Raw genomic sequence first — 121,896 nt, forward strand, 5'->3', positions numbered from 1 at the left:
AATACTCAACTGCTGGGCCAGCTCTCCGGCCCCTGCCTGCCCTGGAACTTGCTCTGTAGACCAGGCTGTCCTGGAACTCACCAAGATCCACCTGTCTGTGCCTCCCAAGTGCTGAGACTAGAAACATGTGCCAGCATAACTGGCCCAAGGATGTAATTATTTCTCACTGTGGCTTTAGGGGTCCACTTTTCAGCATTTTGTAATTTACTCTTCTGTTAAATGCGATCAGTCATTCATATGCTACACTGGAGCAATTAAAAATGTTAACTGGAAACCAGGTGGGGTGGCAAACACCAAAACAGCCAGGACAGCCAGGGCTACATAGAGAAACTTTGTCTCAGAAAAAAAAAGAAGTTGGACATGGTGGCATAGACCTGTAATCAGAGCACCTGGAAGCTGAGGCAGGATGACTCAGAATTCTGGGCGGGCCTGGACTACACAGAGACAGAGACCCTGTTTCTAAACAGAATGGTAGGTAGGTAGATAGGTAGGTAGGAAGGAAGGAAGGCAGGCAGGCAAAAGGAAAGAAGAGAGGAAGGGAGAAGCAGGGGCAGTATAGGACTGAAACAGCAGGAAAGGTTTTTAATTAACCAATAATAAGCAAGATGTGGCTAGCCAGTCTTAGCCACTAGGAAACACCTCCATCTAGTGCTCACAGGAAGGACCAGCTTTGACCCAAGTCCTAAAGACAAACCAGAGAACGGCTCCAACTTTCCTTGTTTTTAACCAGCTATTCCAAGTCAGTGAAGCACTAAAGCTAACAACTGGACAAGAGGCCTAGAGACTAGAAGGTGAAACTGTATTTGGGACCTTGAATACCCAGGTCTTCAGGGAGTCACAGCATCCTGACCTACCACGATCTGCTGTCTGTCCAAACAAGTTAAACATTCTGTCAATTGGGAACAATATCAGCAAAAGACTTACGAGCAAGGGAAAGTAGAAAAGATGGAAGAAAATTTCCAGTAAGTCTTGTTTTCAACTATTTATTTTCAAAGCTTCTAGTTTTAATTTATAACCAGGGATGAAGACATGGCCCTTTCTCAGCACAGAATAACAAACAAACAAACAAACAAACAAACAAACAAACAAACATCAGTGTTAAACACTTTAAAAGTGAGCTTGGTTGCCACTCCACTAATACGTATCACATACTGTTACCAATGAGAAAACAAACTGGTTATACACGTTCAGTTTAGCTTTGGGAAGCTATAGAAATAACTTAAAGATGGATTTGAGGGCTGGGGATCCTGCCCAGTGGGAGAATGTTTATTCAGCATTTACAAGGCCCTGGATCTAAACTCCAGCATAAAAAAGAGCTTGCATGTATTATAGAAAGTGACCTGCTGGTACAAAACCCACTAAAAATATACCCCAATTGCCTTGTAATATAAAAATGCCTTAAAATGATACACAGATGTCCACAAGATCACAAGAACACACCAAACAGCCTGAATCTAAATGCATATTTGTAGGAAGAGTAAACAACGGCACCAGAGAAAGCAAGTGAGCTCAGAGTCAATTTGGGAACTTGTGATGGAACAAATTTACTCTTGCTTTCCAATCACTGCTGCCTGTGAGCCTTGAAATCATGCACACACCAAAGTACTTATCATTTGGGGCTATTCCCATCAATCTTCCACTGTGGCCGTAACATCACAGTCCCACCTAAAGGATATCCATCCTGCTGTATAACCTGCTGCCTCCTGTTTCAGGGCACTCACAGGAAAAACTGCATTCCTAGTCCACTGGGATAAACTGAGAAGGCTTCTCCGGGTCAGCTAGTCAATCAGGACCCCAGGCGTCACAGGCCGGCCTCATTGCCTAAGGCCGGAAAGATCCAGGTCTCAGCCTAATCTGAGCTACCAGAACTACCTGACACACCCCAAAGCAGGGACTCAGACGCACAGCCTTTATTCTCCTTCATCCCTGAGTCTCTGAAACTTAAATAGAGCCTCCAATATTTGGCACTCTGTCCTCAAAACTTACAAACTGTGCCTGGGGAGTAGAGGCAAGAGGAGCAGGAGCTTGAAGCCAACAGGTATACAAAACAGTGCCAGGCTGATCTGGGCTACATAGTAAGATCTTGTCTCAAAACACAGAGCAAAAGCAAACCCCAAACCAAACAACCCCCTACTCCCATTCACAGTAGGAGCTGTAAAATTATAGACCAGGAGCTGGAGAGATGGCTTGGTTAGTTAAGTGTGCTAGCTACTGCTGCAGAGGACAGGAAGGAGTTCAGTTCCCAGCACCGGAGTTGGTCATCTTACAAGCAGCTATCACACTGGCTCCAGAGAATTCAATATCCTCTTCTGACCTCCACAGATACCCGTTGTGGACATGACCACACACAAATATTTTAAGTGATTAAAAAAATTTATACATCAGATAAAGAAGGCTCAATTTGCCTTTCACTGAAAAGAGGGAGAAAGATCCCTGACCAAAGTTTAAGAGGGCACAAGAGAGTAGCTATTGGTAGTTAGTACAATAAACTCAGTCCCATCTGAAATGAAACCTCCCCGGCCTAGAGCTTTCTGTTTAGGCTACAGTATTCCTTTAGACTTGTATCAGACACTCAGGACCCCAGTCTAAGATCTGACACTTCTGCTTAGGAACAAAATGAGACATCATAAGAACAGTCTGAGTTAACAGTAGGAGCCACGGTTTATGTAGCAGGTGATACCTTGGTCCGAGACACTTACCAATCTTTCTGAGATATATTCTTATTATAAATGTGCCCAGGATTCTCTTTATAGGGAGGGCAGATGCATTTACATCTCACATCTTCAAAATTCTGCAATAAAAGTGAAAACACTATAACTTCTTTATAGTTTATCGTCAATATTTTTTTTAAATCTACACATGTACATTTTGCTAAGTATCCCTGTCAGATATTCTAAAACCATTATAAAGATTTAGGTTTGAGAGATACAAGTTCCTAAAATCTGTAAGACACTATCTGTGCCTTATTAAACTCATTTATGAATTGCATGACAATCAATTGTGTTATTATCATCTACCTGCCACTAGAAAAGCATATCATGACAGGCAATAGGGCCTACAAAGAGATATTCGGATATGAAGGGATTGGGGAGAAGGGAATTAAAGATTATTTATAAGCAAGTCACAGGTGTAGGCTGGGGATGGGTTTAGCTCAGTGCTAACACATACGCTTAGCATGCATAAGGCCAATTCAATCTGTAACACAATAGGGTGAGGAGAGTCAGAATTCTTCTAATTTCTTCTTTTCTAACTTTTTCCTTTTGGGAGAAAGGCACTGGGCATGGATAAAAGGGGCTGAGTGAGCTATAAACAGGATGAAGATTGAGGGGCACTCAGCCAGTGCTAGAAGGGAAGTCAAAAGGGAAAGTAGTTTGAATCTTCCCATTGTCCCCCAGGAAACTTGTCTGGCAATCCATGGTTGACAAGAAAAGCAACTCCTAGCAATACGAGTTTCAGGAGGCAAAGCAAGCAGGCATTAAATGCTGCATAAATCCAAGAGATGCTTTCTCAGCAAAGGGTTGTTTATTCGAGAAGGCTGTGGCTCATTAGTCCCCACTGAGACATATCCACCACTCCTAGGTACAATGAAATGTCTGGCAGAGCTGTTGACAGGTCCTAAATGTATCAGTAACCACTGTGCCAGAGCCTGTGCTCAATGAGGAGGACTCAGAGAAGCAAAAGACACAGCTCCTGTTTCCTGGGACAAATCCTATCAAGGGGAGACGGATGTTTATATCATGATACACTACATAAAATGGTAATGTTTGACATCCATACAGAGAGTCCATACTAGAAGTATTTCAAAAGTTGGGAAACTTTTTGCTGTCCCTATTTCTGATGACACCAGAAAGACTGAAAAAAAAAAAAAAACCAAATTGCTCAAAAACACCTGCCTACCTGTGACCTATCTTTCCCAGCCCTTTATAACATTTAAAAATATTATAAAACTTTTTAAAAATGCAGTGTCACTATTTCCCACTACACCGTGGAGTCTTTCTATTTTGCCCCAAAATTAGTTAGCCCACTGGGAGGAAAGCACATGTTTTCTTGGGCCAGAACAGCTCTGGGTCACCAGAAAATATATGGGGACCAAAAGGTTTAGAAACACAGTGAGGAATAGGACACAACTTCCTGTCACCTCTCTCCTAGGCTAGTAAATTATCAGAAGAGGGGTGTGTGTGTGTGTGTGTGTGTGTGTGTGTGTTTTCCTGGAGGGGATCTTGGTGAGAGTATCAGGCTAGTGGGGTGGCCCTACAGGTCCTTCTGGGAACGGGTAGTTGCCATGAGATTCGAGCCCCCACCATGGCAAGGGAATCTGCTTATCAATGAGTTGAGAGGAGCTAGTCCCTAGTAGGGAAGACTTCGGGGAGATGAGGGTGAGGGGAGCTAGTCCCTACTAGAGAAGATTTCAGGGAGATGAGGGTTTCCCACCGTTTGGATTGGGGGCTGAGAGCTGCCCAAGTTTAAGGGTGGAAAGTTCAAAGCTCCCAGGGCTGGAAAGTTCCGGGTGTGTCCCGTCGGGGCTGGGAAGGGAAATGTCAAGAGGCAGAGGGTTATAGACCCCGCTCTGGCACTGTTTGGGGCTAAGGCTTAGGATGCTCTAGAGAGGGCCAGCCCGGGCTGTGAAGCGGGGTCGGGGGGATTTGGCTGTCGGATTGGGAGACCGGAGAGTGGGGAGCAAGTGGTCAGCCCCAGTTTCTGCCAGGCCAGAGGCAGGGGCGGAGCTCCTGTCAGGAGCCGGGCGGGGCGGGACTCACCTTGGCGGCGCCTGTCAGCTGCGCGAGCAGCAGCACCGACAGCGCCAGGCAGGACATGCTGAGCCCCGAGCCCAGCCGCAGCAGGTTTCCGCACCATAGGCTCGCCATCGCGGGAGCCAGCCGCTCCTGCGAGCCCCGAGCCCCGCGCCCGGCTCGGGATCCGGCTCGGGATCCTCCGCCCGCACTTCCGCCTGGGCCTGCGCGTCACCGTCCGCGCCGGGTCAGCTGCGAGAAAGCCTCCGCCCCGGAAACGGTTCCGGGTGCACAAGGCCCGCCACGGTCGCGGCCCCGGGGGTGCACTAAAGGCTGGGGGTCTTCCCCGGCCAGAGCTGGCGAATCCTGCACCCCAAGGGAGCAGGCCATGCGGATCTAGTCCCGCAGGCCGGGTGAACCCCATCCCCGGGAACTGCGAAGGCCGAGAGGGTGCTGTTCAGGAGACCTGACCAGAAGAGCCCGAGCGTCCTTAGATCGGAAGCCCACCCGGCGATGGAGGCTCGAGGCTCCGCACCGGGGCTTCAGTACGAACCTGCGGTCCGTGCGCCTCCAGGACACAGACTCCTGCCCGGCTCCCAACAGTAACTGTGAGCTGTCCACGCGGGTGTGGCTTCCACTAGGGGCTGACAGCCTTGGTCCAGTCTAGGACTGGGAAGTGGGCCACGGCGGCGAATCTGGGCTGGCTCAAGTCAGGCTTTGCAAGATGCGGACGCCCCTGGAGCATCCCCCGCCCAGGACTCCTGGAGGTGGAGAATCCAGGAGCCAAGCTCCTGTGAGGCAGTGCCTATTTAAAACAGTTGACCTCTCAGTCAGTTCTGGGAGCGCAGACCCTACTCCATGGGGTGTCTTTTTCTGTAGATACTTCAGGAGCACCCTGGAGAGAACATAGAGCTGCTCATTAAAATATTTTTTCCACTTAGTAGAGACTCTGGGGGTAGAGAAAGGGATGCAGCGTGCTCATCACAGCCCTTAGGGATTTGCTGAATGTCATAAGGGAAAATCACTTCCTTTCAATAAAAGGGGATTAAGTTTTATGATTTTCAATTTTTACTTATAAGACACCCCCACCCCGCCCCTTCAAGTGGTCCTTTCCTGGTTGGTGGAAATGTCTTTCTTAATTTACAGGTAGAAATTTCGCAGCGTTTTTCTGCTATGTGATTCTTGTCGATACTAGACTAGAATCTAACACAAAGTGCTATTGCATTAAATGTATTTAGCCCTTTTTTAGTCCTAAATGGCAACTAGCCCAAAGGACTAGATGCTTTCGCACCAGTTCTTGTGACAATCCTGTCACAGTGGGAATAATTGTCCTTCTAAGGGGTGTCCTACTAATCGCAGGGCTGTCAGGATAAAATTTGTTGGTGAGGTATTGTAGATCATCCTGTCACAGTGGGGATAATTGTCCTTCTAAGGGGTGTCCTACTAATCGCAGGGCTGTCAGGATAAAATTTGTTGGTGAGGTATTTAGATCTGATTGCTAAAAGCTGACTTAGTAGCCAGTTTGGATCAGTTTAGAGCTGTATGTCTGACATGTCCTTCAGATAAAGCATAGGAACCCTCCTTCAAAATTCTTTTCAGAGCCAATGCTCGTTGGATGCCTTTGATCCCAGAGGCAGGCAGATCTCTGAGACAAGGCCAGTCTGGTCTACAAAGTGAGTTCCAGGACAGGCTACATGGAGAGACCCTGTGTCACAAAAAGGAGGAGAAAGAGAAAGAGGAGGAGAAGGAAAATGAGGAAGGAGGAAGAGGAGGAGGAGGAGGAAGAAAGAAAACGAAGAAGGAGAAACAAAGAAAAAGAATTCTTTTCAGAGATTTGATGGGGGGGGGGTACAGAGATAAAGGACTGCAGCAATGCCTCAGGCTGGTGGGTTATTTTCAGTTATTTTCTTCTCTTTGTCCATGCTGTCTCAAACTAGTGGGCTCAAGAGATTCCCCTCCCTCAGGCTCCCTAATAACTGACTACAGGTATGGGCCACCAAGTCAGGCCCACCTCATCTGTTTAATGAAGAAGACCACATAACACTCAGTATGGGCAGAGCTTTAGAGCTACATGTGGCAATCAAATATTTGATTGCGAGGAATCTAAATCGAGTGTTGTATGCTGTATTTCGAGGTCAATACAAGGTAAACAAAATCTTTTTATTTTAAAATACTGATTAAAGTTGGGGCTGCAGAGCTGACTCAGCAGTTGTGAGCCCTTGCTGCTCTCGCAGAAGATTGAAGTTTGGTTTGCACCATCCACGTGGCAGCTTACAACCTTCTGTAACTCTGGTTCCAGGGGATTGGGTCCGCTCTTCTGTTTCCCAGTGGCACTGACACATATGGTACACATGTGTACATTTTTCGAAACACTCATACACGCAAAATTAAAAATTGAAATAGTGGTTAAAATTTAAATATTTTGAATGTATTGGATCATGTCTCCATGTGTGTCCTTTCTCTCAGCTTGTCTGCCTGGGACCCCCTGAGCACGAACCCTAGTCCTCCCACACAGCCCCATTTTCACTAACAAGATGAAACAATCATGAACCAGGAAAAACTTGCCAATCTGCAGGCACATGTTTGCATTGTTGGGAAAGGCACCTCCCACAGAAAGAAGGTGGTTCATAGGACAGCCACAGCCGATGATAAAAACTGCAGTTCTCCTTAAAGAAGTTAGCAACTGATAATGAAGAGGTGAACATGTTTAAAAACCAAGAAACTGATCCATTTTAGCAACTCTAAAGTTCAGGCGTCTCTGGTAGCAAACACCTTCACCATTCCAGGCCGCACTGAGATAAAACAGCTGACAGAAATGTTTCCCAGCATCCTAAACCAGCTTGGTGCAGGCAGTCTGACTAGTCTGACTAGAGACTGGCTGAAGCCGCCCAAACAGTCTAGATGGAGAAGCACCATTTGCTACTTACTAACGAGATGATAGTTCCAGATCCCTGGGGAATTTTGATGACGCCTCTAAGAACGTGGCAAGCTGAATCAAGGTGACTTCTGAAGAAGTTGACACTTGCAGAAGTTACAGGCGCTGCTATTTTATACATGGCTGCGTTTAGAAATTCTTTTGTTTATGGATCTGATAAAAATCTAGATCTCTAGCCAGGGGCGGTAACACACAGTTTTAATCCTAGCAATTGGGAATGAGAGGCAGGTGGATCTCTGTGAATTTGAGCCAGCCCAGTCTACAGGATAGCCAGGGAAACGCTGTCTCAAAACACAGACCAAAAAAAAAAAAAAAAAAATCTAGAAGTCTAATATTTTTTAAGGCCCAGCCCCCTGCACACCGCAGCTCTTTTCAGTTTTTGTTTGTTTGCTTGTTTGTTTTGTTTATATACAATTAATTCCTTGTGACAAAATAAGCTTAAGACGCCTGGGAATAAAATTTGAAATGTGCTAGTAAAATTCTTTGCAAAGTAAAAAAACAACCAAACAAACAAAAAACTTTCTCAATGTGGCTATTAGAAATTTTTTGTTCTAGAATGCACAGTGAGCAGCCATTACTGACGTGTAACTGACCATAGACTGGAGATTCAGGTTAAGATAAAAGAACAGTGATGGGGAGAAACTTCGTGTGGTGGTTTGAGTAGGGATGGCCTTCCATAGACTCTAAATGTTTGGTCCACAGGGAGTAGCACTATTAGGAGGTGTGGCCTTCTTGGAGTAGGTGTGGCCTTGGAGGAAGTGTGTCACTAGGAGAGGGCTTTGAGATCTCATATGCTCAAACTATGTACAGTGTGGCTTGTAGTCTCCTGCTGCCTTTTGGGTCAGTTCCTCCAGCACCATGTCTGCCTGCACACTGCCATGCTTCCTGCCATGATGATAATGGACTGAACTTCTGAGCCTGTAAGCCAGCCCCAGTTAAATGTTGTCCTCTTTAAGAGTTGCTGTGGTCATGGTGTCTCTTCACAGCAATAAAACCCTAACTAAGACACTGCGACAGGTAGAGAGCTAAGGGCTTGGGAGAAGTATATCTGCCAAAATGAATATAATTTCAGCTGACTTTAATAGAAGGCTTTACTTCTCTTGCTCTGCCCAGCTTATACATCTATGACTGTTTCCTGCTCCTGTAGACCCGGGATCTTTAATGCTGGAAAGCCTTCCTTTACAAGTCTACATGTCTGTGGCTTTGCAGATCTCTTTTCTAACTTACTTTATTATGGTAAAATTGTGTTTTCATATATACCTTTATGCTCCCATCCCCTTCCAAAAGCTTGTGGGTCCTATGAGCAGAGCAACCTTTATTTTAGTATCTTTGGACCTGGAGATGGAGATCCAAGCATTAATATGAGGACCAGGGAAAAAGAAAAGGGGAGGGAAAGAAATTCATTTAGTTGTCTGGGGAATAACAGGTACTTACTTTAGTCTTTGCTTGATTTCTTTCTAACCCTGAGCGATGAGGCTAAGAGGTCCAAAGTGCAAAGGGCAGACCTGGAGAACTGGGTTAGGTGAGGAGAGACTTCTGGCCAGGATCACTTTAAAGTTGTTTTGTTTCTACGCTGGCACTCACTTGAGCATCCGCCTTCCTCTCTGCCCTCCTGGCTTCCCTATGAGTAGGCTTTCCTTTTTTGTATTTCTTTTGCCATGCTAGGAATTGAGCCCAGAGCTTGCATATGCTAAGCAAGCTTTTTCCCTCTAAGTTACATCCTCAGCCCCTATTCCATTCCTCTTGATTAACAGGGCAAGGGTACTTTACCACCAGATCTGAGTTCTCATCTCTTGGTAAAACCTGAAAAATTCTCTCTGGACAACAGTTAGGAAGGCAAAGAGGAGCCATCTCCAAATTTAAAGAAGGCATAATTAGAACTTTATCATGTGCACCTATCAGTTTTCCTTTATTTAGTCCCCTTTGATATGAGGTTTTCTGTACTCTGTGAAACCACATAAGTGTGCCTTACCATACATACTCTTGCCCTTCATAGTACCCAGGAGTCGTGGCGCTAGAATATCATTTCTGATCTCAGAGCTGTTGGCGCCACTATGGCTGCTAAATTCTTGGGCTCCTAAAGTAACAAAACAGTTGAAACTGTTTGGTGCAAGGGCAACCAATGCTCTTCTGCCCCTCCCCAGCCATTGTCATCTTGAGATAAGCAACTGTGACCACCTGCTCCAGACCTTGTCAAGAGGATCTCACCTTAGAGTCTACCCAGACTCCTGTCCCCTCCTGCTGCCAGTACCACAAACCCTGTGCCAGACGATGTGGTTTGGGGGGCAGAGTGCTAGTAAATAGGTGGTTCGGAGAGTTTTTCAAGAAAAGTTGCACAATATTAATTTTTAATCATGAAGCACTATGAGATTTATAATGAAAAGTAGCAGGGCCCACTCTAGCCCACTACACTCAATTTCCAACCTCCAAATCTTTATATTTTTGCCATCTCGGGGAATTTAAATCCATATTTCTAAACAGCATGTTTTGGCTGTTGTTTTTTGTGCTGGGGGTTGCATTGTATCTACAGTTTTGCTCATATTAGTACAGGGCTCTATATAATAAGGCTAGTTCAACCCTTTCCCTTCCCAAGCCTCCCCCCCCCCCTCTCTTTTGAGACAGGGTTTCTCTGTATAGCCCTGGCTGTCCTGGAACTCACTTTGTAGACCAGGCTGGCCTCGAACTCAGAAATCTACCTGCCTCTGCCTCCTGAGTGCTGGGATTAAAGGCGTGCGCCACCATGCCCGGCTCCAAGCCTCTCTCATTTGTTATCCAAATAAACATTTACTTTTCTAAAAGTAATTCTCCACACAGTGCTGATTGTTCTTTACATGGAGGCCTGACTACCCAGCACTTCACATGGGTGTTCTCACTTGGCACTGTGAGTTCAATACCTTTTCTATTTGCTTCATAGACTACAAATCAATGAGATTCAAAGACTTTAAGAGGGAGCTGAAGCAGTACCAGCAGCTGAGAAGCTGAAAACCACAAAGGCTTGCATTTGGAGCCCTAAGCAGAAATGCTGATGCACTTAGGCTGTGTCCTGGCTCCTCAGCTTCAGAGACTCAGACAAGCACACAGAGAACAAGTCCACTTTATTGATATATCGGTGTCACAAATAAGCCCAGTACAGTCAGAAATACTGAGCAGATAAAGTGCTAATGCAGAAAGACCTGGCAACAGAAGGAGGGAGGAATCCAGTTCCTCTCCTCCAAGTCCCCAGCCTGAAAGGTATTTCTACTACACAAGAGTAAGGGCAGCTAGGTAATCCAGTCTATAGATGCTCTGAGCTAAGGAACAGAAAACCATACTAGAGGGGTATGTGCAGAGCAAGGAAAAAGGAAAGTCAGAAGACATCCCTTCCTCAAATTAAAATGGAAATCCCTGGATGTGCATCTTCAGCTTCCTGGATGCGGTGTGTGTTAAGGAGTGAGACAGGTCTGCTACTTCCCAGGGACTTAGAACTAGGATACAGCAGACACTTTATTACACCCTAAGAAATGCTACCATTTTCTAACTAGGAAAAACCCAGTGACCTACTTTGCTAGCCCCCAAAAGCAAAGCTAGTGTCCCTTTGTGAACACTGAAGAGACAGAAACTGTAAGAGTAGTTAACTTGGCAGCATTTAAAAAGCATCAATGACGAGTCACAGGCAGGCTGATTTCTATGAGTTTGAGGCTTGTCTCATCTACATATTGAGTTTCAGGCCAGCCTAGCCCACATAATAAGATCCTGTCTCATAAACAAAACAAAAAAGCATTACTAAACCCCAAGACTTCCTATAGTTATCTTGAAGCATTTTGGGTATCTCTATTATACCTAGGGACTCAAGTAATTTGGTTAGAAGATTCAGATGGTGAGAATGAACTGAGTGAGCTATGACATGGAGTCCAGTTCACCCATTGGTTCTATTCCCAGATTAGAAAATAACTGACTGCTTGTCAGAGTCAAGAAGGAACATTAAAGGCCATGTATTCATCCTGGTACCATATAGTACCCAACTGAAAAAGGCCAAAATCAATGCCTCTTTCAAGAACCTGAGAAGTCCTGGCCTTACTGGCCCCCAGGAAATCCAACCAGAGACACTAGAAGGAGCCTGCAGTCTGCTGCTGTGATGAACAAAAGTGCAGGGAGCCTCAGGAAGGTGCAGGTTCCTCCCACACAAGGGAGCTCTCAGGGCCAGGCTGGTGGCTGGGACACTAGACAAGATTCGAAGTTTGAGAACTGCTATGAGCCAAGGGTAGACTTAGGAATATCTTGAAGGATTACTTACAGTTAGCTTTTTTTTCTGAATTGTCAAATATTTCTATAACTGAAGGGAAGATTCCACTATAGGCACCTCTATGCCTGAGAAGATACAATAGCAAAATAAAAAATAAAAAAAAAATTTTAAAAAGCTTAAAAAGCAACCCTGTGATTCCCCAGTCCACTGAGATGGGTCAGATCAGGGAATACTGGACAGTTTTAAAGGTTATTCTGGTTTCTTTGTTTGTTTTTTTATTTTTATTTTTATTTTTTTGTCTTTTGAGACCGTCTCCCTGACTGGCCTGGAACTCACTATGTAGACCAGGCTGGTCTCATATCTGCCTGCCCCTGCCTCTGCCTTCTGGGTGCTGGTGTTAAAGGCATATGCTACATCCAGCTGTTAATGGTTCTTAATGCTGCCGGCTACCTTTCTCCCTTCCCTGTACCGAGGGCTTGCCAGCCTTTACTTCCCTGCCTGGAGGGTTCACTCCCCATTTCAGTCTCAGGAAAGTCTCCCAGGTAGACTTCCCCACTCAGCATACTCTGCCTCTTCCTTCTATTCTGGACTACTGTGGTTTTTATTTTTCCTTTCCCTATCTCTACTTCCAGCTACTTGAATCTTTGTGACATGTAACAAGACAGACAGACATTCTGACTGGTCCTTAGGGGTAATCAATATCCCACAGGGACAACTACATTGTCAGTGGTGTCTCAGGAACTAATAATATGCCTTCCTATCTGTGGTTTCTTTCTTCTCTTGTTCATTGAGAGACTGTTTCATCTTTGTAGCCTGTTTTTGCACCCTCTCATCTTCCCTGTGGTGTGTGTCCATGTGTGTCTGTGAGTGTGTGTAGGAATTTGTATGAGTGCATGGAGCTGTGCACCTGTGCACACTCACAGAGGCCAGAGGAACATGTGGGTGTCATGTCATCTATTCCTCTACCACACTTCACTTGGTTCCTTTAAGGCAAGGACTCTGGAGACACTCCCCCTCCATTCTCCCCCTCTTCCTGTCTATTCCTCTCTCTCTTTTGGTTAGACTGGAAGCTAGAAAGTTCCATTGGGGTCTCAGGTGTGTGTGGGACAATGCCCAGCTTTTGTTTGGGTACTAGGATCCAAATGGCAGTCTTCATGCTTATGAAGCAAGCACTCTTAATAAACAAGCCATCTCTCTATCTCTAGTGCTGTGATGGAACCCAGGACCTTGTGTACATTAGACAAGCAGGCCACCACAAAGCCACATCCATTACCCCTCCTTTCTTGCACTTTAACCTTCCTGCCTTCTTCTTAAGGCTGGAAAACAAAGAAAGCAGCATAAGAGCCTTGGTTTGGATATCAGGTCTGGATTCTGCTTGTCTTCTGCCATGACTTAATATGTGAATTTAGATAATTTACCTGTCTGTGTGTTTAAATTAAATGTCTGGACCAGATGATCCCCCTGAAACATCTTTCAGATAAGTTCACACTGGAAAAATCAATTACTTCAGAAGAGATTCTAAAGTCAAGACATGTTTCTATACCTCTTTGAAACAGCTGAAAGAAAGTTCCTATTTACTGTATATTTTAATATTTTCAAAAAGCAAGTGTTATCTATGGAGAAGTAGAACCTGGCAGCCCCTACACTGGATTGATTAATAAAAAGCAAATTCTTGGAAGAAGCAGAGAAATAGGCCACAAATAAGACCTGGCAGTGTCAAAAAAGGTCTATAAATTAAATATTCAAAGAAGTAAAAAACAATGTCTGTTTAACCATTAAGCCATTAACCAGACAAGATCTCTAAGCACAGACTATAGTCTAAAAAGGTCTGAGCGGGAAGAAGCCCCTGCAGGATGTACTGGAGGGAAGGACTTGGTCCATAGCAAGTTGCTATTGTATTTAGTTCAAACCCAGTTTTCTCAGTCTGTCAACCTGGTGTGTGTGTGCACATGCGCACACGCTTCAGGCTGCAATTATGCTTCTGAAGTGCTGAAATGAGAAAGAAACAAATAATTGATAGCAAATTCAAAGGAGTTAATCTGAAGGCAAATTAACTTGGGTTTTAAAATGTCTCATGTATACATCTATAATCCTAGCACTTAGGGAGCTGAGGCAGGAAGCTCATGAATTTAAAGCCAGCCTGGGCTACATGCTAAAACCTTATCTCAATGCCTTATTCCCAACTCACCCCATTCCATGCCTGGGCTGCACACTGAAACCTTGTTACACACACACACACACACACACACACACACACATCCCCTTAAAAGACTGTTTTTTCCACTATTCTATGTGCTATCCTTGTTTATTATAACATGTAGGCTACAGAGTTCTGCGGGACAGTAAACTCTAGTCTGGGGAAGGGCTGACCTCTGCTATGACTGAAAGCTAGAGGTGGGCTATAAGCCTATATACTGTCTGAGAATGCCCTGACTCATGTACTTACTTGTCGTCATTCACAGAAACTGTCTCCACAAAAGGGATTTCTTCTTTGTCTGTCTTCCCCACAATCAGCCGGTGCTTGTCCAAGTTTATGATGCACTAAAACAAAGCAGGATCACTGGTCACTCAGTGATGCTACTCTCAGTTCCCTGCCTCTGAGACGAAATATCAGTCCTACCTTCAGGGATCTAAGAGTCTGGAGACCAAGTGATAAGCTTTTTTCATTATCATCTAATAAAAAACAAAACAGTAAGAGTCAGACATTTCCATGCTGGCTTGGATGTCAGCGTAAACACCATTCAATGCATTTGTATCATCTATCCATCCACCCATCCAGCAAACCAGCCAGCTAACTACCCAATAAACAGCCGTTGAACCTGTACTTTCTCCGATCATTATAGCTAAAAGAAGGTAAAAGCCAAAATTCAAACCAAAGTCTTTTTTGCTCTAGAGGACAAAGGCCTTCAGTAAAACAGAGGCAAGTACTTAGTGTAGTCTAACAGAACATATGAGAAGCACAGAAGGAGAGTAGGCAATCAGGCATTTATGGCAGGAGTACAAGGACCTTGTCTTCACCAGTTACGAGCTCATGAAAAGTGCCTTTTGGGACATTTTAGCTCACACATTAAAAAAAAAAATCTGTTTTTAGGTAGATAAGATGGCTCAGTGGGCAAAGTGATTGCTGTCATATCTGATGACCTGAGTTCACTCCTTGGAATCCACAGTGGAGGGAAAGACCTAACCTCTGACCTCCATAAAAATGGCATGTCACAAGAGCACACCCTCCCCAAACACATACATTAGTAAATGTAGGAAAAGTCTGTTTCCTGTGGCTTATATGCATAATGGAATTCCTTTTATCCATAAAGAATGAAGCTATGCCATTTGCAGGAAAATGGATGCAACTGGAGACATCATAGTGAGTAAATTAAACCAGTTTCAGAAAGACAAAGAATTGATGTTTTCTCTCTTTTGTGTGTCTTCTTTCAGAAGGGCACAGACAGTCAGAGAAACAGATGACATCAGGTAGTGAAGCTGTTGGGGCAACAGTGGGAGCTGACTGAGCAGTGAAGAGTGAGGAAGTGCATTTACATGCCTGTATGAAAACAGCCTTATGTCATCAAGATTATTAAAATTTTAATTACATGTGTTTATTTATGGGGGCATACCTGTGCCGTGGAACACATGTGGAAATGTGAGATCAAACACAGGCTGTCAGTTTGATTCCAACCATCTTAATCCACTGAGCAATTCCACTGGCTCCGTTCTATTTTTAAAGATTTAATGTTTCTGTGTGTGCCTAAGTATGTATGTACATCACATGTGTACAAAAGCCTGAGGATGCCAGAAGAAGGTGTCAGATCCCTTGGCACTGGAGTCACAGGTGGTTGTGAGCCATCCTATATAGATGCTGGGAACCTAATCTGAGTCTTTTGAAAGGGCAGGAAATACTCTAAACCACTATGCCATCTAGCCCCTGGTAAATTAACTAATTAATTAAAAAAAAAAACCTGATGTGCTGAGCTGTCCATGGTGGTACACGCCTTTGATTTCAGCACTGGGGGGGGGGGGGACAGGAGAATCTCTGTGAGTACAAGGACAGCCTAGTGTGTATAGTGAGATCCAGGACATACAGAACTATATAGAGAGACCCTGTCTCAGAACAATAACAACAAATGTGCACAGTATGGTGGCATGAACCTTTAATCCCAGCGCTTGGAAGGGTAAAATTATGACAAAGGTGTAGAGTATACGGAAATGGAAATCTTGGATTTTGAAGAAGTCAGTATTATAGGCATGAGAGTTTATGTTAGACCCATCTGTCCCCCAATTTAACTCACCAACCACAGCTGCTTGGCAATCCAGACGGAGAGAACCCACTGTGATCATTAGGTGCTCAATCTGGCCAACTACTTTGAGATGCCGTGGTAGAGAAAGCTTTTCCCCTTCATGCTTGTGAGATTTGACATGGTCCTTTAGTCTGAAACAGAGAGAAAGCTATTATAATCCCTTTGTCAAAGTTTTCTGTCTCAGAATTGGGTTCTCGAGGGACTTCCTGAGCTAGGCAGGCTATACTTGCTTCAACCCTTTCTTTCTAACCATGCCAGGGGAATACAAGAGAAAACAGGGGACTTGTTTCCTGTCTTTCAGAAACTTAAATTACTACCTGCATTTGTGCAGAGAGGAGTTGACATGTTTAGGGAATTCTATTCTGCATCCTAATATCCCTATTAATGTGTCTTTATCCATCTGCGGATAACAGATATCAGAGGGCAAATTAATCCTAACTTAGAAAAGGCTTCGTTCAAGGTCCATTTTTCTCCTTCCTATTTCAATTTCTTGTCATAAAATTGTCTTAGTCTATAAGGCTAATGGAGACAGGCACTTGTTTGGTAAGACTATTGATACTGGTTAGCAGCAAAGCATATTATGGGGAAAGTCCTCCCTAATTTGACTTGCCTTTGCTGGGATGGAAGGAAAGGAACAGCACCAAGGTTTCACACAATTACATAAGCTGATTGGAATAGCTAGCACCCGAGCTATTATGGGCTGGTGGATAAATACTTAATTAGGGATTTTCTGTGCCAATACTTCTGTTTTCCTCCATTTCCTCTCTTTTGGTATTACAGCCCATCCAAAAGAAAACTAATTGCAGTTTTACAGATGGTTATTAATTCCTCCGGAACCATGGCAGTCTGCTGCCTAATTATGCACCAGGACATCATTAGTCTTTCTGGAACCATCATATTGTACATACCTCATCTCTTCACTACATTAAAAAAAAAAAACCAAAGACAAAAAACTTAAGATTCTTCCCACTTGAGTCCTGGGATCTACTTTTCCCCAATCCTAGATAGTAATGTATAAAATAATTCACAGAACAAACTTCCGAGAGTCCCAACAGTGGGTAGGAAGTGAGAAGTAGGCAGATATAGGAGAAACAGATGATATAATGCAGTCATTAAGAACTGCAGTGAAGCCCTGGGTAAGCCCAGTTGAGAATATGCATGTTTTGGATGAAGCTCTAAACAGGCCACTTGGTCTGTCTCATTAATTACAGAGATTTGGCCTGAGGAACAGTTTTCTGTCTACAGCAGCGGTTGGTTCTCAACCTGTGGCTCCTGACCCCTTTGGGGTGGGGGTGAATGACCCTTTCACAGGGACTGCCTAAGACCACTGGAGTTTACATTGCAGATATTTACATTACAATTCATAACAGCAACAAAACTACAACTATGAAGTAGCAACGAAAATAATTTTATGGCTGAGGATCACCACAACATGTGTATTAAAGGATCACACATTAGGAAAGTTGAGAATCACTGGGTCTACAGAAAACTAGGGGAAATAATATTAGGTTGATTCTAAGCAAGATACCTCAGAGAACATCTGGTACTTTGGAAGAAAGAGTAAGAAGAAGGAAGAAGTAACAGGAAAGGTTGAGTGAAATAGCAGTAAGGTAGAGAAAGCCATCCTTGCTTCTACACTTCTGGAGTAACAACAGGACAACTTGCTGTCTAGAGAATCAAGGCAGGGTATGTACTGAGCGAGAGTCTTATACTTTCTCACTCCATACTCTAGAAACCTGCTCAGAATTTAGAAAGTGGAAATTAACAGAAGGCCCAAGGTCTCCTGCATTTCTCCCACTGTCTGACAAATTGCAGCACTCCTCTCTGTTAAGGAAACTGGTTCTGGAGGAGAGGAAAAGCTTCGCATGTTTTTCTTGCTTCTGTGGATACATCCAAGCATTATAACCTTAAACCAGATGCAAGGAAGAAGAATAAATGCATCTGACTTCTACCCAGGACAAATGGCTACTTACCCCAATCTGTCCACACAGGCTGAGGAGATGAGATTATATTGACAGCCAGTGTCAACCAAAGCTTTCACGTCCTTCCCAGCACACTGTGGGAAGGAAATAGACTCTTTAATAGGATCTAGAGAAGCAAAAGAGGAATGAGACAAAGAGCAAGCAGCAGATGTCAAATGAAAGACATGGGTTGAGAGCAGCCTTCCAACCGGTCGTTGGTGCTGTCCCACTTCCCCCACGGCTAAATCTGTCTTTGACTGGCTCTTTTTCCTGCTAACTAAATCTAAGGCTGATAGAATACCCATAAAATCCTTTATGGGTTTCACTCTATGCTAAATATTATGTACATAATCTTTAAAAAAGATCATCCTGGAGGCAAATTCAGGGCTTTGAGCTAGATGAGCTAGATGAGGCTTGTTTTGTTTCATTTTGTTTTACCTCTGAACTACACGCCAGCTCTTTAAAAAGATCACACATGGGCTGGAGAGATGGCTCAGCGGTTAAGAGCACTGACTGCTCTTCCGAAGGTCCTGAGTTCAAATCCCAGCAACCACATGGTGGCTCACAACCATCCATAATGAGATCTGACGCCCTCTACTGGTGTGTCTGAGGACAGCTACAGTGTACTTCCATATAATAATAAATCTTTGGGCTGGAGTGAATGGGGCTGAAACAAGCATAGGCCCTAAATTCAATTCCCAGCAACCATATGATGGCTCACAACCATCTGTACAGCTACAGTGTACTCATATATATAAAATAAATATTTTTCAAAAATTAAAAAAAATCACACATCCTTTGTAAATATGATAAAAGCTTTGTTATTTCTTCCCATTCAAATGTGCATACATAAAATATTATATTCACTTCTAGTATAAAGAACTTTAAAACCCACTTATTAATTCCATGTTAACAACCACTATCTATAAAGGTTTGAGGAGAGGGCCTACTATTGGGATCATAAAGGGCCCTCAAAACCTACTTTTAAGAAAACTCTAGAAAAAAAAATGTTCTCTTACCTGGCAAGACACTAAAATCATGTCTTCATCTTCACACTTCTTCAGCCCTTCAGACTTAGCCTGATTGAATTTGTTGGTCTTAGAGGCCCAAGGGACACGAGTGCTCCGGAGCTTAGACAGGTTGGTTTCCATGAGGCGCCTCTGCAGAATGTTATGGGGTTGCTTGAGGGATAGAAAGCAGAGGCTTCTTACTGCCAGGGCTCTCCCTGCTCTCCCAGCCCCACCCCCGACTCCACAGAAATAACAAAGGACTTCACAGAGCAGCTCCGACTTGGCTTCTCAGTCTTCCCTCAGGTGAGGAAAGCGTTGGTATTGTCAGGGCAGGTACTATATAAACCAGCATGTCACGGCCAACTCTGGTGTATGCTGCTTCATCTTTGTCAGCTTGACACAAGCTCAGGTCATCTAAGAAAATAGGCCCTAGTTGAGAAAATGTCCCCATCAGGTTGGCAAGCCTCTGGCACGTTTTCTTGATTGAGAATTGATATGGAAGGGCCCATCCCATTTCAGGTAGTGTTGTCCCTGGGAAGGTGATCCTGGGTTGTATAAGAAAGCAGGCTGAGCAAGTCATGAGGAGTAAGCCATTAAACAGAGCTCACCAAGTCCTGTGCTTCAGTTCCTGCCTCTAGATTCCTGCTCTAACTTTCTTCAGTGATGATTGGACTGAGATCTGTAAGCTAAAAGAAATTCAAGGTTTTTTGGCCCAAGATGCTTTATTATAGCAATAGAAACCTAATGAAGACAGCAGTTTGGTACCAAAGAATGGGCTACTGCTGCAACAGGTCTGACCATGCTATTTTCTGGAGGAATGTGGAAGACTTTGGAACTTTGGACTAAGAAGTGTGACTATGAAAGAATAAGGAGACTCTGGTGGGTTTTAAGAGGCCATACTAGAATAGCTTGGAAGATAGACATGTCAGAGCAACATAGACTGTAGATGCCCAGTATAAGAGGTTTCAGAGGGGAACATTATTAGCAGTTGGGCTTGATGCTGTTTTTTCTGTTTTGTACTTTGGCAAAGAATGTGGCTGTTTTCTGCCCTTGTCCTAAGCATTTTTCCAAGACTAAATTACAAAGTTATGGACAAATTTCTTTGGCAGAGGAAATTCCAAGACAGCCTAATATTGATTCTATCAAATTGTTATTAGTAGTCATTCTTATGTAGATCTCCAATGAAGACCAAGTGAGGCAGAAAAATATAAAATGTGCAGTCACGCATATAAAAGAGCACCAAGAAACTTAAGTTGAGTCAGGGCTTGTGTTGAAAGAGATAAGGAGATGAAGGAATGAAGGAAAGCCTAGATCTGCACTGGGAAAGGGGAGGGTGCAGGCCACACCCAACTAAGCTTCCAACGTGTGAAAGGAAAAAGCCTAAAGAATTTTCTGCTTCTAGAAAGAAATAAACATCAAAAGCTTCTGCAAATGCTATTCAAGGGGCAGACTGCATCCCAACCTGGCAGCAGAACTCAACAGTGTTATCCACATGGTTGCCAGCTTTAGAACCAGGTAAGACACATAAGTAAAGGAGTCATGGAATCGTCCTCTGTGGTGTCAGAAAGTCTCTAAGGCCAGGCATGTGTCAGGGGAGTCCCTGCTTGGAAGGCCCGAGAGACCTTCGAGTGAAATGAAGCCTGGATTGTGTTTGAGACTCTAAGATGTTGGTGATGCTAGAAGTGAGAAATGTCTGCCAACAAGACCTGCAAACAGGGAGTGGAACCCGCCTGAGAGAAAGGCGTAGCTTGCAGACAGCAAAGCTGGAGGGGTAAAACCATCTAAGTCCTTGACAACAGGCATGGAATTACAGGATTTAGAGTTTGCCCTGATGGATAGAAGCATGTAATCTGCCTTTTGATTTTACAGGGGTTTATAGTTAAGAGACTGGCTTGAGTCTCAAAAGAGACTTTGTACTTTAAAACAGTGTTGGATCTGTAAAAGAAAGAGTATGGACACTTTTGAAATTGGACTACATGCATTTTGCATAATGATATGGGAGGCAGGAAATAGAATGTAGTGGTTTGAATGAGGTGTCCCCATATTCTTGGGCATTTGAATACTTGGTCCCACAGGCTAGAGAGATGGCTCAGCAGTTAAGAGCACTGACTGCTCTTCTAAAGGTCCTGAGTTCAATTCCCAGCAACTACATGGTGGCTCACAACCATTTGTAATGGGATCTGATGCCCTCTTCTGGTGTGTCTGAAGACAGCTAGCTACAATGTACTCATATACATAAAATAAATAAATCTTTGAATACTTGCTAGTACCATTTTGTGAGGCTTAGGAGGTGTGAGTAAAAATGGCCCCCATTGACTTATATTTGAATGGTTAGTCACCAAGGAGTGGAACTCTTTGATAAGATTAAAAGGATTAGATGTGGTCTCCTTGGAGGAAGTGTGTCACTGGGGGTAGGCTTTGAAGTTTAAGAAAGCCCATACCCCCCCATACCCCACTCCCTCTATCACCACAACCCCTTGCAGATCAGGATGTAACTCTCACTACCACTTCAGCACCATGAGTGTTGGCATGTTCCCCACCATGATGATACTGTACTAAAGTTCTGAAACGTTTGAGCAAGCTCCCAGTTACATGTTTTCATTTATAAGAGTTGTTTTGGTTGTGATGTCTCTTCACAGCAATAGAACAGTGACTAAGACGGGGAAATGGTCTTGCAGGAGGAAATATGTTACTGGGGCAGACTTTGAGGTTTTCAAAGCCTTGTGATATCCCCACTGTGCCCTCTCAGCTACAAGTTTGTAGTTCAAGATAAGAGCCCTCCACTTGCAGCTCCAATCACCATGCCTGTCTGTTACCATTCCCCATCACAGTTGTGGTGAACTCTTATCCCTCTGGAATCCTAAGCCCAAATAAACCTTCCTTCAATAAATTGCCTTGGTCATGGTGTTTTATCACAGTAATAGAGAAGTAACTAATGCATAGATATAGGACCAACTGTGGCTTAGGAGAACCAAAGGACCCTGGTGATGGGGACTTCTGCCTTCCTCAGGAGAAAGAAGCTTTATTCTAGAATAAGCGATCTCTGTGTTTTCCTAGACAACAAGATAAACCAAGGGATACAAATGTTTTGAAGTCTAGAGGCTATCAGTGAGGATGATTCCTGTGGGACTTGCCTGGCTCCAAAATATGTCCGTTATGAGGTCTACTCAGCCATGACTGTCTTTCTATTCTATCATCCCTGTTGGTAACTCCACTGTCAGAAGATCCAGGCCTATAAGGCACCTGCAAAGTAGGTGTGAAAAGTAAGACTATAAGAATATAAGGAATGACATTTAATATAGCAATAAGCAGAGCTTCTGAGTGCCCATGACAATGAGCTGCCCTGTCTATAAGGTACTGACTTACAGTTGTCTACTTTCCTCTTCTCCCTCTGTATCCTCTTTCTCCTCTTTATTCTCTTCCATTCCTCAACATCCTCCTACAGCATTGAGGATTTAAGCTAGGGTATGCTAGTACTTTCACACAGCCGAACACTCTACCACTAAGCTATATCCCCAGATTGTCTCACTTTTTAATGAACAAGAAAGTGAGGACCTAAAACGGACACTGACCAAGAAGAAACGTAACAGACCTTATATACATGACAGAAAGATAATGTCAGGAAACAGAATGACCGATGTACATTCAAGTTTGAGTTTCAGTAGAACTTAGTAGAGTTTCTGTATCATATATATTCATATTCCTCTGTTCTTACTCAAAGTGGCCTCTAGACCATTTAGAACATCTCTTTCTTTCTTTCTTTCTTTCTTTCTTTCTTTCTTTCTTTCTTTCGTTCGTTCGTTCATTCTTTCTTTCTTTCTTCCTTTCTTTTTTTTAGGCTAAGTCATTTGATCTGAGAAATTTTCTATACACATATATCTTATGCCCACTTTACAATAACATTTCAAAATTCTCAAAGGATAGCAATTAGTCCCAAGATTCAACCAACCACATTCTTCCTCTGATTTAAAGGGTAAGATCTTATTCTTAGAAGTCCAGAGCCTAGAAGTTCCTTGGGGAAGGGGCTAGCAGAGGAAAAGTCTTTATTATAAGCTACCTTACCGATTGCAAAGGAAGAAGGGAGTCAGAGCTGTGACTCACCATAACTCCACTGAGAAGAAACAGATTCCCAAAACACACTGATTCTTGGCAAAGCAGGTTATAAATCAGTATCCTTGGGGAAGAAGAGGGAGAAGCTCGAATGAAGGAAATGAGGAAATGTGTGAGCTGACCAAGGTAGGTTCTGGGAACCTCACTTGAGCCCTGTGGAAGAGCAAATGTTCGTAACTGCTGTGCTATTTCTTCAGTTCCTATAAACAGGTTTTTTTTTTTTTTAATTTTTCATCTTATAGTTGGGTGGATCTGTGGGTACAGAACACACAAACATCAGAAACCATTTGTACTGATAACTTAAGAGAATTATGTTTGAGCTATCACATGTATAGCAGTATCTATATCAAAAGCAGTTTTCTCAATCATTCCAATACACTGGCAAAGCTGAGCAGATAGAGGTACTGGAACATCTACCATCAGGGCTGTGAGTAGGAATGGAAACTGAAAAGTTTAAAGCCTGCATATGACTCTCACTTGACCCAAACAATTGGGAAGAATGCTAAAACTTTACTCTGTAATTTAAAAGACTAATTGGCCTTTCAGATGTGTATAACAGCTATTGGAGTGTTGGGTTCCACACTAAGGAAGAACTGAAGGATGTGGATTTAAAGATTGAAATGGCAAAGCCTAGTACAGTGAAAGAAAAAGAAAGTCTACTTCGGGGCTGGTGAGATGGCTCAGTGGGTAAGAGCACCCGACTGCTCTTCCGAAGGTCCAGAGTTCAAATCCCAGCAACCACATGGTGGCTCACAACCATCTGTAATGAGATCTGACTCCCTCTTCTGGAATGTCTGAAGACAGCTACAGTGTACTTACATATAATAAATAAATCTTAAAAAAAATGCAAGAAAGTCTACTTCAAGATATCATATCCTTGTGTGAGGGGGAACAGACAAAACGATATCACATCACTGTGAACTATTGTGACACCAATCCCAAAAGCTTCCAAAGAGAAAACTATAACACAAATACAAAGGATTAGGAACCAGAATCATGATGATTTCTCAACAGTAAACAACACCAATGGAATAATACCTCCAAAACTCTAGTGGTGCCGGAGAGATGGCTTAGTGGTTAAGAGCATTGGCTGCTCTTCCAGAAGACCTGGGTTTGATTCCTAAATACCCACATGATGGCCCACAACCTTTTGTAACTCAAGATTCAGAGAATCTAATGCTAGCTTCTGGCCTTATCTGGCACCAGGCATGCATATGGTACACAGACATATGTGTAGGGAAAACACTCATAACATGTAAACAAACATTTTTAAATTTTAAAAAGGATTCAGTAGAGAAGGACAGGAAAGGGAATTCTGAATGCAGTATTAAAAATTTGCCTATTAAGATCAATAGCAGTCAGATCAAAATGACATGAGAAAACGGATTCCAGGAAGAATGTCTTGAAGAGGAAAAAAAAAAAATGGACCAAGCCTGATATTCTTCTTAGTCTGTATAATGTTACTCATATATATATGGTTTTGGGGTTTACTACTCGGTATTGGGTGACTAATTTGTGGGGGTGCTCTAATCCCAACCAACACTTGAGAGGTGGAGGCAGGAAGATCAAGTGTTCAAAGCCAGCCTTAGCTACACAGTGAGTACCAGATGATCCTGGGCTGCATGATGCATGAGACTGTCTCAAAACAAAGGAGTCATACATCCTGTGCCAGAGTCTAGCCAGATATCTCACATCTTGTCAAAGAACCTTCTCTTTGCAATAGACAGAGAGTATTATAGAAAAACACAACCCATGAAGATATAAAGACCAAATGATCATATGGTGCTCAGCAACAACTGATACATCTACAACACAGCTCCTGCCCCTGAAGCTCAAGGAACACCAAAGAAGAGGAAGTGGAAAGAATCTAAGAACCAGAGGAACAGGAAATCTGCTGTGAGATTGCATCTTCTACAAGTCTCAGAGAAGCTACAACCATGAAATCTCCACATGACTGCCTAAACAAGACCTGAACACCATCACCACCAATAGACATGTTAACATGGAAGGGAGAGAGCTCATGGGGCCCTAACCTTTGACAGAGAACTATAGGCAACTTAGGAAAGCTGTGCATAAGAGAGATGGTCTTCCCTGGGAAGAGCCCCTTCCCTCCCCACTAATTAGTCATCTAATACCAAGTAATAAACCCCCAAGTCATATATATATGAGTAACATACAGACTGATAGGGTTGTACTTACATATTTATTTAAAAAAAAAAAAAGAAAAGAAAACATGAGATTGAAAGGGAGGTAAAGAAAGAAAAGGGCCAAGCAATGGCGGTGCATGCCTGTAATCCCAGAATTCCAGAGGCAGAAGCAGGCAGATCACTGTGAGTTCGAAGCCAGCCTGGTCTACAGAGCAAGTTCCAAAACACGAAAGGCTATACACAGAGAAACCCCGTTTCAAAAATAATATAAGAGGAAGAAAGGGAAGGGAGAAATGATACAATTATGCTTTAGTTTAAATTTTTTAAAAATGAACTTGTAATCATTTATAGTTTTAAAGCAATTTTTCATTGAAAATTAAGTAAAGGAAAAACTTCAAGGAATTAATTTTGGAAAAATACCTAACAGAAAAATATCACAGTACATTTGTCTCAGCTGTAAGCAATACAAATATGGTCATACTATAACAGTAAATGCTGATTCAAAACAAAATAATAATTCAACATAACTAGTATAACAGGAGAGAGGATATTATGAGGTGTGGTGGTCTGGCTCCCCAGACTCATGTATTTGAATGCTTGCCCCATAGGGAGTGACACTGTTAGGACGTGTGGCCTTGTTGGAGTAGGTGTGGAGTTGTAGTTTCTCCTTATAGCAACCCTAAGTAAGACAGAAGGTATGAGAATGGAATTTTTTACCTATTCAAAAACTTTTAAAGTTTAATGCATGTGTGTTCCCATGTACTGCACCATATATATGGGGACCAAAAGACAAATTTCAGGAGTGCATTGTCTCTTTCCACTATGTGAATACCAAGGACAGAGCTCAGGTCATCAGACCCAGGTGCAAGTGCTTTTACCTACGAAACCATCCTTCTGTTCCATCTGAATCCATTTTAAGACGACCAATACAAAAAAAAAAAATACATGCTAGTAAAAATCAATAAGTCAGAAATGGGCATGGCAGTGCATGCCAGCTAATCAGAAGCCTGGGCCAGAGGATCACAAGTTCAAGTTAAGCCTAGACAATATAGTGAGGCATTGTCTGAAGAAAAAGGACATTGGTATATCACCATTTATTGAGAAACATGGTGATCCTGTATCATAGGAAAGAGAGCAGCCACAAGAAAGGCCAGCTTACAGAGGTGTAAATGCAGTTCTAAAGAAATAAGAAATTTGAAGGTGGATACTGCCTACATTAACTCAGCAGATTAACAATTTCACTTCTCTTACACATCTCCCCACGGTCATAAGCAAGGTGACTTATATCCAGGCATTACATCCATCCATATTCAAAAGAAGAGGGAAGAGGAAGGGAACCATCCTAATGCCATCTATCCCTTTGTCAGAAAAGCTAATGTTTTTCTAACAGTTCCATTAGCAGTTTTTCCCCTATATCTTACTGGTGAAATTCAACGGCCAATCCTCATTTCAATAGACCTTGGAAAATAATTTAGCTTATTGAATTTCTATACACAGTCAAATAGAAAAGGACTGAAAGTGGACCAATTAAAGAACTAAAGCATCTACAAGAACATGCAAAAACTAAAGTATATGTTTGTATTAATATACAACACACACATACACTGTAATTGATTAATTTTTTTCTTTGCTCATTAGTTATGTAGACACAGGAATCTGCATATCTGAGATGACCTGGCATCTCAACCAGCCTAAAGCTCTGATTGCTTGATAGCTAGGAGGAAATCCCATTTTTTCCTGATTCTGTTGTGTCACTGTCCCCTAGCAAGGGCCTGCAATATAGTCTTCCCTGACAGTGAACAACTGCCACTTTTCCAACAGACACCTTTCCAGCATGGCAGCAGAATCTGGCATCCCTAGAGTCGGCCCTGACTATATGTCATGGTAAAAAAAAAATATGGAACGCTTCACGAATTTGCGTGTCATCCTTGCGCAGGGGCCATGCTAATCTTCTCTGTATCGTTCCAATTTTAGTATATGTGCTGCCGAAGCGAGCACTGATTACTTAATTTTTAAGTACATGTAGTTATATGTGCATGCATGCATTTGTGTGTGTGTGTGTGTGTGTGTGTGTGTGTGTGTGTGTGTGTGTGTGTGCTTCTTGTCTGCAACACAATGGGCCAAGCACCTCTAGTTCTTATTACTATGCCTTATCACCATGATGGGCTGCACCTTTATTCCATGGGTCCAAATAAATCATTGTTTCCTAAAGTTCCTTTTGTCAGCAATTTTGTGACAGTAACAAGAAAAATACCCAGTACAGCTGCTTAACACTCTTTCCTCACAGCTGGCCTACTCAGTGCATTAAATGTATTTTATTGGACTATTTGCCATTATGTTTTGGGGTGGGAAGTATATATACAAGAGTGTAAATGCCCTCAGAGAACAGAGGGAGCACCGGATCCTGTGGATCTCAAGTTACAGATGGTTACAACCACCAGGTAGAGGTAACCACCAGTAACCTCAGGTCCACTGGGAGGGCAGTGTATGTTTAAAAACCCTGAGCCGTACTCACTGATAAGTGGATATTAGCCCAAAACCTAGGATACCCAAGATATAAGATACAATTTGCTAGACACATGAAACTCAAGAAGAATGAAGACTGAAGTGTGGACACTATGCCCCTCCTTAGAATTGGGAACAAAACACCCATGGAAGGAGTTACAGAGACAAAGTTTGGAGCTGAGACGAAAGGATGGACCATCTAGAGACTGCCATATCCAGGGATCCACCCCATAATCAGCTTCCAAACGCTGACACCATTGCATACACTAGTAAGATTTTATCGAAAGGACCCAGATGTAGCTGTCTCTTGTGAGACTATGCTGGGGCCTAGCAAACACAGAAGTGGATGCTCACAGTCAGCTATTGGATGGATCACAGGGCTCCCAATGGAGGAGCTAGAGAAAGTACCCAAGGAGCTAAAGGGATCTGCAACCCTATAGGTGGAACAACATTATGAACTAACCAGTACCCCGGAGCTCTTGACTCTAGCTGCATATGTATCAAAAGATGGCCTAGTCGGCCATCACTGGAAAGAGAGGCCCATTGGACACGCAAACTGTATATGCTCCAGTACAGGGGAACGCCAGGGCCAAAAAAATGGGAATGGGTGGGTAGGGAAGTGGGGGGGAGGGTATGGGGGACTTTTGGGATAGCATTGGAAATGTAATTGAGGAAAATATGTAATAAAAAATATTTTTAAAAAAACCCTGAGCCATCTCCCCAGCCCATACTTGGTGCTATCATCTATAGATACTTGAGATTATTGTACAAATATATATCAATTTAACTTATTAATTACTAATTACCACATGTTTGTCATCAGAAATGTTGCAAAAAACTAACATTGTATTTTCTTAAGCATCTCTTCCAACTAGCCTCTAAAGCCATCTTGCTGTTTGTCTTGTCTACCTCTGCCCCCTTTTAAAATGTCAACATTCTTCATGCTCTATATTTGGCCTTTTTCTCACTTTACATATTTGCCATGGGTGACTTTATCTGTTTTCATTGCATAATGAAATACTACCTTTAAAAGGATTCTAGCTCAAGGACAGCTCACTTTGAGTTTCAGGCCCATAAACCTAACTACCCTCTTCTACCTGGACACTCCACAGGCACTTCAGACTCAACTTGTCCTACCCATATTCCCCATAAAGGTTGTTTTTCTTCACTATCCTCTATTTTGGTGAATGAAATTCTTCTCATATATTATTCTATATTTCTGCTGCTACTGCTACATCTGAGCATCTGTAATCCTAAAACATTACCTTCATGGTCTCTTCCCCTTACAATTTCTCTTGCCAGATGGAACAAACAAAAATTCTCTCAATTTAGCATTCAAGATCTACTAACTACCACTTATCCTCCTTCCCAACCTCATCTATTTAATTATTGCAGCGTGAAGGCTTTCTACTTTTAGCAAATTACCACTTGTCGTATATTACCTTGAGCAAATCACTAATCTCACTAAGCCTTGCTTTTTTTTTTTTTTAACAGTAATAAAGGATGTTTGAGCTCCATGTTTGGTCAGGAACTTCTTCCTGCCATCCTTAGCAAATGACTCTGTCATTTACTTGGTTTGGTTTGATTAAGTTTTGAGATGGGGGCTGGAGAAATGGCTCAGCGATTAAGAGCACTGACTGCTCTTCCAAAGGTCCTGAGTTCAATTCCCAGCAGCCACATGGTGGCTCACAACCATCTGTAATGGAATTTGATGCCCTCTTCTGGTGTGTCTGAAGACAGCTATGATGTACTCATACATATAAATAATATAAATAAATAAATATTTTTTTTAAAAAAGTTTTGAAATGGGTTTCACTATGTTGTCCAGGCTAGCCTTAAGCAGCTTGCAACTATAGACAGTGTCCCAACTCATACACATTCTTTTTCTTGTAATTTTATTTTATGTGTATGGGTGTTGTGCCTACATGGATGTCTGTGTACCCCAGAAATGACAAAAGAGAGGAGGAGGTAGATCCCCTGGAACTGTAGTTACAGAAGGTTATGAGCCACCATGAGAGCGCTGGGAATTGAACCCCAGTCAGCTGTGAATGCTCTTTGGCACCAAGCCATCTCTCTGGCATCATACACATTCTTGATCCTTTTCCTATCCTCCCCTCCCAAGTGCAGTTGTCCCCTCCTCTCAACAACATCTACAGTCAATATCCTTTCCCTCGTATTTACATCCTTCAATCTAACCAAGCTACCATCATTTTCTATCTGTAGTGCAACAGTTTCCTCATTTATCTCCTGATTTTTATGCTTCAGTTCATTCTCGGCATAGTGACCACAGTTAAGTTTGGCGTTTGTTTGTTTGTTTGTTTGTTTGTTTGTTTGTTTTTAAATGAATGTCAGAGGCTGGGAATGTAGTTTATTGGTAGAGACTTACCTAGAACACACAAAGCTCTGGTTCCATGTCCATCATTGTGTTACTATCTCCTGTCACCACACTCCTTGCTGGTTCCATGTCCATCATTGTGTTACTATCTATCTCCTGTCACCACACTCCTTGCTCATTCCACGCTAGCTACACTGGTCCTCTCTCAATTCTCTAATTCTATGAAGCATCCTGATGGCCAGAACATTATATCTGCTGTGTCTTTTGGTTTGGTTTGGTTTTTTTGTTTGTTTGTTTTTTGTTTTTTGTTTTTTGTTTTTTTGAGACAGGTTTCCTCTCTGTATCCCTGGCTGTCCTAGAACTTACTGTGTCGAACAGGATGGCCTCAACCTCTGCCTCTGGAGTGCTGGGATTAAAGTCCTGGCATATTTGCTGTATCTTTGCCCAAACATCCATTCTTCCCTGACATATTTTACTCCCTCATTTCCTTCAATATTTCCATAAAGGTAATCTTTTTAGACGGTATTTTATTTATTGACAACTGTATACAAGTATACAATGCATCTTGACCATATCCTCCCCCAACTTCCATTCCTACTCTCTGCATCCCATCATAGGTACCCTTCTAGAGGCTATAATTATATTGGTCTTTTAAAGCTCCTTCTAAGGCTACAAAGTTCTCTAGTGATAGGTCTACAGCATTATAGGTAGGTAATCTTTAGGGCACCAGCCTGAGCTTTTCATCAGATATTTGATAGTCAGTTCCCATCACTGTGTTCCATCTTCCCCTGGCCTGAATTCTACTTAGTTTGGCTAGAGCTTTTTGGTTATCTGCAGATTCAAACAGAAGAAGGAAAGAAAATTTCTCTCTGCTACAAGGCAAGGAGGGATAGAGCCAGACAGGCTGGTAATAACATCATGCAAGAAACACAGCATATCATCACATGGAATACTGCTTTCAAAGAGTAAAGTCTTTAGTACAACAAGAACTTTTATTAACCAAAACAAGAAAATTACAATAGGCAAAATTCTAAGAATAAAGATGCTTTTGTCTAGCTCTATTATTTTTTAAAGTCAAATATAATATGGTTCATAAATTTGATTTTAGTTCTTAATTTAATACAAGACCCACAATACAATGGAATGATAAAATAAGGGAGCCAGACATAAGCTATACAATTCATTTCCACAGCAGATTTTGTGGCAGCCAACTCCACACACAAAGGAACTGGGCAAAGGCATTACCCTGGGACCACGAGAATAGGGCCATCTTTGATGGCCTTACAGGTGCCATCTGCTAAACCAACAGTGTTTGCTATCGAACCATAAACATTTTAGAGATAGCATGGTACAAGATAGATGATTCAGAAAAGCCAGCGGCATAATTAAAACGTGGGATACTTACATGATGAAAATAATCCACACTCTTAACATTGCTCAAACCCCAGCATCAATAAGAGTTGAAACTGCATCCTCTTTTCCTACTTCCTTTTTATGTTCCCTTTCTATTGGGTTTTTTGATAAACTACTTCAAGTAAAAACTACTGTTAGTTTTAATAGCCTCCAAATTTTACATCGTGGAAGAAAATGGAGTCGGCATGATCGGTCTTGCCTGTAAAATGAGTTGATAAGATATGTTTCTAAAATCCTTCTGAGATTGTACTGAGGCTGCAACCTCAGTTCCAAGAGAGCTTCAAGCATGCTGTTTCACCCACCCTTGCAGCGCTCCCCACCCTCCCTCAGTCAGCCTTGGTGTCTGGGATGTGTTCTGATTCTCCCTGCAATAGCTTGCACGTTAAAGGTGTGAGAACTGTGAGAGAGGGAAATTAACTCTATGAAAATGGGGTATGGAAAGTGTGAACTCTGGCTCAGGGTTTCACAGTGAACTGCTGTGTGTCATACCCATGGCTGTACTCTGAAAGCATCCTCCTTATAGCCTTCAGCTATGTTCTATGCTGTCAGCTCCCAGTAGCTCAACCATGACAAGGAGTCAGAAGAGAATTATCCTTACATAGTTCAAAGCAGGATATGGAATCTTAGGAAGAAGGAAGTTGTGGTAATTCTTATTAGGGAACATCTCAGCCACTCAAACCAAACATTAGTGCCTTCGATCCAACATTCTAAAAGTCCGCATTTTGATTCTTCTAATAATACCCTCCACTTTATTGAATAGGATTAGTTTGTTCTGAAGGTGAGAAGATTCGGACTGAATTTGCTAAATGAATCATGAATGCTTTAAAGTGAAAGAAGGAAGAAAGAGCTATCTCTTTGGTAGGAATAAACTTTAATGAGATCACTCTCAGTTAACATGACTAGATCACCTATACCCAGGCACAACAGAAAAACAGCTTTTAAAAACAGAGTAAGATAACTGGAGTAATTTTCCCTTCATAAGTGTATCTAATGGCAGGCAGGGAAAATCTTTGGTATTGATGAATTGTTAGAACTATTGATGGGGGAAGGAGCTCTTGCCTCTGTTGCCATACTGGGGCCAGAAATAGCAATTTCAGTGAACCTAGGCCAACAACCACAATTAAGCATTTCAGAAGCTCAAAATATAAAAATACTAGGAAGATTATCCAGAGCATTTATTTCTATTGCAAAAGACATTTAATTGATGTTTCACAAAATTTTCCACAGATAATAAGGAAACTATAAATAAAAAAAACCCACAAAGCTAGGAGTGATGATATACACCTTATAATCTCAGCAATCATGAGGCTGAGACAGGAGAATTAAAAATTAGAAGCCAATATGGGCTATGTGATGAGATTCAAGCCAGCCTAGATTATACAGATCAAGATTCTGATGTCTCATTAAAAAAAATCTTTTTCCAAATAACAACAACTCCAAATGAAGCTACAAAGTTACATATAAATTTGTGAGCAGGGGAAGAGAATTAAATATAGGTCACATCCCTCAGCCATTCACCCTTATTCAATGGATGGAGGACAATATGGTTTTGGATTCTGGCCCACATCCTGAACTTCTACTTAATACCAAGAATAATACTGCCAGAAATAAAAAGACTGCAACAGCCCCAGCTCCAACTATCTACATGCATTATCTGGTCTGTGAGATGAAGCAGTCAGGGCTTCCTCCATCTTCCCAGTCTTTAGAGGGAAGAGGGAGAGCTGAGAGTGTGAAGAGATGTTTAGGTTCTGGAAAGATTTGCGCTTGACCCCTATTCCCCTCTCTCACCCCACTCCCCCATCCAGGGTAGAAAATCAAAGGTAGATTAAGACTAAACTAAGTACATTTGGGGCGGCGGGGAGGGGGTCACAATAGAATTAACCAAAGCATATATATATATTCAGCAACTGTGAAGAAACCTCGCTTTTCACTGTTTCTCAATCACCTTAGTCTGGGACACAACTGGCCACGCACGCAGCCTGTGAGGAGGCAGTGGGAGGCAGGACTTGTGATGAAGCTCCAGCTCCAGGAGCCAAATTTTAGATTCTAGATAAGCCAGTGGAGAGGAGATTTGAGGGCAATAAGGTAGGGTCTCTTTCTTCCTTACACATGAAGGGGAGAGTCGGGAGAGAGGAGACTGCGCCAAAGGAGAACAGGCAAGAAAAGCACCTTGATAGATAGATAGGGAGGGGTTTTGCCGGAGCACCCGCCAGGGAGTGGATAGCGACAAGCCTGGTCGGTGACTCAGTGAAAGTGACAGTAAGGGCCTGGGCGGCAGTGGTGGCCCAGAGGCCCGTGACGGGTGTGGCCGATGTGGGGAGCTCACCGTGTCCTTGGACGAGCCCAGCTTTTTGAGGCCGTCCAGGGGCAGCAGGTCGGCTGAGTCCTTGTGGATGAACTGCACCGCCTGCTTCATCCGGCGCTGCTGCCGCAGGGACGCCGCTTCCCGCATGTCTGTCTCCTTGCGGCCGCCCTCGGTGAGGAGTCCTGAGTAAAACATCGCTGAAACGCCCGCGGCCGGGCGGCCGGGTGTCCCCTGCCAAGCACCTTCAACCTCGAGCTCCTGGACAGCGCCGCGGGAGCCGGCTCCCGCGCCTTTTATATCCGAGCGTGACGTCATGGGGAGCAGCCAGTGCGCGCGGGAGAAGGCGTGGCCAGCAAAGCGTCCCGCCCCTCTGGCGCAGGTTCAGGAACGAGGGTGGGGTCTATCAGCGTCAACCACCCACCTTTACTCCATCACCCATCCTGAGGAAAAAGCTAGCTCGGAGCAGCCTACGGCCGACAGACTGACCCCGGGGCGCTGAGGGTCTAGCGGAACCGCTTCGCCCAACTGTCCCCTCTCCCGCGTGGGTTGCCCTGCCCTGCACGCATTGCATAGAATGGGCTGTGGGGCCCTGTGCTCCGGCAGCCTAGCCCCTTCCACCCTAGTCGGCTCCTTCGGGCTCTCAGCTCACCTGTCCACGCCGCGGCCGATCCCGGGATGACTGACAGCTGAGCCATGCTCGGCTTCTCAGAGTTGTACCTCTGTGCTCTGAAGTTGGGAGAGCTCCGGATTCCTCCAACTTCAGGTCGGTCCCCACCCACTGGGCCACGTGACTGCGGAGGGGGCCAGGAGGATGGGCTGGAGCGGGGCCTTCCGGGGACCCCATCCTCCTCTTGGCACCCTCTGTCTGAGCCCAGCACCAGAGGTTGGGGAGGCAGGTCTGGTCTGGAGCCTTCACCCTTCACTTCTCTGGGAGCACACCTGCTTTTCAGAACACCAAGAAAGCATCTGTGTGTGTGTGTGTGTGTGTGTGTGTGTGTGTGTGTGTGTGTCTGTGTGTGTGTGTGGTGTTTGTTTTCACTGTGAACACTAGATTTTACACTGAGGGGTGGAGGTGGAATATAGATTGAAAGCCATTTTTCTTTGAGACTCATTCATATTTTTTAGCCATTCTAAAAGGAATGTTCTGCTCCTTCTGGGTTGGAGTCTTGACATATGACTTAGTACAAGTCACATTTCTACATGTGGGAATCACCACTCCACTCTTCACCTCAAAGAAGCGGGCATGAATCAGAAAAGATCTGCACCCTGAAAGCACCATACATCTCAATAATGACACTCACTGAGCTTTTCTGGTTGTGAGCTGGATACTAGAATGAACACTTGCAGTGCAGTATCTCAGTGAAGGGCAGCAGCTATGAGATAGCATTCGACACTATCCTCTTTATGCAGGCAGATACTCAAACCAGCCAGTCTGCCTCCAAATGTCTCTGACTTTTCCTTTCCATTGCTCACGCTCTTAAAGTATTCTCCAAGTACCACCACAATCCTGTTAAGAGCACCCCAAAAGGTGTCTGCTCTTGATGGAACGACCCACACACCCTCTTCTGTGACTTCATTCTGCACTTCAGCATCTTGAGTTTTCTTCCAGTACCAGGGAGAAGTCTTTCTCCCTGTTGCCAAGTGGCTTGTCTTTGGAGTGCCCTCTGCGTGGGATGTCCCCTCTCACCCTCTTCAGTGATCTATGCTTCTTTCACACCTCGGCTCAATCTTTGCTTCTTTCCCAGGACATCTCTGACATAAGTTGTGCTTCCTCCTTATTGCTTAGCCTCAAACCCCCAATGCCTAGAACGCTATCAATAAGCACTAGTACAAGCATGACAACAAGTTAAGGTTGCGTCTCAGGAAAACAAGAAGCAGAGCAGGACCTCTCTTCACAACCTGTGCTGGCCTTCCCAGACCTGGAATAGCTGGCCTCAACTCATGGACCTGCTTAATCCCCTGCCCTAGTTTTTAGGGCACACAGACTGCTTGTAAGAAAACAAATAAAGGAAGCTGCTTACCTAGTTTCAAGGAAGCCCCAGGGCAGGGGGCTTTTCCACACGCAGGCTGCTCACTTTCCAGTCCTCTGGCACACTTTACTAGCAGTTGCCCTGGTTCCTTTCTGTCCTGTTGCCTGGGTCCCCGCCTGGTTGTTCACCTAGGGAACTGTGAAAGACAGCCCTGCCTTGTCTGTCTAGGACCGACCGACCGGTGCTTCCGTTCTTGGCAGGGTGTCAGAACAGCCCAGCACAGAGGGTCCATATGGCTTGGCTTGGGACAACATCTTTCCTCGGGAAAGAAACCAGGCAGCTAGATGCTCTGGGGAAGGAGTGGGAATTCTTGAGACAGTTCAGCTCAGTCTTGCAGCCTGTTGCTGAGGATGTTCTGACAGAAGAAAGGGGCTCTTGTCATAACTAGATTCCCCCTGGGAACACCAGGAAGCAGAATCTGTCTGGTTAAACTGGAATTTGACCGTATCAAGTGTGGCTGAAAAATCAATGGGTCGTGGCTGGAGCTGGGAACCTTTGTGTGAATTCAGGGCTTATTGCTGTAGTGGGGTTGTGTTCTGCAATTGGATCTGTGGCCATAGTACCCACTGGTCCCCTCTACCTCTTAAAGGCTTTTCTTGCCAGACTGACTCCATCACTGTTCTTATGCATGGTTGACGTGAGGAGGCTGTTCCCCCTGCCTCAGCACACACATTGAGTTTCTGCAAACTACAGCCTGGTCCTTCGTGTTGAAAGGCTCACCTCTCTGTGGTGTATCCAATTCCTAAGCAATTGAACAAGTCATTTTCTACTTCTGAGTCTGTTTCCATGTGTGCCGAAATTATGCAGTAATATTGCATATTCAATTTTGCACTATAAACTCTGAGGACTGCACCAACAGGAAAGGTTAATATTAGTTCTTCATCTAGCCGAAGCCTCTGCAGCACTAGACCATGGATGGCTTACAGTGGCTAAAATCACAGGTTTTGGAGTACGATAAAGCATAAAGCTTTACTCTGTCACTGAGCTATCTCACTTCCCGAGACTTTGATTCCTTCGATGTATTGGTAGTTGTCATGTGTTTGAGCCCACCAAAAAGCTGGCTCTGAAATCAGGGTGCCCCCTCACACACACACACACACACACCAGTCTTTCAGACCAAGTATATCTGACTCAAAGTGTCCTTCAAGGCCTCTTGTCTGGAAATGATCTGCCCACCCCCAACTCTGTGGCAAAAAGGGAAAAGAGCCGAGAAGGAACAAAAGTGCTGTGTCCTTGAGAAAAGCCTGCAGGTGCTCCTCGTGTTTATCCCGTGGTATATGAGTGCTGACAGTGGGAGAGAGAAGGCTTACCCACAGAAGGCTTGTTCCTTGACAGAAAGCTCAGTTGGGAGCTCCAGCTGACTGCCTCAAGTCTCCAGTCAGTTTCTGCGAGATGCTATAAGTCCTCAGTTTGCTGCTGTCTTCCTGCTGGGATGTTGTTGTTGTTGTTGTTGTTGTTGTTTTTCTTGGAAGCCTCACATACAAATGGATTCATGCTGCACTCTGTCAGGATCACCAGATGACTGCCTCAACACTCTTCCGAAGTCCATTTCTTTTCTTTCTTTTTTTTTTCAATTTTTTAATTAGATATTTTCTTCATTTACATTTCAAATGCTATCCCGAAAGTCCCCTGTACCCTTCCCTTGCCCCCGCCCTGCTCCCCTACCCACCCATTCCCACTTCTTGGCCCTGGTGCTCCCCTGTACTGGGGCATACAAAGTTTGCAAGACCAAGGGGCCTCTCTTCCCCCAAAGTCCATTTCTGCAGAATGTTTTGAGTACAAGAGTTGATGATATTTTTCTGTCTGTCTACTTACCTGTCTGTCTGTTATTTGCTATTTCTTCTCTTATTTTGGCTTGCTCTATACTTAATGAACTCGCTCATTCAAAACCAGACTGTTCTTTGAACTTTATGGATAGTTTCTAGAAAATGATGTTAGTACTATGTCTATAGCTGCTATGAGGATTAAATGAGATTATCCACATAACATGTTGGCTTGTACCCAAAGCTCAGCAGAAGGGAACTATTAGTATCAGTTGGGACAACTTCAGGAACACCCATAGGCTGCTATGTCTTGCGTGCGCCCTGACTCGCCAGTAAGAATGACGCTGCAACAGGATCCTTCTGCACATGTTTATTGGGAGAGCTTGATTGCAGAGGCGAAGAGACCCCAAGCCCAGAACTGGTGCTGCTTATATAGGCCTAGGAGAGACGTGTCTCACACCCGGATTGGTTATGCATGGGTTATGCTTACCACCTCATTTGCATGTCTCACATCTGATTGGTTAACTTGTCTCTCATCTGATTGGTTAATTTGTCTCTCATCTGATTGGTTAATTCTCAAAACCTCATCTTGGCAAAAAAACTTTACTGCCTATGTATGCGTGGTGGCCAGCGGTAGCCAGCGCCACCGTGCAACGGCACATGTGGCTTCCCACAGCTATGCTATGAGTGGGTCTGACTAATGCACCTTGTAAAACTCCAGGCACACAAATCAGACCTGAAAATCTTCCTTGATCTTCAGGGCTGAGGCCTCCTGAGGTAGGGACTGGCCAGTTTGCTTCTTTTCCCAATGTCTCCAGAGTCTAGATTTCCCATGTGTGCTGGCTGGGTTTATGTCAACTTGACACAAGCCGGAGTCACTGGAAAGGAGGGAACCTCAATGAAGAAAATACAGCTCCATAAGGCGCTTTCCTCCATAATGAAGCTACAAGGTGTTTTCTTAATTAGTGATTGATGGGGAAAGGTCCATTCCGTCCCAGGGCTGCTGGTGATTCTGGGTTCTATAACAAAGCAGGCTGAGCAAGCCACAGGGAGCAAACCAGTAAGCAGCACCCGCTATGGCCTCCGCATCAGTTTCTTCCTGTCCTGACTTCCTTCCAAAATGAACTATGATGTGGAAGTGTAAGCCAAATCAACCCTTCCCACCTCACCTTGCTTTTGGTCATGGTGTTTCATCGTAACAATAGTAACCCTAGCTAAGACACTGTATTAGGTAGCTTTCATCTAAAGCTCTCTACACCCTACCTTGGCTGTGGCTACTTAGAAGTCATAGCAGACACCTAGTACTGTTTCAATCAAGATGTTTTTCGTGTTCTTTCTCTTTAAAAAGATTTATTTTTATTTTATGTGTTTGGGTGTTGATCTGCATGTATCTCTGTGTGCCACATGCATAAAACGCCTGAGGAGACCAGAAAAGGTCATCAGATCTCCTGGAACTGGAATTACGGATGCTTGTCAGCTGTTGTGTGGCTGCTGGGAATCGGATCCAGGTCCCCAGAAGAGCAGCCAGTGCTCTTAACTGCTGAACCATCCCTCCAGCTCCCCTTTTTTGTTATTCTTATTAGTGGAAAAATAACCAGTTGTAACTTTCTTAAGCAAAAGCTCAGATTATTTTTGTTCCTTTCATCAAAAGCTGAGGGACTCTGGGCATGGCTGGATCTAGGGTAATACAAGGTATTACCTATTGCAGCTCTGCCTTTTCCTGAGCTCACGACTGACTGACTATTCAGTGCTTCCTGGCCTAGTTGTCAGCAGTCCTGGCTTACAATCTCTTCTTCCAGAAACCCTTTCTGCATCGTCAGCCAACAGAGGGGCCTTTGAGGATGGAATCCAGGGTGAGAACTGAGGTGGGAGCCCAGGAAAGTAGATAAGAGCAAGAGTTAGGAGGAAACAGTGAAAAAATACTCAGCTTTCTCCTTTATACCATACCCTATGGTACTCCAAATTTAGAGCAGCCATTCCCTGGGGTGCTCTTATCTCACTAGACCTATCTTTATAGCTATAAATGAGCAATCTTCTTCCCATGTCTCTTGTCACTCTCCTGTGCCTGTCACTCCCTGTGGCAGGGGGATTCCTCAAACATTTGTCCTCTGCAAGTACCAGGTGTGTGCCTAGATGTCTGTCTACACAGCACCCAAGTCTCATTTCTAGTCTTGGAAACCTTTTTTATTTCAACAGGTTAAAGTAGAAATGAGGTTCCTCACCACCACCACCACCACCACCTCCCGCGACCACCATACACATTTGAGAGACATTCTGGGCATCACCACAGACTCAAAACACACAGCAGAGGGCAGCCCTGAAGCTGCTTTCCAAAGATGGTAGAGATTTTTTGGATCTCTTCCTGTCAGCAATGATTTTGTTTCATAGCCAGATTCTGATATCAAATCCAATAGATAGCAAGAGGAGAAAGAGAGAAAGAGAGAAAGAAAGAAAGAAAGAAAGAGAGAGAGAGAGAGAGAGAGAGAGAGAGAGAGAGAGAGAGAGAGAGAGAGAAAATATTAGCCTCAGCATCAGAAGCAATTGTCCATCTTGAGAGCCAAGAAGGAAAGAATCTAGACTCGGCTTTAAGTTCTGTCCTGTCCCATCACCTCACCCCCATGCACTTGCTGTGGAACTCTGGCTATGTTGCAGAAGTTTTTGATCCACAGTTGACCCATTTTGTAGAGGTCTGTGTAGTTTTGTAGAGCACAGAGGCCTGGCCTCAATAAATGTAAGTCCCATTGCATTTTCTCCCCATCTCCAACACGCAAAACCCAGACAAAAAATGAGTGACCCTCCTGAGGCAGGGCAAATGCTGCACTGAGGGACAAGACCTGTGAAAACCATAGATCTCTCAGAATGCAGTGGATAATAGGTACGACTGCCTACTCACTGGTGGACAGCCAGGGTGGGCAGCTCACTTGTGATCACTACTTATCTCCAGAGCACCTTGGGTCCTTGGGTTCCACCTTCTTCCTTTGAGCATGCTGTCAGGAAATGATGGTGACAGGCCGCAGGGCCTGGGGTAGGGGTGAGGCAGATAGCAGGAAGATGAAGTACTCAGTACATCACAAGTAGACTCCCAGCAATGTAAATATATACACATTTACACACACACACACACACACACACACACAGAATTCTCTTGAACCTACTTTCATGCTCAGTTCTACATTGCCCAGAGAGAACATCTGACCTTCGTCCCTCTCTGACCCCAGGCCTTGAGAATGCTAAGAAAGTAAGCGCTCTGCTACATTGCCAGACCTATTCCTGACTACTCATTTTTTTTTTAATTTATTTTTAAGCTTGTAATATTTTATTTATAAACAATTCCAAAATTTCAAGTTGCAAGCATAAAATACTACACATACCTGTATACCCTTTCCCAGGTTCCCTGTTACTAAAACTTTATTACATGCATACACTTTTTTTTCCTTGAAACATTTAAGGACAAATTACATAAAATATGACCTTTTGCCACTAATTCGACAGTATGTATTAAATACAAGTATGGTGGTATGTAATCCACCTCCTGCTTGGAAGGCTAAAAAGGCGAATTGAGAGTCCGAGGCTAGCTCAGGCATGGTGACACACACCTTTAATCCTAGCACTCTAGAGGCAAAGGCAGACAGATCTCTGTGAATTGAAGGCCAGGCTGGTTTACACAGAGTTCTAGGCCAGGTAGAGCTATACAGTAAGTGAGGCCCCTTAGAGAAAAATGGGGGACAGAGACAGAGAGAAGTAGAGAGAGACAGTTTTGTGTGTGTGTGTGTGTGTGTGTGTGTGTGTGTGTGTGTGTGTGTGTGTGTGTGTGTTAGGGGTCAGCCTGGGCTACACAGAAGGTTCAAGGGCAGCGAAGTTGCATCTCTAAGACCAGAGAAGAGGGAGGAGGGGATTTTTCTCTCTCCTAACCACAGTATAGATATAAACTTCATGAATTTACATTGCTAGAATATTTTTACCTAAATTATTCATGTTCTAGTTTTGTCAATTGACGTAACAAAGTTCTTTATTATAACCTTCCCCTGTAGCACAGGATCCACCCAGAGTCAAATCTCTTCAGCCTGGAATCTGGAATGTTTCCACAGCTTTCTCTGTCCTTCATGCCACTGACACAGAAGGCAATCCCCCTGTGTTCACCGCTTTTTGCTATGTCACTAAATTCCCAGTGAGAGCTCTTCAGGAAGAAAGGGTTATTCTAGCTCACAGCTTATGAGGGTGCGGTCCATGGTGGCAGGGGAACCAGGGCAGATTTGCCACGGCAGGAGCATGCAGTGCTGCCTATTCACGTCCTGGAAGGCCAAGATGCAAAGGGATCAACACTAGGGCTCAGCTCCCTTTCTCATTTGTCCCTTTTTATTCAGGCCAGAACCCCGGTCTGTGGGGTGGTGCTGTCCACAGCCAGGGTAGGTGTTTAACTCCTTGGTTAAGCCTGTCTGGAACACCCTCACAGATGCACACAGAGATGTGCCCAATAGACTAACAGAGCTGTACCACTATTACCCCCTGTCGCGGTAAATCTCTCCAACCCAATTATGTTCTGGCAATGAAAACACAACACAATTAATACGAATACATGTTGTGTGCCTAGATTGGCAGATCTACCACTACACTATCATCTTCCACATCTATGAGACCCTTAGAACTTGCAGTTTCTCCAGGCCGTGTGCTTCTGCTCCGCTTTTCTTCTTCCTCCTCCTCTGCCTTCTCTCTGTCTCAAACCTCCTTCTTTTCTTTCTTTCCGTTCCACCTTGCCTCTCTCTGCCCAATCATCAGCTCTCCTTTATTTTACAAATTAAGGTGGGAAGAAGGTTTACAGGAAATCACCTGAGTGCTGACTCATTCCTTGTTCTCAACCCCTCAAAGGAGAACAGAATTGACATCAAATATAATTAGCCCCAGGGCTCTCCACAACAACCCCCAAAGAAACGCCATACCCACTACTGATCATTCCGTGTTCTCCCAAATTCTCCAACCATACACAACCTATAATCTACTCTCTGTCTTCCTGGATTTACCTATTCTGGACATTTTGTATACAATGGTTGGTGTTTTGTGACTGGCCTCTTTTAATTAGTACTATGTTTCCATAGTTCATTTGTTTTATAACATACTAGTGCTTGTTTGTGACCAACTTATATCTCATCATGTGGACATAGCTCATTTTGTTTCCCTATTTGTTACTGAAGAACATATGAGTCCTTTCTACATTTTGTGTGTAGTGGCAGAAGTTGATACTAGGTGTCTTCTTTTACCGCTCTGTCATTGGACCTGGGGCTCACTGATTCGATAGAGTAGCTGGCCAACAAGCCCCTGGAATCCTCCTATCTCTACCTCCCAGCTGTGGAATTACAAGCTTAGGCTCCCAGCTCCCATGCCTAGCTTTTTATATGGGGGTTGGGGATCCAAACTCAAGCCCCCATCTTGCTGACCTAAGTAACTTGCATAAGGTCACAGCTGATAAGTAAAACTGGGCTAGCAATCTAGGAATGTCAGAGGATGTACTGGGAATCTTGAAAGAGTAAACATGGCAAAAGTTAAGCCTTGGAGAAAGACATTTCTCACTGACCAGCAGAAAGGACAGATTCTCAAAAAGACACTGGGAATAAAGGGGGGCTGCTGTCAGGCCAGTGATTCTTCTTGAGTCGTCCTAGTTCCTCAGTGGGAGGTACTCACGTTAGTCACAACTCCAGTTGATGTGTGAGATGCAGCTGCTCCAAGGTGCCTTCCTGCACCTTAAGTCACCTGGAGCCAACATCCTAGTTGGTTCTTTGCCACCACCGCCATCTTACTATATCACCCTCAGTTTTGTATCCTGTCAGGCATCAAACACACCAGCTGGTCATCACAGGTAACCATGGAGACAGCAGGTATGGCCAGGGTCACCAAAGCTCCTCTTATTACCCTCTGCCTCATGTGGTTATGTCCATGGGACTAGCATGTGGCATCGGTTCCAGTTTCTGCTCAGCAACCACTCATGTTTCAACTCCTAATCAGGTTACAAGGCAAAGTCAACATTAAAGCCCAGATTTGAGGTGGGTTTGTATTTCTGCTTCAGGAATCCTGTAGGGAGTATTTGTCAGACTTTTAATCGCTGAAACCAACTTCCCAGGAAGGCAATTGTGTTAGTCAGCATTCTCTAGAGAAACAGAACTTACAGAATGAGTCTCTCTCTCTCTCTCTCTCTCTCTCTCTCTCTCTCTCTCTCTCTCTCTCTCTCTCGATATATTAGAATGGCTTATGGGTGGTTCAGTTAGTCTGACAATGGCTGTCTGTCTACCAATAGAGGGTTCAAGAATCCAGTAGTGGTTGTCTCTGCTGGTCTTCAGTACACAACGGAATCCTGAAGAAGTGGTCTCTAATGCCAGTGAAAGAATGGTCTTGCTAGCAAGAGTGAGCAGGAAAAAATACTTTTTCCTTCTTCTAAGACCTTTATATAGGCTTCTAGCAGAAGGTGGCCCCAGATTAAAGGTGGATCATCCCATATCAAAAAAAAAAAATCCAGATGAAAGTGGGTCTTCCCACTTCGAATGATTTAATTAAGAAGAAATCCCTCACTCATAGATGTGCCCAGCCATTTGGGTTTTAGTTAATTCCAGATGTGGTCAAGTTGACAACCAGGAACAGTCATCAGAGCAACTCAAAGGAGAGAGGTCTCTGGATCCACTGTGAAGCAGAGTGTAGTGTGATGGGGGTGGGAGGAGGAGGGGGAGGAAGAGGAGGAGGGAGAGGAGGAGATGGTGATGATTGTTTACCTAGTGACAGACAGGAGTCAACAACCAGGGAAAGGCTTGGAGAATCCTTCAAGGGCCCTCTTCCTGCAAAGTTGCATCTCCTAAAACACTGCAGTAGCTGGAGAACAAGTACTCAGTACCTGGACTCAGTACTCAGTACTCAGTACCTGGACTTGAGAGGATGTATCAGATTTGAACCATAGCATAGGGAAGAGATGGAAACACCAGATTGTACTCAGAATTACCCTCAGTCCTAGAAAATATCTTGAGATAAGATAATAATCCAAGTTGGGGATGTCATAGCTCCTAGAGCCACAAAGGCTGAAGCATTCGACAGGATTACAAATTGGGGGTGATTTCTTCCTTGTTCTTCCAATTTTTAATAATGATCTAAAAATTTTTTAAAGATTTATTTATGTACTTATTTATTTAATGCACATGAGTGCACTGTAGCTGTCTTCAGACACACCAGAAGATGGCATCAGATCCCATTACAGATGGTTGTGAGACACTATGTGGTTGCTAGGAATTGAACTCAGGACCTCTGGAAGAGAAGCCAGTGCTCTTAACCTCTGAGCCATCTCTCCAACCCAATGATTTAAATTTTTTAAATAATGCATCCGTGTCTCTGTATGGGTCTGTGCACTGGTGTTCGGGTGCCTCTGGAAGCTGGAGATGAATATCAGAGCCTTTGGGTGGAGTAGCCACATGAGGGAGTTGAAAATTTAATTCTGATCCTATGCAAGAGCAAGATGTATTCTTAACCATAGAGCTGTCTTTGTAGCCTCCTCTTTCAACTCCTCTTCCTCACGAACTTAGGAATATATATCCTAATGCCTGCACCATAAAAGGAAATGAGTAGTGATAGTGTCTGCAGGTAGGTGGGGGATTGACAGTATTGTTGATAGCTTGAAATCACCTAAACTTAAGCCCGGCAGAGTAAGTAAGGTTCTAAACCAACATGCTCTGTAGTCTATATGCAATCCAGCATGTGGCCTATCATTTATCAAGATCAACCTTGACCTTCAGAGTCCTATTTGGTTAGCACTTTATTTTGAATTTCAGGCAAATACCATGGGCAACTAAAACACAGGTGAACTCTGTTTTCCAACCACTAGGTGGCACCAGTTCTGAGACTTGCTTGTTCACCAGGTGAGGTTAGACTGGTGTGTCCACACAATGCTAAGGTCTTGCTGGATGAATAAAGGAGCTAGCTTGCCAGGGCCAGTGCTGCCAGGTTTGGTGTTCGGATCCAGTGCCCTTCATGGGCCTGTATTCAAGACTCCAGTGATTAGCTTATGAAATAGCTAATAATGAAAATAGCCTCTGTAAGCGCACTGCCCATCCTAACACTGATCACCACTTGCCTATCCACACGCTTTTGTTTTTTTGCCTCTCACCACTGGACTCTCAGTCCACCAAGGACAGAAATTTATCTTGTTTAGTAGGCCCTCAGTAAATATGCAGTGCATAAATTCATGAATAAGTAAACATGCAACCAAGAAGTACTGGTAACTAAGGACTGTGCTTGCAGTTCCCTGGTAAAATGAAAACCAAGCAGCTACTGGGCTGCTGTCATTGTGGTAGATGTTTTAATTCAACTAGAACAACTTTTCTGGAAACTGAGGTGGTTTATTTTCTAACTCTATTTTGCTCCTACTACGCTATTTGGGGAGATCCTTGATAGATACTGTGTCTTTCATTATTGTATTAGTCAGGGTTCTCTACAGTCATAGGACTTATGGGTAGCCTCTATAGAGTAAAGGAATTTGTTGATGACTAACAGTCTGTAGTCCAACTCCCAACAATGGTCAGTAGCAGCTGAAAATGGAAGTCCAAGGATCTAGCAGTTGTTCAGTCCCACACCGCAAGCAGGTGAAGAAGAGAGTAAATCTTCCTTCTTCCAATGTCCTTATGTAGGTTTCCAGCAGAAGGTGTAGCCCAGATTAAAGGTGTGTGCCACCACGCCTTTAATCCCAGATGACCTTGAACTCTGAGATCTCCCAGTCTTAATCTTCTGGAATCCATAGCCACTATGCCTCAAGATCTCCATACCAAGATCCAGGTCAGAAACTCCTATCTCCCAGCCTCCAGATTAGGATCACAGGTGAGCCTTCCAATTCTGGATTGTAGTTCACTCCAGATATAGTCAAGTTGACAACCAGGAATAGCCACTACAATTATCTTCAGAGTTTTCCTCTGTAGCCTCTGTGGCTGGGCTAGTGGTTGCTATGTGCCTAGGCTGGCCTCAAAATGACAGTCACACTGCTGCCTTTACTTCCTGAGTGCTGGGATTACATGTGTGAGCTCCCATATCTAGCTTACTTGTGTCTCTGTGGCTATATTCATTGCCTTTAATCCTTGCTGGGCCACCAGCCAGTCTCCCACAGAGTACCTAGAGAATGGAGATGGGATACTAGGAGCTCACATACCCCTAGAATAGGAGATGGTCACAGAAAGGAGGACTATTAGTGGCTTCTAATTTCTAAGGATGAGTCCCTCTGGCCTCTTCCAGGAACTGCCCTAGGGACAGCTCATGGCTGCCTATCAGGTAATCATGGGTAAGAAGGCTCCCTTTACTTAATGAGAAGCCATTTACCCTCAGTTAGTCCATTTGCCTCTCATATGCTCCTGAGAAGTCAAGAGACATGGTTTGTAAAGCTCTCGGGACCTCTGGGACAGGAAACAGATGTAAACAGTCCTACACAGTGGCATCTCTTCTAGGTTGATATTGTAGCTAGGCCTGATGGGGATCCCTGGGGACCAGCTAAAGCAGTCTGCAGCAGGCCACAGTCCTGGTCCATCTTCCTGCAAAGTTCTACCCAAGGGCAAGTGCATCCTTACTTCTTGCTCTCAGCCTTCACTTTTCTCAAGTTCCCACATGCCATGTGAGAATCATCTGCAAACTTAAATCCAGCAAACGCCTATAGGCATTGCACTTAACAACTCAGAGGATGATTCAGAGGAAGCAATTTCCCCAAGGGATGGTAATCATCTGTTAGTGTGAAAAGGCAGGCTCTCATTACCATTGCAAGTGGGGGGGGGGGATGTTGTTGGATCAGATGCAGCGCTACAGTATGTGGTTACAGAACAATATCCACAGCTGGAAGGTGGGACTCACAGACTCCCATGCCTGCTCAGAACTCACCCACAGAACCAGCTCTAATGGCAGGAAGGTGGACACTCAGCTTTGGAACCCTCCCCCTCCCACCTAGATGAGTGGCCGCAGCCTCCTTGTGCAGTTTCCCATGCCTGCCTCCTCAAAGGCATCCACACGGGCGGAGTCTCAGGGTAGGGATGGAGGCGAGGGCTGGGAAGGTCAGTGGATAAAGCACTTGCTGCATGAGCATGAGGACCTGAGTTCCAGCTCAAGAAGCCTCGTTTTAAAAAAGTCAAGCTGGGTGTGGTGAAGTGTGCTTGGCGGGCAGGCAGACACCGGGAGATTCCTAGGCTCCCTGGCCACCCTACCACACTTGGTGAGCTTCAAGCTGGCAAGAGCCCTGGTCATAACAAACAAGGTGGTCAGGTTGTCCTCTGACCTAAAACATGTATGTGAGTGGAACTCTTGCATGAAGGCAGGCAGGCAGGGAGTCAGGCAGACAGACAGACAGGGAGGCAGGCAGACAGGCAGGGAGGCAGACAGACAGGTACACCAGCACACACACACAGGCACAGGCACACACAGAGGCACACACACATACAAGTACATCCACACAGCCACACATGCACAAAGCCCACTCCATTCCTCTGCTTAAGTCCATTACAGACTTTGAAGCATATTTGGAATTAAACCCAAACCTCTCCTGAATTCCACAACCGATGGAATCTGGCCTGTCTATGGTTCTCTGGCCTGGTCAGATGCCATTTGCCTTCTGACTAGATTTCCATGCTCACAGGCATGTCTGTGCCTACATCTCTGCCCTTGGGGTGCCTCCCTCTGGAATGTTCTCCTCTCACCCTACTCCCTCAGGCTGGCTCCTTATCACATAGTTTTCAGTTGAGAGGTCACGTGCTCGAATAGGCTCTACAGCCCCCAAATCTAAAGTAGCCACAGAGCCGTGGTTACATTATTCAGTTTTAGTTTATAACATAGCACTTAGCACGAGCCAATCCAAGCTCACTATCTCTTCCTTCTGTCTATGAGCTCCATGATAGCTAGGAACCTATCTTATTACTGGGGTCTTTGGTTAATCTCTAGGGACAAAATAGTACCTGGCACAGACTGGGTATGCACTGCGAGTTGACTTAGCAGGTAGCCAGATGCCTGACTAGCTAGGTAGCCCTCCTAGCAGGGCACAAAATCTCTCAGGGCAGCTGATCTGCCTCAAGCCGAAGCTTGGAGACTTCAGGAGTTCCTGCTTATACCAGAAGCACAGCTCTGCTGTGCGATTGGCTCCTGGTGATACTTCAAAGCCACTGGTTCTATTCAGCCTCCTGCCAACCCCAGCCCCACGTATGCCCACCCCAAACCTTATGGGAAGACAATACACAGTTACCTGGCCCAGCCCTCCTATCCTCTTTATCAGTCACTAACTGGTAAAATCTGCATTTCCACTTTATGGTCAAACTCGGAAATGTAGGTCGAATTGTAGCATATCAAATTCCAAGTCTTCATCTTAATGATTTTATAAAATATTTATTTATAGCCAGGTGCGGTGGTGCATACTTTTAATCCCAGCACTCAGGAGGTGGGAGCAGGTGAGTGAGTTCAAGGTCAACCTGATCTATATAGGCAGTTCAAGGCAGCCAGGGATACATAATGAGAACCTGCCTCAAAAAAAAAAAAAAAAAAAAAAGATTAGAGGCTGGAGAGCTGGTGAACAGTTAAAAGCACAGACTGCTCTTCCAGAGGACCTAGGTTTGATTCCCAGGACCCACATATTAGCTTAACTCCAGTCACAGTGACTCCAACACCCTCTTCTTTGGGCCAGGCGTGTATGTGGTGCACAGACATACATACAATCAAAACACATAAAATAAATTCTTAAACATTAAAAACAAAGATTTATTATTTTTAAATTACATAGGTAGGTAGGTAGGTGTGTGTGTGTGTGTGTGTGTGTGTGTGTGTGTGTGTGTGTGAGAATACATGTGTACCACATACTTGCAGTGCCCAAACAGGCCAGAAAAGGGTGATAGATCACCAGGAAGTTACCTGATGTGGGCGCTAGGAACTGAACCTGGGTCTCTGCAAGAGCACTAAGTGCTTATAACTGATAAACACCTCTCCAGTCTCTTCATGAGTTTTGTTTTGTTGTTTTGTTTTCAAGATAGGGTTTCTCTGTATAATAGTCCTGGCTGTCCTGGAACTTTCTATGTAGACTAGGCTGGCCTCAAACTCACAGAGATCCACCTGCCTCTGACTTCCTAGTGCTAGGATTAAAAACATGTGCCACCACACCCGGATCTTAATGCCTTTTTTTTTTTTTAACTGAATATGGTTTAAAAAAAATACTTTTGAAATAAAGGTCTCCCGTAGCCCAGACTCAAACTCCATATGCAGCTGAGCATGACCTCAAATTCTTGATCTTAATGTCACTGTGCCTAACAAGACATTCACATTCTTTTTTTTTTTTTTGTAAAGATTTATTTATTTATTATATGTAAGTACACTGTAGTTGTCTTCAGACACACCAGAAGAGGGAGTCAGATCTCGTTACGGGTGGTTGTGAGCCACCATGTGGTTGCTGGGATTTGAACTCCTGACCTTCAGAAGAGCAGTCGGGTGCTCTTACCCACTGAGCCATCTCACCAGCCCGACATTCACATTCTTAAAGAGAAATTTCATCCACATAAAAATGAAATGTTCATTAGGGCTTTTAAAAATGTCAGCATCTTTAGACATGGTTGGTGGCACACACCTTTAATCCCAGTACTTGGGAGGCAAAGGTAGGTCAAACTGAGGCTAGCCAGAGATACATAGTTAGACTCTATCTATTTAAAAAATAGATATAAAAGTCAATGTCATAATAGATTAAAAATGAAATTGAGTTCCAGGACAGCACAGAGAAATCTTGTCTCGAAAAAAAAAATTAAAATTAAAAAAAAATAAATTGAGGTGGAAAAGCAAGTCTAATAATAAGGAAATATTCTTTTTTCTCTTAAAAACGCTTGTTAAACTTTGTTTTAGTACTTTGGTACACAGAATTCTGTGCTATAATTGCCACAGAAAGAACAAAACCCCATGGCTATGTGCAGCCAGTGAATCCTTTACAGAGAGGGCAGCTTGATTGACAGGATTCTTTGGGGGAGTGGCATTGAGGGCCAGAGCCCTGCACATCCTTAGCCAGTGCTCTACCACTGAGCTACACCTCTGGCCTACTAGAATATCTTCTTCATCCACTGTAATGAGATTTTTTTGCCTGGGGGGGGTTAAATGTAAAAGCTCAATAATGTTGAAAAGTAGAGTCCATGGGGGAGGGGGTCAAGGTGTGGATCCACTGTACAGACCAAAGTGATTCCCCTATGTGGCTTGTGAGCCGGTGTGTGACCGCACAGTCAGAATGACAGCAATGCCCCTACACCATGCCCCTCACGATGCCACTTCATCTTAGACTCAGTTTCACTCTGAGAAAATGGAAAAGGAAGGTACTTGTGCCAGTCACTACCAGCACTTGTGGGGAGCCCTCCCCGTGCTGACCCTGCCTGAACTGGTGGAGTTTCTCTTGCATGATGGTGGATAGCTGTCATCCATCAAGATCACATTCAAGAACTCACCAAGCCCTAGAACAGCGCTCCAGTGACTGAGGGCAGAGACGATGTGTGGCAAGCAGCCCTCAGCATTTGGTGTGTGTGCGTGTGTGTGTGTGTGTGTGTGTGTGTGTGTGTGTGTGTACGCTATTCATGCCTCCAGAGGGCTATACTTGCCTTTTTGTTTCTAATTCTTTCTAGTCTTTTTTTTTTTTTTTTTTTTTAATCATCACTGTTTAGAACTCACACAGTTAGGATTAAACTGGCATTGCAGAGGCTGTGGAAGGCTGGGAGGACCTGAGTCTTCCCGTGACTCAGAAGGCCTGAGTGGCTTGTCCTTCCCTCCTGCTTGCCTGTTGCCTGGTCACCTCTGATGAGTACAGATGTTTCCTGGGAGAGGACTGGCCTGGAGGATATGGTGATGAAGCCAGAGTAGCCTTTCTGTGGCCTCCTTTCCAATACAGACAGTCGGAGGAGTGAGAACCCGAAAGGAGGCCAGTTCAGTCAGCCCTCACAACATCCAGGACATGTGCCCACACAGTGCTACTCAAAGCGTACGCAGTCCACATCTGAAATGTTGGGAAAGAAAACCCAAGTTCAGTTTATCAAGATATCTGTATTGTCTATAAAAACTGAACTCTGACGAGTCACTGGTACTGGTGGTAATAATCCGATGGCAGGCGGCATGTGGAGGGAAACCGGCTGCAGCCCACTGAGCCCACAGTAGGACCCTGTCCACAGTGGCGTGTGGGAAGAGTCATTTGTAAGGCCTCAGAAACCTTGACACTTTGGAACGTAGCAATCGGATGAAAGATCTTGGAAACATCTCTCGGGACTCCTGGGCTGTGTACTTGAAATAGTTCTGGGGATGTGCCAGGACATCAAACAGAGCCTTGATCAGTTTCTTATCCTGAAGAGAACAGAATTTTTGTTATGGGGCCAAGACACTCAAATCTTTTGACATTTTGCCAGTGGAATCATAATGACTCGCAATCGATGGGAGGTTCACTAGCTAGAAGTCGCTTGGTAAAAAACGGTTTCCTCTGATTGTTATCGTCTTTCCAGTTTTAATTTTTCTTAATTGCTAATAATAACTATGAATTACATTATGAAAGAAGATTTGATATATGGAAACTGCTTTTTCTTACCCAGATGAGATACAACATAGAGATTTGGAAAATAGTTTAGGGTTAAGTGGTATGGTAAGTATTTACTATTGGTCACTTACAAGTATCTAAAATGTGGTGGGTGAGCTTTGAGCCTGAAGCACGAACTAGGAGCCAAAGGTCTTTTCATTATTAAAGTTGAACATAAAAACACTATATGCCCCTGGCTTGGATTTCTTTTTTTTTTTTTCTTTTTTCTTTTTAAATTTACATTGGTGTTGTGCTGCCTCCATGTGTATCTGTGTGAAGGGGTCACATCCCCTGGAACTGGAATTACAGACAGTTGTGAACTGCCATGTGGGTGCTGGGGCTTTGAACCTGGATCCTCCTAACTGCTGAACCATCGCTCCAGCCTCCTGGCTTGGATCTCTAAGCACTCACCCTCCACACATGCACTCATGAACTCCAGCAGCTGTGTTTGCCTGCATAAGACCAGCACAAGATCAAGGCAGAGTTCCAGGATGGATGGGTAAAGAGCTCACAGTGCACTACCCTTAACTGAGAAGCTATGAGCAGCTGATGGCTGCTGGAGGAGAGAGGGTTAGTTTTCTTCAGGGACATGGCCATGCTCCTGTGACTAACCCTACAACTATGTGCATACACTAATCATATATACTACGATCGAACTTATTAAACTCAGTGGGTTATTTAGAAAAAGAGAGAGGTCATGAAGATGGAAAGGGAATACTTTGTGCAGGGTATGGCAGGAGTTAGGAGAGATGGTAGAAAAGTTCAAAATTATATATATAACTAAAGTTTATATATATAAAACACTAAAGACAGAAATTTGATATTTAACAAAATTAAATCGTGGGGAATGATGGAGCTGACCTTGCTCCCCATAAAGTCAATGTCTGGAAGCCGTATGTGGGAGCTCATGCTAACTTCCTGTGTGCTGAGGCAGGAACTCACCTTCAGTATTTCCTGATGGTTCTCAGAGGCATAGAGCCTGCCATCTCGAACTATGTCTTCAATGAGCTCCTGGTAGTCCTCTGTTAAAATAAAGGACATATTTTGCTTCTCACTGTTTAAATATTTCCACGCTCGAGCTTCTGTCTTTTATAAGCTCTGAGAAGTCACCCTTTGGTGGCTGCTCTCAGAGAGCTTTCCATTCTGAGACAGAGAAGACAGTCAGCACCTCCACTCAGCTGGCATCTGCCCCGCCTGCCCCGCCCTCTCAGAGGAGCCTTCTGTGCTTCTAGTCAAGACCTGTCCTCTGCCTCCCACACCAGATGCATCTTCCTTCCCCAAATCAAGGACACTTATGCCAGTAATTCTGTACTTTTTCCTACACAGAAATCTTTCTATTGATTCCCACCAGCATGAAGACAAGCAGCTCTTAAGGATGCCTTGTTTAACTTCATCTTTCTCTCCAGTTTCCATCTCATGTCTCTCTTGCCTTTTGTAGCAAATGTCTTCCAGAGAAGGTCCAACACTCACTGCCTCCAGCTAGACTTTTCTTCTAAACCATCTGCTGTCCGTTTTGTCCTAAGCACTCCTCCAAAACTGCCAGTTGAGATCAGCAATGGCCTTCATGTTGTGTGTCCTGGTGTCAATTGCTGGTCCTTGCTTCCCTTCATGCATTAGTAGCATTTGACCCTCCTCCTCCTCCTCCTCCTTCCTCTCTGATCTTCCAGAACACTCTACACTTTGGTATTCCCACTCTCACTGACTGATCCCTGAGGTCCTTGCCTTCCTCCTGCCCCTGGCCTTTTCCTACAGTAAGGCATTGGGGCTCCACACCTGGTCATTTGCTCTTACCTACGCTCCCTCCCCTGGGAGCTCACCCAGGCTTTTCTTTCCCTCTCTACCAACACCTTCCATGCCTCCATGTCTCTCTGTCCTTGTAGTGTATAAGGTGACCAAGCTTACCACCAAGAAAGACTCTTCTCTCGTTAGTTGGACTTGGGCTAGGGATGGAAAACTCAGCTGTCTTAGAAAGAGGAATGTACTATTTCACGTTGATCATTTCTGTGGTCCTGGCACACACATTATGTGCAACGCATGCAGTATTCCTTTTCCAAATGTAATCTCACCCCACTTTGAAGTCTAGCCTACTTCCCATAGTCATAACTCAAACAAGCATATGCAGAACACAGTCCTCTATGAAGCCCAGACACATTAGAAACTGTCTTTCTACATGCATCCCATGTGCCGAGGAGCCACGTGAGTTCTGAGAGCATTCGTGGGAGCAATTGGAAGCGTTCCCAAGACATTTCTTCAGTCCAGAGACAGTGATGGAATGTCACTCACTGCACAGTGAGTGTTTGATACACACACACTAACATTGTGACTACTGACATGGCATCTTTGTCTTCACTCTCTTATTTTAATGAGATTAATTAATTAATTAATTAATATATAATGTAAGTGTACACAGTCAAGGCCAGCTTGGGCTACATGGTGACTTTGTGAGCTATAGGACCTTGTCCCAAAATAAACAATCTCAACAACAACAAAGCCCAAATAAACAAAATAAAATGGGGAGTTTTCTTTCTTTTTTCTTTCTCTTTCTTTCTTTCTCTCTTTCTTTCTTTCTTTCTCTCTTTCTTTCTTTCTTCCTTTCTTTCTCTCTCTTTTAACTATTAATTTGTGATTATTAATTTATTTTATGTATGTGATTACACTGTGGCTGTCTTCAGACACACCAGAAGAGGGCATTGGATCTCATTATACCTGGTTGTGAGCCACCATGTAGTTGCTGGGGCTTGAGCTCAGGATCTCTGGAAGAGAAGCCAGTGCTCTTAACCGTTGAGTCATCTCTTCAGCCCCTTTTCTTTCTTTTTTAAAACAGGGTTTGATATAGTCCAGGCTGGACTTAAAGTTGCTATGTAACTGAAGCTGACCTTGAATGCCTGATCCTCCTGCCTCCACCCCTTAAGTGCTGGGTTACAAGCGTGTGCCACTGTACCCTGCTTACGTTAGTTTTAGGGTTGCACCCTTGCTCAGTGTCTGAACCTCAGAGAACTGGCTTCTTTCCATCACGGGAGTCACTATTAGGACCGCAGGTTGTTGTGCAAACTATTGTCACAGAAAACTCTACTGTGCTTTGTCATTACCAGGATGCTGTCTTTTAAAAATATACATCTCTGTTTCTAAGAGTTCCTGTGCCTCCTGCCTTCCTTCTGCCTTTCAAAACAGGGCAGTTTATAGGTAAGAACTCAGGCTCTGAAGTCTCTAGACTTGGGTCATCCCAGTTCTGCAGCTTTGTTATATCATGCCCTCAGCTCAGTTATTTAAATCTCTAAGCCTGAGTGGCCTCTTCTGTAACATCATAAAGCGACCCAGTCCGCTTCATGGGGTGACCATGAGGAATGTGGCCCATAAAAGGCACCTAGATGCATACCTGGTGCTCAGGAATGCCCCATGCCTGTCACATGACTCTTGCCCTTCTCCAGCATGGGACTCATCTGTAGTCCCCACCCCACCCAGCCCCACCAGCTTGTGCTTGTCCTGATAGGATTTCAAGTGCCAGCATACCTGGCTGAGACAATGCTGGGAGGTTGGGCATTGGTTTCATACACATTACACAGAGAGTCTACCAGCCAAGCTATACCTCCATCCCTTGTTTTCATTTTTTTAAATTAAAAAATGACCATGTAATATGTCACAAAGGCAGAATTACAACAGCATCCTAAAGTGTGACATGTGAAATGTCTTAATGTCTTGATAATGTTTGCTTAAGCCTCAGAGTCTGTTTTCCTTCATGACTCCAGTCAGGAGAGCTTGCTGAATACTGCTTCCAGGAAGAAACTAGACTCAATGTCTCCTTCAGCAGAGTCCCAGAAGTCAGATCCCAAGAACCCTTTTCTTGGGCATTACACATCATTTGAGACTGCAGGGCTGACGAAGGGTCTTGTATCACTTGTTAGAAATAAACTATGTAAAGTGAGTTTAGGAAAGCCAAGGATGTCTCTTTGCCTAAAACTCTTTAGTGGCTCCCTATAAAATTAATTCTATTCTCCTGAGCTTGGCTGAAGGATTCTCACTGCCTAGCCCCAGCCTTGTTTGCTCTCCTCCCTGCCCTCCCCACTGGCCAACTGTGCCAGGAGCTTTATCATTTGGGTTCTTCCCGAATGATCTTTCTATTTATATCCCACTTTATTCTACATGTTCTTTCCAGACCCAAACCTCTTGAAACTGCTCTGTTCTTTCCAAGCCTATTCAGAATAATTGCTGCCTTCTCTCTGTGTGTGCTTCCACTGCCTTATATGTACCCTATAAAAGTATCTATGACAAAAGACACACTTTTGCGTTCTGGTCACAGTAAATATTTGTAGAGCAAGCCTCAGAGTCTCAGTAGGTCTCCAGGGATCGGAAGGATCCAGAAACATCATCTGACTTGCCCAAGATCACAGAGTCCAAAGCAGGGCCAAGACCTGAAGTTAAGCCTTTACTCCATCTCAAGAGTCTATTTAATAAAAGTCACAACCTTAACAAGTTTAAATATCTTTGAGCAATTACTATCTGCAAGTCACTATCCTATGTTAAACGCTTCATGTTCATTCAAATGACTTCTGCCATCACTCACTAAGAAAATAATGCTTGACTGAGGTGCAGCTCAGAGTTGGAAGCTCTAGGTTCCTCGCCCCTGGAAATCAAGAAACTAAGACTTAGAGATAGTAAGTCACTGACACAAGTCCTGGAAGGGACAGCCAGCTGCCTGACCTCAACAGCCACGCTCCCACACCTGACTCTACTCGGATTCCCTGTATTTTCTAAACCATTCTTTTTCATCTCCATAATCAGTGTCCCCAAATGTCTGTTTAGAATGTGGCCCCAATGAGTCAGCCATGTCCTTTTGCCTCTCCCCACCTGGCTGGCTGAGTAGGTGTGCTTGCCAGCATCCGCCAGCTGGCTCAGAAGCCAGTTCCTTCAGCTCAGGGCACAGCCAGCCAAGCCCTGTCATGGCACAGACTGACAGGAGCACCACAGCTTCTGCTTACCATCGTATGTCACATAGGGAACCTGGAACCCCCGGGCACTGTTCCCTTCATTGGACTTGAACTGAATCCACAGTTTCTTTGACCTGGAGGTGAAGGCGATGGGGCGTTCATAAGTCTGGCAGGTTTCATATGTGGTCACAGAATTTGATGAAGCTGCCAAGAAAAAATAGAGTGTGTGGTTCAAGAGGTGTCATGGTGCCACAGTCAGGGAATGCTCATCTTCGAAAACACTTAATCCACACAAGAAGTTAAACTCAGGACTTCTCAGGCTGGGAAGACAGTTCCCTTGGTCAAATGCTTGCTTTGCAAACATAAGGACCTGAAACGATATCCAGAACCTATGTTTTATTGGTGGTGCTGTTTTGCTTTGTAGCCAACATAGTGGTCATACAAGACTGGGCTTATCAACATTATGGAGAGACGAGAAGCTCATGATCGCCCCCTACTGCCACACCATGATCTACACCACTAATGGCTGCACGGAACACAGACATTTTCTCCAGTTGTGTAGATGCTGGGAAGGTGCCCATTGTTCCTGTAAATAACGTCTCATACATGTTTGTAGGTCCCAAAACCAAACAAAAAACAAACAACTCCCTCCCAAAGACAAACATCGGAGAGACTGATGGGAAGAAGAAGGGGTTACCTGGAAGGAGGCACAAGATAGTCATGGAGGAGAATATGATCAGAATATATCATATAGTGCATGAAAATGAAGTAATGAGGTCCATGATTTTATACAAGTAGTGTTTAGCAGTAAATTTAGAAATAGCAGACAGACAGACAGACACATGGTTCCTTTCAAGCATTCTACCTGAACTCTTAGTCCTAACAACCTACAAGGCAGCGACTGTCATTTCTCCCCTCCCCCAGAAGACTACAGTGTTCAGAATGCCCACCCAAGATCACAGACCCAGTAGGAGGTGAATCTGGGATCGATTCCACTCTCAACTCTGTCATCAAGCTGCATTGATATTAACATCCCTTTATGCATTGGTTCTCAACCTTCCTAGTACTGTGACTCTTTAATACAGTTCTTCATGTTCTGCTAATCCCTAACTATAAAATTATTTTCATTGCTACTGTTATTAATCGCAATGTAAATATTTTGAGGGTTAGAGGTTTGTCAAAGGGGTCAGGTTGAGAATGCTTCTTCATAGACAACAGACACTAGAGGCTGAGTCGGGATAACAGGAAGGGTCTTCCTTCCTGGTTAGATCACACCTTTGGCCTCAGGCAGTCCCTAATCTATTTGTTGCTACCTAGGGTGAACAAAGCCAAGCCAGTCCCAGTTAGCTATAAACCCATGTCCCGTCTCTGCTCTACCACAAGGAAACAATCTACTAGCACTGCTCCTCACATTTAAAGCTGGGGGCAGGTCATCAGGTTTCCCAGGCTGCCTTGGGAAGGGAGGGAAGCCCAGGGAGAGACGCACAGGTTTTCCGCATCACCAGGTAGTCACCGCAGTCATCCTCTATGGGCAGGAAGATCTCAGGGACCACAATCAGGATCCGGCGTTTGGGGGGTGGGTTGATGGTCCAGGTGCACTCTGAGTTGGCTGGGTAGTTCCCAGGGTAGTTTGGGGATTCAATATACCCTGTGAAATCCCCCAGCTCCCCTCCACACTTTCTGTCTGGAAAGGAAGTGCCATGAGTTAGGAGGACAGAACACTGTCACTGCTATTCTAGCCTCCCCAAGCGTGGCTCCCAGGCACTGTTGCAAGGAAATGGCACCACCCAGAGAATGTGCATCCTGTAATGCTCATAGCCTCTGTGGAAGCCAAGCAACATGGACTCCCCAAAGTAGCCCACCTTCTCAACACATTTAGTCTTTTTTTTATTACGTATTTTCCTCAATTACATTTCCAATGCTATCCCAAAAGTCCCACATACCCTCCCCCCACACACACTTCCCTACCCACCCATTCCCATTTTTTTGGCCTGGCGTTCCCTTGTACTGGGGCATATAAAGTTTGCGTGTCCAATGGGCCTCTCTTTCCAGTGATAGCTGACTAGGCCATCTTTTGATACATATGCAGCTAGAATCAAGAGCTCCGGGGTACTGGTTAGTTCATAATGTTGTTCCACCTATAGGGTTGCAGATCCCTTTAGCTCCTTGGGTACTTTCTCACATTTAGTCTTTGCTATTTTGTTTACAATCCCATACATCAGAGGAATATAACACTGAACCCAGAACACAGCTTATATCTCAGTAGAGAAGTATGTGGCCAAGACTTTTGATGAAGCTAAAACAAACATTTTTTTTTTTTACTTTTCTTTCTGTTTAAAGCCACATTTTATTTTTAACGGAGAAGGGAGTTTCAATTAACTCTTAGATGTACTCACACATGTCGTGTGCTTATGTCTGCATCAAAGGAAAAGCACTCAAGGGTACATGTTCACTACACCAGCTCTCTTGTCAGCTCCTGACTTCCCCAAGTGTCTCCCAAAGATCTGGGGCTCAGAACTAAGACAGAAATAGTCAGGAGTTCCTTGAGAGACTTGCTGTTTAATACTGTTAGGGAGAGCTGCTCAAGAGACATGGGGGAGGGGATTGTTCTTCTCTAACTGGGAGTTAGCAGTAAAGACAGACAGACAGACAGAGAAAGAGAGAGAGAACAATAATAATAACTAGGTTTTTCTTCTGGGAAGAAAAGGAGAAGGGAGAGCCATGGAATTGAGGGTTGTCTAAGGAACTATGCATCGGGGCTCCTGATGTCCAGCCAAGGACCAGGGAGTGGCAAGACTAGGACTAGGGTCTCCTTGGTATATGGAAGAACTCCCTAACACTGTGAGCCTTCCCAAAGTCTAATCTACCAACACAGGGTCTCATGGATGCTAGAGGAACTGCCATCAGAGCAGGCATTGGAGACCTGTGCCTGCAGCTACCACTGCACTAAGATAATGAGGGCAGCAGTGGGCTGCAGCTCAATGGGGAAGCCCTTCCATCACATGCATGCACCCTAGGTTCAATCTCTACTCCTGAGATGAAAACAGAACAAAACATAACAAACAACAATAAAACAACACAGAAGAGAAAGCTGGATAATCTTTTAGATAACGCTCACTGATTGGCTACTCCTCCCAACGCCAAGCTCCTCCTGTTTGGGGGAGGCCTCCTCACTAGTCTGAAATGATTCAGTTCCTCAGTGTTGAAACCACAAATCACAACCCTTAGCCAGCCCCACATCTGTCTGAGGCCTCCTTTTCCTGCCCAGAATCAGAAGTCTGCTGCCAGAAGGCCTTCACGTGTCTAAGCCTTGGCTTCCCATGGAGCTGTCTGTAGCATGAAGCCCTCTCCTACCTGATCCATCCTCCTTCCATGTTCTCCTTCCTCTACAGAACGGTCACTTGCTCCTCCTGTAGCTCTACAGCTTGACTCCTGGTCGCTTGGCCAGGCTGACTTTGCAGGATTGCTGGGCACAGGGCAGGCCCTCAGACAATGTGTGTTGAGCTAGGCTGAACTAAAATTATCCTCCAGGGAAAAGTACAGCTGTAAGAACGGGGAGCTGGAGTGGGGTTCAGGGGCAGAGGATGACTATGTTTTAGGTATTTGATTCAATCCCCTGCACCACACATATAAAAAAGGTGAGCATTTCTAGGTCACAGCTATAGCTCCTGTTTTAAAGCCAAGAATGCTGCAGCTGCTCCCTGCATGGGTCCACTTAGCTATGAATAGGATTGGCCTCATGCACATGACTGAATGGACCTGGAATCCTGGCTACCTTCTCACACTTCCCTGCCCAAATCTAACCCAGGCACCCTCTAGTCCAGCCTACAAAACACCTTAAAGAAAACCTACTTTTACACTGTGTTATGTTGGTGGAGCCATCAAAGTCGGTGGTAGTATTGCCCGGGCAGGAAACACAATTATTTTTTCCAAATTCAGGCTGGTATGTCCCTAGTGGGCATCGGATACATCGGTGTGTGGTGGTGTTGTAGAAATGCCCAGGCGAGCATTGAACTGTGAAGAAAAAGACTATTTTTAATCAAATGCTCCAAGGTTTATAAAGTAAATTATTATGCCTAAATGAAATACTGCTTTCCTGGTAAGCCAAGACGAATCAACACTTGATTCCCTCAATAGCCAGAGTGAGAGTTACTCATAACACTCAAAATAATGAACATGAACACACATGACCAGGCAGCAGTGACATCTTCAGGGTGGGAACATTTAGGGCACCAACTAAGGCTGATTTGGCCCTCCCTAGGGAGAGGCAGGGAAATGTGACTCTGGAGCGAGCTGGTGGGGTTAGGTAGGCCACTGAGATAGAGGAAAAGGAGAGAGGAGGGCACCCAGAGGTCTGCTCATTGCTGCCCAGCCATCACTCCTGTGTGAGTGGCCTTGGTGTCTGGGGAGAGCTAAAGGCCTGCCACAGGGGCAGCCTGGACTGGAGGATCACATCTGCACCAGACTCAATGGAACTCATTAGAGAATGGCATTCCAAAAAAAGTGCAGGTAAGTACTCACCTCGGGTTTCACAATCCTGGAAGGAAGTGGCTCCCAGATGTTTGGTGGGAAGACCTCCTCCGCATGAGAGGCAAGATGTACGGCCCACATCAGGCTGAAAGGTGCCCAGGGCACAGAGCTGGCAAGGGGCAAATCCATTTGCTGAATATTCACCTGGCTGACAAAGGCCTGCAGGGAGTATGGCCCTGGGTGAGTGAGGCTCCACGGATGGCCATCCCCCACCTTTCTGCACAAGAGATAGGCCTCTGTGAGGCCTGATACCCTATGCTGACTTCAGCTTACACATCAGTGAGAAGCACGCAGCCATTCCCACCTGGATCCTCAGGAGGTGGGTAATGCCTCAGGTTTGCACACAGGCCTACAGAGCCCAGTGCACAGATGGGCCTCTGCTTCCAAAGAGAAAAGCCTGGTGTGGAGCTTTGACCTACCCAGGGATCCCTTGTGATAGGGATGGGATCAGGGTGGGGCTGGAGTGAGGGGAATGGAACAACTTCAGCTATGGAGTCAATCTGATGATTAGACACAGCAGGCCAACCTTGCCTAGTAACAGCATCAACGGACTTGAAGAGTCTCCCATTTCATCATTTCTTCAGTTGCATCTCCTTGCACCGAGCTGTGCCCTGGCATACCCCAATCAGTCTACCAAACCCAACTAACTTATCCCATGTTGTCAAAGGGTCCCTCTCAAGATCAGGTAAGGAATCAGACATTAATGAAAGACCCCTATAAGCTCCTGTTCTTGTATGACACAGCCTGCCAGTAACAAGATGCTCTACAGAGTCTGTGTCTCTTTAAACCCTGCCCAATTCTCATCTCTTGTTGTTTATTTGTGAATTTTTGTATTTTTGATTCCTTTTTATTGATTAATTTTGTATCAGCATGTATCCAATGCATTCTAATTACTTTCTTTTGATCCACTTTTCTCCCCATTCCACCCCTATTAATACCCAGTCATCACTACTGGTCCCTCTTTCAGAGTCGTGAATTTGGGTTTTGTTTGGATTTGTTTTGTTTTGTTGAACCAGGCCCTTTAGATGGAGAGATGGCTGAGGTCTCTGGTGTGCATATTTACAGGGTGAAGAAATCATGTAAATGTAATGTTTATACTTACTTCTATCCTTTTGTCTTTAATTTTGAGACAAGGTCTCATGTAGCCCAGGTTGAGTCCAAGCTCACTATGTAGTCAAAGATGACCTTGAACTCCTGATCTTCCTGCCTCAGCCTCCCAAGTCTGCTATCACAACAGTTAATGTGGTACTGGAGTGCAAACTCTACCAACTGAGCTGTGCCGCCATCTTCCTTCATTTGTTCATGTAGGCATCAGCCCAGTGTGTCCGGTGCCAACCAAGCACTGAAGAACTAATAATGAACCCAACATGGTTCCTGCTTGAGGGAAGACCAAGGTCCAGTGTGCATCATCCAGTGTCTATGGGGAGCCGCCCCTGCCTGAGTCTAAACAACGACACTGGGGACTGGAGGAGTAAGAAGGGACACACAGAATCCTTACCTCCACAGTCAGACACATTCCAGGCTTCTGAGATTTTTAGGGACCCAAGATTTTCTGGTCTTGGGCATGGTTCACAAGTGACTTGTCCTTCCTCATTTTGGAAGGTTCCGTTTGGACACAAAATGCAGCGCTCTTGTGATCCATCATAATACGTCCCAGCCCTGCAACTGACTAGCCAAAGGGGGGACAATCTGGTCAGTGTGGAGGCAGAGGCTGAGGGGGGAGGATATGAGTGTTAGAGTTGAAGGTGTTATGATGAAGATGGACACATGGAAACACTCCCCACGCAAATCCCTTAAAGACAGCGTGTGCGCTGTCTCTGGGTTCCCTACTCCTATTGCCCCTGACTAATAAGTCTGTAGCTCCCTCGGCCAGCAGGAACCATAGCTCCCTTACTTAGTTTGTAGCAGAAGCACTTGATGGTGAATTATTTTTTAACTTATGGATTATCCTAGTTTACAGGTCTATCGAAGGAATATAAAGGTAAAAGTTGCTCTCTCTCTCTCTCTCTCTCTCTCTCTCTGTGTGTGTGTGTGTGTGTGTGTGTGTGTGTGTGTGCATGCGCACACGCATTTCACCTAGAAGAATTAGAGATTGGGTCTAGGACCTCACCCATGCCTGTCGACCACGGAGCTACCTACAGTTCCAGCCCTGAGAGAAATGTTCTGAATTCTTCCTGGCAGCATCATGCAGGGCTTCCTAGAGAAACCCATATTTGAGTTAGGCCTTGAAGGTTGGATAGGACTTCCCCAGTAGAAATGGGGCAAGTCTTACATTGGGTTCTTACATTGGAACAAAAGGAAGAGAGGAGAGATGCATAGGTCAAAGGAGTTCCTGAATCCCAGACATTGGACTTTCATTCTTCAGGGGGGCAAAAGCCACGGGAAGGAGGAATCCCATCAGAAGTCGTGTTTTCTGAAGCTCCCCCTTTGGCCTCTGAGGTTGGTATGGACTTGAGGTTCTTATAAAACAACATACTTAAGATATGCCATAAAATGCAAAAATCCTTGTAAATACTCAGAAAGAGTAAGCAATAAGAAAATTCATGACTGTGTGCTTCTGATTGCTGGTTAAGTAAAGTTGCTGATGGTACTAGTTAAATAAAGATTTATGCCTATTCTATGGCACATAACTGAAGTACATATAACCAATTTGGCCTCCTATTTCAACAGTCAAATGTCATCCTTCTAGCCCCTTCTAGCCTTTCTATGCAGCATAACCCTGGAGAGCGGGTGACATCACTGGCTCCAGTTTACAAAAGAGAACCTAGGAACAGGGAGCTAAATCTCGTGGGCCAAGCCTTACAGCCAATGTGTGGCATAGATCTTTGGAGAGGTTTAGAGCTTTAAACTTATGAGAGGGCTTTCCCTTGTGTAATGGTTAGCACCCTGAACTCTGAATTTAGGAGAGAAAAAGGTAGAGACAGAAGCTCAATTCAGGATGTTGTTAAGCTGCTAAGAGGCTGACTAGAACAAACACATTCTCTTTTAAACATAAATCTTCCAGGAAATAGAATAAAGAAACCACAGGGCAAAGTCAGCTACTATGCCTCTCAAGCATCCATAAGGAGAATCTGATTTAACATGGGGCTTTTGGATCAGAATGAGGCTGTAAACTATTTTAGGTATTATTTCTACAGTTAGAGATGTACTCAATCAATAAAATTTACATTTATATTTAAATCGTAACACTTTTTTTGTATTGTTCCTATTTTCTCTTATAATATTTGTGGGTTGTTTTTATATGAGTTTGTGATTTAAAAAAAGATTTATTTTTATGTTATGTGTATGGGTGTTTTGCCTCTCTGTATATGCACCATATGTGCACCTGATACTTGCAAAGTTCAAAAGAAAGTGTCAGATCCCCTGAAACTGGAGTTACAAATGGTTGTTATAATCATGTGGGTGATATAAATCAAACCTGAGTCCTCTGAAAGAGCAGCCAGTGCTTTTAACCACTGAGCCATCTTTCCAGCCCCCCAAAAGTTTGTGATTTTGTTTTAACTGACATCTTAAATGTGAACCCAGCTTGCTTCCTTGGCACTCCCAGGATACATCTGCCCATGGCAGAGTCTATATTTCAAACTTACTCTCTAGACAACCTCATTGCAATATAGTTACCACCACCACTTTGCTTCTAGCCCATGTTTCATGGAAAGCTGGACTGAGTTATAGACAAAGCAGTCACGTGTCATGCTGTCTCAGCAGTCCATCTCTGTATCTATAGTGGGCTGGTAAATAAAAGAACAATTCTTTTATGGATTTCTTCAGCCAAGCTGTCATGGAGACTAGCAGAAAGCAAATCAATGCTAGCCTGTCCAGAAGGCCTCTGGCCTGGGCCCTTCCTGTTGAAGAAATAGCTGTTGGCAGAGACCCAGGCTAAAACTGTAGTCCCAGCAGCAGAGTCAATCCTTACATAGAGACAGATCAACATGGTTGACACCACTGGCTCCTCTGGAAGAAAACATGGTGCCCATGTTCAGGTCTAGACCTACATCTCACTGAATAGGATGGACATAGTATTGTCCAGGTGTGGCTCCACCTTAGAGCCATTTACCCAACTCCCAATCCTTGTCAAGGTTCCACTCGGAGAGGCCTCACATTATTCCTTATCGGTTGGGATTTCTTAACTACATTGGCTGCCTTGTGGCCAAGAAGACCCTGCCTGCTTCACAGAAACAACTGCACTTTGCCAGTCAAATTTTCCAGAAAGACCTAAGGAAATCATTCATGCCACACACCTTCCAGAGAAACTTGCTTCTTTTACAAGGTAAACCTGAGCGAGCCCCTGCCTGTCATGATGGATGCCTGGGAACACTGCTGTTACAGCGAAGTGCACATGTGCTGGGGGATACCTCAATCACATGTCCCACTTGCTTCTCTCTTCCTCTTGAGTGGCCTGCTTGTGTCACTGCCTTCAGACAAAGGAGGCAATTGCCCCCAGAACACTTCACCGCCACAGTAGAGCTTTTGTGTACTGTCAGTGACCATTAAAACCCCATTCTCAAATCCCACACAGCTGTTTCTCCTCCTCTTCAAAAAAGAGAAAAAGAAAGAAAGAAAGAAAATACAAGAAAGCCTTTCTGATGCAAAGGGGTAGAAACCAGCAGGGACCAGGATTAATGGTGACAAAGAGGCCTAAAGGCTTGCCCTCCTTTCAGTGCCCTAGCCTTTGAGTATTTCAGGCTGTGGGCAAACACTATGGGCTCTCTGCTGCTAAGAGGGTGAACCTAATAAAAGGGCCCACTCTCAAGTCTCAGTTGTCTTCAGGATTGAGCCTTGACTTCTGAAGGAGAGCCACAGGCAGCCCATGTGGATTCCCAAGGTATCCTGGGGTGGCTGCTTTGTCCTAGCTCAGAGGCAAGTCCAGAGAGTCCCAGGGCAGCACAGTGGTCTCAGGATCCAGGTTTGAGCTCCCTTTAAAGCAGTGCCCCAGGATAACAGGGCACAGCGGCTCCTCAGACTGAGGGATTGCTTCTTCATCATCTTTGCAGGATTTGGGGGTGCACTCAGGGTTGCTGTCTGAAAACATCCTCATGGTTGAGGGCCAGAAATGAGCCCAGCTGGATACCCCCCTTGCTGGGGACCCAGCTGTGTGTTCTGTTCTTTTCATGCCTGGTGAAGTGGGGCCAAAATTTCACTGCCTTCAGGGTGACTTTTTGGCCCTCAATTTAAATTCCCACACACACACAAAAAGCCGCACTTTGCCCTCTTTGTATATTGTCACCTGTCCTTGGGATTTCTTTCTTTCTTCTTATTTTAACTTTTTTACATTTTATTTATTTTGTGTTGGGGGAGGTCAGAAGACTACTAGTGGGAATTCTCACCTCTGGGTCCCAGGGATTAGACTCAAATCGCTAGGCTTGGTGGCAGTCCCCTGTACCCACTGAGTCACCTTGCCAGCCCCGTCCTTCAGTGGTCCCCAGGAAGAATCATTTGCTTCTTCATTTAGCATTTTAAGTGGAACAGTGTCTGCATGTATGTGTTTCAGTAAGGTGGCTAGGAAAGATGGCTCTGGGCGGGGACTAAAATGGAAGGAGGGGAACCGTTTTCCACTGAGACCATCTAGCTGCAGAAGACTGTGTCACAGGAACAGAGGGAAAGGGGCAGCATGACTGGAGATGTATTTTAAGAGGCTGAAGCAGGAGCATTGTAGGTTCCAGGCCAGCCTGTGCTACATAGTGAAACACTGAAAAGCAAGCAATAAACAAACAAACAAACAAACAACAACAAAACCCAAGCAATACATAACAAGCAAGACAGGTCATGTTGGGTCCTGTAGGCCATGGCAAGGAAAGGCTTTACAACGTGTAGGGGCCTGGACAGGCAGGCAGCAGACAGAATCTCTGTCTTTAAGCCATCTTTCAGCTGCTGTGTGAGAACAGATTGAGGGCAGGAAGGGGAAGAAGAAGGCTCAGCCTACAAGGACAAACAGGGGAAAGGAGGGTGGCTTGGAACCCAACAATAACAATGGAGGAGCCTACCTGTAGGCAGGCTGACAAGATCCACCCATGGAGGGGTAAGAGGTACAGCAGATGAGATGCCAGGAAGACTCCAGAGTTTTGGCTTGAGCCACTGTGTAAAGAGAAGGGCTAAATGCTGAGGGGAGGAAGGGCAAGTTTGGTTGGGAAGGAGGAAACAGTGAGTCTGGCATCCATCCATCCATCCATCCATCCATCCATCCATCCATCCATCCAAGGGCTGACCTTGAAGGGCACTACCTAAGCTCCCTGTGCGATCTGAGACAGATACTGCACTTTGAGGGTTTATAGGTGACTCAGAGGTGTAAGAAAAAGAAACATTCTCAGATCTCTATATATTCACTTCTCTCTACTAAATAAGAAATAAGCCTCCAGTGGTTACAATGTAATGTAAGACTGATCTCTTAGACGACCCACCTGTCCAAGAGTCATCAGACAGTTATGGGGAAGAAAAGTCTTTAAGAAGAGAGAATTAGCCAGGTGGTAGTGGCCCATGCCTTTAATTACAGCATTCTACAGGTAGAAGCAGGTGGAGCTCTGAGTTCGAGTCCACGCAAATAATCAGAATTGATTATAATATCTAGTTTCAAACAAAGTGATTAACCATCATAAAATCACAGAAAGGCTGTGGAGACTCTTGAGAGGCCATCTGCACTGAAGGTTTACCAATGGTACAAGCACTGGAGCAAGACAGGAGCGTGCTGGGGTAAATATGTCTCCTACCACTATCACTAGCTCTTGATCAAGCCATATCATGCATCAAACGGTCATGATTCAACCAGATCTGACAGAAGCTCACACACAAAGCATTAGCAACAAATAAAAAGTCTGATTTAGAAATGGATTTACATCAGTGCGAACAACAATGAATCTTGCCAACTTGGACTGAGTACATCTGAAGAGGAAACCAGTTAAAATTATGTTTATTTATACCTAGTCTATCTTTTATTATTTATTGCTTATATTAGCTAGTAGTGCCAGAAAACAGTCATAAATTCAAATATATATTAAGGAGACAGAGAAAGGTACATACACCACAGAGATAGAGGAGTGAGGAGTCACTATCTATCTATTTATCCATCCACCTATCCTCCATCTATTATCTATCAATCTATTTACTTATCCGTCCTCTATTCTCCCATCCATCCATTATCTATCAATCAATCTATCTATCCATCATCCTCTATTTGTCCATCCATCATCTACCCATCTTCTATTTATCCATCCATCATTTGTCTATCTATCCATTCATCTATCTATCCATTATCTTCTATCATCAATCTATTTGTCCATCCATCCATCATCTATCCACCCATCATCTATCTGTCTGTCTATCCATCATCATCTATCATCTATCCTCTATCTGTCTACCCATCAATTCATCCATCCATCATTTGTCTATCCACTTTCTATTTATCCATTATCTATCTATCTATCTATCTATCTATCTATCTATCTATCTATCTACCTATCTATCCATCATTTGTTTATCTATCCATCCATTATCTATCCATCTATCATCTATCATCTATCTATCTAACCTCTATCTATCTATCTATCTATCTATCTATCTATCTATCTATCTATCATCTGTCTATCTATCTATTGTGAGCATGATGGGACAAGCAAGGAGAAGTCAATGGAGGGGTGGTTTGTTTCATGAGTAAGATCATAGTTCGTGTGAGGTCAGCAATGGTCTCACAAAGAAAGAACTCTGGGAAGTAGGGCACAACCATAGGTAAGGAATGGAGGGTCTGGGCTCCATCTACTGCCACATAGGTAAGGAATGGAGGGTCTGGGCTCCATCTACTGCCACATAGGTAAGGAATGGGGGGCCTAGGCTCCATCTACTGGAAAGAAAAAACAGGTCTCAGCTAGGTGCATCTGCCTATGCCCCAGGAGGGCATCCATTAAAACAGGAAGCAAGGTGGAGTAGATGATTATAGAGTATGACATGAGGGTTTGAACGGGAAGATATGACAATTTCATGCATGTCCAGCTTTCTGTGGACAACTGCCACAGTTAATCTCAACTGTCAACTTGACAGAATTTGGAATCACCTAGGAGACAAACCTTTGACTATGTCTGTGAGATTGCTTCCTGAGATGTTTAACTGAGAGAGGTGAGGGACATTTGGGAGGTGAGTGGCAGAATCAGAAATGGCTGAATGTACCCTAGCACTTTTGCTTTGCAGATTCTGACCCATGCTCTTAACAAATGTCACCCCTTCCTCCTGCCTCTGAGATGCTGTTATCTCCTCTCCAGCCAGTGCCTCTGGATATCAGAACCTCTTATGTGATATACTGAAAACTTCTCAGCCAGTCTTTTTGCCTGTAGCCCCACCTCCTCCAATACAGGCAGGAAGATTGTTCTCAAGTACATATGACCCAGACACTTCTTGATTAAATCTCTAATATAACTGTCCCGCTTGGTTATATGTATACTCAACACAAACATGGACCTATCTGGGCAGGGGGAACGTCAGTTGGAAAAGTGCCTTCGTTAGATTAGCTGGTAGGCAATTCTGGCATCTTCTTGATTAGTGATTGATGTGGAAGAGCCCAGACCTCTATGGATGGTGCCATGCTTTGGCAGGTGGCTCAAAAGTATATAAAGAAAGCAAACTGAGGGCTGGAGAGATGGTTCAGCCATTAAAGGTTAGCCTAATAACCCAAACACCAGGAAGGCAAACTGAGGAAGCCAGTAAGGCAGTGTTCCTCTGTGTTCTCTTCAGTTCCTGCCTTGAGTTCTTGTCCTGACTTCCCTTCGTGATGAACCATAATTGAGACATATAAGCAGAAATAACCCCTCCCCCCCCCCAGTTGCTTTTGGTCATGGTATTTATTACAGCAATAGAAGCTTTAACTAAGACAAACACCATGTCATCGAAAGGTGAAACTGAAGTATATTTCAGGTCTTCTGTGATTGGCCATGCCTGCCCTTGAGGCTAATTACCCTACCTAGATCTCCAGGTTCCTCACACTGATGTGTAGGCCAGGCTCTGCATGGCTTGCTCTTTCCTGATTAGGCTGTGCCACTGTCTGAATGTTCTTTCTCTTTATCAACAGCACCTCCTTTCAAACTTGGCTCAGGCATCATCCTTTGGGGAAGACTTCTCTATCTGACCCTGCCCAGTGCAACACACAAGATGACACCTTATTTTATCTGGAACTCCTCACTACCCACCACTGAGTGGACACTTGGCTTTGTTTCCAAGTATAGTATGAAGGGATGACCTCAGGGCTCAGGCCCTGCTCAGGACAGTCCTCACATTGGGAGAGTCAGAAACATGGGCTCTTGATTCAGACTTGGATTTAAGTCCTGCCTCTGACATTCACTTGCTGGTTGAAATTAGCAGGGGTGGGGGTTATTTTTCTGTTTTCTATTCTTATCTATAAAAAGGGCACAATATAATACAGACTTGTAGGGATTAACTGAGAAAGTATACACAAAGCACTCAGCATAGTAATGCTGAACACATTGTAACTAGTTGGTCGATGTCAACAGTTTACTAAATTATATTCTTGCTATTGTTGAGACAAAGTCTTACTGTATTGATCTGATTGGCTAAAACCTTTTAATCTTCCTGTTTTAGCCTCCTGAATTCTGGAGTTTTAGGCATGTATTACCGTCTGTCTAGTTTACCAAATGTATTTCTTTTTAAAAATATTTATTCATTTATCTATTTTACTCCTTATCTAATGTGTACAGCTGTTTTGTCTGCATATGTGTCTGTGAACCACGCTTATGCCGAGTAGCCTTAGATGCCCTGGGACTGGGGTTACAGACAGTCATGAGTTGCCATGTGGGTGCTGGAATCAAATCCAAGTCTTCTGGAAGATCAGTGAGTGCTCTTAACTGCTGAGCCACCATCCATCAACCCCAGCCGCTCAAGATCAACCCCAGTGCTTCACTTATGCTCAGCAAAACAAAAAACAAAACAAAACAAAAACTCACAAAACACAAAAAACAACAAACAAGCAAAACAAAACAATTTAAAAATCCTTGTAAAATGGAGTTGCTTTCCTATTTATTTATTTATTTGTGCTTATATCTGTGTGTGTTTGTGTACTTCATGTGTATACCTGTATGTGTAATTGCAGGGAGATGTCAGACCCGTATGTTGGCAATCTTTCTCAATTGCTCTCTACCTTCCTTCTTGAGAAAGGATTACATTGAGACCTGGAGCTTACCAATTAAAATCAACTGGCCAGCCCGTGAGTTCCAGTGGCCTGCCTGATTCTGTTTCCCAGTCAGGTATACAGGCACATGTCACCATGCCTGGCTTCCTATGTGGGTACGGGGGATACAAACTCGGGTCCTCGTTCTCCTACAGCCAGCGCTTTACAGACTGAGCCATGTCCCCAGCCCCAGAATTGCTTTTCTTTTCTGACATCTTGCTAAAGTTGATCACAGATGGTACAAAGGTTGCTTGAAGAACAGGCTGCCCCTAAATGCCAAATTCATAAACTTTGCTATGTACAAATGACAATAAGAAAGGTTTTCAATTTGATCAAATGTGTCTTTGGTGTAACTTGGAACTTTACATTTTATTTTATTTTATATTTATTTTATTTTATTTTTGGTTTTTCGAGACAGGGTTTCTCTGTATAGCCCTGGCTGTCCTGGAACTCACTCTGTAGACCAGGCTGGCCTCGAACTCAGAAATCTGCCTGCCTCTGCCTCCCAAGTGCACCATCACTGCCCGGCTACATTTTTTTTAATTTAAATTATTTTATGTGTGTGCACAAGAGCACGTGTGCACTTATGCGTGCAATAGCGTGGGTGGGGGTACAGGAGTGCTTGTGGGGGCTGGTTATGAATTTTCACCATGTGGGACTTGGAAATTGAACTCAGATCATCGGGTTTAGTGGCAAGTCCCCTCACCCACGGAATCATCTAGTCTGGCCTAAGTTTTATTTTACTTTTTATTTATTGTTTTGTTTCAAGATAGGTTATCACTATGTAGCCCTGGCTATTCTGGAACTAGGTATGGAGACCAGGCTGGCCTCAACTCACAGAAATCCACCTGCCTCTGCCTCCCAAGTGCTGCGATTAAAGGTGTGCACCACTATGCCTGGCTAATTTTTTTTTTCTGACCCGAAGTATCTCCCACCAGTGAGATTTTAAGCAACTGAACATAGACTTCTATATTCAATAATTTAAATTTTAATAAAATATTTAAATATTTTAAAATATATTTTTTAAATTTTGTAAATGTTTTATTAAATTAAATTACAATTAAATTTACATTAAATGACAAAACCTATAAATGCTCTTAAAAGAAGAAATATAAATACTTTAAGACAGTATATTTGTGTGTTCTTAATGATCAAAAAAGTTAGTGATTTTTTTTTCTCCTTGCTGGGTTTTGCAAAGATTAAAGGATTAATGATAACTATTTCATAAGCTTGAGGATGTGGGACATTAAAGACCCACGTGGTGCTGGAGGCATATGCTTTGAGGGGGGATTTGGAAGAGTAAGCTGGCAATATCTACCAATGTTTATATATGCATGTTCTTGATTTGGCAGTTATAATTCCAGGATTCTAGCCTTCAAGAATATTGGTGTGTGCACAAAGAAGGCTATCCACAGTTGCTCTGTTTGTAAAAGGAAAATTAGGAATCACGTCAATGTCTACTCCCAGGGGCCAGGCTGACAGATGCTGGTATCTTAGATGCAGGCTGGCAGTGCGGAGTGGGGGAGTCCCTGGGTCGAGCTCCAGAACCACCGGAAGGAAAACATACTGAGGTCACTCTCTGCCCCAGCCCCATCACACTGAGGTCACTCTCCACCCCAGCCCCATCATCCTGTGCTTCCTTCTAATACCTATGGGGCTTGCTCTACTTCTCATTCCTTTGCCTAAAACGTTCTTCATCTGAGTACCCTAAGTTCACTCTCTTCCCTTTGTGTGTCTGTACCATCACGCTTGGCATTCGGGCCTTCTCTGACCTCATCTACATCATGGAGACCATGATCCCTCCCTGCTCTTCACCTTGCCTGGGGTCTTTCTACTTCACTTCCCATGTGATTTGTTCTCCATATCCTTGTCAGCATTTGATGAATAATCTGTCCCTTGCTTAGGGAGTAGCTACCTGCTTCTTCTTAAAATTATAAACTTCAAGAGGACGAAGACTTTTGCTAGTCTATCTCCTCTACTGGAGTCTCAGCATCTACAATGGTACTTAGTACACAGCAGGAGCTTAATAAATACTTATTGATGAATAAATAACATTTTACTTTTATGTATGCATAAAAGCATATAAAAACAGCACATGTTAACAGTGTTGAGAAGTGGGATTAGGGAGTTGTGGGGAGAATGTTCAGCATTATATATTACTGTACCATTTGAAATATATTATACCACATCTATAATTAAAAAGAAGCAGAGTGCTTTCCAGTCTCCTTCCTGGCCATTCAAAACACCTTCTTGAGGCTCTGCTATGGTTTGAAAGATACATATGTTGAAATTTGATCCTCATTAGATATTAAGTATTGACAAGATAAAGAAAAAAACCTAGAGGTTGGTTTGTGGAAGAAATGATTGGAATTATATAAATTTATAAGACTGGGGACCATGTGACCAAACACTGTGGCTTAAGAAGAATAAGGAGGGCTGGAGAGATGGCTCAGCTGTTAAGAGCACCGACTGCTCTTCCGAAGGTCCTGAGTTCAATTCCCAGCAACCACATGGTGGCTCACAACCACCTGTAATGAGATCTGACACCCTCTTCTGGTCTGTCTGAATACAGTGAGGGTGAGGGTGGGGGGGTGGCGCAGCGACCAGGGTTGACTGAAGCAAGCAGATGTTCTAAAAATTCAATTCCCAACAACCACATGAAGGCTCGCAACCATCTGTACAGCTACAGCATACTCATATACATAGAATAATAAACAAGCAAACAAACAAACAAACAAACAAATAAATAAAATCTTAAGAAGGAGGAGGAGGAGGAGAGCCAGGCTGTGTGTTGGTGCACGCCTTTAATCCCAGCACTTGGGAGGCAGAGGCAGAGGCAGGAGGATCTCTTGAATTCAAGGCTGGCCTGATCTACAGAGTAAGCTCCAGGAAAGCTACCCAGAGAAAACCTGTCTCAAAAAAGAAAAACAAACAATAGAGAGAATGGCTTCAGGTGCTCAAGAAGGCTGAGGCAGGAAGATCAGTTAAATCAAGGAGCCAGGACGACACAATAAGACACTAAGAGAACAAAACAGGAAAGAAAAGAAAAAAAGAGGGGGGAAAAATCAAGAGCCACATGTGAGCCCTCATCTTCACCATCTGAGGCCATGGCCTCCTCGAAACTATGACCAAAAAATGGCCATCATGTGATATGGCCCTTTTACAACTGACACACAGAATCACAAGCCAAAATAGACCTCTTTCTTTGTAAAGGTACCCAACCTCCAGGGTTTCACTATAGTAACAAGAACACTAATAAACAGAAGCTGAAAATATTGTCTAAAATGAACCACGGACTATCCTAGGCTTATCTCCATTGTATGCCAAATAGAGTTCACTGATATTCAAAAATATCAGTAGGCCTGAACAACCTTCAGTTGTTCTCTCCTCCCACCCTGAGCATCCCAGGCATCAAACTCAGTGGCCAGCCTTGGCTACGAGCGCCTTTACCTGCTGAGCCTTCTCATGGCCTCTCAAGTCCTTTCTAATCAGTAGACCAGACCCTTCTTTATATCTAATCCCCCCTCACTAACAATTCCTATGCTGTGTTCATCCCCCAGGAAAGTCTTCCACATCATTGCCTGACCTGGTCCCATGTTGGGTACCAGACTCATCTAGAGTTTGTGAAAGCTCTTGGGAAACATACTGCCTCTTTAAGAAACAAACCCAACCAAATTTAGCTGATTGGCATATCAGCGACACATTCGTATACCTAGCTCTATTGGGTGTTCCCCCATAGGTCTGTGGCCACGCAGCCTAAGTCATTTAGTAAGGCCTGCTCCTCTTCTTGGGCTTTTGCTATCAGGATCTCTCAGGGTCCACAGACCTTGACACTAGTTTTCCTGAATTCTTGACTGTCCACAAAGTTTCCTTTATAAATCCACGAGCTCTTACTCCCACAGGCCTGGAAAGAGAGGGGCTGTAATTCAGCTCCCTGAGACCAGAAAGAGGGCCTCCTGCCTGCCTGCTTGTCCAAGAGTTCATTCCACTCACCCTAGAAAGCAGGGCAGCAAGCGCCAGCTCTTGTCACTAATTTAGTATGGAGACTGGAACTCTGAGGATTCCAAATGAGAAGCCAGCCAGCTGGGTTTATTGCCCTCTTTTCTTTTCAAGAAAATCGCTGGAATGAGAGTCAAGTCTATCTGGGAACTGGCCCCTTGTGGACAGTTACGCCTGATCGTCTCTAAGCTTTGGCGAAGCAAGAGACTGGAGCGGTGGCCCTTGTTGAAAGTTCTCCAGAACAAAGCTAGCTTCAGCCGTGCACATGCAGAAACACCAGTCAACTTCCTACCCCTTTCCTAAGCTCCACTGCTCGAGCCTGAGAGTCTACTGATCCTTAAGAACAGACAGTCGTTCCTTCTCGGAACTTCACCTTACACAGGAGCGAAACAGACTTTGGAATTAGGCTGTTAATTCAATCTTAAAACAAAAAACTACTATTACTCCCACTACTATTATTTGGATACATGCACAGGGTATGTGTGGGGTATATATGTGCATGCACATGCATGTGCATACTTGTGGAGGTCAGAAGGCAATCTAGGCTGTTGTTCCCCAGATAACATCCAGACATTTTTTGAGACAGAATCTCTCACTAAAACCAATTAGGCAAGGCTGGCGGGCCAGCAAGCTCCAGTGATCGTCTGTCTCTGCCTCTCCAGTAGTGGGATTCCAAGTGTGTACTACCAAAGGCAGGCTTTTTATGTGAGTGCCAGAGGTCAAATTCAGGTCCTTGTGTTTGCATGGTGTGTGCTTTACCTCCCTGAGGTCTCTCCTACCAGGGAGATTTTAAGCAACTGAATATAGACCTCTGCATGCTTTTGTTGCCTGTAGGAGATGCTGGTCCCTGCCCGGGAAGACTAACACTAGATCTAAGGTTTGCAGGCAATGTCACATTCCTAACAGATAAGAACCAAATCAACCATACTCATCACTCTAAAGGAAGACTCGAACCTCCTCCTGTGAGGCTCTCCAGCCAGTCTCTCTTGTAACTGCACAGAGAAAATGTCATATCCGACCATCCTGGGTCTCTTGTCCTGGAGCCCCTTGATGAATTTAGAAACCATATTTGCTCTAAAACATACACAAAGCAACAGCACACCATGGAATTGACACTGCTTGGAGCCTTGGCCTGGGGCCCAGGTATCTCCAGGGCACCTATGCAGCCTCTAGTTTTGCCTTTGCACAAACCTATGCACAGGAATGAGTAATAAGCCAAAAAATAGTAACGACAGAAACTGTGACCACAGAGTGTAGAAAGGCTCAGTGGTGCCCGCATCCTGTCCTAACCAGGCAGCGCTGCATTTTCCTTTCTGTTGTGCAGTCCTACAAATATTGCCTACCACAGGCCAACAAACCTGCCAGGTATGAGGAAAAGACGGGTAAGTTACACCTCAGCAGTTAGCAAGTGCGAGGTGAGCCCAGAGAAGGAAGGATGGCCCGGGCCTGTCACTGGCTCCCTTGTCCACCTGTCTGGCACTCCAGGCAGGTCTGTCAGTCATCACACCTTGGCTACTCACCACACTGGCTTTCTTCATGACCCTGTCCCACTCCACAGGTCTCTTCATGCTGTCCTGACACTCTGGAGGGCGTTTTAGCCATATCGAGGTCCATGCCTGAGAGCTGCAGATGAAACTGCTCCCTGTGGGCAGCTCTCTTGAGTGTGCGGAGAGCTTTCCGCAGTCTCTTCTCTGTCCGCTTTACCACGCAGCTCAGATTGCAGGAAGCTGCAGAAACGGAAGACAGCAGCATGGTGAGGGGTCCTCAGGCTGCACTGAGGATTTCCAGTGACCCACCAACACCCCAAGTTCTTCAGAACTGGGAACCTGGCAACCTGGGCAGCATTCAATTCAAACACAATTTGTGGGATCCAAATGGTAGCTTTGGGTTTTAAGAAGTTTTATCAGGTTTGAAACCAATTTAGTGTAATTTGTGGGGTGAAAATCAAACAGAGGATACTTGAGTGGTTGCACTAGTTTCTGCCCCCACCCCCAGGAATGATGGGAAGTGAAAGGCAAGGAGAGAAGGGACAAGCTGTGAGAAGCCTGGCATCACAGATGGCTTTCAGACCAACCTGTCACCTCCTTTTCGTAAGTTTCCCGTTCAAACTCAACCGTGATAAACATTTCCTTAGGGGCGTTCAGTCGGCCAAGGGCTCCCGGGACTTGCTTGCCAGGGCTGCATGTAAGGTTTGCGTACTGGAAGCTCTCTTTTACTGAGCTGTGCCTCTCTGTATGGAGAAACAAAATGATCGGAAGCCAAGTCCTGACAGAGCACGGAGCTGAGCATTTGCTAGAGCTCAGTAAACATTTCATTACAATGTCTAGGGAGTGCGTGATTCACTCCACATGCCGAGCGAGCCATTGCCAGTCCCTAGCCTGAAGCCGGGACATTTTCATTCCTATGTAACTTTACAGCTGAGCTCATGAACATTGTTTCACGGGTAAAGGCCGAATGTCTCCCACTGGCCAGCCACAGCGGAGGATGAGAACCAGGGGGGCCGAGCCAGTTCTTGTTTGTTTGTTTGTTTGTTTGTTTGTTTTTGTTTTGTTTTTTGTTTTGTTTTGTTTGACAGTTGGATAAGGTGGGGGCATTCTCATGGTGGTTTTTCTCACAGCTGACTGGGATAGCCAGAGCAGACGCTGAAGCATCAAATGGACGGATGGAAAGCCACTACTGTTTTCATCCAGCTGACCTCGGTGCAACTCCATCCCAAGTGGAGAGAAAGCAGCCATCAACGGTGTGTCTCATGTTACCGCCACAAACAGTAAATGGCACAAAGATTCAACAGAACTGCACAGTCTCTGAAACCATCTAGGGCATCAGTGGAATGCTTGCTCTAAGCCAGCCTTTGCCTGTTCTCAGTCCAGCACTTCTGCTGAATCTTTTGACTCTCAATAGACAAAGCTAAACCGAACCAAACTGCAAAGCAGGACATGTATCCACAAAATCTATTTGCACGTCTTGGGGTGTTTGTTTATTTGGTTGGTTGGTTTTTGTTTTGTTTTGTTTTGTTTTTCCAAGACAGAGTTTCTCTGTGCCTCTCTGGCTGTCCTGGAACTTGCTCTGTACACCAGGCTGGCCTGGAACCCACAGAGATACGCCTGCCTCTGCCTCCTGAGTGCTGGGATTAAGGCATGTACCACCACCACCAAGCTATTTCCATGTCTTTTTAAAACTTACTTTATTGAACGAAAGGTTATCTGTGCCATAGACTTTAATTACAAGACAACAGACTATCAGGACCAGAGGGAGAGACAGATTCATTTTCTACTTATACTTTCCCCCCAAACATATATTTTATAGTTTTAAAACATATTTTTACTTTTTTATATGTGTATATGGAGCATATGTGTATATGCAACATATGTGCAGGTCTTAAGGAGGCCAAAAGAGGCCATGGGATGCCCTGGAGCTGGAGTTACAGGCAGTTGAGAGTTGCCCAGTGTGGATGCTGGGAACTGAAGCTGGGTCCTTTAGAAAAGTGCCCTTCATCTGAGTCATCTTTTCGGTCCTATTTTATAATTTTTAAAGAGCATAACTGGATATTAAAAAAGCGTGAGTGGATGTTAAAGCTTCTCTTGTTTTCCTTTCTTTCTAATACCTACATTAAAACTATTTGCACATGATTTACGTTGTGTGTACGCTTATGTGAGTAGTTGTACACACACCACGGTTCACATGTGTCATGTGAGGAGAGCACATGTGGAAGCCAGAGAACAACTAGCAGGAGTCAGTTTTCTCCTTCTACCACATGTGTGGGTCTTGGGAGATCAACTCAGGCTACCAGGCTTGGCAGCAGCCACCGTGACCAGCTGAGGCATCTCACTGGCCTTAAAACTATTTTTATCTATTTATTTTGTTTTTATACAAAGTTCGCTCCGTGCTCCAGGCCGGCCTGGAATTCACTATGCACTCAGGACTGACCTTGAACTCACACAGTCTCCTGCCTCAGCTCGCAAGTGCTGGAATCACGGGTGTGAGTCACTGTATTTAGCTTAAAACTTTGTGTTTTGAAGTGAGTTGAGATTTACAGAAAAGCACAGACTTCTTGCACACCCCGCACTCAGCCCACCCTGCTGTTAACATCTGATTTCAGCACTTGTCCAATCTATTAAGTACACTCTAGACTAAATCTATTTTTAAGTAATACTTCCCTGGGCTGGAGAGACAGTTTGGTGGTTAAGAGCCCATACCATCCCTGCAGAGGCCCAGAGTTTGATCGTCAGCACCCACACTGGGTGGCTCCCGAGAGAGCTGACACCCATGGGCTCCGCAGGCACCAGACTTCCATGTACATACATATATATACATACCCACAAGTGTCCACAGCATTGAAAATAAAAACAGATCTTTAAAACGAAGTGACACTGGAGAGAGAACTTAGTGCTTAGAGCACTGGCTATTCTCATAGGGGGACCTAGGTTTGATTCCTGATACCTACAGGATGGCTCAGAACTGTTTGTAACTCCAGTTCCAAGACATCAAACACTTTTTCTTCTGTCCTACTTGAGCACCAGATATATATGTTGTACACAGATACACATGAAGTCAAAACACCCATACACATAAAATAAAATTAAAAATACTTTCCTAATTTAAAGGTATAAAAAATTGACTCAGCCCTAAACAGCACACTTCTGTCACTGGTTAAGGCCTGGAGGACATCTTGGAAGAGGGGATATAATGAATCTAAGAGAAGGAAGACAAGGGGAGGGCCTGTGAAACACTGTCTTCCAGCCACGACACAGCCAGTGCAATTTCGATAGTGCAGTAGCTGCAATTACCTGCACTGGGCCTGCCAACTGTCAACCATGGATCAGAGAGGCTCTTGGGGTGCTACCCCTCCCTACTGAACTGTACGCTAAGATCGATGACTCTGAGGAAGGGACAGCCATTCTCTTCAGCTGTGTGCCCACTGATGAACCCAACAGCTTCCAGCTACAAATGGCCCTGGTTAATCTCAGTTGGTCACAAAGCAAAACAAAAAGACATGGATGTGGGAAATCACTTGGAGGAAAGGGGAGAGGGAACAGGGATGGGAGGGAGGTGGAAGAGTGTGTAGGTGTCAGTAATCAGAATGCGCTGTAGACATGTATGAAATTTTAAAAGAACATGTCTAATAGAAGTTACAGAAAAGTATGAAAATGGAAAGAGAATATGAAAAATATAGAATAAAAAAATTGCAGCAAGAACACTGGATGTTCCATCATTGTTCATCAAGGCCCTCATTTCTGAGTCAACCACATTTTTTCCATAGTGTACGCTTCAACTCAACTCTAAGATTAAAAACTTCAACTCAATGCAGTCACAAGCCATCTTAAGCCCCATGGACTCACATGAACTCCAAGGTTTACCCCAAGCTTCAACAATGACCTCACAAAGAACCTCCTGAGGGGGCCTGGTGAGATGGCTCAGTGGGTAAGAGCACCCGACTGCTCTTCCAAAGGTCCGAAGTTCAAATCCCAGCAACCACATGGTGGCTCACAACCACCCGTAATGAGATCTGACGCCCTCTTCTGGTGCGTCTGAAGACAGCTACAGTGTACTTACATATAATAAATAAATAAATAAATAAATCTTTAAAAAAAAAAAAGAATCTCCTGAAGTATAACTCCAGAACTACACAAGGGTTAGGGCAGGCTCTGCTCCCTCCCCTAGAGAAGAAAGTCCCTCCCTGCAGATTCTGAATACCTCAGGGCCATCTAACATGTGCTTGCACTCAGCTAGTCACAGGTCCCTTACCCAATATGCAGGGACACTCCCTGCACCAGCCATTTGATTCCATACCTGGTAGTGCTGGTCGTAGACCCTCGGGAGACAGCTTGGCCTTTTGCAAACTACACTTGCCTTCATTTAGCTTAAAGGTTACACTTGTCCTGACGGTGACGACATCTTCAGAAAGAAATAAGTGAGAGAAATTATCCTCATAGCAAAGGAAGAGAACACCCAGTGGATGACGGTATGCTGCCACTGGCTGGGTCTCTACACGGGCTGTAGATAATGAACCCCTCTAGCCTGTGAAATGATCCGAGAACAGTTTAGATCATGAAGTGCCCATTACCTTGCACAGGTTCACCTAGAGCCTCCCCTATCTCAAGAGAGATGGACCCAGTGTTCAAATATAACAGAGAAAGATTCCAAAACAGTCTACGTAGGCAGAGGAAAGATAAGGTCACTTCTGTCCTTTCTGAGAAGGAAGACAAGAGTGTCCTTCAGACTGTTGAGGGAGGTCTCTTCTATGTGTGGCTTCCCAGAGAGGACAGAGCTGAGGGGGCTGAGGCAGTTCAGATGAGGCTATCACTTCTGGGATCTGGGATGGAGTGAGTGCAGAATTCTAGTCTCCCACCAGATATGCTGGGCTGGAGCCCTTGCCTCTCGTTGAAAGCCCTCCGATTTGTGAAAACATCAGCATGTCCCTTAACCTTCCTCATCTCAGGCTCCTCATCTGTTAAATGCACATAGTTAAGCACCTGTGTTGCCAGGATGTTGTAAGGCTTAACTGAGATAATGGCCCTAACATCCATAAGAAAGGACAGCAAAGGACAGTGCCTAAGACTCTGAACTCAGACTGCTTGAGTTGGAATCCTAGTCCCTCTTATTGCTTATCTGAGTTATTTTGAGTAAGCTCTTTTTTTCCTCTGAGCCTTGGTTTCTTTGGTTAATATAATAATATAATAATAATAATAAATTGATGCAGTCAAATATGGTAAACTCACTCCTATAATCCTAACACTTAGCCAAGGCAGGAAGATTATTATGAATTCAAAGCCATTCTGAACAACATACTACATCCCAGGGGTTACATTACAAAGTAAGGCCTGCCTCCAACTTATAAACATAATTTTTAAAATATATATTTAAAATTAATGCATGGAGTTTCAAGTGTATTAAATAACCTACTCTATGGAATACAGTGTATAGTGGCTTGCGCATTTTAATTTCTAAATTGACATCTTGCTTAGGATTTCAAACTTTGGACATCTTTATAATATAGACATCAAGATATAATGTGATTCTTGATTTGGACAAACTCACGATAAATTGGCAAATGTGTCCTTATCTGGGAAGATGAGGCCTTCAGAAAACACTGGACTTGTATTTAGTCCCTTGACTAAGGACTAGATACAAGAATAGGTTCAGGTCTCTTTCTTGAGATAGAATCCCACTTGCCCTATTCTGTCCATGCCACCTCCCCCAATGTCATGTGTCCCAGGTACAGTCCCTATTGGGCCTTTAAAGTGCTCTAGGATAGAGGGAATTTGGAGATCCATGAAACTGTTCTCTCCAGAGCTTGTGGACCTCTTGTCAATACGGTGACCCACTTAGGCTGAACAGGACTCCCAAGTACACAGGGGACACTCGGTAAGTATGATTTCCACAAGTAAGTTAGGTATCAGATGCCACAGCTGTGGGCAAGAACACCCCACAATAGTCTCACAGCATCCAGATAAAAACAAACAAACAAACAAAACCACCCCCATGAACAGCACCGCATGAAAGAAGCCCACTAAACACAGTGACCCCTGCGAGAATACAGTTTGGTAATTACCCCCAAAGGCAGAGTCATTTGATTTTTGCTGTTTGCTTCTGAGAGAGGAAGAGCCACAGGTGACAGAGTAAGCCTCTTGCAGTCCTGATAGACAGAACGTGGAATTGTCAGGATACATAAGCAAGATAACAGGCTATATCCTGGTAGCCACTAAAGTCACCCCCACCCTACTCCACACAGGCCACTAGAAAAATGCCCAGGACATGGGCTCTCAAAGCACGAGCCTCTGGTTGTCAAGAAGCATCTGGTCCAGAGCCAGAAAGCCCTTTGAGCATGTCCAACATCTACAGGCCCTGCCATGGGAACCTTCCCAGGGATGTGTGCCACTCACCTGACGAGAGGTGAATGCCAGAGCGACATCTGAGGAAGCACCTGTCTCCTCCACCACTTTTACCACAGTGCAGGGACACACGCGGTGTCATGCTAGTGGGCGGGAAGCCCTTCACTTCTAGACAGGACAAAACACAGGCACTTGAGGAAAAAGAAGCATGCACCCAAGTATGATGAGACTGGAGCTCACCAAAAGGCCCCAAGAAAAGAAGCCAGAGCTGAACTCCCTCCCCAGCCTCCTGGCTGACACAAGCCTTGCCTCCTATGAAGGTTAGAGAGGCACAAGTCTGCTGTGTGCTCATGCAGAGAACAACCGTGAGACAGAAGGACACTCCAGTCTACACAGAAGCACAGAGCTAAATGTCAAGGAGCCTGAGAAGTACCTCCTGTTTTTGGACTTGTTAAAGACCAGCTGCTGCTGCTTCAGAGGAAGGTGCACTTTAGGCCCAGTGGAGTATGCAAGCACACAGTCTCAAACCTCCAGATTTGGGGTGACCCTGTGGCCACATGGGACCTATGGGGAAGGATGGAGCCTCTTACCCACACAGTCTTTTTTATTCCAGTGGAGTTTGAACCCTGGGTGACACTGACATTCGTAGCTACCCACTGTGTTGATGCACACTTGCTGGCAGCCTCCATTGTTGACACTGCACTCGTTGGTGTCTGTGGAACAAAATTGGTCCCCTGTTGCAACAGTACATCAAAGGCTGACTGTCTCTCCCTTGAGGAGGAAGCAGTAGATGAGTCACATGGTTGACAGTCATTTTGAGGGACATGCACTTGACACCTGCTGGCTGCACACTGCACACTCCCCGCTGGCATGTGCCTTGGTTGAGAGTTTTAACCATTGACAGGAACACTCAGAAAGGGAGAGCACTTACTTGCAGGTATCCAGACTCAGACCCCATATGGGCTTTGAACTTGAAACTCCACCACCCTCTGAACTACATACCAAGGGAGACAGACAGAATTAAAACTCTATATTTGACTGTTCCCACAGTTAAGAGAGAAGAAAAGTAGTGAGAACCTACATCCCCATCAACTTGGGACTGAACCTAAACTGGAAGGAGGCTCCCAACCAGGTTGACATCTATGTGTCCCACTGGAGTCTCATGATAGATAGGGTAGGGTAGAAGGTATGCCTTTAGTTGTGCCAAGAATGTGGAGAGAGAGAGAGAAGGGAGGCACAGCCATCTACAGCAAAACACCATTATCTGTCCGTCTCAAACACAGGGCATGAGAATTGGCAAGAAGTGCTCCAGCCAGTGGTCCCCAAATCCCACAGATATTTAGGATCACCATGGAGACCTTAGACAAGTTGTTCTGGAGTCTAGATCTGGTCTCAATGATGGCTGATTGCCAGGAAAGTAGAGGGAGAATCAGTTGGCACTGACATATATATACCACAGCCTACTTGACCATAAGGGTATGAGGCATAAACATATACTGTTAAACAGGCACACAACAAAGAGAGAGTCAATTTCCCCTTCTGGACCCAAGCCCTAACTGGAAGGCTTGATCCAAGGCTTTGCAGAACAGAACTACGATTTTGCTGGGTGCCCTGCCACGCCTCTCTGAAGATAACCACATTATCTTCGGCTGGGAAGGCCAATGGGATATTGTCTCAGCTCCTGTAAGACTCTCCAAATATAAACTCAAGTCAAATCACTGATGAATCCATAGCTGACAGAGCTCAGTTCTTCTGTACTCCATTGAATACCTGGTGTGCTAGCAGGGTAAATATGAACATATTCCTTTCGACAAATGCTCTTCTTGTTGCCACTGTCCAAGAATATACCCTTTGTCACAAAACAGGGAGATGACCCTCAAGGGTGGCTTGCTCCCAGGCTTTGGCCTCACCATAGAGGGGCCACCCACTCACCTCCACAGTGGGTGAAGCTATAGAGAGTGTACCCTGGGTTGCAGGCACAAATAAATGTGCCAGGGTGGTTGATGCAACTGTGGTCACAGGTCCTTTCCAACGAACATTCATCCACATCTGTAATTATCAAAGAGAGGGGGGAGCTGATGCCACGTCTGCCATGTGAGTAGAGGCGTTCATACTGATCGCAAGTTGCTGACCAATAGCCAAACAACACATGTAAGGAAAACTGGTCAACTCATCCTCTCTGCTCCTTTGTATCAAAGAACTGTTAAGGAGCTGACTAGGAACTACAGTCATTCCCAGGTTCCTTGGTTGTAAATTTCATTGCAAGCTTTACTAACTTTGAAGCTCATATAATCTCTCTCCCCCACACTTATTGGCAAGGCTGAGTAATTTAAGTTATATAAATTGTGTGTTTTTTTAGTTTTTGTCAACTTGACACAAGCTAAGATCATCTGAGAAGAAGGATTCACAATTGAGAAAATGCCTCCATTTCTGGCCAGTAGGAGCATTTTATTGATTAATAACTAAGGTAGGAGGATCCAGGCCACTGTTGGGAATGATACCATCCCTGGGCAGGTTATCCTGAGTGGTATAAGAAAGCTAGCTGAGCAAGCCATGGAGAGCAAGCCAGTAAGTAGTGTTTCTCCAAGGCTTCTGCTTCAGTTCCAGCCTCCAGGTTCCTGCCCTGCTTGAGTTCCTGTCTGACTTCCCAAAGTGAGGGGCTATGATCAGACATGTAAGCCAAATAAACCCTTTACTCTCCAAGTTGCTTTTGTTCATGGTGTTTTGTCACAGCAATAAAAAGCAAACTAACATATAAATGAAGACCTATGAGGTACCTAAAAATAGCTCCATACCCTAAAGGGTACATTATTATAATAGTAATCCTAGCTATTCATTATCATTGTTCTATTTTTGATAGTAAATGGTGAAACAAAAGGAGAAAATGAGCTGGGTGGTGGTGGTGCACCACTTGGGAGGCAGAGGCAGACAGATTTCTGAGTTCGAGGCCAGCCTGGTCTACAAAGTGAGTTCCAGGACAGCCAGGGCTATACAGAGAAAACCCTGTCTCAGGAAAAAAAAAAAAAAAAAAGGAGAAAATTATTTGGTTAGATACGATTCTGGTTTCTCTCTTTCTCATCTTTGCAGAATTACTCTTCCTGCCCCAACAGGCCACTTAATCCTGTGTCTTACTGCCCTCTGCATTAAAAGAATGCACTCACACTAATACCCTCAGTGTCTGTCTATGAAAGATGCTAAAACTGGATTGGCTAAGGCCTAAATTAGATGTATTTGGAAAACCTCTTGGTTTTGTTACTCCTCCCTGTATCATCTATGTCCGTGGCACAGGGGACTGTACATCTAGCATCTAGTAGGGCCATGCAAACCAGCCTTTGCCAGCTGCATCTGTGGGTATGGTTGTGTTTTTTCTGTCTTACTCCCAAAACTGTTAGGATGGTTTTAATTGGTGTCTCCAAATAGATAAGCCTGGGTCATGCTTAGTGGATGACAACCACACCATTGGGCTGGACCACTTTTCTATACCCAACGTGCCATGAAAAGCTATGTTAGTAAAAGGCAAACATGTTAGCCAGATGTGGTAGCACACGCCTGTAATTCCAGCACTTGGGAGGCAAGGGCAGCAGAGTCACCATGAGTTCAGGATCAGCATGGCTTAAGCAATTTCCAGGCCAATCAGGACCTGATTAGACTCGAAATAACAACAAACATGCACACACACACACACACACACACACACACACACACACACACACACAGGAGGGGGGCCAGGGGTGGGAGAGGGGGAAGAGAAGAGAGGGAGAGGGGAAGGCATGGATGGATCAAGAAAAATGAACGTATAAAATATAAAGAGCAAATTCTTGCAAAGTCCTTCCCTGGCTTTTTCCAGAAATTCTGACTGTCTTCTCAGAAAATTCAATCTGTGCAAATATTTGTTCTACCAAGAGCAATGGGTGGAAAATGAGAAAAAGTCAGTTTCTTTCCTTGTACTTGATGCCGTTCCGTGAGATCTGTTACGAACATCAGCCAGTTGCCGACAAAGTGCCCTCGTTCAGTAGCTGACTTTGGCTGCTCACTGTGGACGTTTGCTTTGCCAAAAATAATGAGATCATTTTCCTAATTCCTTTTTAATGTGTTTACACAGCTTAAACATATTTCTTGCCCTATACATTATGAAACATTGTGTGGAACAGCAAATTTGCTTTCCAAGTCAAACTGAAGAAAACCACAAAATAATTATCTAGAATTAACTCCCTGAATTTAAAGAAAAATGTATTTGAACTGCCTGGCAAGTTATGTATCAAGAAAAGAGAGGGAAGGAGAGCTTAGTCTACTCTGTAAAGTGCCTATTTTAAAAGATGCTGCATCTTTTGTCTTGTGTGTGTGTGTGTGTGTGTACATGTTTATGATGGTCAGGGGTCAGCATCAGTGTCTTCCAGAATTGCTCTCCATCCTATTTTTTGAGCCATGGTCTCCCACTGAACCTGAAACTTGCTAACTCTTCCAAACTGGCTGGCAGCTGAACTCTAAGGATTTCCCTGTGTCTGCCTGGCAAGACTGGAACACACACCACCACGCTCAGCCATGTATGTGGATGCTAGCAATCCAAACACATGCTATGCAGTAAGCACTTTGCCCACTGAGCCATCTCCCCTGCTCAAAGTGTTGTACCGCATTTTCTGATTTCTATACAGTGTTGAGCTTTGCTTTGTTCTCTGGTGTGAGGTTTTTGTGGTGCCTGGATCTCTAGCCAGGCTGGTCTTCAACTTCATAAGGACACAAAGATAGCTCTGAAGGTCTAGTCCTCTGCTTCTACCTCCCTGGTGCTGTGAGTATGGGTGTGAGCCACCATGCAGCGCTGGAGGTCCAATCTGGGTCTTTGTGCATGCTGGGCAAGCACTACCGACTGAGCAGCTATAACTTCACCCCTCTGTAAGTCCCCATGCTAAGATGTCTAATGAAATAAGTAAGGCATTCCTTCGTCCCAGAAATGGAACAAGATAAATGACAGTGCATCTTTCCTAGTACTCTTTCACATATACATTGATAGGGCATGAAAACTATTTATCTAAAAATAGAAATGATGTTTGCCCTAAGTCAGTTGCTAACACTGACAACTGCTGTTAACCATATGTGGGAAGGATTCAGTTGAAAAGGAGTCTGTAGGGGATAGAAAGATGGATCAGTAGTTAAGAGCATGGACCACTCTTACAGCAGACTGGCTGGGGTGTACCTTCCAGAAACACCCACATCAGGTGGCTCAGAACCCCCACATAAGTCCAGCTTCAGGGAATCTGATGCCGCCGGTCTCTGTGGGCACCTACACTTGCAGGCATACGCCCACACACAGACATGCACATACACATATTTAAAATTTATTTTTTATAGGTCTTTAAGTAAAAGAAAAAAAGTGTGGTCTCTAATCTTCCTACAACCAGTGTTTCTTCCCATCCACCTTAAAGTGCCAAAGACTAGCTGTCCACAGCGAGGGCTGGAGGAGGAGACCAACTGGCTTTGATGCCTGGATTGACCTCAACTTTTTGCTAGGTATGGGTGTTATCCAAATCTACAAATTTTCCCCACCAATCAAACATCCAATTGCAGTAAAATAAGTTCTAGAAAAGAAAAAAGAAAGTATCTCTATTATCAAGATTCAACCATTTTTAAAAAAAACCAACCATAACCCTGCTTGCTTCACATTTCTCTTCCATTTCTAGTAGTGGATTCTGCTATAATCACACCTGATGGGATTTCTAAGGTGTCCCCAAAAATATATGTGAGCTACACTGTGTCTTCATTCAATCTAAGATGAAGCAAGTAAAATCCAGGTTGAGGCCTGAAACCCACGTGTCTGTCAGGAACAGGGTGAGCCAGTCTCTACCAAGCCAGGGCTCACTCACACCTTCTCTGTCCCAGCCAGGGGCGCCCTGCACACCTCAGCTTCCGTTTCAGCACATACCTTGGCAAGACTTCTCGTCTGTTAGTAATTTAAATCCTTTTTTGCAACTGCAGTCAAAACTGCCCACGGTGTTTTTGCAGAAATGGTTACAACCTCCATTCCGGGTCTGGCACTCATCGATATCTGTAACGGGCAAGCACTAAGGAAGCAGGGAGCAACCGCTGCCTGGCTTCCCCCGAGTCCCCATCCTCAGAGAGGAAAACACCCACAAGAGCACTTAAGAATGCTCACTGATGGTTTCAATCTTACAAGCATCTCGTCTGGCTGGAAGAGAACCTCACCCAGCTAACAGTTCTGACTTCCCATGCACTGAAAAGCACTGAGGGCACAAACCCTGGAAAGAAGTGGTGAGATCATGTTTTATTTTATTCTCTTCTTCTAATGCCCTCCAAAGATAAGACAACCCCCATCAGTGCACGGTTCTATTCTAGCTTAATGACTAAAGCTATAAGGGACAGGAGCAAATTGCACAATGACCAAATGATCTCAATGTTTTTTAATGATTCCTGATACTTAATCTTATCTTCGCCTGGTTTCATCTTATAACCAGTTTATTTTTTTTTTAATCATGCTAAAGAACTAACAAACCCTTTGTAGTCTTGCCCATGAAAGACCAGCAAGTCGTTAGGGTCTGTCTTCATTACTAAAAGTTAATGGTACAGTTAGTTATTCGTTAAGTGCTCTGGATAATAATCTTGGCTATTATTTACATGTAATCTCCAGGCTATTATTTATGATCGGTTGCTATTATCTGCTGCCGATGAATGTTCCATGAACCGCCCTTTGCTAATAAAACCACTTGCCTGAAATGGATTATCTGATGCTTGCAGTGGCTGACCTTCTCAGCAATTAGTGTAATTAAGTCACTTCTAATTAAGCTTACTCAATTATAACCGTCCACTAGCCCAGGGAAGAAAAGCTCTCATCAATATGAATCATAAGCAAATCTGGAAGTGCTCAAAGGCTGTAGAAGGTCAGAACTGTGTCTACCCCACACACCAGCAGTGCAGGACCCCCTCCACCCAGTCCCCCAGCCCCACAAGAATCCCCCCCGCCCCCGCGCCAGGACAAGCTTGAGCGAGCTACCTTTACATGTCTTCCCATCCACCTGGAGAGTGAATCCAGTGGGGCAGCTGCAGTGGACGCCTGTGGACGTGTCCTTACAGGTGCGGTCGCAGCCTCCGTTGTTGACGGCACACGTTTCTGACGAGAGGTGGGAAGGGCAGTTAGCTTCCTAAAGGAGCTCTGCTACAGATATTACTGTCTGACAACCCTGAAAGCACAGAGGGGTTGCTCATGGTCACACCCCCAAGTCTCTGCCCCCGACACGTGAGGCAGGGGAGAGAGGAGCTGCACCTCCTGCTCGTGGGCTTCGTCAGGAAACTGGTGACCAGAGGGGAGAGATGGCCCAATAGAGAAATCTCTTCCCACTAAAGGCTCCTGGTGACCCATGCCAATGGCCTGTTGAGTATGATCTCTCCCTCTGCTAGGCTGGACTGAGTGCAGAACAAGGCAGAAAGGGAAATTCCTTTCTTATTCCAGAAGCTTTTTTTATCTGAGCGATGGCCTATCCTGACCATTCCCTTGCTACAGACTAAAGATTTTGTCCTTACAATGCCAATTTACTCACATGTCTATCTCTGTCTCTGTCTGTCTGTCTGTCTGTCTGTCTCCCCCTCCCTCCCTCCCTGGGAGTTTCTCCTTCACATGGTCATTCTCAATGATAGGCAAGTACTAGTCAGCATTCACTCTGTTAGCACGGCCAGAGCTTCCCTAGCTACCTCATTTGAAAGCCTGGCAACAGGCTTAGCACTTATTAATAACGATAGCTATGTAGGTCATGTGTGCTTATCTGTGCTTCCTCAAAATTTCACTACACTGACATCAAGTGTTTAAATGTGTGACTCTTTGGAGACAAAGAAAATGGAAGAGAAAACAAGAAAGATGTCAACTCTTAGGAAGTGGCATGTCAATGGGGAAGAGAGTTAATCCCTCGAGTCCTCAGAGGGGCAAAGCCATGTGAACCCCAGAACCCAGGGAGGCCCAGGAGTTAGAGATGGGAAGCTCATCTAGGAGCAGAGATGGAGATAGTTTATAAATAAATAAATAAATAAATAAATAAATAAACAAACAAACAAATTAACAGGTTTCCTGGAAAACAATACCCACACCTACCCCAACGCCCTAGCCCTAGTCCCCAAACCCACGTTTCCTGCATAACAACATCCCACTCCAACCCCAAACTTTTATTTCCTGATAGCCAGGGACCAGGTCCCAGCTACAGTACAGTTTACACTCTGGGGAAGGCAGACCAATGCATCAGGACATAGAGGAGGAAAGGGGGATCACAGATGAAAGCCTAGTGCCTGGAGAGACAGATTTTAAACCCATATCCCCCAGGCTCAGTTCCAGGAATGTCTCTATCCCCTCATAAGGGTTGCAGGGAACACAAGGATTCCTCATAAGCTAAATCAACTTGCCCAGATGAAAAGACTTCAAAATGAAGGCCAGATGTGAAGTCACACCAATACCAAACCCATCCATCAATATAAGATCCAACTGGCTTCTTAGTTTTTCACTATCAAATGTGAAAAGGCAGTCAAGAATTGCTAGGCATTTAGGATTTTGCGTATTACCAAATCAAATAAGAAAAAAGAAGCACAGAGAAAGCAAAGGTAATAGAGAAGGGGCTTGGAGTGATGGCTCAGTGGTCAAGAGTGCATCAAACTCCTGGAGAGGACCTGAGTTCGAGTCCCTCTAACGCTGACCTCCAGCCTCTGCAGGCACTGCAAACACACAATTAAAAATAACAACATCTGGCTGATGAGCAGTTAAGAGCACTGACTGCTCTTCTGAAGGTCCTGAGTTCAAATTCCAGCAACCACATGGTGGCTCACAACCATCTGTAACAAAAATCTGATGCCCTCTTCTGGAGTGTCTGAAGGCAGCTACAGTATACTTACATATAATAAATAAATAAATCTTTTTTTAAAAATCCATTTTAAAAAGATAATACAGGGAAAAAAGAGAATGAAGTGCAATTTCTTCAGGGTAAGAGAAGCCCATGAACGGTTCCCTATATCAAAGACTAAAGGGTATGCTGGGGCGGAGCACAGGAAAAAGGAACATGTAAAAAGACTCTTACAGGAAGATTAGAAGGTGGGAAAAAACCGAGAAATTTTGTGGAAATTTCCAGAAAATTCTAGAATGAGAATTAGAGGGTCTCTGGGATTACTGCTGTCAGCAGGGAAGGAATGAAAGAGTGAAGCGACAACGTACAAGCAGTTCTCACACACAAGCAGAGGCAGAGAACTCAAACCCCATCTCAAAGCCCTAGGGAGCTTAATAAACTGGCCATCGCCTTGAGATCTCAGGTCACCAGGACCCTGAAAACAGCTAGAGTAAAGCTAGAGTAAAGCTTCTACAGGTGTCACACACTGGGCAGAGAGAGAGAGAGAGAGAGAGAGAGACAGAGAGAGAGAGAGAGAGAGACAGAGAGAGAGAGACAGTGAGAGACAGAGAGAGACAGAGACAGAGACAGAGACAGAGAGAGAGACAGAGAGAGAGAGAGACAGAGACAGAGAGAGACAGAGAGAGACAGACAGAGAGAGACAGAGACAGAGAGAGAGACAGAGAGAGAGACAGAGACAGAGAGAGACAGAGAGACAGAGAGAGACAGAGAGAGACAGAGAGAGACAGAGAGAGACAGAGAGAGACAGAGAGAGAGAGAGAAAGCGCTGGGGATTGAAGCTCAGGTGGGTGACTGTTTACTTAGTGTAGATGAAGCCCTGGCCCTACTCCCAGCCATGCATCAACTGAGCAGAGTGGCCCATGCCTGTAATCCCAGTACCTGGGGGTGGAGGCTAGGGACCCCAAGTCCAAGGTCATTTTTAGCTCTAGTAAGTTTGAGGCTAGTCTGGACTACATGAGATGTGTTTGGGGGGGGGGGGGATAGCACAGAACAATGGAGCACTGGTGTCAAAATTCTGATGATAGAATTTTCTTTCCAACACAGGATTCTATAATGAGCCAAATCCTCAATGAAGGGAGAATGCATACAAAGGCATTTTGAGAGACACAAGGTTTTTAGAAACTTCTATCTCATCCACAATATAAAGTGACAAACATCAAGACTTGGGCTCTGCCAAAACAGGAGAGCAGCGAAGGGGGTTCCTAGGCCCATGGGAAAGGCGCAGCTGACAGAGCTGCAGGCCAGGATCAGACCCTCCCCAGCAGCAGGAAGCCTCAGAAGAGGAGGTGGTCAGAGGAGAGGAGCTGAGAAGAGCGCTGCTGCCTCTGAACACACTGGGAAGGGCTTTAGAAAGCTCTGGCAGAGGCTCGCAAGGGAACGGATAGGCAAGTCTTAGAAAACAGCTCTCTGATTTGCAACCAAAGAAATCATTGAATAGCAGAGCATTATAGGACTTGGACGAGTGGTGTGGAGATGCTCACGGTAATGGAAACACTTAATATTGACTTAAATTTTGGTAAACCATATTAAGGGCTTGGAAGGAGTGTGTGTGTGTGTGTGTGTGTGTGTGTGTGTGTGTGTGTGTGTGTGTGTACCTAAGTTTGAATTCCCTAGCATCCTTTATTTGGGGGATGAGGGTAACAGGTAGCTCCGAGGAACTCAGTGGTCATCTAGTCTAGTCAAATGTTGGTGAGCTTGGGGTTCAGTGAGGGATCCTGTCTCAAAATATAAAGTGGACAGCACTAAAGGAAAACACCCAACATATATGTCTAGCCTCCGTGCTTATGTGTATGTATGGGTGACTGGTGTGCAAGCAGGTGCATGTATGTATGGAGTGGTGTCAGGATGGTCCCTACATGGTAAGCATTGGTGGGTCAAAATCCTACCTGACTAGTAAACCCAGGAGCTGTCAGATGAACAGTTTTAAGGCAAACAAAACTCTCCACAATAACAAGTCAAAAGGCTTATCTGGCCCCATGCCCACAGCTACTGCCTCCTCTCTCGTCTCTAGCTTGACTGTCAGGGCTGTGTGCCAACTGTCTCATGTCCCCCAGCCAAGTGCCACTCTTCTCCATTCAGCTCCTCTAGCACCAATGTTGGCTGAGGTGGAGGTGGAAGGCTGATGGGCACAGAACCAAACAGACGGCCATGCTAAGCTGGACGCTGCCCAGAACACTCTGTCATTACCGCTAATCAGAGGAAGAGAATTGGCGGTCAATGGCCGCCCACTGCATCCCACACACTGGGCTCTGGGCACTTCTGCATATCATTATCTTTTTCGAATGTATTATGCTCTGTGTGTGTGTGTGTGTGCGCGCGCACGCGCACATGTGCATATGTGCATATGTGCATGTGCCCCAGCACTAATATGGAGGAGAAAGGACAGCTTGTGGGAGTGGTCCATTCTCTCCTTCCACCATGTAGTTCCCAGGATCAAACTCATGTCATCAGGTTTGAAGGCAAGTGCCTGCGCCCCATCTTACTGTAGCTGAATTTGCCGATAACCATAAAAGATAGCTTTTAATACATACATCCTCTTTACTTTTATGTATTTATTGTTGAGACAAGCTCTCACTCTGTAGCCCTAACTAGCTGGAACTTACTATGTAGACCAGGATGGCCTCTGTCTCACAAAAATCTGCCTGCCTCTGCCTCCTAAGTGCTGGGGTTTCAGGCATACCACTATACCTACCTTACATTTACTTATTTTGTTACAAGGCTTCACATATCCTAGGCTGGCCTCTAATTGACTATGTAAGCAAGATGACTTTGAACTTCCTACCCTCCTGCCTCACCTCCTGAGTACTAGAATTATAGTCATGTGTCATCAAACCTAGTGTGCGCTGTGCTAGGGATCAAATCCAGGGGCTCTATACATGCTAGGCAAGTACTCTATTGATGGAGCTCCACCCCAGCCTTTATATCTATGTTAAAGAAAGACCTACAGATAGGGAGAGTGGTTTGCCAAGTCTCACACGTAGTTGGGCAGTGCTAGGACATTAACCTGATTATTCTAATGACTTGGCACAATACAGGGATCTTGGACTGAGACAAAGGGACAGTTTGGGGTAAAGAAAAAAAAAACTCTCCTGGCTTCAGAGAAGCTTCACATCCCAGTCCAGTTGGCCTTGGGGACACATGGGCTTAGGCCTGATGCAACAGGCTAGAGAGGAAGGGCATGGTGACAGAGCCAAGGAAGAGAGAAGATTGCATACCCATGAGCAGCCGACGCTTCACCCGTTTATCTCCATCCGCCACTGATGTGGCATTGCTCTCTGTCCCCTCCAAGACAGTGCCCTCTTGCTCTACAAGAGAAGCAAAGCCACAGCTGTCAGCCTGAATGGTCCAGCTACTCATTCCCTGAGCATCTGTCTCTGTTGAAATCTCAGATGTGAACTGTGTGACCAATGGCAGGTGAGCAACTGTCCGCTCCATAAGAACAACCATTATGGCTCTGTGGGAAACAGCATATTCAATGACTGAAGAGCCTTATAAGCATTAAGGATGGAAAGGGTTTTGGCCTATAATGTACTGGTCAGACACTCTGGAAAATGGTAGCTTGCAGAAGCCTCGGTTAATGATAAGAACTCCAAGAGAAAGCCAGCAAGGGTTACACCATGAGACATAGGTGGACTTTGACTACCTGTTGCTATTCTGTCACACACAGACAGCTCTAGGCTCCGTCACCCTCCTCCTTTGGAATATATTGTCCAGATCTCTACAATACCATCTTTCAGAACAGCCCAGTCCATGGAGAGAGAAAGAGCTTTCTAAAGAGAGGGACTCCCACCCAAAAGTAGGCCATTCCCACAGTAACATTCGAAGGGATATCAGCCATACCTCTTATCAAGGGTTAAGGTTAAGAAGAGGGTTTGGGGTAAGAGTGGGCAGGCTGAGGAAGAAATTACTTACCTAGGCAGCTTCTCCCATCAGCATGCAACCTATACCGTGGATGGCAACTACACTCAGGGCCTTCTGCTGTATCTTCACAGGAGTGCTGACACCCACCATTTCCATGGTTACAAGTCACTAAGGTCAAAACGAATCAATACTTAAAGCGCTGAGGTTTCCACAACCAGGGTTGGGTTTGTTTCCCAAGAATTTTTGTATTTTTAAAGACAAGGTCTCACTATGTAACTGGCCTGTGTAACTCACTATGTAGCCCTAGCTGACCTTGAACTCACGAGGATCTGCCTGCTTCTACTCTGCTGAGACTAAAGGTGTCCATCACCACACTTCCCCCCCCCCAGCCCCCCGAGTGCTGATTCTTCTTCTCTGCAGGTATCTGAGTATCCAGTGCGTGCCTGACTCTTGAGATAAAAGACTTCCCTCTAGAATGTTCTTTGTGTATGCAGTGTATACAGTGTATCGTGTGTCACAGTATAAACCACATAGAACCATAGCCCGACTTGAATGGAGTGATACAGAAAGATGGAGCTCCGAAGCCTGGGGTAGAGTAGCATCCCACTATGTAGGGAGACTATGCCAAGTGATTCTTGACTGTACCTTCCCTCTCTCTGGTGAAGTCTGCCTCTTAGCCCAGCTGTACACAGGGCCTCTAGAAGTTCTCTAGCACTTCATGTTTGGAACAAACTGACATTATTTAATGTGTAAGATGACAAAATAGGAATATGGAAAAGGTGAACTGGCTAGATCGTGTGATTCTGGGATATGTTCCCCATCCTCCTTTTTAGGTATTTGAGGGTTTGGTTGGTTGGTTGGTTTGATTGCGGGGGTGTCTTTGGAGATAAGGTCTCATGTAGCCCAGGTTGGCCTCCAACTGACTCTACAGATAAGTATCCAAAGATGACCTTGAATTCCCAATGCTCCTCCCTTTACCTCCTAAGTGCTGAGATCACAGGAATGCAAATGTTCTAACAAAAGCATTTAAGCAGTGACAATAAAAAACATTTAGTGAAAAGAAAAAGAAAAAAGGTTTATTGGTTGGTCGGGTAAGATAGAACAGGGTAAAGACATCTATAACTGAGTTAAATCCCCGGGACACATAGAATAGAAGGAAAGAATGATTCCCACAAGCTGCTCTTTTGTTCCTAAGCTGTGCCTGTGCCTGTGCCTGTGCCTCTGTCTGTGCCTGTGCTTGTGTCTGTGCCTGTGCCTGTGCCTGTACCTGTACCTGTACCTGTGCCTGTGCCTGTACCTGTGCCTGTGGCTGTGGCTGTGCCTGTACCTGTGCCTCTGACTGTGACTGTGCTTGTGCCTGTGCCTGTGCCTGTGCCTGTGCCTGTGCCTGTGCCTGTGCCTGTGCCTGTGCCTGAGCCTGAGCCTGAGCCTGAGCCTAGGCCTGTGCCTGTGCCTGTGCCTGAGCCTGAGCCTGAGCCTGAGCCTGAGCCTGAGCCTGAGCCTGAGCCTGAGCCTGAGCCTGAGCCTGTGCCTGTGCCTGTGCCTGTGCCTGTGCCTGTGACTTTGGCTGTGCCTGTGCCTGTGACTTTGGCTGTGCCTGAGCCTGAGCCTGAGCCTAGGCCTGTGCCTGTGCCTGTGCCTGAGCCTGAGCCTGAGCCTGAGCCTGAGCCTGAGCCTGAGCCTGTGCCTGTGCCTGTGCCTGTGCCTGTGCCTGTGCCTGTGCCTGTGCCTGTGCCTGTGCCTGTGCCTGTGCCTGTGACTTTGGCTGTGCCTGTGTCTGTGCCTGTGACTTTGGCTGTGCCTGAGCCTGAGCCTGTGCCTGTGCCTGTGCCTGTGCCTGTGCCTGTGCCTGTGCCTGTGCCTGTGCCTGTGCCTGTGCCTGTGCCTGTGCCTGTGCCTGTGCCTGTGCCTGTGCCTGTGCCTGTGCCTGTGCCTGTGCCTGTGACTTTGGCTGTGCCTGTGTCTGTGCCTGTGACTTTGGCTGTGCCTGTCTCTGTGACTGTGGCTGTGGCTGTGGCTGTGCCTGTGACTTTGGCTGTGCCTGAGCCTGAGCCTGTGCCTGTGCCTGTGCCTGTGCCTGTGCCTGTGCCTGTGTCTGTGCCTGTGCCTGTGCCTGTGGCTGTGCCTGTGACTTTGGCTGTGCCTGAGCCTGAGCCTGTGCCTGTGCCTGTGCCTGAGCCTGAGCCTGTGCCTGTGCCTGTGCCTGTGCCTGAGCCTGAGCCTGTGCCTGTGCCTGTGCCTGTGCCTGTGCCTGTGCCTGTGCCTGTGCCTGTGCCTGTGCCTGTGCCTGTGCCTGTGCCTGTGCCTGTGACTTTGGCTGTGCCTGTGCCTGTGCCTGTGCCTGTGCCTGTGCCTGTGCCTGTGCCTGTGCCTGTGCCTGTGCCTCTGTCTGTGCCTGTGCCTGTGACTTTGGCTGTGCCTGTGCCTGTGCCTGTGCCTGTACCTGTGCCTGTGCCTGTGCCTGTACCTGTGCCTGTGCCTGTGCCTGTGACTTTGGCTGTGCCTGTGCCTGTGTCTGTGCCTGTGCCTGTGCCTGTGCCTGTGCCTGTGCCTGTGCCTGTGCCTGTGCCTGTGACTTTGGCTGTGCCTGTCCCTGTGCCTGTGACTTTGGCTGTGCCTGTGACTTTGGCTGTGCCTGTGCCTGTGCCTGTGCCTGTGCCTGTGCCTGTGCCTGTGCCTGTGCCTGTGCCTCTGTCTGTGCCTGTGCCTGTGACTTTGGCTGTGCCTGTGCCTGTGCCTGTGCCTGTACCTGTGCCTGTGCCTGTGCCTGTACCTGTGCCTGTGCCTGTGCCTGTGACTTTGGCTGTGCCTGTGACTTTGGCTGTGCCTGTGCCTGTGCCTGTGTCTGTGACTTTGGCTGTGCCTGTCTCTGTGACTGTGGCTGTTCCTGTTCCTGTGCCTGTCACTCTGGCTGTGACCGTGGCTCTGGCTGTGACTGTGCCTGTGTCTGTGTCTGTTCCTGTGCCTCTGCCTGTGGCTTTGACTCTGCCTGTGCCTGTGCATGTACCTGTGGCTATACCTGTGGCTGTCCCCGTGGTTGTTTTTCTGACCTCTGTGTAGGCTGTACCCACCTCACTTATTGACAGTTCATACTTACAGATGCAGTCTTTCTGGTTTTTGGCCAGTTCAAAACCAGGCCTGCATTCACAGGCAACGCTGCCTCTTGGGGCCTCCTTGCAGATGTGACCACAGCCATGATCCTTGTTCATACAGCTCAGGCCTTCTGCAAGACAGTAGTGTGTAGCAGGTGACAGACTGGGGAAAGCTACAGGATGGACAGTGGGGAAGGCCGTAGGCTTGCTGTCTGGATCTCTATTGGCCCCATAGTTTATTTATTTTTGTTTTATGAGACAGGGTCTTGCTTTGTAGCTCAGGCTGGCCTTCAACTCCCTTTGTAGTTCAGACTTACCTAGAATTCGTCATGCTCCTGCCTCTACCTCCCAGGTGTGCTGGGATTACAGGCATGTGCCACCCTTATGGCCCCAGCCACATTTTTTTTCTTTTTTGGCTTTTCAAGTCAGGGTTTGTCTGTGTAGCCTTGGCTGTACCGGAACTCACTCTGTAGACTGGGCTGGCCTTGAACTTATAGAGATCTGCCTGCCTCTGCCTCCCGAGTGCTGGGATTAAAGACATGTACCACCACCACCCTGCTTCAGCTGCACATTTTTAAAGACTACATCTAACTGGTAAGATGGCACAGTGAGTAAAGGAAGCCAAGCCTTGCCAATTGAGTTTTATGACCAAAACCTTCATGGTAGGAGAGAAACAATTCCTCTAAGTTGCCCTCTTCTGTGTATATGCACAATAAACAAATAAAAAGAATGTGCATTAAAATCAGGCTGGGGCTCAAAAAAATGAAAATAAAAAATAAAAAGATGGGTGGTAGTGACACATACTTTTAATCCCAGCACTCGGGAGGCACAGGTAGGTAGATCTCTGAGTTCGAAGCCAGGATGGTCTGCAGAGTGAGTTCCAGATAGCCATGGCTACACAGAGAAACCCTGTCTTGAAAAACCTAATAAATAAATAAAATATTAAATAATCAGGCTGGGGCAATTAACGGAGATATAAAAGATTTCTTTTGTTGCCTAAGAGATGGGATCCCTTGAATGTTTTTAAAGAAGAGGAGCTGGAGCTAAAGAGGTGGCTCAACAGTTAAGAGCACTGGCTGTTCTTCCAGAGGACCTGGGTTTGATTCCAGCTTCCACACGATGGCTCACAACCATCTATAAACCTTATTTCCAGAGGATCCAGAATCATCTTCTGGCCTCTGCGGGCACCAGGCAAACACATGATATACAGACATACATGCAGGCAAAACACTCATACACATAAAATAATCTTTAAAAAATAAAGAAGCCCTCTCAACAAAGCAGTGCCTCCACCCCAGAGAGCAGAGCCTTTATGTCTGCCATGCATTTACATTCAGCCATGAAGAACCACAGCACCTGCCTTGAGGCTTCTCTCAAGTGACCAACCCTGAGCATGCTCAGAGCATCACGCCTCTCACGGACAGCATCATACAACAACACAAGAAGGATAAAAGGAAAGAGGCGAAGCCTTCCTGCATGTGGGTTCCTGTAGCTGCCGTGAAATGATGTTAGCTGTTCCGTAAGAGTCTACTAGGCCCAATCAGTCCTAACAATGGTGATAGGAAAGAGGGACACATCAGGTAGCTGTGATACTTGCTGGTTTAAGCAAGCATCTAAATCGATGGTTCTCAACCTTCCTCATGTGACCCTTCAATACAGTTCCTCATGGTGTGGTAACCTCAACCATAAAATTACTTTTGTTGCTACTTCATAACTGTAATGTTGCTACTGTTATGAATAGCAAGGTAAATATTTTTGGATATAGAGGTTTGTCGAAGGAGGTCACGACCCAAGAGTTGAGAACCACGGATCTAAGCGCTGGTGCAAGAGCAGAAGCAGCACCTGCGTAGGCTGCCAGCAGCCTGCCTCATCGGGAAACCAGTTCGTTGGAACCTTGCAGCCTGGGTATCCAACTCAAGCATATACTGAAGATGTCTTCTCAGTCAGGGATGCATTAGCGAGGAGGTGTGCACATATTGTCTCTCGGCATCTGTGTAAGGTGACTCTGAGACATCCTTGAGAGTGGAGCTTTGGTTCTCAAAGGTTAACGGGCCTATGAGACTTTCTAACTCTAGAATTAGGACTGTTTTAAACTCCAGTACTGGAAGGGTTTATTCAGCTTTCCTAGGGCTGAACACCATTCTGTATTCTACCCCTAAAGCCACAGCTAATAGACTTCAATGAAAAGATGACCCTCCTCTCGATGCCTGTGTGTCCTGGGAACAGTTACTTCAAAAGATATTTCTATTTCAAAAGACGGTACAGCAGTTAAAACATCCTCTAACTCTCTGGGTCTGTCAAAGACCACCTTGTTTTTCATCTGACAGCTTCGAGTGGTTCCCCCCCCCCCACCCCTGCGCATACAATCTGCTACATGCTGCTGGGATTCGTCAGCCCCTGCCAAGGGCTGCTGTCAAGTAGCACAGAAAGAAGCTTGCACTGGGTTGCTGCAAAGCTCTCTCTGCTCTGGTGGATCCTTTATGAAGATGTCATTCACACCCCAGTACCGAAAAGGCACAGGAGGTGAGAGCTGCCCTTCCCTCCCGCAAAAGACCCAGCAAGTCCTGTGTTTGCCTTTGGGTCCGTGGAGCATTTGAAGTAATTGAGACAGGATGGTACTAGCAGGTAATTGTTAGAGTGCTTGAGACACAGTGTAGGAACTCATAGAAAGTCTACCTCCCCCTGCCAAACAGCTCCCATTCACCTTCTGGAGAGTTTACTCTGATTATGTGCCTAAGGCATTTGCAAAGTGACTTTTGCTGGCCCTGAGCTGTTCATTTACACAAGAAATATTTTATAAGAAAACCAAAAGTCATCAGAGAAGCTGCCCCTGATGTCCCCTCAAAGCAAACTGGATCTGAAGTTGCCAAGAGGTGATGAGGACAGAGGCGACTCTGAAAATGCAGATGGCTTTTCAAGACGTGACCCCCAAAGCCCTTCAGAGTACCCTAATTCAAAACAAGGTCATAGCTAGAGGAGGCAGATGGGTCTGGTCCAGACCAGGAAGGACAGCTAGAGCCCAATTTCTCTAGGAGCTGGTCTGGTAGCCATGTCCAAAGCTAACGGTTCACCCAAAGGAAGATGCACAGAAACCCCGGAGATGCCCCCACACTTTTGCTCCCTTGCCAGGCTTCCACTTTAGGATATCTCTGGAAACTTAAAGTAAGGATGGGAAATATTGTACAAGACAGGAGATGAGCACTGCTGCAAGCCCAGTCCTCCTTGTCACCCGATGTCGCCTGCAGCTCAGCCAGGGCAGCAGTACACTGTCTAAATACCCCAGAGCAGACAAGACAAAAGAGAAAGGCTCGTTCTGACAGCCTGAACACCCCTGAATGGGAACAAAGGCAGATGGAGGGTGAGGTTTCCCCTCCATTACACGGGTGAAAACACACATTCTTTTCATCACAGCTCTAGGCTTTCTAAGTGTTTTTAACAAAAAAATTCAGTAGCTTGAGTTCCATCCAACTCAGCTGCTAGGTCTCCTTGTTGAAAAATACTTAGTAAATAATTATTAAAACAAAACAGTAGCAATAGAAAATACTAGCCTGTGACATCAGCTCCCCCCCCACCCACCCACCCCCACACACACACATTTTCCATGGTGGATTTTAGAGTCTTTGAATACAATCTCCAAGAGGCTACAGTACACATGAAGGAAGAAGTCCTTAGGAATGTAGAAGTCATTTGGTTGAAGAATTCAAGTTCTATGGTGGAAGTGGGTTGCCATTGCAAACTGCTGTAACCTGCTGGAATTTGCCTAGTAGTCAAACTGAAATTCGACAGAAGATCACAGCACTTCCAGACCACAATAACAATTCTTGGATTTGGGTTTTAGTTCCAGACATTTATATTCACGTTAAGTACCCATCAGGGGATCCAAGAATGTCTGAATTGTGGAAGAGTTAGAATTCTAATACAGCTCACAGAAAGAACTCGTATTTACCTCTGCTCTAAGAAACCTGTAGGAGGGGAGAGGAGAGCTGAGCCAGGGGTCTGGAACACAGGCTAAGTAAGAGACCAGAAGCCCAGGCCGCTGCTGGTGGGCAGAGCCTACGTGGGGGTGCAGAGGCAATGGCTTTACCAGTAGGTCCTTCCTCCCCCCACAGCCACCAGAGGAGAAAGCCAGAGTGACGTCCTGGAAGCAGACTGACAGGAGAGAGCCCTGAGTCAGGTCACCCTCTGCCTGACTCCTTAATGAGTCCCTTCTCTAGGTCTATCATGTGAAACTTCATCCAATGCCACCAGAATCTTGAGATCCCGGCAGGAAGAAAAAGCCACCACTACTATTCAAGGGTCACACCTAACATGAGATAAGAAATCAGAACCAGTGTTTGTGACTCCCCCCACCCCGGTGAGCATTGAGAGTGAACAGATGGGAACAACAGCTATCAAATACACTGCTCCCCAGCACCAAGGCATTCTGTCAAGTGTAGCTGAATCCACCATTCTTGGAAAATAAAAGTAAAATCATCTTCCATGAAGAAACACTTGAAATGTCCACTAAGGCCATGGCAAATAATAAATTTATAAGTCTGTGATTGATAATGGAAGAACTTAAAGTGACTTCACTCTTAAGATATGGGAATCATACGCATCATATGCTAAGATGAGTGAACTGTCTAATATTTGGGCTCTTAAATCTAAAGACAGGAGGAGGCAACACCAAGGAGACACAGCCACTAAGATAAGCCTATTTGGCTTAAGAAAAAGCAGAGAAATAAAAAGATGACATTCGGTAAAAAAACCAACCGATTGGCCACTTGTGCTTGATGCCCCTCCCTCCAAAGACTCCCACAAAGCTGTAGAAATTTAAAAATAGTAGAAATAAAAGACATAAACTCAAAAAAAGACAAACTCAAAGCAAAGATTATGAGAGGAAGGCCTTCAGAAGCGCGGTAATGGCTGAGTGGGAGAGAGCATGGGGGTGGGGGGGGGGAGTCCAGAGAGAGTGTTTTCTCCTGCCCACAACCCCCACAGAACCCTAGAAGCACAGAGCCCAAGAAATGCAAAACTCAGGGAAGGGCCAGAAGTGTCTTGAGACTGTAAGGAGGCTAGTCCGATAGGGAGGGAGGATCCAGCTCCCGCCCCGGCCCGCATCCCCAGCCCAGGGCATAGGGCTTGCTTGCACTGGTACTGCGGTTTTCAGCATCTTTTTGAAAAACTTGGCAAATCACATACCTTATTTCTCTGGAACCATGTACTGAGGTTTGAAATGTTCTCTATTTAGAGATTAGGATCAGAGGGTGTGAAAGTTTGCAGGGACCGCAGAGATCCCGAAGCCTGCCTGCCACGTTGCTAGGTGACAACCATGAAAGGTAACAGAGCTTGCCGAGTCTCTCTAGCAGCACATTGTGGACTTGTCTCCATCTTCTAAGACTTTCTAGACACTCTGCTTCCAGGATAAAGTCTTCTCATATGTGAAGGGGTGGGAACTCTGATGAGACTCCGCCCCACCACCACCACCACCACCACCACCACCACCACCACCACCGCCCTCAGCCAGACTAAGATACCTTCTGAGCGGTGAATGCAAGTGTGCTGATTGTCACTTAGAAAGAAACCTTCTTTGCAGCGACATTCATAGCTCCCAATAACGTTGGTGCAGATGTGCTGGCAGCCACCATTGTTCTCCAAGCATTCGTCCATATCTGGAGAGAGAGAGAGAGAGAGAGAGAGAGAGAGAGAGAGAGAGAGAGAGATTGTCTTTCATGGCTATTTCCAAAGTCCAACCCAGCCAGGAGGCTCAGTGGCTCCTGCTAAGCGGAGACAAGGTTCCTCTTGTCCCTGTATCACAGAAACTCTCCAAGCCAGAGCCAAAGGAGCCTGTGGTTGGTTCACCCAGCCCCCATGGGTCCATGGGTCTAGGGCTCACCTAGTCAAGCTCAGGGAACAAACACAGAAGCCAATGAACACCTTCAATTTCTAAAGCACAGTGCCAGATGGGTGAGATAATGCTTAGCTTCCCGAGAAGGCCTTCAGGAGAGACAAAGACAATGTACAATGGATTCTAAGATAAGAGAAGGGTGGGGCAGAAGAAAGAAGGTAGGTAGCATGTGATTGTGTGCTATCAACACTGTGCCCTATGGGGAAAGCTGATAAGAGATGGGCCTTGGGATCCTGCCGTTACAAACCTGGAGGAGAGCGATTCCAGGCTAAAGGGCCAGAGCCCTCCCCTAGCACAGAGGCGGGGAAGCTCGGAGTGTATTGGATAGCGGTGAGTCATCCCATTTGGCTAGAGCCTGGGAGACGTGGAGGGAAGTCACAGGAGATACATTCAGGAAGATAGATTAAGGCCCCAATGCTTCTGGGTCTTAAATAGGAGGCGAAGGAGCTCCTGTTTCACTGTGGTGGGTGAAGAAGTCAAGGCCCCTTCTTTGGAGGAATCTAAGACAGCGGTAGGGCAGACCAAAAAAAAAAAAGCAAAGCCTGAAACCTGGCTTTCTCTCTGTCTGTACCCAAAACAGCCAAGCTAGGGCTGTGGGCAGAGACAAGCAGATTGGAAGGAGCTGGAGAGGCAGGCATAGAAAACTGCTGGGTAAACAAGATGCCGCAGGGATGTCACTGTTCCAAGGCTCCTTAGAGGACAGGAAGGAGGCTTTCTAGAAAGAAACATGAGGAAGACTAAGACTGATGCTGGTCTCAGAAACAGGAATGAAGACTCAGTTTTGCTCTCAGTGTAGAAAGAGATATCCTAACAGACTGAGCAGGGCCCAGCGGGCATGAGGGAGCAGAGGGATAGAGAACACTGTGGCGTGGCATGAGCCCAGCTTTGAACACCGGTTGCAGAAGACAGGAGGGCCAAAGAATCGGGGAACGAGGAGAACAGGAGCAGAAAGGTGCAAGGCAAGGGGAGAATCCTGTCCGCGACGGGGCAGGGAAGATGCAGAGAAGTCAGCAGGAGCTCCCAGAACCTGGGAAGGCACAGTCAGAAAGGCAGGAAGTGAGGTTCCTCAGACCTGTTACTGCAACCCACCCCTAAGGGAACCGTCCTTCCACAATAGCCTGAGACCCTGGCACAGCTGCCCCGGGCCACTGTCTGGCCTGACTTCTCAATACTCTGTGGGTCCCCATCAGACTGCGCACTCCTGGCAGATGTAGATTTCTGTCTTATAATATAATAGTATGAAATAGTGGTGGGCAGAGCAATGGACAGTTCACTAAGTGGTCAACTGATGAGCAACAAGGAACAAGTGCCGACAACCAGAGCCAAGGCGAAAACTTTCAGAGAAGTTCAGAGATCACAAAGGCTCAAGAAGAAAGGTGATTTTTAAAAAAAAGAAAAAAAGTCTCTAGTTTAATATCTCATGTGCCTATCACTGACTCCTGGGTGTATCTGTAACCAGAAAACTCACATTTAAATGTCTGTTATCTGGTTTCAAGCTTCAGATCTTACAGGCAAGGGTCCTCCTACACTACCGGGCAATGTTCTCCCAAACTGATGGGACTCCAGCCATTCCCTGAAGCCTAACAAACTTGCCCTGTCTATGCCAAAGGGCAAAGGAAGCGCATTCCAGCCTGGGCCGGGACACCTGGCCTTCTGCATCGAGGGCTCACTGCAAGCGGAGAGGCTGTCTCTCTCCCTGGTCTGCCTGAAGGCAAGCTCTCCCAAGCCACAACAGCCCCATTCCACCCGTCACTTACTACATCGTCTTTCCAAGCAATCAGCAATTAAAGTGGGTGACACAATGAGATGGAATGAATACAGTGTATGTTCACATGATAAGTGTGGGTCAGGAGCTAGTGGCTGTCTTCAGACACCCTGGCTACGTCCTCCAGAGACATCAATATAACTGGACTGGGGTAAGGCTCGGGCAGTGGTGTCTGGTAAACATCTCAGAAGAGCCACTGCTACCAAGCCAAACAGCTGAGATAGAACTCTCCATAAATGGGAACTGAGTTCAGGTGGGCGGGCTGAGGGAAAGAGTTGCATTCATTTCCCGTGTATTTGCTCCCCAGACTGGGAGCTCAGTGTCAGAGCACACTGGCTTGTGTATTTGTGGCTAATATGTGTTTAGAAAGGGCTGACCACAGGGAAAGAGTCACCTCAGAGAATACAGGGAACTTCTTGCCACAAAGTGTCTTATCACAAAGGGTGTAGAAGTCCCTCTGTGTGCTGGTCCTACTCTTCCAAATAAACAGCATTCCCTCATAGCTTTCTTCCTCCTCCTCCTTCTCTTTAAGACAGAGTCTCATGTAGCCCACGCTGGCCTCAAACTCTCTAGGGAGCTAAAGATAATCTTGAACTCCTGATCCTCCTGCCTCTACCTCCAGAATACTGACTGACATTACAGGTGTATGCCACTGCCTGTTTTATGAAGTGCTAGAAACTGAAACCAGGGATTTGTGCTGGCTAACCAAACATTCTACTGACGGGCTGAAAAGATGGCTCAGAGGTTGAGAGCACTAGCTGCTCTTCCAGAGGACCTGGGTTCAGCTCCCTGTACCCATGTGGCAGCTCACAACTGTCTGTAACTCTAGTTCCAGGGATCTGACGCCCTTACACAGACATAAATGCAGGCAAAACACCATTGCACATAAATTTTTTAAAAACTTAAAAAACTATATTCTACCAACAGAACTATATCTCCACCTCTCCACTACCTTCTTTTAAAGGAGCCCTCAGTCTTTGCATACACACTTAGCGTATGCTTGGCAGACTCCATGAAGAAACCCCAAGTGGGTGACAAGGACATTCTACTGAGCCATCTTAGGCCTGGAAATTTATGGTCATGCTTATGTTCAGAAAGCCCCACTTGGCCTTGGCTGACATTGTTAGGCTTTGGATGGCTCAGCGGCCAGCCTGCTGCTCTCAGGAAGCCCATATCCCACAATAAGAACCAGGTCAGCCATCAGATATTAACCCTCAAAATGATGCTTTTGGCAAGCCAAAGGGAAGTCAACTATAACCACGACACTAGAATGTATGCTGTCCAACAAACTGAAGTCTTGTCTGACTTTTGAAATCATTGTGATTTATTTCTGCTCTCAGGCTTGTCTTCAAATGTATGCTTTTGAAGTGCTACCTGCTTAGGAGGAGTTTATACTCCCCTAGACACCCATGACATCTGACTGACAGCTGCAGGCTTGGAAGTCCACATGGCTTGGGCCTCTCTCATGGGGGCTCAGACAGGAAAGGTCCACACCAGATAGGTAATACTGAAATATAATTATCAGAACTGAATCTCAAATGAGAACATTCTCCTCTTCCTCCTCCCCCTCTTCCTCTTCCTCCTCCCCGTCTTCCTCTTCTTCCTCCTCTCCTTCTTCCTCCTCCCTTTCTTCTTCCTCCTCTTCCTCCTCCTCCTCCCCTTCCTCCTCCTTTCCTACTCCAGAGCACGACTTTTCGAACACAAGTCCAGCCTAGACTTGGGAGGAGGGTGTTCAGGTGGGTGTCTGCCTGTGTATGAGATCAGAGATCAATGCCAAGTGTCTTCCTCAGGTGCTTTCCAACTAATATTTTGAGTCAAGGTCTCTTGTTAACCGGGCTAGGTCATCTGGCCAATGAGCCGCAGGGATCTGCCTGACTCTACCTCCCCAGTGCCAGGGTTGCAAGTGTGCACCACTATGCCCAGCTCTTACACGGATGCTGGGGATCCAAATGCAGGCCCTCATACTTGCACAGCAGGTACTGCAACAATTGTGCCATCTTCCTGGCACTTGTATGGCTTCTTAAGCTGACATCAAGGCATTTGATCAAGTGACCATTCCTACCATACTCTAAAGGAAGATCTGAGACAGACCATAGTTGGCCAAGAGGTCAGCCAGAGAAAGGCCCATCAACATAATGTCCTTCTGTAGGGCTGACAGCATGAGCCTAGCAAAGCAAAACACCTGCCTGGTGTGCAGCATCCTCCCAAACTATGCAGCCTCAGCCCCATCCAGCAGGAGGGCTTCTAGGTTCTGATCTAGTGCTCACACGAGGAGCAGGAGGAACCGTCTGCATTCCTCATGTCAGGGACTGCAGTGCCAGTTGATATGTCTGCCTTGTGGAAGTCTTAGAGGATGCTTACAGAAAGCTTTTGACTTCTTTAAAAAAAAAAAAAAGTGTAGGATCTACCTGGCTGTGACCCAACACAGATCTGAAGCAAGAATGAAGACATAGTATTTAAAGGGCAGTTGGGGTCCTTTCACCAGAACACCTAAGGCGAGAAAGTCAGTGCCAGAAATCAATAAACAGTAGTGGCAATGTCCACCCATCTCCTTGGACTAAATTTATCTATCCAGTTTTCTGTCACATAGTCTAATGTCTAAGGGGACAAAACCCACATTTCCATGATCCTGGGTCACTTTTTTGTCTTTTTTTATGTATGTAGATGGGGTCACATGTAGCCCAGACTGGCCTCAAGTTTGCTCTGTAACTAAGGATAAGCTTAAATTGTTGATCCTCCTGCCTCTGTCCCCTGAGCGTTGGGATTACAGATATCTACCACTGTGGTTTTGCCCTGCTGGGGATGGAATGTGGGGCTCTGTGCATGCTGGGCAAGCACTCTACTGACTGAAATGGACCCCAGGGCCCTCCACCCCATTTTTGCTTTCATGAGTAAGGTTTCAAAAAGAAAGAGGCTGGTAGAAGGTGGGGAGAGGAAAATGTTTTCCTTACCAAGACAATTATGACCATCATGAGCCAACATGAAGCCATCGAAACAGGTGCAGCGATAGTTGCCTGGAATATTTAAACAGTCGTGGACACAGCCTCCGTTGAGTGTGTTGTCACATTCATCCATGTCTGAGAAGAAAAGCAGAGGCAAGCTCAGCAGGTGCTGTTCCTTTGAGAGATCTATGTATGCATTTACCCACTTCTTAGAATCCACACAAACTGAAAAATAAGCAAGCACCAGTCTTCGTTGTTGTATTGTTTGAGATTACAAAGTACTGGAAGGAACCCAGAAGTCCACATTTAGGAGAGTAGTTTAAGGGATGTGACATGGGCTGGCTGGTCTTATGTCAACTTGACATACAAACTAGGGTTATCTCAACACGGGACACTTAATTGAGAAAATGCCTCCAAATGATCCAGCCATAAGGCATTTTCTTAATTAGTTATTGACAAGGGAGGGCCCAATCTATTGTGGGTGGTGCTGTCCCTGGGATGGTGGTTCTGGGTTCTATAAGAAAGCAGGCTGAGCAACCCATGGGGAGTGAGCCTGGATTCAGCACTCCTCCAAGTTCCTGCCTTGTGTGTACACTGTCCTGATTTTCTTTAATAATGAACAGTGAATGATATGAACCTGTGAGTGAAATAAACCCTTACCTCCCCAGGGTGATTTGGTCATGATGTTCAATCACAGCAATAGAAACTCTAAGTAAGACATGATATATTCACTTGATGGAGTACTATGTAGCTCTAATAAATAAATAAATAAATAAATAAATAAAGTCTCTATGAAATGAATTGGATAATTAATAGAATATGTTGTTAAATGAAAAAAAATCCAAATGCAAAAGAAAGTGTAGAATATTTTAAATTCAAGAAAATAGTCTAAGGATAAGAAGATGATGGGACAGAAGTGAGCGCAGAAACAAATACAGAGACCCACAGCCAAGATAATATGGAAGATGAGAGGTTAGGACACTCAGTCCTAAACATTATATCTCCATCAAACCCCTGCCCCAGGGATTAGGGACCTCTGCAGAAGAGGAGGTAAAGAGAGTTAAGGGACAGAAGGGTTGGAGGACACCGGAGTAAGTCCCGACACATACATGAACTCACAGAGACTAAGTCAGAGTGTACAGCTTGGCATCAGATGGGGCCCTCGGGCTGAAGGAAGTGGACACAAGCCCCATCCTAACCCAAAAACTATCTTCCACTGATAACCACTTGCAAATGAAATTTTTACTTTTCTCCAAGGGAGTCTCAGTTGGAAAACAAACTACTACTCTTAAGGATGGACGTCATGCCCAGCCTACCTGCCTGCCCGGCAGCAGACGGCCAACAGAGAACAAACTCGGTAGCATCTTTGGAGGTTCTTGGTCTCATAAGGCCATGTCAGGGATTCCCACTCCCCGCCCCCACCTTTTGGTAACTTTATCCCCTCTGTCTCTGTATGACTCAGTCTCTCTGTCTCTCCCTCCCTCCTGCCCACCCCACCCCTCCTGCCCTCCTTCCCAGTTTGGTGTTTTTATGAGATTTCTGAGTGTGTAAACGAGTGGGTCTCTACATCTACATCTGTTTCTTGTGCCTTCTCTTGGTCTCTTTTTCTTCTGCTTGTTTTGTCCTGTTCGTGTTTGTGTTAGTTTTTGTTTTTTGTTTTATTTGTATTTATAAAATAAATACACCTGACACAAACACCCTGACACAAACATACATGCAGGCAACACACCAATGAACATAAAAATAAATAAATTGTGTTTAAAAATAAAAGCAGTCTATTTGCTTTCTAATGAAAGACAGAAAGGGAGAGGATCCAGATGAGAGGGGAGGTAGAGAGGAACTGGGAGGAGTTGGGGGAGGGAAAACTGTAATCTGGATAGATTATGTGAGAAAGAATTCCATTTTCAAAAAAAGGAGAAAACGACAGAAGGTCACAAGCTTGAAGCCAGCTTGGGCTGCACGGTGAGTTTGAGGACAGCCTGGTTCATGTAGCAAGACTGTCTCGAGAACAAACAAAGGCTGAGGTATGCCTGTACAACAGACTACTTACTGATAAAGAGGCAGTATGGCTACAGAGTGCACGTGACACTACTTCCCTAGCAGCACGCTGAGAGAACTAATCCACATACAAGGAACCCAGATTCAAGGAGTCTGTCCACACGACACATCCAGGAAGGATATGCATTGCTAGTTAGCTGCAGCTGGGACTGGAGAAGGACTGGAAATGAAGTGTGCATGGTGGGTATTACTGAGAAAGCAACATGTTTGAAAACTCTGTATGTGTGGCTGCAGGACTCAGGTGATTTATTACAAATCTATGGGTTGTTATATATAAAAGTGGTGAGATTTATGGTATCTACATGATGCAGCTGAGAACTCATTAACAAAAAAAACCAGGGTCCTATTTGCTTATTTGTATAAAAGACATAAAGGAAGAATAAACAGAAAACTGCTGGTATGAGGGGAAAGGGGCAGAAAGAGGAGCCATGGGGTGGGGTGAGGGGGGCAGGAAAGCACCCCACCTGCGTAAGGGTACGAGCTTGGTACAGTTTGACTCGAAGAAATGCAGTGAGGTTTTATTTATGTGAATAATACAAACAAATAGCCAGGAGGTGTCGGGGATGGGAATGAGTAAGTGAGATAAAAAAAAAAAAAAGAAACAAACTAAGTATATTATGAATTAAAATATAGCCGAGACACATCCGTAAAGCGCTAACCTAGATAACTGAGCAACCACTTACTGGATGTTGTAAAAGCACTAACTGCTGCGTATTGTACTCTAGTTAATAAATACTGTGGTTAGCGGAACTGGGGTCCTCACAGGGCCAGGCATCAGTGATCCTGTGAATGTGCCCTGTAGCTGCTAAGGCTGGACAAAGGTAAGCACAACACAACAGTAAGAACTGGATCTCCCACTGTGCGAGGAAAAACCTGCAAGGCCGGAGTGACTTGGTTCTAGCACAGGAGTCAAACTATCAGTGCTGCCCACAGTTTAAATATAGATTCAGAGGGAAGAAAACAAAGAATTAATAAGCTAGGCATGGTGGTGCACACCTGTAATCCCAGAACTTGGGAGACAGACAGTAGATCTCTATGAGATTGAGCCCAGCCTGGTCTACATAGCAAGTTTCAGGACAGCCAGAGCTACATAAAAGAGAGAGCCTGTCTCAGAAAAGCAAACAAAATGAGCAGACAGCACACACGCAAAGACATCCCCGCTCTGGGCACTGAGGAGCCTTAGGAACAAGGCTTCCCTGAGAACACCGCACGCGCAGGTCCTGGGTTCTGTATACCCTTGTCCTTTTCCATCAAAGGAACCAGAGCCATCGTGGGGCGTGGTGGGTTCCAGGGCAAGCAGAAAGCATAAGGACGCTATGGAGGACCTTGTAATATAAAGTATTAGGAAATTCTTAAAAAAAAAAAAGGATTTCAAAAGGCTAACAGTGAGGAGGAGCTTCCAATTGCTGCAGCTAGAACAATTTGAAAATAAATACTGATATAACACCAATATACAGTGAAATAGATGAAGAAACGGACAAATGAGCAAGAAGGGGCATATCTTCCTTTTAAAAAAACACAGTATTGAAATGCATAAGGGGAGGGGACCAGTGCGGAGTTTCAAGGGGGGTGCATATTAGAGTTACAGCTGCTGCAGGCGAGATCCATGGTTGGACACCAAAATCAGTGAACAAAGACTTGATGTCAACAGTCCCCTCCCCCGGTCTGCTTCCACAGCAATACAGGGAGGAAATCATTGTAACTTGGCAGTAGAGAAACCAGCACACACCAGCCCTTTTTTTTTTTTTTTTTTTTTTTTTTGGTTTTTTCGAGACAGGGTTTCTCTGTGTAGCCCTGGCTGTCCTGGAACTCACTCTGTAGACCAGGCTGGCCTTGAACTCAGAAATCCGCCTGCCTCTGCCTCCCGAGTGCTGGGATTAAAGGCGTGCGCCATCACTGCCCGGCTCAACAGACACCGTCTTAAATTGGTTGCTAAAAAAGGTTAGCAACACCTCGATGGGACATAGTGACGTCATATATCACTGATGTGGTTTCCCGGGAAAGTCACTGTGGTGTTTCCGTGACAGTCCTATTGAAGGCTAACCTTCTAGCCTTGGCAATCCTTCTAGCACAGCCTCCACGCCAAGCTCTATCAAGTCTTTGCCTCTTATTATGAAACAAATGAAACCACAGTGTTCATCAGAAGTATCAGTACTGTGACCAAAGAGATGGCTTTGGTATTTAAGCGTACTTGCTGCTCTTGCAAAGGACTTAGGTTCAGTTCTCAGCAACCTGCAACCACATCAGGCAGCTGACAACTGCCTAGCATGAGAGACACTGTTGAGTCTTCAGTATCACCTAAGGCAGAGAAGGGGTCACAGGCCTGGAATGTAGCACTTAGGGGTGGAGGCAGGCTGGTCAGGAGTTTGATGGCATCAATTCCTCAGCTACAGAGGGAATTGGAGGCCAGCTGGAGCTACAACAAACCCTGTCTCAAAAAAAAATAAGTTGATGTTCTAGACAAAGACAGATTAAGGACTGAGGAATCACAAGAGACACAGGTACTGGCTATGTGGGTCAGGACCTGGAATTAACTCTGAAGCAGAAACAGAACAACAGGGGAAATCTGATAAAAATCCGAACGATGTTTACAGTTGTTTTTAAATGGTGTTGTGCCATTGTTACTTTCCTGGTTTGGGTGACTGTACCGTTTTTTGTAAGCTGATAGCATTGGGGTAAGATGTGTGGCAAATAGCTATGAGCTTTGCATCGTTTTACAATCTTTCTGGCCTGAAAGTATTTCTAAATAAAAAGTTCCCTTAAAAAGAAAAAAAATTTTTTTAAAGTAAAAGAAAAATAGGGGCTAGAGAGGTGGCTCAGCAGTTAAAATATGTACTGCTCTTGGAAAAGATGTGAACTCAGTTCCCAGCATTCACAGGTTTAACAATTGCGGGTGACTCCAGCTCTGAGGGAGCTGACACCTCTGGTCTTCAAGAATATCTGCCTTCACATGCACATATCTACATACAAGCACACACAAACACATAATTAAAATATAAACAAACAAATGCAAAGAAAATATAGCTGGGTGTCACAGTATACACCTACAAGCCCAGCACTTGGGAGACAGAGACAGGGGGATCAGCTTTGCTTGTATGTCTGAGGCCATGCTGGGCCACATGAGACCCTGTCTCAAAAAACAAATAATTCAAAATCAAAACAAGAACAACAGCAAAATGCAAGAATGAGTGTCTACCACACATGCCAGGTACCTCTGGGTGTTACATAAAGCAGAACTGGACTTCTCAGAGGCCATGTGGTGAGACAGGGTCATTTGAAACATCAAGACTTGAATCAAACATCAAGACATCAAACACCACCCAAATAGACAGGGATTACACTTTCCTCCGGCCTCAGAAGTTAGTGTGGTTTTCCAAGGGCTTGGACAAGACTTCCTACCTTACTATGTAGGTTTGGTATTTGCAGAGGTTCAGATCAACTTCCACCAGAAGATAAGCTCAATTTTGTTTTGTTTTGTTTTGTTTTGTTTTGTTTTGTTTTTTTCAGGACAGGGTTTCTCTGTGTAGCCCTGGCTATCCTGGAACTCACTCTGTAGACCAGGCTGGCCTCGAACTCAAAAATCTGCCTGCCTCTGCTTCCCAAGTGCTGGGATTAAAGACCTGCGCCACCACTGCCCGGCTTTAATTTTTAAGAGTTTAAAAGCTCTCGGAGTGAAAGAGGCCTCCAATATGCTCACTAAGGTTGGGTCCAGAGGCAGAAAGAAGCATCGGAGCTGAGCTCAAATACCTCTCTTCAGGTCTATAGGGATGTCTTGTGCAACCAGAGAGGCAGCTGCAGGCTGAGTGAGGGACCAGGAGCTGGGGCAGGGGTGAGGCTGTGACCTCACCCAAACACTAATCAAGTGTTTATGGCCTCCAGTCTCCTGTCCTCAGTGTCTTCATCCATAAAACCGAGCAATGGAAATGACCCAAAGTTCCCTGAAGAGCCCTGTCAGGGCTAACATGTTGCTTTCTCCTGTGAGAGCAGTTTCCATTCAGTTCTGAGCTTGAATTCAGTCGCTGAACTAATCCCTAGTGGGCAGAGTCCAGACTTCAGGATCTCAGGTCTGCAGCGCTGAAGAACTAAAATCTCCCTCTGCATATATCTTTCCAGACTCAACCTGCCACTCAAATAAGGCAGTGCCTGGGTAGAGTTCTAAAGCCTGGCAGGTCCCATAATCAGTCAGCCCAAAACCACAGACAGAGACAGCAGAAAGCAGAACTCCAGTCCTTAGTCTCTAGGGAGGCAGGGTCCTTGAAGCTCTGTCTGGCTCTCCTGGTGAGTGGAATCAAAAGGCAGCAAAGCATTGCATTTCCTTTTCCAGGAGCCACACAAAAGGACGTTTGGAGCCAGAGAAAACTGTAACCATTCGGGAAAGGACCCAATGTCCCAGCCCTTTGAGGATCTGAAAATCATTTCAAAAAGCAGGTGGCAGAATTCAAGATAGGAGGAGTCATTTAGCCAACGGGAGCTACAAAAGCTAAGGAGGTGGCCGCTTCCCCGCTGCCCACCTACCCACTGCCCAAATCACTTACCCTCACACTGCCTGCCTTCCCCTTGGTAGCCAGGCTTGCAAGAGCACTTGTAGGAAGTGGGTGTGTTCTGACACAGTGCATCAGCATGGCAGTCATCGAGCCCTTGGGCACACTCATCCACATCTGCAAAAGAACACAGCAAGCACCTTTTATGCTATCCACGCTGTGAGTGATCTCTCTCTCTCTCTTTCTCTCTCTCTCTCTCTTTCTCTCTTTCTCTCCACCTCCCCCAAGCCCACCCCTCTCCACTCCTCCAACCACCCCCATACTGCTACGACACCCTGGGATAAAGGATACCATGCCCAGGCCAATTTCCAGATGCACTCTTCCAAGTGGAATCAGCCAAGTAAGGAGGCTGCCCTTACTGGCCTCCAAGACCCAGTTCAGATTGTGGATGCACCTCCTCTTGGAAGTGAGCCACGATCCCCTAATGTCAGGTAGATGTTCCCACCACAGGCTCCCATGTATTTAGCTCATTCAGAGCACAGAGTATGCAGGGTTGTCCCTGTCCACCCTCACCTGTCTCTCCACCGTGACCTGACAACTGAATTAGCTCTTTGATGCCAAGCCAGCACCGTGCCTGGCATATAAGAATATAGTAGACTGCCTGCTAAGGGAGAGGAACAAAGAGCAGAGTTGGCTAGAAAGTTCCAGAAGACCGCCAAGACAGCTGTCTCTCAGCTTTCTGAGTCTGGGATGTGGGGGTGGAAGTTTCCCTGGTCTCAAGCAAACAGCATCCTGAGCCCTCAGACTGTGCAAGGTAGGAATAGTGTCCCAGAGGCCCCAGCCCCAACCCTGCCAGTTCTCTCAACCTGCAAACCCACCATAGCCAAAGCATCTCCAGAGTCGATACCACTCCTGGATATGAAGATAAAAGCGAACGAGTTTTGAAAGAATTTTAAGTTCAGTCAAAGTAGACTGTGCAGAGTTCTATTACATGGCTGCTCCAAATTTGGAGGTTTAGGGCCATTCCAGGTCTTGGCACAGTAACAGTTCCGTGCCCACAGAAGTCTCCGCAGCTCATCCTGGAGCTAGCAGAACTTATCAGCCCCAAAGGAAAAAAGGGGGCCAAATTGCCACGAGCTCAGTTTCCCCATCCACACAAGGGGGGCTGGACCCTGGGCCCCAGTCCCATTCAGCAACAGATACTGGACAACAGGCACTCTCAGAGAACCTTTTCAGAAGAAAAGAAAAAAACAAAAACAAAAAACATAGGTACCAGGGCGGGAAAGGTCAACAGCCCTTCGATGGCAGGGACAGAGGGTGAGGGCTCTCCGGATCGAGAGACTAGGCAAGGGGACTCAGGAGTCCCTGTCCTGCGCCGTGCCAGGTGCGCCCCGCGGCTGCACACTCACCCTCGGACGGCCCGTTGGTGAGACCCCGGTCGGGAGGGACGGCGGCGGCCAGCAGCGGCGGCAGCAGCAGCAGCAGCAGCAACAGCGCCCGGGCTTCCCGAGGCCGACCGCAACCCGCGACCCCCATGGCAGCCGCAGCGCAGAGCCGCGTAGAGCCTGCGGCGGCAGCGGCGCGGGGAGGCGTGTGCGGGCTCCCGGCCTCTGCGCCCGCGACACCCCCGGCCCCGCCCGCCCCGGAGCCCCGGCCTCATTTTCACACGGTCTTCAGTGCCGCCCCGCCCGTCTGGCCCCTCCCCGGCCCGGGGCGGAGGGGGCGCGGCCGCCGTGGCCCGAGCCGCTGTCAGCAGAGCCCTGCGCTCGCTCTCCCGCTCGCTCGCGGAGTCTTGGCTCCCCTGTGCCCAGTGCCCTCCAACTTGACCCGGTCCTTCCAAACTGAAGAAGTCACAGGGCGCCCCGAGAGTGTCTCGGAGAGTACCCATACAATGGGACCCCAGGCCCAGCACCCCTCCAGCAACATTTTCTTGGGGTTCCACATACAAGAGGACTCAGAACAAGGCTATCTGAGTGACCCCAGCTGCTTTGCCCAGGCTATTACACATTTGACTGCCTGAGCCTGGCCCTAGCCAGACCTCGCTGATACCTTAGTTCCAAAGTCACCCTGAAGCTGTGATGTGAGAACGATCTCTCTCTCTCTCTCTCTCTCTCTCTCTCTCTCTCTCTCTCTCTCTCTCTCTCTCTCTCCACTCCCCCCTCTCCTCCCCTCCCCCCCTCACACACACAAACTTTGTCCTGGGGTATCTATGACCCACAGGAACTTATAAATATCAGAAATGGTGAGCTGCAAATAGAGGCCATGGCCAGCACCTATTCCCCACGCCCAGGCCTTCCCATCTTTTCCAGGCTCCGGTGACTGAGGCCATTACAGTCTGCATCATTCTAGGAACAAATGCTTTAGGGACCCCTTGATGGAAGAAACAGAAGGCCATACGCAGAGATATGAATTTGGATTTCTCTGAATGGTTCTTACTCATTTTCTCCTGTGAATATTTACATACATCTTCATTACTACATATACTGCACATATATATGTGTGTGTGTGTGTATTCACACCACTAACTCCTTGATATTATTATTATTAATACCTCACCAAAACCCCCCACCTAGCACATGTACAAGAACACACATCTTCTAGGGGGTCTGGCTACCGCTACAGCTTCCCACCTCAGCTCTCTGAGCAGCTGTCTGCCACCCCAGCCTGTGTCTGCTCAGGGGCCAGGCTGAGCCTGTCTTTTGGGGAATGTTATGTATTCTGCTGTGGATGGAGACTCTGAGAAAAGAACTTTCCTGTGTTTTCCCTTTAACCTTTCCTCTCCAGTAAAGGCAGTCAGGTCCCACCCCTTTCTCTGTCTCTGGCTCCTCCCTCCCACTCCTTTTGTATTTGCTGCTGAGAGAGACACTTGGCTATTTCTAGTTTGAAGGGTGGGTTTTTTTGTTTTGTTTTGTTTTAACACATTTGTAAATCTTCACTTAGTGAAATGTTCCCTCCAGCCTTTGTCGGAGTGTCTTTAATGGTCGCCATAAATTACCGCCTTCTTTTCTCCTGCGTGCATCAGGCTTCATTGCTTTTGAAATGATCAAAGTTATTTCTTCTAAAATCCAACTCAAAACTTCCCATTGTGTGGCACAGCGCACAGCGCTCTTCAGTCAAAGCACATAAATACATAAAGCTGCCCATTAAACCCTAAGTAGCCTCTTCCAGCACCCTCGTGCCTGGTAAAGACAGTTGTCGTTTGTATCCCCTGCTCCGTTACTCCAAGTTTATGTATCACCAGGAATATAAATCCATAATAAGGCCTAGTGCTTTTTGCCTGAAAGGGTCATTTTGTTGTTGCTGCTGTTGTTGCTGTTGTTGTTGTTATGGTACCTGGAGAAAATTCACAACTGGTTCAGATGTCAAAAATTGTTCTGAATCCTGTTTTGTTTGTTCTGGTTTCCACACAAACCTGTTTTGAGTTTGTCGGCTCCCAGACTCCTGGGCAACCTTTCTGACACTTGAAATTAAAGTCAATATGGTTTTTTACTTCAAATTTCCATAGGGGAAAGATGGGGAGGGGGTGTTAAATATCACCACTGTCAGAGCCTGAAGTGGCTGGGGTTAGCTGCTTTCTGCCCTCTGTTGTCTAGCTGAGGTCCCCACAGGAACTGTGTCTGAAATGCGCCTTCTCCCTGTCACCTCCACTCCTGCAGGATGTAGGCCATGACCAGGCCTGAAGAGGCAGGTGGCCCAGGCAATATCTAGGATTCTTGCCGTTCTGGAGAGACAGCATAAGTGTCCCATACCTAGGTTAGACTTGGCATCACTGGGCTTCAGAGTCTGTCTGTCCCTGCTACACAACAGCCTTTGAGGGGATGAGGCCTCCCAGGCTTTCAAAACACCAGACTGCTGGCCTCCCACCCACCTGGCTGAGAAGTCCTCCCCTACTGTCTTCTTGGGATCTTCTTCCTACATCCTGTTTCTGGAACGTTCACTTATTCCCTAATTCTATAACGTTAATCCCCAAGCTGAAGTTAGCTGCAAGCCAACATAGCATCCTGTTGTCTTCCTCAACTGCCTGTAATTCCCTCTGATCCAAAATATTCTAGAGAATTCATTTGCCAAGCTCCAGTGCTTGTTTGGTGAGCCTTGTCTTTCACATCTTTAGGACTGTCCGTCTATTTATTGATGGAGTTATTTGATTTCTTGGTTCACTTTTTTTGCACTCTGATGTACATCGAGCACAGGTTTTCTTCCACTCCACAGGCTGTCTTCACTCCATTCCCTGTTTCCTCTGCTTACTAACCTCAAGAAGTTCTACAAGTTAATTGTTAGTAATGCAACACTCCTTATGTATCCTTGGTTTCTAAGTGTGTTTGTGTTTATTTTACAAGGCTATGGTAGTTGTATACACCACCGATTCTAAACTCGCAGGGAATTCTAATTCCCTGAATTTTGCTCTACCTGAAGGTCCATGAGTTTGCTTTGTTTTGTGATAAGTTATTAGAAACATTCCTTGTTCCTGCCCACGGCTGCTGTCTCCGGTGCACAGACCAGAGTTAATCTTGGTGCAGACAGCCCAGGAAAGGCTCCACACTGCCCCCATTCAGATTCTCTTTCTTCTGTGGCACAGCTGCTATTTCCACAGCCTCCTCAGACAGCATGGGCCCAAGAACCCCACAAGGGGGTGCATTCATCAAGGCATGCGCAAGCACCAGGCAAACATTCTTGAGCCCACAAGTGACAACTCTGTGGTCCAGGTATCTCAAGTGCCTGCTTCATGTCCTATCATTCACCAGACCTCATGTACAAAGCACACATCCAGCCAAATGTCAAGGTACCCACCTGGAATCCCAGTGCTCAGGGAAATGAGGCCAGAGGATTGTGGTTTTGAAACCAGCCTGGGTTACATAATGAAACCCTACTTAAAACAAAACCCTTAGTTGTCGAAAATGAAATTATTAGCAGCTTCAAGATGGTCACAAGGTATAACACCAAATGTGGGACCTTTCTGTCTGACTCCCCAGAAAGCATTCGTAAACCAGTGCATCCTGAGTACAGCACCCAGGAGCTTTTATAACCTGACGTGTGTGTGTGTGTGTGTGTGTGTGTGTGTGTGTGTGTGTGTGTGTGTGTCTTTAGGTAGCCCAGACTGGCCTCAAACTCCTGTGCAGTGGAGAATGAACTTAAATGCCTGGTCCTCTTGCTTCCAATGC

The 121,896-nt window shown here is 45.3% G+C and overlaps 3 protein-coding genes, 1 non-coding gene and 1 pseudogene across 4 annotated transcripts in view; 1 reads left to right on the plus strand and 4 right to left on the minus strand.

The window, feature by feature from the left end:
* Tmem9b (TMEM9 domain family, member B) overlaps positions 1-4,950 on the minus strand; it is a 16,428-nt gene extending 11,478 nt beyond the window's left edge. Inside the window, exons 1-2 of the mRNA NM_020050.1 lie at positions 4,758-4,950; positions 2,700-2,791 (exon numbers count right to left, since the gene is read on the minus strand). Of these exons, the coding sequence (NP_064434.1) occupies positions 2,700-2,791; positions 4,758-4,865 (200 nt within the window). The 5' untranslated portion in view covers positions 4,866-4,950. The remainder of the gene's footprint in view (positions 1-2,699; positions 2,792-4,757) is intronic.
* Positions 4,951-6,042: 1,092 nt separating this feature from the next.
* On the plus strand, positions 6,043-8,181 carry 4930431P19Rik (annotated as a pseudogene).
* A 2,561-nt stretch (positions 8,182-10,742) lies between these two features.
* Nrip3 (nuclear receptor interacting protein 3) lies at positions 10,743-34,232 on the minus strand. The gene is made up of 7 exons (NM_020610.1): positions 33,987-34,232; positions 19,160-19,321; positions 18,153-18,235; positions 16,171-16,310; positions 14,508-14,560; positions 14,334-14,428; positions 10,743-13,876 (listed from the first exon to the last, which is right to left on the minus strand). Exons 1-7 carry the CDS (start codon positions 34,158-34,160, stop codon positions 13,861-13,863), a joined length of 723 nt encoding a protein of 240 aa, NP_065635.1. The 5' UTR covers positions 34,161-34,232; the 3' UTR covers positions 10,743-13,860.
* Positions 27,299-27,405, minus strand: Gm22822. Its single transcript, XR_003947137.1, has one exon. It is a non-coding gene; the product is annotated as a U6 spliceosomal RNA (small nuclear RNA).
* A 17,144-nt stretch (positions 34,233-51,376) lies between the features above and the next one.
* On the minus strand, positions 51,377-118,366 carry Scube2 (signal peptide, CUB domain, EGF-like 2). The gene is made up of 22 exons (NM_020052.2): positions 118,147-118,366; positions 116,792-116,914; positions 110,208-110,333; positions 105,121-105,255; positions 99,610-99,735; positions 96,564-96,680; positions 95,867-95,956; positions 90,767-90,883; positions 89,681-89,803; positions 85,696-85,812; positions 84,354-84,476; positions 83,815-83,931; positions 83,484-83,567; positions 81,722-81,826; positions 78,006-78,161; positions 77,452-77,658; positions 61,765-61,932; positions 61,096-61,257; positions 58,730-58,927; positions 57,295-57,447; positions 53,261-53,340; positions 51,377-52,092 (listed from the first exon to the last, which is right to left on the minus strand). Exons 1-22 carry the CDS (start codon positions 118,271-118,273, stop codon positions 51,940-51,942), a joined length of 2,907 nt encoding a protein of 968 aa, NP_064436.2. The 5' UTR covers positions 118,274-118,366; the 3' UTR covers positions 51,377-51,939.
* Positions 118,367-121,896: the final 3,530 nt, after the last annotated feature.

The sequence above is a fragment of the Mus musculus genome, chromosome 7 (genome assembly GCF_000001635.26).
Source record: "Mus musculus strain C57BL/6J chromosome 7, GRCm38.p6 C57BL/6J".
Lineage (NCBI taxonomy): Eukaryota > Metazoa > Chordata > Mammalia > Rodentia > Muridae > Mus > Mus musculus.

Coding starts and splice junctions, on each gene's coding strand:
- Scube2 (NM_020052.2), bottom strand. CDS start 118,273: ATGGGGGTCGCGGGTTGCGGTCGGCCTCGGGAAGCCCGGGCGCTGTTG. Junction 78,162..81,721: donor TCTACGACCAGCACTACCAG/GTATGGAATCAA, acceptor TTCTCCATACAG/AGAGGCACAGCTCAGTAAAA. Junction 61,933..77,451: donor TCATGAAGAAAGCCAGTGTG/GTGAGTAGCCAA, acceptor TACTCCCTGCAG/GCCTTTGTCAGCCAGGTGAA.
- Nrip3 (NM_020610.1), bottom strand. CDS start 34,160: ATGTTTTACTCAGGACTCCTCACCGAGGGCGGCCGCAAGGAGACAGAC. Junction 19,322..33,986: donor TGGGCTCGTCCAAGGACACG/GTGAGCTCCCCA, acceptor CTATCCCTCAAG/CAACCCCATAACATTCTGCA. Junction 14,561..16,170: donor TTGCCAAGCAGCTGTGGTTG/GTGAGTTAAATT, acceptor GTTTTTTATTAG/ATGATAATGAAAAAAGCTTA.